Source organism: Eucalyptus grandis, chromosome 11 (assembly GCF_016545825.1).
Source record: "Eucalyptus grandis isolate ANBG69807.140 chromosome 11, ASM1654582v1, whole genome shotgun sequence".
Lineage (NCBI taxonomy): Eukaryota > Viridiplantae > Streptophyta > Magnoliopsida > Myrtales > Myrtaceae > Eucalyptus > Eucalyptus grandis.
In genome coordinates, this window is record NC_052622.1 from 26,526,471 (window position 1) to 26,670,649 (window position 144,179).

The 144,179-nt window shown below is 39.8% G+C and overlaps 8 protein-coding genes and 2 pseudogenes across 8 annotated transcripts; 8 read left to right on the top strand and 2 right to left on the bottom strand.

Moving 5' to 3' along the window:
- Positions 1 to 45,834: 45,834 nt before the first annotated feature.
- Positions 45,835 to 46,958, top strand: LOC104427760 (IAA-amino acid hydrolase ILR1-like 7). The gene is made up of 4 exons (XM_039305228.1): positions 45,835 to 45,918; positions 46,013 to 46,327; positions 46,466 to 46,594; positions 46,809 to 46,958. Exons 1-4 carry the CDS (start codon positions 45,835 to 45,837, stop codon positions 46,956 to 46,958), a joined length of 678 nt encoding a protein of 225 aa, XP_039161162.1.
- A 4,217-nt stretch (positions 46,959 to 51,175) lies between these two features.
- On the top strand, positions 51,176 to 54,660 carry LOC104426064 (IAA-amino acid hydrolase ILR1-like 4). The gene is made up of 5 exons (XM_010038997.3): positions 51,176 to 51,724; positions 52,954 to 53,079; positions 53,178 to 53,492; positions 53,631 to 53,759; positions 53,984 to 54,660. Exons 1-5 carry the CDS (start codon positions 51,347 to 51,349, stop codon positions 54,356 to 54,358), a joined length of 1,323 nt encoding a protein of 440 aa, XP_010037299.2. The 5' UTR covers positions 51,176 to 51,346; the 3' UTR covers positions 54,359 to 54,660.
- A 3,260-nt stretch (positions 54,661 to 57,920) lies between these two features.
- Positions 57,921 to 61,691, top strand: LOC104426063 (IAA-amino acid hydrolase ILR1-like 4). The gene is made up of 5 exons (XM_010038996.3): positions 57,921 to 58,848; positions 59,962 to 60,087; positions 60,186 to 60,500; positions 60,639 to 60,767; positions 60,976 to 61,691. Exons 1-5 carry the CDS (start codon positions 58,468 to 58,470, stop codon positions 61,348 to 61,350), a joined length of 1,326 nt encoding a protein of 441 aa, XP_010037298.2. The 5' UTR covers positions 57,921 to 58,467; the 3' UTR covers positions 61,351 to 61,691.
- Positions 61,692 to 62,700: 1,009 nt separating this feature from the next.
- On the top strand, positions 62,701 to 66,320 carry LOC104426062 (IAA-amino acid hydrolase ILR1). The gene is made up of 5 exons (XM_010038995.3): positions 62,701 to 64,058; positions 64,491 to 64,616; positions 64,726 to 65,040; positions 65,523 to 65,651; positions 65,729 to 66,320. Exons 1-5 carry the CDS (start codon positions 63,702 to 63,704, stop codon positions 66,143 to 66,145), a joined length of 1,344 nt encoding a protein of 447 aa, XP_010037297.1. The 5' UTR covers positions 62,701 to 63,701; the 3' UTR covers positions 66,146 to 66,320.
- A 2,941-nt stretch (positions 66,321 to 69,261) lies between these two features.
- LOC104426061 (agamous-like MADS-box protein AGL82) lies at positions 69,262 to 70,056 on the top strand. The gene has a single exon (XM_039305229.1). The coding sequence runs from the start codon at positions 69,262 to 69,264 to the stop codon at positions 70,054 to 70,056; it is 795 nt and encodes a 264-aa protein (XP_039161163.1).
- Positions 70,057 to 71,298: 1,242 nt separating this feature from the next.
- On the top strand, positions 71,299 to 72,371 carry LOC108956022 (annotated as a pseudogene).
- Positions 72,372 to 82,055: 9,684 nt separating this feature from the next.
- On the top strand, positions 82,056 to 82,877 carry LOC120289851 (agamous-like MADS-box protein AGL82). The gene has a single exon (XM_039305230.1). It carries the CDS (start codon positions 82,056 to 82,058, stop codon positions 82,875 to 82,877), a length of 822 nt encoding a protein of 273 aa, XP_039161164.1.
- A 5,063-nt stretch (positions 82,878 to 87,940) lies between these two features.
- On the top strand, positions 87,941 to 89,068 carry LOC104427759 (agamous-like MADS-box protein AGL82). The gene has a single exon (XM_010040801.2). The coding sequence runs from the start codon at positions 87,941 to 87,943 to the stop codon at positions 89,066 to 89,068; it is 1,128 nt and encodes a 375-aa protein (XP_010039103.2).
- Positions 89,069 to 95,051: 5,983 nt separating this feature from the next.
- LOC104426060 (B3 domain-containing protein At2g36080-like) lies at positions 95,052 to 99,757 on the bottom strand. Its single transcript, XM_018864637.2, has 4 exons — positions 99,154 to 99,757; positions 98,454 to 98,800; positions 97,861 to 98,045; positions 95,052 to 95,653 (listed from the first exon to the last, which is right to left on the bottom strand). Exons 1-3 carry the CDS (start codon positions 99,648 to 99,650, stop codon positions 97,885 to 97,887), a joined length of 1,005 nt encoding a protein of 334 aa, XP_018720182.2. The 5' UTR covers positions 99,651 to 99,757; the 3' UTR covers positions 95,052 to 95,653; positions 97,861 to 97,884.
- Positions 99,758 to 115,403: 15,646 nt separating this feature from the next.
- On the bottom strand, positions 115,404 to 118,257 carry LOC104426059 (annotated as a pseudogene).
- Positions 118,258 to 144,179: the final 25,922 nt, after the last annotated feature.

Genomic DNA, 144,179 nt, shown 5'->3' on the forward strand with positions numbered 1-144,179 from the left:
GTAGCTTCATGGAAATATCGGGGTAACCAAGTTAGCAAGAATTCAGGTTCTTGTTGTTACATGTGTAAATAGCCAAAAAAAACCTCTGTTTCATGAAAGTATCGGTAACCAATTTAGCAAGAATTCAAGTTCTTGTTGTTATACATGTTTTTCCAACACTACTAGTTTTCTCGGAAATTTATCAGTATGGAAAAAGAGGTCTGTGTTTTTTAGAATAATACAATAGATTTATTTTGTCAACTGTGTTATCATATGCTGTTAAGTTCATATCTAGAATAAGTATGAAATCGCAATGTGAATAGAACTTAAAATATATATATATATATATATATATATATATCATTTTTTTATATGTTATTTTTTAACGAACGAGTCAAGAAATTCACGATTGAACTTATTTTAGATTAAACGCCAACATGATCAGACTTATTTTAAATTAATAAACGGATTCTTCAACGTGATAACAGAAATCAAATTCTTAAAACAAATTTGCTGTACAGCTATCATAAGCAAACACAAACCGCCAGCTCTTTAGATTGACCAAGAAAATGTTTTTTCTTTCATATTTTTAAAATGAAAAATAATTCATTTGCACTTGCCATGGGTAAACGATACTTATACGTACACGTGTTCATCTCTCGCCTCTATATCATGTGTCGCAACCCATGGAAACAATACGATCGAGAGGTTTTTTTAACGAAGGACCATAACCAACCTACGAAAAACAAACAAATCTTAAAAATCCAAAGTCCTAGGTCTTTTTTGTGTGTTCTAGAATATTCCGAGAAGCACGGAATATTGTAAATGTACACCTTTATAATAAATGCAGATAATTGGATTTACTTTCCCTTTTGTGTATTCATCTTACAAGTTAATACAATCTTCAGAGATTCTCTTTCTAGAGCTTCTCTTTTTTATTGACACCAAATTTTTTAATGCTTATTTAGGATTTAACAGTATAAAAAATTAGGGGTTATTAAAACCTAAAAATATAATTTTTATTAAATTACACAGCCATTAAGAGTATTTGCATTAATAGTAGTAGATTAAAAAGAGAATAAAATAATGTATTTATTTATTTTAACAAAAGAGAGAGCGAAACCGGGCCAGAGATGGGCCAGCCCAGCATCTTTCATTCTTTTTCCTTCTCTTCCCGCAGGGCTTGGCCCAACTCATTTCTTCTTCTTTTTTTCCATCTAGCCCAGCCCTTTCCTCCTCCTTCATCTTCACTTTCTCTTATGCTCTCTGTAGAGAGTGAAGCACGCTCATACGGAAAAGAGTGCATGACACAGGGCAAAGGACAGGGCAACGTTGAGAGGAGTTTCTTGGTCGAGATCAGGCCAATAGCGATAGAGGAGGAGGGAGAAAGAGAGGCATGGTTGCTATGAGGTTAAAGGGAATTTTATGGGTGGTTCAGAGTGGTTCGAAGAGGGCACATCTGAGAGAGACGGATGTAAGACAAAATCATTCATATGTGGAAGTCAGGATCAATCGAAGACAAACCTCCAGCCATTGTTCTTGTTTGCGTTCGTCAGAAAACTTGAAATCAAACAAAATTGGTGACACTCTACTACCCAATTCACTAACGTACTGATGGTGTATTTTGAATGAGAGAGTTTGAGTTAGACCTTGTCATCACCCTTTAGAAATGAACGTACGTTCCTATTTATACATCGTCTCCCATCAAGACGGGCGGTTGTCACGAAATGGTACGAAGCGTGGATCGAACAGTCACAACTTTAAGAGAAAATTTGGGTAAAAAATGTGGGATCACAAAAATAAATAACATTCTCCCACTTGATCCCATCATTTTCATCATACGAATTATTCAACTAATTCTACGAAAACTTTATGCTTAAAGAAAAGAAACAAAACACATGAATCATGGCGACATGTCCTCTAAGAGTGAGTAATATCTTCCGTATATCACAATGCATCTTATTTCTTTAATGTCAGCCTATATGTGACAACATATCTTAATGAATAAACTCCATGTTTATTCCAAAACCAAGGATAAATGTTATTCTCATAAACAACAAAATGTGTACACAAAAATTGAGAATCAACATTACAACTGAATAAGAGTTTCATACAACAAAAATCGTTCATATGACGACAAATTACATGATGGGACCTATTCCCATACTAGTTACATGATCCTTATACTTTATTGGTGGCATGCCTTTAGTTAAAGGATCGGCTATCATCAATTCAGTGCTAACGTGTTCAATGACCACTTTATTCTCCTTAACACGAACCCTTATGGCTAAATACTTAATGTCGATATGTTTACTTTGACCGCCACTTTTGGCATTTTTAGCCATAAAAACCGCAGCTGAATTGTCACAATATATTCTTAATGGTCTAGAAATTGAATCAATAATTCTAAGCCCAGCAATGAAACTCTTCAACCATACACCATGTGAGGTAGCCTCAAAACAAGAAACGAACTCAGCCTCCATAGTGGAAGTAGCAGTCAAAGTTTGCTTAGCACTTCTCCATGACACGGCTCCACCAGCTAACATGAAAATGTATCCAGATGTTGATTTTCGTGAATCAACGCAACTCGCGAAGTCCGAATCTGAATAACCGACCACTTCCAGGTTATCAGTCCGTCTATACATAAGCATATAGTCTTTGGTACCTTGAAGGTATCTCATCACTTTCTTTGCAGCTCTCCAGTGGTCTAAACCTGGATTACTCTGATATTTTCCCAATATTCCCACAACAAAAGCGATGTCAGGTCGAGTGCAAACCTGAGCATACATCAAGCTTCCAACAGCAGAAGCATATGGAATGTTGTACATTTGTTTCCTTTCTAGATCGTTCTTTGGGCATTGGTTCAAATTGAACCTGTCACCCTTCACAATGGGTGCTATACTTGGTGAACAATTTTTCATCCAAAATCTCTCTAAGACTTTATTGATATAGGTTTCTTGAGATAGTCCTAAAATGCCTCGAGGCCTATCTCTATGGATCTTAATGCCAATGACATAAGATGTCTCACCCATATCTTTCATGTCAAAACTCTAAGAGAAAAATTATTTCACTTCATGTAGTAACCCCTTATCATTGGTTGCAAGTAGTATATCATCCACATACAGCACAAGGAAACAAATTTCGCTCCCACTAACCTTCTAGTATATACATTGATCCATGGCATTCTCTACAAAACCAAATGAAGAGATGACTTCATGGAACCTTATGTACCATTGGCAGGATGCTTGTTTCAAGCCATATATAGACTTCTTAAGCTTGCACACCAAATGCTCACCTTTACTAGAGGAGAATCCTTCAGGTTGTTTCATGTAAACCTCCTCCTCTAGTTCTCCATTGAGGAACGCCGTTTTCACATCCATCTGATGTAATTCCATATCAAAATGGGCAACCAATGCCAAAACAATACGAAGTGAATCTTTCTTAGATACAGGAGAAAAGTTCTCCGTGTAATCGATTCCTTCCTTTTGAGTGAATCCTTTGGCAACAAGTCTAATTTTATATCTTTCAATGTTACCCAATGAATCTTTCTTAGTTTTGAAGACCCATTTACAACCAATGGCCTTCGTACCATCGTAACTCAACCAAATCCAGACTTTGTTAGATGCCATAGAACTCATCTCTTCCTTCATGGCATTGTACCACAAATTGGATTTATCACCATCCATGGCTTGTGAAAACGTTTCAGGATCATTCTCAGCTCCAATATTGTAGTCAGACTCTTGTAAATACATAATATAATCACTAGGAATAGCCGATTTCTTTATTCTAGAAGATCTTCTCAATGTTGCATCAAAATTCTCTTGAGGAGCGTGTTGCTCAACTGGTTGTTCAACAGTTTCTGGTAATTGCTGAACAACTGGATCTATTAGATCAATATCAGCAGGTTGTGGAATTTCAACGATTGGTTGTTCAATAGCTGGTTGAACTGAAGGGGCATTATGAGCAACAACCAATCTTAAACTTGAGGTGGAAGGTTGAGTATCTGTATGATCTTTCTTAGAATCAAGGTCATTCGATCGATCGCTCCCACTGATCAAGTCATTTTCAAGAAATTTAGCGTTTCTTGATTCCACAATCCTAGTGGTGTGAGATGGACAATAAAACCTGTATCCCTTAGACCTTTCGGCATATCCAATGAAATGCCCACTTATGGTCCTTGGGTCCAACTTCTTTTCTTGTGGATTATAAAATCTCACTTTAAACGGGCATCCCCAAATGCGCACATGATGCAAACTCGGTTTCCAACCTTTAAATAACTCAAAAGGTGTCTTTGGGACAGCCTTGGTCGGAACTCGGTTTAATATGTACACTGCCGTCTTAAGTGCTTCAGTCCATAAGAATTTAGGAAGTTTGGAGCCGCTAAGCATACTATGCACCATATCTAATAAGGTCCGATTTCTTCTTTCCACTACGCCATTTTGGTCCGGAGAACCAGGCATAGTATATTGGGCAACTATCACATGCTCTTGAAGAAATCTTGCAAATGGACCAGGTGCTTGTCCATCTTCAGTGTATCTACTATAGAATTCTCCACCTCTATCTGATCTCACGATCTTAATTTGCTTATCGCATTGTTTCTCTACTTCCGCCTTAAATACCTTAAAGGCATCTAATGCTTCATACTTATTATGAATCAAGTAGAGATACATATAACGTGAATAATCATCTATAAATGAGATGAAGTATTTCTGACCACATGAGTCCATATCCGAACTACAAATATCATTTTTATACTCCTCTTGGCACCTTTCTTTGTCTTGTTAGTCTGCTTTCCCTTTATGCAGTCCACACAAGTATCACAATCAGTAAAATCTAAAGTACCGAGTACTCCATCATTTACTAATCGCTTAATTCTTTCTATGGAGATATGTCCCAATCTCCGATGCCACAACATAGAGGAATGTTCTTTCACAACACATCGTTTTATACAAGCTTTATCATGAACATGCATCGCATCATAATAGGCATTGTCTTGTAAATTAATTCGAAAAAGACCATCAGACAAAGTACCACTCCCGACAATTTCAAATTTAAATGATAAACAGAAGTTTGAATCTGAAAAGTTAAAAGAGTATCCCAAAGGTACAAGTTTTGAAACTGAAATTAAGTTTCTAGAAAAACTAGGAACATAAAAGGTCTTTTCCAAATTTAAAACAAAACCACTATTGAGAACTAGTCTATATGTCCCAATAGCTTCCACATGCAAACGCATCTTGTTTCATGAATAGATGCTTTGTTCACTTCCCACTGGCTTCCTGTGGTTTTGAAAACCCTGCATGAAATTCGAAATATGGATTGTAGATCCAGAATCAATCCACCAAGTGTTGTGACTTACATCAGTCATATTAGATTCATAACAAATACAAGAGATTAGATTACCTTTCTTCTCGAGCCAGGCCTTAAATTTGACACAATCCTTCCTTATATGCCCCTTTTGTTTACAAAAAAGCATTTGGATTCTTTCTTAATGTCAGCTTGAGGAGGTATTTTACCTTTTCCCTTATGCTTGCCATGGCCCTTATTCTTTCCTTGTGTTGCCAAATGAGCACTTTCTCCCAATTCCATAACCAGTCTTTCTTCCTCTTGAACACACATGGTCATGAGTTCATTAATAGACCATCTTATGTGTGTTATAAGAGATCTTGAAAGGTGCATACTGTTGTGGGAGAGTGTTCAGAATATAATACACAAGGAATGATTCAGATATCTCAACCTCAAGGTTCTTAAGCTGAGCTGCAATGTTCTGCATTTGCATGATGTGCTCACGCACACCTCTAACACTAGTGAGCTTCAATGATGAAAACTTCATAATCAGGGTCATGGTATGCGCCTTCTCAAAACTTTCAAATTGCGCATCTATGGCCTTCAATAAAGCCTTAGCATTGTTATGCTGAGCAACTGAACCACGAATACTAGGAGATATCTTAGCTCTTATAAACATGGCACAAACGCGGTTGGACCGCTCCCATTGGTTATAAAAAGCTATCTCACTGGAGTGCTCGAATCGGTAGGGAGCGGGTGGTTCATCTTTCCTTATAGCATAGTCAATGTCCATCCACCCCAATTGAAGAAGAACCGACTCCTTCCAAACTTTATAGTTCTCACCATTCAAGTATGGGAACATCAAACTTAAATTCGAGAAATTCACGGGTTGCGAAACTGCATATCAAATAATCATGCTTATGTCACAAAATTTGAGGCAAATATAAATAAATCATGTTTTACCAATGTAAACATGTCACAATATGAATCACATAACATAAAAACTACCTGTGGGCTAAGTTTTTAATTTAAATAGATTCATAATTACTTCACAAAGAAACTACCATACTATATGCATTTTCTTAATCCCTGTGGGTAAATTAAGAAAAATAATATGATATTTCATCCTAATTAATCATATTAATATAATGAAAATTCTTGTGGGATAAAATTCATCATATTAATATAATTAATTACAATCAATGTCCATTTCTAAATATGATCCAGAGGCTTTTAATATATAATTTAATTAATTAAAGATGATGTGGCCACTCCTAATTAATTAAATATATGGACCATTGGACATTTAATTTCATGCATAAAATATTCATAAAAATGCATGAAATGACATAATAAATAAATACATCAAGGGTAGAACAGTAAATAAATAAATTGGCCAAGGGCATGATTGCAAAAATTTTAAAAATTTGGGGCAAAAGTGTAAAAAAGGAGCCGCGGTGGGAGACGATAGGCGTGTGCCGAGCACGTGCGTGGTTCAGCGCGCAGGCATGTGCGTTGCACGCGCCTGGCAACTGCCGCGCGCGTGAGAGAGCGCGTGGTGCGTGGATTCCACACGCCTACAACCGCAGCGCGCGCGTGGGCTCCACGTGCCTTCATCCTCGCGAACAAAAGCGTTTTCTTCACCGTTTTTCGCCGTTCCGCCACGGTTTTGCCGGCCATTTCTTCTCCGGCAACCCATTTCATACACAAATTAATAGTGGGTTTTGAAGAGCACGTTGGCACGACCACATGGGTACAAGTTTCAGCGAAAATGACGAAGAAATAAGCCCCAAATCATAAGAAAATTCCCAAAACACATATCCTCAACCACTGCGACTTCTGCTGCCCAATTAGCCTCCGGCGAACACCGAAATGCCGAAATAACTCATGACTAATATTCCTCATGGCGGTGCGACCGTACGGGTCCGAATTCGAGGGATGGTTCGCCGGATTTTGCCCGGAATCGGCGAATTTCTCTTGGCCTCAAAACTTCAAGTTACTGTTCATGTACTAAAAGCCCGAATATACACCGAAAATACACCAAAATTTAACAAAACAAGGCAGAGGCTTTTAACACGCTCTGATACCAAATGTAAGACAAAATAATTCATATGTGAAAGCCAAGATCAATCGAAGACAAACCTCCAGCCATTGTTCTTGTTCGCGTTCGTCAGAAAACCTGAAATCAAACAAAATTGGTGACACTCTACTACCCAATTCACTCTTGTACTGATGGTGTATTCTGAATGAGAGAGTTTGAGTTAGACCTTGTCATCACCCTTCAGAAATGAACGTACATTCCTATTTATACATCGTCTCCCATCAAGACGGGCGGTTGTCACGAAAGGGTACGAAGCGTGGATCGAACAGTCACAACTTTAAGAGAAAATTTGGGTAAAAAATGTGGGATCACAAAAATAAATAACAACGGAATGAGAAGGAGAGAGCGCTGAGATCTACCTCGGCTAAGCCTCGCTCGGTCATCCTCGCCACAAACATACCCCTAGCCGGCACCACCAAACCGGCAACTCCCTTTTCCACTATTTCGAGTTTTCTGGTGAGTTTCATATTTCTTTTGGTTCAATCCAGTCAATTTCTCAAGGTTTCTGGCTCGGTGGCGTGAGGCAGACCAGATTTAGTCCGGTTATTGAGGTCATCTCCCGTTTGCCGCCACTAAGTCAGGTAGGGAGCACTGCCGACCCCTTTTGTCTTTGCCTTGTTTCGAGCTCGCAATTGGGATTCCTCATGGTCCAGCTTACGCAAGTGCTGGTCTCGTCGGTCGTGCGCTCAACCCGGTTTTAGTCGATTTTTTTTTTTTTTTCGGTAAGGCGGTTTTAGTCGGTTGATTGTTATAAACTCAAGTGTGAATTCAAGTCCTGAATGAGTCGGTTGTCTCCCTTATTAGACATCACCCACCTCTTTAACATATAAGTCTCGAGTTAGATCCAAGAGAGGTTTGCTTGCCTTTTCCCATGCTTTGCACTGGTTTAGTTGCTCTTCGGTTGTGTCCAGACTTCTCGCGATGACCCTAGCCATGAAAAGAGGAGGACGAGCTGGCTAAGTTGAATGGTGGTCGCGAGGCCCTGGCCAGAAGCGATCGACCAAGCCAGCTGTTGATGGCTTGTGGCGATGGCCCTTTGTCGGCGTGGGTAACCGCAGAGGTGCCATGCCATTGTGGCGATCGAGAGAGGAGATCGAGTGCTTTCTCGGCTCTATCTGCTTCCCTGGACTAGGCTAGTCCAATTTTGGTATTTAGGCCTGATGGGTCGGTTTTTTAGGCTAGTTTAGGCTCGTCATTTGTGGGCTCAAACAGATTAATAAATTATTTCCTCTTTTGGGTTGGGCTTAAAACCTAGGAAAAGGCTTAAATTAAGTTTTTTTTGGTAATTTTATCTTAAAATGTGTGAAAATCCCTAACAAAAATCGTACCTAAAATTGAATAAGCCTTTAGGGCTTCACTATAGGGATTTTTTTGGATGCCCTTTTCTTTTTTAGGCACGTGCTAGATTACTTTTTGTACTTTTCATTTCGATTATACTTGATTGCACCTTCTTCGTACATTGATTGTTATTTTTAATTTTAGAATGGTTAGGATGAACCTTAAAATTGTCGATAGGTTGCCTTAACACTTTGGTTATCAAATAGTCAAATTTGGGCATCGAAAGGGCGCTAGTTATATAACTAGTGCAATCAAGTTTCTTATTCTGAAATATGTGGTTATGCGTGCATCGAGATCACATGCCTACATCTTAACTAGGATTTCACGTGAGATATGAACTTGGGGGAGTCCATGTTTGTAATTGACAAACAAATACCTCTAAACATGCATCAAGACGACACACTCGCCTTTTAATTAGGGTTTCTAGCCAACTCTTAATAATGGCTAGTGGCAGCTCATTTTGAACACATAGATTTGGAAAATCAATATTACATGAGGTATTTATTTGTCAATTACAAACACAAACTCTCCGTTCATATCTCACATGATATTAGTTTTCCTAATCTATCTGTTCAAAAGAAGCCACCATTAGCCATTGTTGAGGGTTAGCTAGAAACCCTAGTTAAGACTGGGAGTGTCATCTTGATGCATGCGTAAGTAGAGATTTCAGACTCATGGACTTGATTACACTTGTTATACAATTATCGGCCTTTCAGTACTTAGACTTGACTATTTAATAACCAAAATGTTATGGCAACCTATCAAAAATTTTAAGATTCATTCTAATCATTCTAAAATTGAAAATAATAATCAATATATGAAGAAGGCATAATTAAGTACAATCGAAATGAAAAGCGTAAGCGGCAACCTAGCAATGTCTCTGAAAAAGAAAATGGCATCTAGAAAATCCCCATGGTGAACCCTAAAGGATTATTCATTTTGGGTACAATTATTGTAAAGGATTTTCACACATTTTATGATAAAATTACTATAAAAAAAAAACTAACTATTATGCTTTTCCCTAGTTTTCAAAAACAAAAATCAGATTTTTAAATTTTTTAAAATATGTTTAAAAAATTAATTTTTAATATTTCCCATTTTTAATTGAAAATAGAGACTCGGGTCGGATACTCCGATCCAGCCCAAGCTAGGGCCGGCCTGGGTTGCAAGGCTCCGGGCTTCTAGTTGAACTAGGCCTAATGTAGTTGAAAGCCCTTATCTAATGGCCATAAGCCCAACCCAAGAGAGAAAACAATCCAATATTCTATTTGAGCCCATAAACGACTAGCCCAATCCGCTCCCTCATAAAAAAGAAAAAAATCCATCAAGCCTAAATATCAAAATTGGACTTGTCCAGTTCGAAGGAGAAAATATTGGCTGCAGCTCTGACTCCAACGTGTCTTCCTCCGAGTCCATTCACCGGGCAACACCTGTCCAACGGCAGCCATGTTGGAGTTCGAGCTCATCGCGGTTATTTTTGAAAAGGAACAGAGCAAAGTTGATATAAACTTAGGCTGCGCATGACAACGCTTCGTTCCGGAGAAGTTTTTTTTTTTTTTTTTTTTTCAGAAATAGTTCTTTTCTATTTTTGTTCCTGGAGAACAATTTCTGAACAAAAGAACCCGTTTGATAACTGTACAAAATTTCTATTTCTGGAATAGAAAAAGAACATAAACCTGTTTGATAATTACACAAAATTTCTATTCCAAATTTTATTTTATTTTTTTTACAAAAATAAAAATAAATAAGAAAAATGAATAGATTAGATATTACATAGAATTTACAAGATCAAAATATTATTAGATTAATATATTTTCTTTTTGCAAATTTTAATGTTTGGTATAGCAAATATTACGAAAAAAAGCACAAGGCATATTGAATTTGTAGTAATTTCCTTGGGAATAAGTTTTTACTCTTTAAAAAAAATTGTAATTCTAGTGCATGCGTGGTTTGGGGATTTTAGTCTTGTAATCTTGATATGGATGTCGGGTTGGGGTTGGAATTTCCCATCTTGATGCTACTTTTTACCCATCTTCTTTCAAATTACAAACTATTTCATTTTCGTGTTTCACATAAGCTTATAAGGTTTTGGCTAATTTTGATGAAGGGAGATGTTTTTCCTCTCCTCTTTTGCTTTTTTTCTTTCTTGAATAGGATGTAAGCTTCGGATGGCGGTTTGTAGGTCTTGAAGTGTCAACTATACAATAGCTTACAATTTGCTTTTCTTTTGTTTGTCCACATTTATGATACATTCAATGGCATTTGTGCTCATGGAGATAGAATTGGATGACCTTAATACTATTAATAGAAATGTATTCATAATAGTTTATAAACACATCGCCAAAGTTTTCACCAAAAAACAAAAACACATCGCAAAAGTCAGAAATAAAAAGTCATGGAATCTCTTGCATATTATGATCCCTTGCCATCATATTTGCAATATTTTTCCTGATCATGTTTATCTCAGCCGCCTCATCACGTAATGTATCATCTACAACATCGTCTTGTGTAGGTCCAAATGATAACTCCAAATCTCCATATAAGGCAAAGTTCTTGTCCATCTTGTTTTGGTCGCAAATATAATTATGGAGAGTACAACATGCGATTACAATATATACTTGCTTTTGAATTGAAAATGGAGGCATGTGTCTCAAAATTCGGAAGCGATTTTTTAATGCCCCAATGACCTCTCAATAACATTTCTCAATGAAGAATGCTTATGGTTAAACAATTCTTTTGCTGATCTGGGCCGTCTTGTTCTACCCCTATATTCATTCAAATGATACCGTTCACCTTTGAATGGAGTTAAAAATCTTGGAAGTGCTGCATAACCAGAATCTACTACATAATATTTTCCTACAATAATATATATATAAATTTGTTATGATATGCAATAGCTATACAATTATAAAGAAAATCACTTGACATAATAAAGCAAATACCCGATGGTGGTCAAGGAAATTGCAATCGAGAAGTCTCGAGTCTTCTTTGAGAGAACCCGACAATCATTGGCGATCCTTCCCACCCAGCATATACGAAAGTAAATCTCATATCAAACGAACAAGCACACATCATATTTTGAGTGCTAGTCAATTTCCTGCCTCTAAATAGGATTTGTAACAATATAGGGACGGATGCATTAACGTGGGTGCCATCAATAGCACCAATGCAGTCCTGTGATTTTATGAAAGTATAGCGTTAGACCATATTATCGGCTATATATATTTTAATAATGTAAAATTGATATAAAAATCATACCTTAAAGTAACGTCCATGGTTAGGATAAAGAAGAATCTCTTCTTGAACAATATCAAAAGAAGGCGGCCTAACAATTTCTTTTGATAATTCGAGAAATGCTTTCGATACTAGAGTAAAAAACTTACTGATTGTTTGTCCCGAACGTTGAAATCTCTCACATAAATCTCTATTGGAGTTTTTGTGACCAACCATAGATAAGAAAATCCTAATTTGTTCATCTACCCTTACATATCGAGTATCTTTCAACCAGCCTCTTGCCTTCATTAAATCACATAGGTTAAGAAAAATATGCCTCTCTAACTTGAATGCTTCATATATCCTATATGAATGTCCGTAAACAATTTCCCTTTCCCATTCGGCTCCTGATAATTTACTATCCCTAATAAGCTCTCTTGTATGCAAAGACTTGTCAAAAATAACCAGAGATAACCATCCTATTGTTAGGTCAATATCAAACTCATCCATATAATATTCAATTGCTGCTACTTCTTCATTAGACACACTATTTGATTCATCTTCCATAGTACCTATGTCATCACACAAATACAAGAAAATTAATATAGATATATGTAAAAATAAAAATAAAAAACAATAGAAACCAATAACGTAAGTAATAGAATGAAAGCAAACCAAATATAAAAATTCAACACAATCCATCATATCCAAACCAGCAAAATGACAACCAGCAACATAAAAAACATAGTCTTAACATCAATATCTTCAACAACAAAATGACAACCAACAACATAAAAAACATAGTTTGCTAAAACTCCATGCAATTCCTAACATCCACTAAAGATATTGGAGAAGCCCATATCTCATGTCAACTGAGGTTTTGATAAAAGCCTCCCTCCATGTGGGATTAATGCAGGCTCATTCTATTAGGGGTGTGCATGGTCCGGGCGGGCGGTTCCTGACCTAGAACCGGGAACCACTCGCTAAGGACTAGTTCCGAAAAATTGAAATCGGGATCCACCAAGGAACTAGACCGCCGATCCAGTCCGGTTCCTGGGTGGATCCATGGAACCGATCTTGATGCAGACAGTAGAGGCGGAGGAGCAGTGGTTGTGGTGGGAGGCAACCGGCACGAGGGGGCGGACAACAGCAGCGGAGGAGCAGCGGCGGCGGCGTTGACACTCGAGGAGGAATCAAAGACGAAGGGACTGAGCGAGGGGGCGGACAGTAGCGAGGGGACGGATAGCAGACGCAGAGGAGTAGCGGCTATGGCGGGTGGCGATCGGCGCGAGGGGGAGGACAGCGGCGGAGGAGGAGCAGCGGTAGTGGCGACGACGCTCGGGGAGGAATCAAAGACAAAGAGATTGAGTGAGGGGGTGGACAGTGGCGGAGGAGGAGCGGCGGCGTCGACGCTCGGGGAGGAATCGAAGACAAATAGAAGAGACTAAGGAAGAAACAGAGAGAGAACCAAAGATAATGAAACCGGAAGAGATGAGATGCGAATTAGGGTTTCATAACTTTCGTTTAGTATTTTTTTTATTATAAAAAGGTACCGGTCCGGTTCGGGTGGGCGAGCGGGCGGATCCGCCCACAAAACCGGGAACCGGACCGGTTCCCACCGATTCTCAACAATTGGAATCGGGAACCGAACTGATTCCCTCAAGAACCATCGGTTCCAGGCGGTTCCGGTCCGGTTCCGGGCGGTCCCCAAGTATTTTGCACACCCCTACGTTCCACTGCTTTGTTGTAAAGATCCGGCTCCAACATAGGAATGGCAAGTAGGAGATCAATTACAATAGATATGGAGAATGGGTCTGTAGGTGGTGATGTGACTTGTGAGTTGATGGAACCACTCACAGATTGACTAGCCCTGCTCTTGATAATCTCTTGTAAGACTTTGCAAGTGCTAGCAATGCCAAATGATTCACTCCTCCTCCTCTTACTATTTGGAGTTTTATCCATCCTATGTTTGTCATGAGTTGGAGTAAGAGTTTTGTCAGACGGAAAAACTCCCTCATCAAGATGGTGTTCACCAACGTCCTCTAGTCCATCGTCTGCATCATCACCACCAATGCCAAGTTCATCTGACATCACAAAACCTTATGCATTTCCTATTGCATAATCCTTAGTAGCATATGTATCTCCAAATACAATACACAAGTTAGGATATTCAGGAAACCCATCATTCTTGAATTTTGCCCACTCAATATTATCCTGCAATTTTCACAATGATAACATATATCAGCAATACAATTAAACATATTGTATGTACATCTATAGTGATCTCAAAATGATCAAAGGTTAAAGCATACCTTGATGTGCGATTCCCATATACTTGGATTATCAACAACTTTTTTGTTCACATTATCTCAGCCAAATCCGGATTGTGAAAGAAACTTATTGAAACTACCATATTGCTTTCTCAATTTGTTCACCTTGTTCTTCAACTGTACTTGAGTTATTGAAGTTCTGCTCGTTTATTGAATTATGTCCGTATGGAATTCCACCCTGCTTTATTGAAAGTAGAAGAGGTGCGATTTCCCTTTTTGACCTCTTCTACCAACAAACTGACGTACAAATTGGTTAAAGATTCAATACACTTTGCGATGAATGCCTCTTTTTGGGATGCCATGTATCCTTCACTAGTTGAGCATAATATGAGTTCAAGACAATTAAAAAAAGAGTGCAACATATTGTTTTACTCTTTAAAACAGAGCCTTTATCACAGCCTATCGCTAAAACAGAGCATCGACAGCTGCAACTACTCATGCACACGCACACACATACACAAAGGATGAAATAGATATGCACTCACAGCAAGAACACAATAAGAACACACATTCACCAACAACTATTTCATTTTCCAAAGGATGAAATGCATCCCGTGATGCTTTCTAGATCATTGGAAGGAAGTGGTCTAATTTCCTTATCATTCATCCATTGTGCTTTGATGTATCCTTAGTGTACTGCTTTTAGCTATGTATAGATCAAGTCAACTCATTGAAGATATGAGGAAGGAAGATTCAACATTTCCATTGATTCTGTAAGTTTAACAAAAAGCATGAAGATGAAGGTTACTTTGTGAGAAAATTCTTGTCTACTAAGCTGATATTGTTAGTGGATTTACTTGAGAGGTGAAAAATGAAAGATCATAGACAATTTCACTTCCAAAGTTGGGAACTCAAGCCATTTATCTATATATATATATATATATATATATATATATATATATATATATATTGTTCCTTAATGCTGTTTTTTCAGCCACTACGAAGCATTGTTATAATGCTTGAGTGTTTTGTTTGGTATTGTTTCTTTAGAAGAAATCTATAGCAAATTTTTAATGGAAAGTCTCAGTTTCCATCTCCTCAATGATTGATGAATGGATTTACTTGGGAAGAGCAAGGTAAACAAATCACGTGCAGTATGTTCTATGTCCTTTCTCTAGTCTGAACACTCTCTTTGTGGTGGCAACTCTGATATAAAGTTGTCGTTAGGAAAGCAAAACAAACATCGATTATATAAGAGATGTACAATAAAGCTAAGGATTTTGTAAAACCAAGCTATTGTTGTTTTGACATATCTGTTCTTTTTTTAATATGGTTATGCACTTAAGATTTTCTAGTATTCACATAATGCTTTATCACAAGCTCGGAATTAGAGGACTTCACCAGAGAATGAAAAAACACAGAAATATAAGAAACTACAGCAAAAGATGCTTCGGCATAACATGCTACCTTCAATCTTCCATGACCAATGCATGTGTTACTTAGAGACACACCCTGATCACGCCCCACAACAAGAACACGCATTAACCGGCAACAACGAGCCACGTAGGGGAGACCAATCACACCCCACAACAAAAACACGCATTAACCAGCAACATAAAAACCAGAGCAGGAGAGACCAATCACGCCCCACAACAAGAACACGCATTCACCATTAATAATGAGCCACGCAAGGAAGACCAATCACGCCCCACAACAAGAACATGCATTCACGGATTCACCACATTCAAAGAACCGCATCTTACCCAAATCCCCCCAGAATCCTAGAATCCCACACCAAAACAACCACGCGAAACCAACAGACCTGATTTAAGGCAAGACGACAATGAGGCAACACGACTAGAGGCGATGCGACTGGAGAAAGGTGACTAGCGGCGACGGAACTAGAGGCGACGGGATCGGAAAGAGGCGATCAAAGGCGATGGCACTGCAGGTGGTGAATTCAACTTAAAAAAAGGCCCCAATCACCACTAGAACATGTTAATTGAGTAAAAATCAAAGCAACAAACTTGATTTAGGGCAAGATGACCACGAGGCGACGCAACCAAAGTGACCCAACTGGAGCGAAGAGACTACAGGCGGCGGGATCGGAGAGAGGCGACCCAATCGGAGGCGACGCGACCAAAGCAAAGTGACCTTCAACTCCAGAAAAGGCCCCAATCACCACTAGAATAGGTAAATTGAGAAAAAATCAAAGCAGCAAACCTGATTTAGGGCAAGATGACCACGGGGCGATGTGACCAAAGCGACCCAACCGGAGCGAAGAGTGCAGGCGATGGGATTGGAGAGAGGCGACGCGACCAAAGCGAAGCGACCTTCAACTTCAGAAAAGGCCCCAATCACCACTAGAATAGGTAAATTGAGAAAAAATCAAAGCAACAAACCTAATTTAGGGCAAGATAACCATGAGGCGACGCGACCAAAGCGACCCAACAGGAGCGAAGAGACTTGTTGACACCTAAATTTTGATTTAGGTTATTAATTAGGCTTTAATTTCTTTTAATCTTTATTTTTCCTTTTTCGGATAATAAACAAAACAAATAACAAAAAAAACAAGAAAAAAAAAAAAAAAAACAGAAAAGAAGCAGCCCATTGGGCTGGGTCTTCGCACCCAGCCTCCTCTTTTTCTTTTCCACGCAGGCCCAGGGCCCAGCCATTTTCCCCCAAAGCCCAGCCCCCTTCTTTTCTTCTTCTTCTTCATTCTTCCCTCTTCTTCCCCTTACGCCTCTACAAATCACGCGCATACAAGACGACGACGAGCGCGAAGGATGGCCTATGGCCGAGGGGAGTAGGCCAATGTCAGCCGGAGAAGATAAGATCTCGAGCGCCATCAATGTCGAGCACACTTCGTTGGATGAGCTCGGATGGGACGCCGGTTCAGCCGAGGAGAACCGCTCGGCGCACGAAGGGGACCGGCGATCGAAGCTCTGTCGACCGGATTCCCTCGCCTATAAAAGGGCACCACCTTCGTCGAAGAACGACACAGGCGAGCTCGGAGATCATTCACTGAGAGACATCGGGAAGGATCGAAGGGCGAGCGGAGGAGAGAGCTCGAGTCGCGAGCTCAACCCACCCCCACCGAGAGACTTCGGGAAGGCAGGCGGCAAGTGACTTCGAGAAGGTCAGATCCGGTTGGTGGAGGCTCGGATCTGGCCTGAGTGAGAGAAGATTGAGGCCGAGGGTAGGGTTTCGCGAGATATGCACCTTAGATATGGTTTTTTTTTGCAGCTGCTGCTGCCGCCGTTCGCCCCGACCGAGATCCCGACGCCATTTGCTGCTGCTGTCCCCCATGAGCTGCCTCTCCTCCGAAGCTCGAAGAGCGAGCCCGAGCCCGAGAGAGAGAGCCCCGACCAGATTGACTGAGCCTAGGCCTCGCTGACGCCGTCGTCGTCCGCCGCAGTCGTCGCCATCAATCTACCTTCGCCGTGGCCGCCACCGTCGTAGATCAACTCCTATCGTCACCGTCATCGCCTCCGTTCAAGAAAAGGTAAAAATCGTCGCCGTCGTCCCTGCCGCCCATCGCAACCCCGTTCTGTCGCTATCGCCGTTGTCGTGGTTCCCATCGTTGTCGCCTCACCACCGTGGCCATTGTCGCCGCCTTATCGCTTCGGTCTCCTCCCCGGCGCCGCGGATTCGCAAACCCTAGGGTTTGCGATTTTCCGGGTCGCAAAGCGGATCCGGACTCGGAAAATCGGGTAGGGTTTGCGATTCGGGGGACGGCTGCGAGTCGGGTCGTGTGCCGGAGCCGGGTCGAGTAGGGTTCCGAAGAAATAGGGTTGCGAGCTGAAGCAAGTTGTTGTGGAGCCGGGTCATCGTGCCGGGCGGTGTCCCTAAACGCCCGCCACGGCGTCATTTTTAAAATAAAAAAGTCGGGCCCGCATAGCGGGCCCGTCTGCATTTTGGGGTTGACCGGGTCGGACCCAACCCGCGGATCCGACCTGGGTTGATTTTATCTTGTTTTATTCTTTTAATATAAAATAATATTCTAATAAATAATAAATAAATGGTTTATTTAAAAAATCAAAAATTAAAAAATGTTTTAATTTCAAAAAATCGAAAAATGTTGAAAATTTTCTTATTTAAAAAAATCAAGAAAAATAAAAAATAATTTATTTTCCAAAAATATTTTGAAAAATATTTTGAAAAATATTAAAAAATATTTATTTTCCAAAAAATGCCAAAAATTCATGAAAAAGCCAAAAATACCAAAAAAAAAAAATCCCTTTTATATCCAAAAATGAGAAAAAGATTCAAAAAATGCTTTTCCTCCCAAAAATGCATGGAAAATCCCCCGAACATCTAAAAAGCCTTAGGGTTTAAACAAGATTAGGTACCGAAAGGGCATTAGTGATTAACTAGTGTAATCAAGTTCCCGATCGTAATTTCTCTGGTTGCGCAGAGCAAGTATTCCTCCCAATACTTCGCTTGGGTTTCTAATCGGCCCACCCCAAACCGATTAGTGGCGACTCCGTTTTAAAATTAATTTACAGGTTAAAAATTTAGATTATTAATGTCGTGAATTTGTGGACTTTGGAGAGTTCGGGCATAACTAATTTCAGTCGAGCCATTAGCCTCCTTAGGCGCCCGTACCCGATTGCGAGTGCCGAAAAAAAGAGGTCGTGACAAGACTGCAGGCGGTGGGATCGGAGGGAGGCGACCCAACCGGAGGCCAAGAGAGGCAGAGGCGATGGGACTGGAGGCAACCGGCTCGGACAAAGGCGACCCAACTAGAGGCGAAAGAGAATTGCGACCGAAGACGACAAACCGAAGAGAAGCAGTGACCGGATTAGAGAGAGGCGACTAGCTACGAGCACGAGACCGGCGGCTACGGGACTGGAGGCCACGAGACCGGCGGCAACGGACCGGCGGCGACGGGACCGGAGAGAGGCGACCGGAGGTGATGAGATCGAAGAGAGGCAAGCGGACGAAGGGAGAAAGAGAAGTTAGAGTTCGTAAAGAGAAGGGCCGTGAGTTGAGAAGGGAGAAAAAAGAGTTCGTAAAAAGAGAAGGGCCGTGAGGAGAGAAATTGCTTCTTATTTTTGTTCCCGGGAACAAGAAGCAATTTTTTTTTGCTTCTTGTTTCTATTCCTAAACCATTCCCGGGCTAAGTTTTTATTCCCGGGAACAAAAAAATAATGTGGCATTATCAAACAAGTTTCTGTTCTTTTTTTGTTCCGGGGAACAAAAGAACATAAATCATGAGAAACAAAAGCATTCTCATGCGCTACCTTAATTTCTCTCTCCTCCCGCACGTCTTGTCCTGTCATTCAGCTCTGCAAGGAACGGAACTTCCCGGAAGGAAATATACCAAATATTTCCTTTGCATCTTCATGTTTCCACGAAAATTTCGAACGCAACTCTCTCTCCCTCTCTCCATTAAACCGAACCCCTCTGTTCTTTGCTTTTCCTCCAACGAACAAGGGAGGCCGCCGTCCGACGAACCACGGGCTTGAATCTCTGGCTTTTGTGCTCGGCAAGTGCGGGTGGTGAGGGTGGTCTCAGCCATTTCGAGCTTGGTGGTGAGCCCGTCGAGATCCTTGGTGCGCTCCATTACCGCTCTTCCTCCGACGGATGAGGGAGGCCGCTATCTGACGAACCACGCCACCTTGAATCTCTGGCTTTTGTGCTCGGCGGGTGCAGGTGGTGAGGGTGGTCTCAGCCATTTCGAGCTCGGTGGTGAGCACGTTGAGATCCTCGATGCACTCCATTGCCACTCTTCCTCCGACGGACGAGGGAGGCCGCCGTCCAACGAACCACGCCGCCTTGAATCTCCGGCTTTTGTGCTCGGCGAGTGCAGGTGGTGTTGCACGTATTTGCTTGTTCATATACTTAGGGTCGCGCACTCTTTTGCCCGCACGTGGCAGAGCGCGGTCTGCATTCCGATCGCGGAGCGGGCGAGCGGGTGAGTAGCAACCAACTGCTCAATCTCGTATGCTGGTTCCCTCTCCACTAGCTGGGTCGCGTCGCCCTTTTCATTTGGACCTTCCTCTGTGTGCCCCCGCCCGACTCCAACTATTACTCCTACGTCTCTGACGACTCCTCCGACTCCGAAGACGACGGCGGCAGCAGCAGCAGCGAAACCGCTGTCTTTTACAATGACTATAGCTACGACTCGCATTCTGATTGATTGATCCAGGTGGTCTCTTTCGTGAGGACCATTATCTTTTCTATGGTGTTACATTGATCAAACTGCAGAAGTTGTCATACTTTTGCAAATTGTATGAGTTCTACCCAGCTTATGATAGCAAATACTTGAGATATTGTTGTGTGAAGAGCTCATGATGTTCTTTCTCATGCAAATTGTAACTATTGTCATACTCATGATACATGCATTCTTTCCCATTTCATATGAGGGGTTTTGCATCTATTCAAGGAATCCTCTTAACCAATTAAAAGTACAGAGCCTTGCTTTTTCCTAGCCATATCTTTGATGATCATTGTTTTCTTGGAGCTGCTTCACTTTTTTGGAGTTTCTAGTAACCTTGGACACATGGACTGTGCAAGTACTGAGATGAGTGAACAGAAGGGTCGAAGGTGCACCATGAGAGAAAATAAGTTTCCATGTGTAATTTCTCCACTTAAGTCATAATAAGGGACGGGCTCTTTATCCTTTGAGTTGTCTTTCAAGCAGATAATTTCCTAGGCACATGAAAGGCAATGTTCAATGTATTGTGTCTGGGAGCATTATTCAACAGTCTGATAGAAAAAACTGCTTGAAAGTGCTATCTCTGATTACTTTCGTGTGGGAGAATGGTGGCTTCACTCTTATTGTAAATTTTCCATTGCTTTAAGACTTATAGCATCTCATCATGAAGCTGCCAACTAAGGGAAACTATCTTGTGCTTATGATAATACGTGTAGTGATCTTGCACTTTTATGATATTAAGTGGAAGCACATGTTCTTAGTTGCATTGTTTATACAGCTAATACCTTCTCTTAATTGAGGTTGATTTATGCAATATCGATAGGTTGTTCAAATCTCGCATGTCGAAATTCCTTTTGCTGTTTATATATTTGAATGATACATTGACCTTGGCTTGATTTTCAGGTTGTTTGCCTACTGCTTTTGGTCGCCGTTTAGTCCCTCTTTTGTTCATTTGAATTGCTATTGCTCCACTTGCACGATTTTGTTTCACTAAAGTTAGTGATAGATTATCACATTTTAGCAAGTATTTTCTCTATTAATGCCAATATATGGCGTGCGTTACATGATGTTTTCCCTTCGTTATGCTTATTTTCCTGTTATTCTGGTAAAACTGCAGGCTCTGTTGCTTCTGTTTCTTTTGTTTTCCAGTTGGGTAGCATATGTCATGTTTGAAGATACTGCACTTGAATACACCATACATGTTCTCTTGAATGCTATATCTAATGCAACTCATATGGTAATATTATGTTGGAAGGTATAATTTGGGTACAAATTTCCACATACAAATTATCGAATGGCAAAATCACAGGTCATTCATCGATAATACTATGTTTAGAAACATATTTTTCTTTCTTAAGTAATGGATGAGATTTTATTATGCTTGTAAAACACGATGTTAATTATTTTTTGTTATTTTAATTGCAGCATGAATCTTCCCATCTTTCACATATAGTACGTGATATGGAAAAAGAAATTGAATTTGCAGTAGGAATGGTGTTTTCAAATCAACTTGAAGCATATCATAAATATGTGGCATATGCAATCGGCAAAGGATTTGGAGTCAAGAAGGGTAATATGTTTAGAAATAGTAAAGGAGAACTAACTCGACGAACCTTTGTATGTAATTGTGAGGGGTATTCTGACAGCTCAGATGGTAAGGAAAAGAACTATCAGAGATATGAAGTTAGATGTGGCTGTCTTGCTCATATCAAATATAAGGTTGATAATAGTATCTATGAAGTCATAGAGTATGTTGTTGAGCATAACCATCCATTTATTCCAGAAGATCAAAAGCATATGATTAGATGTGGAAGATTGATATCTAATACTTGCAAAAGTGTTTTAGTTGATATGAATAAAGCTAGTATTGGAGGGACTACATCATATAAATTTTTAGCAAATGAAGTTGGAGGAAGCCAAAACTTGGGTTTTAATTTGCGTGATTGTCAAAATTATTTCAGACAAAAAGATCTAAGGTTATAAGTGGGGGAGATTGTCAAAATCTTCTAAATCATTTTCATTGTATGTAATTGCAAAATCCTATGTTTTTCTATGCTGTAGAGGTTGATCAAGATAGTAGATTGACAAATTTATTTTGGAGAGATAGCTTGTCCAAATTTAATTACGATTTTTTTGGTGATGTCTTAGTATTTGACACTACATATAGGACCAACAGATATGAAATTATATGTGCACCTTTTGTTTGGGTTAATCACCATTGGAAGAATACTCTATTCAGGCGTGCATTTTTTATGGACGAGACTGCATAATCATTTATTTGGTTATTTGAGGTGTTTTTGAAGTCTATGGGAAATAAGGCTCAAAAAACAATGTTTACTGATCAAGATGCAGCCATAGCAAAAGTCATTAGAACGGTGTTTCCAAATACACAACATTGTTTATGCACTTGGCACATTAGGAAAAATGCCAATAAAAACATCCCACATCTTTACAACAATCCAGGTTTTAAGGATAAATATTTCTTCAAGCTTATGTATAGATGCAGATCGGAAGATGAATTTGAATCCACTTGGAAGGAAATGGAAGTGGAGTGGCATACTAAGAATAACAATTAGCTTCGGAGATTATACGACATTAGACATAAATGGAGTTTAGCTTTTGATCATGATACCTTTACTTGCGGTATAACATCAAGCCAAAGGAGTGAAAGCACCAATAATGTCTTTCACTGTATGGCGAAGAAGACATTACATCTTATAGAATTTGTCCCATACTATGAAGAACAACTAAAGCACATAAGAGAAGTGGAAAGTCAAGATGATTATGCTTCTCGTGGGAAACCCAAATTACAGGTTTCGAGTAATGGGATTTTGAACCATGCCGCTTCAGTGTATACATGCACCATTTTTAACAAATTCAATGCAGAATTTTTGGAAATTCTCTCTGAGAAAATTTCGAGTGTTACATTTGATGGATCGATTTATTTATATACTCTGAAGTGTATGGGAAATCGACGTGAAAATATTGTAAGATTTGACCCTGTGGACTTTTCAGTCTCTTGTGAATACAAATTATTTGAAGCAAAATGATGGTTGCATGCCTTGAAAGTGTTGACTGAGAATATGTCGATTATAAGCATTCTATCTGCTTATATTTTGGAAATATGGACTAAAGGGGCCAAACAAGGGATTATAGGTGATGAATTTCATCCAATGTCACTAGGTTCATCTAAATTTAATCGATTTTTCACGTTAATGCAACAATCTTTTGAATTGATGAATTTGGGAGCCGAAAGCGTAAACACTATGGAAATAGTGTCGAAGAACATGGAAAATACGAAGGCTGAACTATTATAATACCAATCAAGTGTGGGTATGACTGATGAGGCTAGTAATGATGATAATGAGGCCTCTTTGTGTGATGTCTCGGTGTTGGACCCCCTTCAAAGAAAAGAAAAGGGAATAGCTTATGGAAGGCTTAAAAGTTCAAGTGAGAAGAAGAAGAAAAAATCTAAGAAATGAGCACTCCCAATCCACATAGAAAGTCAAGGTGAATGAAATATTATTTTAATAAAATTTTTCACTTATGTTACATGATGTCGATTAATATATTTATTACTTTGTAATGTAGAGTTGGCTGTCCAAGCAACACCCAATGATACTCATTTTCCAAATATTTCTAGTAATTCAAATCAGTTTCTACGTGCCTTTTATCCTAGCGGCATTGGTGGTCCAACGGTAAATTTAAATTTTCATAAGTATATATATCGTTCTTAGTCCTCCATTTGTATTTATATGTAATTAATTTGGTCAATTTTTATATAGATGCAACAACCATCATACATTATGCCACCGGGAACTATGAGTGAATTTTATTCATTCCCTAATTAGGTACTTAATAATTTAGTGTATTAATTTAGTTATGATAGATTGTGCCTTTCTACAATTATAAAAAAGTCATCATTTGCAGAAGTTACAACCATTACAATAATCTAATTACATTATGCTAATGGAGTTATTTATTATATATAGATACAATCACCATACGTCATGCCGCCGGGGATTATGAATAGATTTTCACAATTTACTAATCAAGTACTTAATATGAAATCATATTTAATCTTAGTTTTATTTCATTTTTTTGTTAGTATTGTAATATTGTCAATGGTTTCTTCTAAATAGATGTTGGAGTACCATAATATATCTCATGGAACTATTTTGAGTCAGGTACAACTTGCCTTGTGTTTTGTCTCATAAGATTACTTGAGACATATTTAGTAACTTATTTAGTAAAAATAAATTGGTTATTCGTTTGTACATGAGTCATCAAACTCTTTTCAACATCTTGGGGAGAATGAATTGAACAATTCTGAAGAAGCGCATATCAATTTGCCGAAGTAGTCATTTCATGCAGAAAACTAAAGAGGTATTTCTTGAGCACTTGCCAGCTCTACAAGAGCTTCTTTTTATGTGCTTGGGTGCAGTGTATTTATTAAATCTGTTAGGTTTAATGTCTTTTACCCCTAAGTAGTATTACTTGAGAATCTCACTGATTGTCTCACATTTTTCAAACATTGTGAATATATGGCAACTTCACATTTATTAATTGTTTTTCTGTGTTTACTAATTGTTCACCGGTTCAGGTGATAACAAAGGTGGGAGGACTTGACGAGGTTATACTAGACAGTTTTATATGCACATCTTCAAGTCCAAATGGCAACAGTGCTCCAATGGTAGGCCTTCATGTTGCAGTAGCAAATAATGAAGATCAGCCCAAAGACACAACAACCATTTCGATGACAGAACTTGATGCTGGAGAATCAGTTCAAAAGTTCTTCATAGTCTCATCCTGTTGAGATTATAGCAGACTTTGGCCTCACTATCGCCACTTATTTCATTTGCGTTGCATCGATAATTGGATACCCATCAAAGGTCTTGACCTTTATGTAGAAGTCCCAAAGTTCAAGTGAATTAATCTGGTCATGTATCTTTCATTTCATTTCTTTCATTTTTTAGTCTATTGTGATATTGCAAAACTTTGCTCAATATGCTATAAGAGAGCTTTTGCCTTCAAAATACAACACCTGTAAATATATCCAAACAAAAGTGAGAAGTTACGTAGGATGTACTATATTTCTCTCTCACAAAATGCATCTTCATGGAAAGAAATGGCTTTTTATAATATAAAAAGCTTCCAGTTTTCTAACTTGATCAGGTGTTTATTTTTTTGTATTGCCATGCATTATCTATGTTGGTTGATTTGCAAGAACCCGTGCTTCAATTTTTTGTCATTGTGAAATGTCCTAAGTAGTTGCGCAACAAAACCTATTCCATAGTGTCAAAGATGTCAAGGGGAGGAGCCAAAAATTTCCAAAAATAGCGACATTATCTTTGCAAAAGGCTATAGCAACTCTCAAGTTCCTCAAAACCACCAACTTAAGGTGGGTAGCTATTAGATATGTTGCTATCATATTAGCTTTATTCTAAAAAATAAAGCATTGTTCCTTAGGGTAAACGTAAATTGCAATTAGGGAGAATCACATCTCTTTATCTACCTAACTTCTTCACAATGAACTAGCATCAATAAATATAACATTAGATACCACATTTAATCCACCAAGCCATTTCAAGGTCATTAAACCACTAGCATCAACAAGAAAAATAAAAGTTGGACATAGTCACAAATCGAGTTTACTTATAATAGCCGTACACAATATAAAAGCCCCCATCTAAAGGTCATTAAACCACAATACAAGTAGCCGTGCTCTCCCCCCCTCCTCCAGGCGCAGTCATCTTCATTCTCCAAAAGGAACAAAATTAGAGGGCCACCAAAAAACCACATAAAAAGTTCCTAGCCCAAATCAATTAGGCTAGAAAACAGGCGTGCGTTCACATGTCTAAAGGCAAATAAAATTACCTAAGCTAGCTAGCAACATTACAATTTCAACCACCTACTTTCTCTGGATAAGTAGTGCTAATAAAATAACAAATAATAAACAAACAAAAAGTAGCAAGGCATTTAGCTTTTCCAACAAATGCTTAATGTATTTCATGTCATCTTCAAGTTTTGCGAGCGAAGCCTTCGTGATAGAAGGCACATCATTTGTAGGGTGACACCAGGCAAATAATTCACATTTTTTATCCTCACAATTGTAGTAGAGCTTCTCTTTGTTGCTTGTAGACTCCGAAATTATCACGGCAGCACGCTTGCCACAATCACACCTTTTTATTTTGAAATGTGAGTCTGCTCGAAATACCCTTACCCTTATTCACATTGGATGACGACATGATATACCTGCAATATAACCATGTTATTTCTTGTTCGATTGTTAATATGAAATCATTCATATTGTGCTTCATCTATGTCAGCCCCACACAACACTATAAGTCACTTAAACTGCAAAGATCACTTCATGGGACTATAAATTGGAATAGCTTAATAGACAATGCAGGAGATAAGGTCACCTAGAAAAGGTGCAGCTTCATCATACCCAATTTTTTTTAATCATTCAATCAAGGTAATGATGTCCTTTTTCCTTTTTTATGCTTAACCTAACATCAACAATTTAGAATTTACGATGATAAGTATCTGAGATTGTCGAATTCCTGTATTCTAGATTAAGCAAATTGAGACAGGCAGCAAACCACCAAATCGACCTCAAACCTAATTTTCGAATGCAAAAATTCGCAGCTAAAAAATTCTATGCAAGTTGAAATAAAATTAAACTCAGCAATATTTTTGTTGCAAGCAATGGCCAGAGGAAGCCTAGGTAGATGTAGACAATGGAGGCGATAAAGGTGCAGTTTCATTAAATTTTATTTATTCTTGATGATGATATTCTTCATCCTTTTAGAGTAGGGTTTTATAACATCGGTATTGGTATAAAGCAGGCTACATACAGTGCGCAACCTGATGATACTTTGTAATGTAGAGTGCACGACCCTTAGTATTTGAATGGGCAAATACGTGCAACACCCTTTTATGGCAATAATAAAGGAAGAAAGAAACACTTACGTTCAAAAGAAAAGGATCCGGACGAGCTCGCCACCAAGCTCAAAATAGCCGAGACCCCACTCACCACCCACACCCGCCGAGCACAAAAGCCAAAGGGCATATGCTATTAAATCGGCGACCAAAAGCAGTAGGCAAACAACCTGAAAATCAAGCCAAGGTCAATGTATCATTCAAATATATAAACAGCAAAAGGAATTTCAACATGCGAAATTTTAACAGCCTATCAATATTGCAGAAATCAACCCCAATTAAGAGAAGGTATTAGCTGCATAAACAATGCAACTAAGAACATGTGCTTCCACTTAATATCATAAAAGTGCAAGATCACTACACGTATTATCATAAGCACAAGATAGTTTCCCTTAGTTGGCGGCTTCATGATGAGATGCTATAAGTCTTAAAGCAATGGAAAATTTACAATAAGAGTGAAGCCACCATTCTCCCACACGAAAGTAATCAGAGATAGCACTTTCAAGCAGTTTTTTTCTATCAGATTGTTGAATAATGCTCCCAGACACAATACATTGAACATTGCCCTTCATGTGCCTAGGAAATATCTGCTTGAAAGACAACTCAAAGGATAAAGAGCCCGTCCCTTATTATGACTTAAGTGGAGAAATTACACGTGGAAACTTATTTTCTCTCATGGTGCACCTTCGACCCTTCTGTTCACTCATCTCAGTACTTGCACAGTCCACGTGTCCAAGGTTACTAGAAACTCCAAAAAAGCGAAGCAGCTCCAAGAAAACAATGATCATCAAAGATATGGCTAGGCAAAAGCAAGGCTTTGTACTTTTAATTGGTTAAGAGGATTCCTTGAATAGATGCGAAACCCCTCATATGAAATGGGAAAGAATGTATCATGAGTATGACAATAGTTACGATTTGCATGAGAAAGAACATCATGAGCTCTTCACACAACAATATCTCAAGTATTTGCTACCTTAAGCTGGGTAGAACTCATACAATTTGCAAAAGTACGACAACTTCTGCAGTTTGATCAATGTAACACCATAGAAAAGATAATGGTCCTCACGGAAGAGACCACCCGGATCAATCAATCGGAATGCGAGTCGTAGCTGTAGTCGTCGTAAAAGACGGCGGTTTCACTGCTGCTGCTGCCACTGTCGTCTTCGGAGTCAGAGGAGTCGTCAAAGACGTAGGAGTAATAGTTGGAGTCAGGCAGGGGCACACAATCGGAATGCTGGTCGCTGCTCACCCGCTCGCCCACTTCGCGATCGGAATGCAGACCGCGCTCTGCCACGCGAGGGCAGAAGAGTGCGCGACCCTCAATATCTAAACAGGCAAATACGTGCAACACCACCCGCACCCACCGAGCACAAAAGCCGAAGATTCAAGGCGGCGTGGTTCGTCGGACGGCGGCCTCCCTCATCCGTCGAAGGAAGAGCGGCAATGGAGCACACTGAGGATCTCGACAGGCTCACCACTGAGCTCGAAATGGCCGAGACCACCCTCACCACCCGCACCTGCCGAGCACAAAAGCCGGAGATTCACGGCGGCATGGTTCGTCGAACGGCGGCCTCCCTCGTTCGTCAGAGGAAGAACGGCAATGGAGCGCACCGAAGATCTCGACGAGCTCACCACCGAGCTCGAAATGGCCGAGACCACCCGCACCCGCCGAGCACAAAAGCCAAAGATTCAAGCCCGTGGTTCGTCGGACGGCGGCCTCCCTCATTCGTCGGAGGAAAAGCAAAGAACAAAGGGGTTCAGTTCAATAGAGAGAGGGAGAGAGAGTTGCGTTCGAAATTTTCGTGGGAACGTGAAGACTCCACCAAATATTTCCTTCCAGGGGAGTTCCGTTCCTTGCAGAGCTGAATGATAGGACAAGACGTGCAGGAGGAGAGAGAAATTAAGTTTCCGTTCCTTTTCGAAAATAACCGTGAGCTCGGACTCTAGCGTGGCTGTCGTTGGACAGGTGTCGCCCGGTGAATGGACTCAGAGGAAGACACGTTGGAGTTAGAGCTGCAGCCAATGTTTTCTCGCTTCGGAGAAGCGAATGGAGCCGGGCTAGCCCTCCAAACCTTAAGCTTGACCCCAAAAAAGTCCTCAATCTCCTCTCTTGGTCACTACAGTGGTGTTGCACCACCGCGGTTGCCCACGCTAAAGAAGGGCCATTGCCACCACAAGCCACCAACAATTGGTTGGTTCGGTCAACCGCTTCTAGCGAAGGTCTCGAGACCACTCCTCAACTTAGTCGGTCTGTCCTCCTTTCACGGCCGTGGTCATTGCAAGTGGCCATCATTCATTGCCACTTTTTGGCCTCTCCATGGAAGCCAAAACCCTAATCCCGTGGATACAACCAAAAAGCAACTAACCCAGTGCAGAGGACGGGGAAAGGCAAGCAAACCTCTCTTGGATCTGACTTGGCACTTTCGTCGAACACGTGGGGAGCTTCTAATTATGGGGACGACTGACCCATTCGGACTTAGATTCGCACTCGAATTTACAACAATCAACCAGTCAAGACAAAAAATGGCCAAGTGCAAGACCAGTGAGATCGGCACTCGTGTGAGCTGGGCCACAACAAATCCCAATCCGAACGAGCATGAAACAAGGCAAAACAGGGTAAAGACAAAAAGGGTCAGCAATGCTCACTACCTGGACTACGTTCTGTGGCCTTGCACACCACCATGTTGGAATCCTTGGGAAATCGACCAAATTGAACCAAAAGAAATGGGGAAACTCATCGGAAAACTCAGAACCATGGAAAAGGGGGTCACGGGTTTGGTGTTGCCGGCGAGGGGTAGATTTGCATCGAGGATGACTAGGCAAGGCTCAACAGAGGCAAATCTCGGCCTTCTCTTCTTCTCATTCCTTCTCCGTCTTCCTCTCTCGCTCAGGTCTATCCTCTCTAAACCACCCAAAAATCCACCTTTAACCTCCAACAACCATGCCCTCTCTCCTTCTCATTCCCTCTCCGTCTTCCTCTCTCGCTCAGGTTTGTCCTCTTTGAACCACCCAAAAATCCACCTTTAACCTTCCAGCAACCATGCCTTTCTTTCTCTCCCTCTCATTCTATCGCCGTCGGCCTGATCCCAATTAAAAACTCCTCTTGACGTTGCCCCATCCTTTGCCTTGCGTCCTGTGCTTTTTTTCGTACGAGCTTGCTCCACTCTTTGTAGAGATCGTCAGAGCAAGTGAAGATGAAGAAAGAGGAAGGGGCTAGGTTGGAAGGAAAAAAAGAAATCGGTTGGGCTGGGCTTGGCGGGAAGAGAAGGGAAAAGAAGGAAGGATGCTGGGCCTCCTCTATTCTAGCTAATTTTGACCATAAATTATTGACATGGATGCTAGTGATCCTACCTTATATGATTAGTACTTACATGAATATTTTAATTTAAAAAATTCTGACTTTTTTTTTTATATTTTACATTTTATATTTTCACTATGAATGGCAAAGATCATCAAGGAGGACGAGCAAGCCCTTGCCAATGGCTCGCAAGGGCTTCGAGGCTTTTGTCAAGTGGCTAGTGAGGCCCTGGTGACCCTTGCTAGCCACAATAAAAAGAAAAAAATTGTAAAGATTATCCACATTCAAGGTACATAGGATAGCTGACGTCCACATCACTGATTTTTTTTGTCAAAATTAGTCAGAAGAACTACATTAATAAATTTTCGAATTGTTTAAAATTAAATTGGCTAAATTAAAAAAAAAGTTTAGAATTGAATTGACAAACATATAATGAATTTAATGATTTTTGTTGTTGTAATTATCCCCATATCTTATACCTCTAACAAAAATAATAGAGTTAATATCACCAAAAACTCCAAACTGATGTACTTGTGACAAATTTACCATCATTAATTTTCTTTAAATTTCACCGTTAAATTGCTATGTTAGAGTACACATAATAGATAAAGAGTGTACTAATTTGTGATTTTACTTTCCCTTTATCACAAGTATATCTGTAGTTTTTTATAATATTAATCCAATTTAACGAAGACAAATAAAAAGTAAATTTGTCACAAATGTATCGGTTTGGGATATTTGGTTGTCAAAAGATTAATTTGGGATAAATTTATCATATCTGTATTAGTTTTGGGTTTTTCGTGATATTAACCCAAACTAAAATGGATGAGTTCAAACTCAAACATGAGATGATATATATTTAACCAAACATGGCATGAGCCATGAACTATTACGTGCAAGATGACATGAATCACTTGACATACCATAGGACGTAATTAATGAGTTGGATATACGAACATAAATTGCATAATAGGTAACATTTACAAATCTAATCAATGATATAAATCATATAATTACTTGGCATTTTTTAATTATTACTTGTATAACATCATGCCCTTGTTTTGCGCTTTGAATTTGCATGTTCGAATTCTTATTTGCATAGCATCATTTGCTTGCCTTGCCATTCGAGTCGCAGGCTTGATTATTATTTGCATAGCATCATTTACTCGTTAATGTTGATGACTTATCATGAAAATAATTTTTTTTGGGTGATCTTCTTTTTTCAAAATTTCACTCGATTTTTTTGAGAATCTCTTGGCAAACACGAAATCACTAGGAAATTCTTAACAGTCTAGGTGATTACTTACCAAGATGGTAAAATTTCAAATGAGTTGATAATTTACTTTTTCGTTAGAACTTGGTAAATTCACTCACCGTGATGGTAAAGTTTCAAATGAATGGGTAATTTATTGCTTTACTGGTGTATTGATAAATTTTGGATGGTATTGGTAGTTTACAATTGGTTTTCTAGACATTGGGGTTAGTGGTCATAAATTTTTTATTAATGTTATTATAAATTTACCATTCACTTCAGAAATTTTTGCCAACAATCCAAAATTATCCTACTTTTCTTGTGACTAGATGCTCGAATGGTCCAAGTTTGAGTGTGCAGGAATTAGCTTCATGCGGAAAGTCTCCACCTTTGATGATTAGATAGCTAAGCTACAAAGAACGAGGTCTTTGCTAAGAAAGACAAATGTGAGGCTACCTTTGGCTGCTCCCACCTGATGTGGAAGTAATAAAAGTAGAGAAATGATAGTTAGAGAACAAAACCCTGCTTAAGAAGAAGAATGCCCAACAAACCACTATCCAGAAGGAAGTTAGAGAAGGAACGGAGGAGCCCTAACAGAGACTTTACAAGAATGAATTGCGGTGGTGCTTGCTTCGAAACTTCGAAAGAGGCAGCTAATGGTGTCGAAATTTGAGATTAGAGAAGGCAGATTTGTTAGAGGCATTAGTCAGGAGATCAAGGCAGATTATGCCAAAGCAACTGAAGTGTGTTTCCTAGAGAAGGGGTCATTCTTGTAAAAGAACGAACACTGGAAGAAGGCGGTCTTCGAAGGCTATTCAAAGGTAGGATCCAACTGATTAAAGGTGGAGGAATCTTGCACTAGCTAGTGTTGGGAAAATATGGCTTCGGATCTTCTATAGGTGTCAAGTTAATATTCAGTATGTAGGAATTCTTCAGGGCAATGAGTAGGAACATCATGTTGTCCCTCCAGCAATAAAAGTTGTTCCCATTGAACCGGTCTAGTTTGACCATGTCTTGATTCATGACTTTGATTATCTCCGACTCCATTGTTGAAAAAAAATAAATCCTTAAAATTGTTGGAAAATATTAGCTTCAAATCAATAAAACAATGAATTGGATCTTTAAAGAAATCAAGTCGGATTTTGAGGCCTCATATCACTAAGGATTTATTTTCCAACTAATGATCATCAGCAAATATCCTCCAAGATATAACAACGTCTCAAATGAGAATACTAGATAATAATTATAGCATATCTTCAAGGTCTCTTTAGGAAACAATTAAAAAATATGATTATAGTTTTGGAAAGAAAATTCGAAAATGATCTCATACTCGTTCATCCAAAAAAATGACATATGTATATATAAGTTAGTTTTAAAAAAATATAGGCAACTCTTTGCAAAAGGTTGCAAAGTAAACAAATGTATCCTTTTGAAAGTAGATGCAACCCTTCAAGAAAAGTTGCAAATTGAACGAGTATAATTTCCAAAAGTTATTTTGAAAAAATACATATATAAAAATTTAGAATAATAAAACTAATAAAAAATAATGATTTTTTAATAAATAAAATTTTGAATTTTCATAATTTCCAAAAATACTTAATAAAAAAAAACAACCTTTGAACTAATAAAGGTTAATAAGATAACGTATGAAATAAAATAAAAATAATGAGTTAGTGCTAATAAAATTGCAAGTGTGCAAAGGTGCGAACAAATGTAACCCTTCAGGTAAAGTTGCAAATTGATCAAGTATAATTTCTAAAGGTTGTCTTGAAAAGATATGTATATAAAAATTCGGAAAATAAAAATAAAAATAATAAAATAAATTTTTTTAATAAATAAAAAATTTCCAAAAATACTTAATAAAAAAAACCTTTGAACTAATAAAGTTTAATAAGATAACCATACAAAATAAAATAAAAATAAATGAGGTAGTGCTAATTAAATCGTTGGGGTGCAAGCATGCAAAGTGATAAGTGCACCTAATAATCACGCACCAGCATGTAGGTATGATAGGCTTTAGTTCATACCTAATTTTTTTTTAAACACATTAAAGAAGGCTTACACTTATTAACCGGCCCATCTCCTCCCAACTTTCTAATGTGAGACAAATAAAAATATACTTAGGGTGCGTTTGTTTCACGGAAAACTCAATGATAAAGGAAAATGTTTTCCGAGAAAGCATATTCCAATAATACAGTTTGTTTTCCTTTGTTTGGCAATGTATAATTGAAAATGTTTTCTGCCGTGTAGATCCCATTAAAGAAATAATTTCACACTTCATCACAAGAATTTTTTTTTCCTGGCTAGCTTACAAGGGGTGAGTTCCAGCTATCGCCAGAGGCACCAAGCTCGCCAGCTGGCCGCTAGAGGTTGCGAGCTTGCCCAATCTGGCGAGGTTTGAGCCTCATCACTGGAGGCCACGAGCTCACCCGATTTAGCAAGGCTTGAGGCTCATCGGCCTCGAGTAAGCTCAAGCCTTGTTGTCAAAGGCCATGAGATCGCTCGATTCGGTGAGACCAAAGCTCACCGGCCTTCCTTGTGGCCAATGACGGGTGAAGAAGAAGCAAAAGAGAAAGGAAGAAAAGAAAAGGAAAAATAAGCAAATTCGATTTTTTTTTAAATGTTTTCCAAATTTTAATTTTTAAAAAATAAAAATTCAAATTCAATTTTTTTAAATACATTTTTATAAGAATAATTGTTTGTAAACCAAGCATCAAATCTAAGTTTTGGTCGATTCGGAAAATGTTTTCCGGTTCTTTCAAAGATAAAATCATTTTCCTGAATTTAAGCTTTGTTATGAAAACGTTTTCTGTTGACTAGGAAAACGTTTTCCGTTGACCCATTTTCCTGAGCGATCCAAATGCCAGAAAATGAGGAAAACGTTTTCCCTGAAAGTGTATTTTGCGAAACAAAGGCACCCTTAATTTGTTTTACAAACAAACTTCCACCGGACATAAAAGCAAACATTCAATCTTTTATGTAGTAACGTGAGATTGTAATGAATGTGCATATTAGTTGGTAAATCAATGTAAAAAGAAGATGAGCTCTAGGCAATGCTAAAAGCATCCTCCCATGATCGGGCTTCGTTGAATGAAGTGCCATGATATTTCCGGGCCAAAAAAACAGACTACAACTTTTTCTTTAGATGGACAGCATGGTGGTGATTTCGAAGAGAATTGATAGAGAGCATTCACGACTCAACAATATGGAGATCTTTCATCAGTTGTTTTTAATTCTATCTCCATCAGTTGTCATCTTCATTAACTGGAAGTACTCACAATTTTTCTTAATTAAGACGATTATCTAATTTCTTCTTAGTGTTGAGCACAGGCCTTTGAAAAAACTAGCCAGGCCTTCCATTGCGTCGAATATGACATTTTCAATACCTTTAGTGATCTTCCTACTGCACATTACACATTTTCCTGTTTGCAAGGACAGTGCCAATAACCGTTACACACGTTTATCCGCATTACCATTTTGCTACTCTTGAAATTGATGAATAGTAGGCTCAGTCGACAAGAAAGAAATCTGGTCAGAATGGAAGTCATCGGTTAACAAGAAAACCGACAAGACACAATGTGAATTATCGATAAGAGTCCTCGCTGGGACTTAAGGGGAGTTATATCGAAAAAGTCATCCATGGCAAACTATCTTGGATTTTGGCTAAGTTTTGAAACGGGTGCAATTAATGAGCAGAGGCTAGCCAACATATCAAGGATGGCGAATGGGCACGAGGACAGAACTTACCGGCGAAGCCAGTATTCCTGGGAATACGCATCTTCTTGTAAAAATTCATTACTAAATAATAGGAGATGGGAGATCGTGTCTATTGCGTGTAATATATTGTAAATGCAGATAGGATCCGTAAGTTATTTGTAGATTCAAATTCAGTAAATACTTGTAAGTAACTGTCGATGGTGGGTTATAAATACCCACATTGTATTCTTTCTATAATCTTGTCTAATCAATCACCGAACTCAATATTCTTTGTAATTTCTCTTTGATGGTTTCATTTAATGTGATGGCCTAAGTTGGCCCGTCCGCCCATGATGGGCCTAAAAGCCCGGCCCACAAGATTATGGCCCATGGATGGAGGGATATGATGAAGGGGTACGTTCCTTTCTAGGATGTATAAAAGGAGAAAGAGAGAGGGAGGAATGTACCTTTTGGCATTTTTAACGTACGTTCCTCCTCCCTCTCTCCCTTGAAACGCTCCAAAAGAAAACGGTAAGTAAAAGGCGAATTCATCTTTCCTTTAAGGCCAATTGACGTCATCAGATCGAACGGGATCGGTTTTTCTTCCTCTTATCGGCGTCGGTGTTTAATCTGTGGCTAACAAGGTACGCTCGATTCCGTAGTGTGGTTTAGGATCGGTGATACATGTGAATTTCTCGGGCTCGTCTTCCGCATTCGTTTTAGGGGTTTGATTTAGTGTTGAATCCGATTTTGGGAATCCGACCAACCCAACAATCTTTACCTTTAAATTTCCAGTAAATTTATCTTCAATGCATTTTGATTTTCCAACCATGCACTTGCTAGTCAAAGGACCCTCTCCGGCCATCTTATTTAAAAGACAATACGCACTCTCACCAAACTTTTTGATGGAGTGCTTTACCTACACGTATTTTTAATAAGAGTGGACGGCAACTGCAGTGTTTTTCAAGACGCAAATGGCGGATTCATTAGTTTTGTCAACCACGTCCTAATGCTTTACGAACATCACCTAAATGATACTGCTCTTACTGATGGAGTGCACGACGTGATTGTATCTTTTAAGAAAGTGGAGAGGGAGCCGTTGATGGGTCAGCAGCAGATCTTGCGTTAATTAACACGCAAATGGTGCATCATCTAATTTTTAGTCAACCATCTTACAGGCATTTTATAACATTAGTGATGTTAAAGATTGTAAAGGAAGCTTTGAATTTTGATTTTCTTTGATGCTTCTATTCATGTGCAAAACGAATTTAAATAAATACACAATTACATGTGTCCTTAAATGGAGGAAAGAATCCTCAAATTGCAGATTTGAATTTAAAATTTTGAGAGAGACAAAAGAGATCAAGATGCTTGATTTTAGGATGATATTTTATCATATGCACCCCCTATGTTACTACATATAGTGAAGAAACGGAAGAAGACAAGTTATCAGCCACCGAACGGAATGACATTCTCTTCCTAATAACGCCTCAGGAGAAAGCAAGCATGGTTTCTGCATTAACTCTGTCTGAAAGGTACATGTATCAGCAAATACAACCTCGTCTTGATGTAACTCTACATGTATGTTAATGTGAATATATACGTATGTGTACACGGACGTGTGAGTTCAATGCGCATTTTTGTCCATTCAAAGCCTGTTTTGATAACGATAGTAACTAACATCAAATATAAAAAATCGATCCTTTATGTTACATGTTGATGGAAGTGTATACGAAAGCATATACTTTTCAACGAGGGATCTAGAGACTGCTCATTAGAAATATGTTGCTCTTGATGGTTAGATATCTTCATGTGTGATAAGTGTAAAATGGAAAATAACATTATGGAATTTTCTGTATATTTCATCATGCTATATATGAGCCAATTTATTGGCTTTACAAAATGGCTATCTATAGTAACATAATATTACAATAAAAATTACAATCAATCAAAATATTGAGATTATGATCTAAGAGATACTCAGAATTAGATGAAGAAACTCAGAATCAGGCGATATATGTCTAACTATGTGATTGGGCGATTTTTATTTTGGCCACCACACACGAAATACACATGGTCTCTATCAAAATCCTTTGGTTTTTTAGTGTATGTTCATTTTTTTGCCGGAGTCTCAAGTTTCGGCGTTTCTCTGCTTTTTTGGGGTTGGAGATTTAGCTGCTATTGCAAGGTGGGCTCTTTTTAGTTGCTGAGGAGTAGAGGAAATGCAAAATGAAATTGAGATATTTTGTTCTTAGGGTTTGTGGTACATCTTCAAGATGGAGTGGGGAAAAAAGAGGGTTTCTTTTTTCTTTTTCTTTTTATAATCACTTAAAGTTAGAGCCTCTGTCAAAATATGTTTTGTGAGATCATGCTCTTAGGGTCTATTTGAATGAAGAAAATCTGTTTCCAAAAATTTATTTTCTGACTTTTGGATATTTGGATGACGGGATATCAATCAATTTACGAAAAATATTTTTCATGAACTAAAAATAAATTTAGATTGGGAGAAAACAACTTCCCCATTTGGTAAGAAGGTCATCGTTTTTCATAAATCACTAAACAAATGAAAACTCGAAAATGATTTCCGTAGAAAATATTTTTGTTTATCATGAAATTTTTAGTGAAACTCATGAAAAATAAATGATTTAGAAAACATCTAAAAATGATAGGTTGTATCCCTCTACAAAAATATTTATACATAAATTGTTTCTAGCGATGAAAATATTTTTGACTGACTAATTATTTCAAGTGATATAAGCGATCAATTTTATGAGAATATTTCTAAAATTATTAAATAAACCGAGCCTTAGCATTTCTTCATCTTCCGCGCATCTAGGTGAATGGTCGGCCATGTAAGTCTGATCTATAAATTTCTCTTCTTTTCCTTTTCACCCCAAAATGGCAATCGTCACAGGCGGCCCAAGCGGGATCGGAGCCAGCGCAGGGCGTCTCTTCCAAGAGAACGGCGCGTGGTTGATCATAGCCGATATCCAAGACGACCGGGGCAGGCCCTAACCAGCGAGCTGGGCAAAAGAGTTAGCTACGTCCATTGTGACGTCACACGAGGAAGATGTCTGCAACCTCGTCGACACCACCGTGGCCGAACACAGAAAGCTCGACATAATGTACGGCAACGGTGGGGTCATGGACAATCTTGCTGTCCGGAGCATACTAGACAGGACCAAGACGGAGCTGGACAAGCTCTTCGAGGTGAACGTGTAAGGCGTTTTCCTAGGAGCCAAGCATGCCGCGAGGGCTGAATACTCTTCACCGCTAGCGCTTGTACGTCCGTTGCCGGCCTTGCGACCCATGCATACGCAGCCTCGAAGTATGCGATTCTGGGTCTGGTGAGGAACTTGGCCGCTGAGCTCAGGAAGCACGGGATAAGGGCCAACTGCGTGTCGCCTTATGCGGTCGCGAGGACTGGGATCTTTAAGCAGACGGAGAGGGATGAAGCTGAAATGGTGAGAGCAGAGAAATGGCGGAGCGAATTGGGCAACTAGAAGGGACAGACCTTAAGCCCTGAGGGCGTTGCGCGAGCGTCTCTTTACCTGGCTAGTGACGAAGCCAATTATGTGAGCGGCAAGAACTTGGTGGTGGACGGCGGCTGCAGCGTGGTCAATCCCCCTCTTGAGAAAGCTCTTAGAGCCACCTTCACATGAACATAGTTAAATTATGGGATAAGTGTATTGAAAATATTAAAACTTATCACGAAAGTGTAATTGAATCCTAAAATTTTTAAAAAATGCAATCAAATCCTAAAACTTATCACAAAAGTACAATTAAGTTTTAAAACTTTTAAAAATTGTGATAAAGTTCTAAAACTTGTCAAATTAATCCAATCAAGCCCTTCTATTGATTACACTTTTTGAAAGTTTTAATACTCGATTACACTTTTATTTTTAAAAAGTTTTAATACTGGATTTGACTATATTTTTAAAAAGTTTTATGACTTAATTATACTTTCGTGACAAGTTTTAGAACTTGATTGCAGTTTTTAAAATTTTAGGATTCAATTACACTTTCGTAACAAGTTTTAGTATTTTCAGTGAACTTATCTCTTAAATCAATTCTTGGGACTATAGTGAGGTATTGATGATCAAGATTCTTGGGCGTGCATATGAGTGGTATGCGTGTGGCCCATTGTCGATCTTGCCATGAGATGATTGTCTACCGTGTTCTACTTGAGATGAATTCACTAAATTCTATCATCTAAGAATGAAACCAACCATGTCAAGTCAATTTGATTAGAAGTTAATTTAAGAGTTAATATCACAAAAAATCTCAAACCGGTATACTTGTGACAAATTTATTATAAACTAATTTTTTGATCACAAACCCTAAAATAATATACTTGTGATAAATTTACTCCATGTTAATTTCTGTTAAATTTTATCGTCAAATTACCAAGTTAAATGACATGTGATAGTTGACGGTTGTACCAATTTGGAGTTTTACCTTTCAATTGTCACATATGTATTAGTTTCCGATTTTTCATGATATTAATTCAATTCAACGGATATTAAATGAGGTAAAATTTATCACAAACATATGAATTTGGAGCTTTTGGTAATTAAAAATTAGTTTTGGATAAAGTCATTACAGAGTCACATAGGAATTTTGATGGTTAAAAAATTAGTTTGAGGTAAATTTATAACAAGTGTACCGGTTTGGAATTTTTCTTGGTATTAACCCTTAAATTAACGAGGAACTTTAATTTTTTAGAAAATAAGGATATTAAGTGAAATAGTAACAGATGTTTTTATTGGACTTTAAATATGATTGACTTACCAAAGTGGGTTGCCTTAGCCGGTAATATTCGAATTCTCCGCACGCCATACTTAGGTATAAGACCTTCTAGGCCTATAGTGTGACATTCAAAATGTCGCTCGACAAAATAGCTAACCCTGAATGCTTAATGGTCCACGCCAAGTTAATGAGCTCATTGTCAAACTACACCATTTGCATTATCATCATGTCGTCATCCATTTCTACCTCATTCGAGGATGCATCTACATCATCATCGACTTGCCACCGCTACCTCATCGCCAACAAATCTGATGTCCGTTTTCATTGTGCGACATCACATCGCTCTCCAGTCGACATTACCTTTGGCAACCGCAAGGACTGCTCGATGACCTGCTCAGACGGCTAGCGAATTCACCGAATTCTTCTTCGTGGCGCGAAGACCACAAGCAGCATAAGAAAAGGCCACCTTCCCTTCGTTCTCTCTTCTCCCCGCAGAACACTCAAACCGCTGCCACGTCTTCTCCACAAAGTCAGCAGGGGATGACCGCCGCGTCACTCGCTCCTCATCCAACCTGCAGCAAGCGACACTTCACAAACGGTGAAGATTAAGTAGGGAGGGAGAGAGAGAGAGAGAGAGAGAGAGAGAGAGAGAGAGGGCCGCTCGTTCTTCTGCTTCTCACGCCAATCTTCTGGTGCCCCTCTCAGCTGCCTTCATTCCAGTCTTTGCCAGCAAGCCAGAAGCCAGCAAATAAGCAGTCCACTCTCCGTTCGTTGCTCACTCACAGATGACAGAGAAGTACGCCCGCCTTTGTTCTACAGCCAGTAGCACAACAAGTCGTCGACCACCAGGTCAGCAGCACGCATCGCCCCACCAAGTCAAGACCATCGTCCATGAGGACCCGAGGCAAGTGGATATCCTCCATTCTATTTTATATCAATCGTTTGTCATGTGACGAGGAGACTTTCCTCAAAAATCTGTTGAATCTAGTGTTTTTGGAGATGTTAGCACCTAGTTGCAGGTTTAGGATAAAAAAATATATAGTTAGAAAGTTGAAACTTTAGTCGTGGATGTGTATATATGCTATGAGAAGGTGGTATATGAAGTTGGCATACGTGCTTAGGCTGAAGATACCGAAGGATTGAGCCAAAATAGGAAAATATTATTCGAGACAGGCTCGATTTTAGTCCGACCTTCAAGTTTGCTAATTTCGTACTGAATTATGTGAGGTGAATTTCATGGGCATTCTTCATGAAATCATCCCTTATTGGCTGTTCTACGACATATTTTAATTTCAGAATTTTTGGACTTCATACGACAAAAATATATTTGAAAAACTACAGGGTTCGAAATCTGTTTTTGGGGTCACTGAACCGACCTTTTTCCACAAAATTTTTGGTCGAGAATTTTAACATGTGTCCCTCATGAAAGTTGTAAAGTATATTCTATACTACCACCTATAAAATTCCCATGATTTTTCTATCTCATTTAGAGTGCGAAACACTTATTTTCCTACTCCATCGCATTATGGAAATTCCTACTGTTTTGGCCCAATATACTAAAAATTATTTAGAACTGTATGAGCTGAATCAGACTTTGAGTCCCTCACAGAAAATGTCCCTCTAGATCTTTTCTATCTTATGTTAAAGTTTCATAATTTTTAAAACCCATTTACTTAGACAACAACTACCATTTCTAAAGGCGTGCAGAACGCCTTGTAAGGCTAGTTTAAGGTCTAGGATATGAAATCCTTCTTATAGTTTAGATGTGTTGGAAAATGAATAAGACAACCGCGCTACATTAGCCGTGATGTGTTGGGGATGTCACATATGGTATGCCCTAATCTTGACATGGGGAACCTCCCAACTTTCTAAACTTTCTTTGAAAGAAAAATGATTGACTTATTTAATTGCTCAATTTATGCCATGTCACTTAGCTCTCCAACTTGGAAAGTTTAAATACTAAGATTGATTTACATATTTGTTAGGAAGCGATTTGGCAAATTATGGGATTGAATATGAAGCACTTATAACTAAATGTATTTTTAAAAGTATGTCACATGGCTTTGATATGTCAAATTTAAAAATCAGTCTTCAACATAATTAGCGTTGCTCTTGATAACTTTTAGGTTACGTATATATCCAGTAAATTAATTTCTAGGTTCCTTACAGGTAGATGCAGTAATTCGGATTTTAAAGATTGACTCGCTGATTTATTTATTTATTTATTGCTTATATAATATGATAAAACTACGTATAATGTATTAAAGTAAGTGTAGTTTTTTTTTTTTTTTTAAATGAGTTGTCAACAAACAACAAACTGCATGATTACGGATTTCACTAACTTAGCTAGTATCTCCTTCTGAAGTATCATATCTGAATGTCATTAGATAAACATTTAAATATAGGTTAATTCAAAGCAATTATGCAAATTGATTTCTGCCTTGTGCACCTAGATGCGTACTAGTAAGATGATATAGTGTCGATTATGAAGTGATAGGACTTTGTGAATTATCCATTTCTAGGGAAAATTACTAAAAAGAAGTCATAAACCTATTATGCTTGTGTCAATTCAGTAATAAAATTTTCTATTGTATCAAGTTAGTCTTAAACACTTTTACGTTTAGCCCTAGGCGAGGGGTTGTGGGCCTCACCGTAGCTGGCAAGGATGTGGTAGTCCTCACCTAAAGTCCTTGCAAAATATCGAGGGCATGGCGCCCAAGCAAGGTCTGCGATACCCAGATTTGCCTGTGGCCAATAATAGTTGATTGATGACACATGTCAACCCTTAGTAAAAATAAAGTAAAGAAAATAAAAGAAAAAAACTAAAAAGTAAAAAAAAAAAAAATCATATAAAAAAATGTCCATGTTGCTCCAATCATGCCACATAGGACGGCTAGTGTCCATATTAGCCATTTTCGGTCGAAATTATCTAGATAAACTCAATTGGTAAAATGTGAAAATGTCTAGAACTAAATTGGCACAATAAAAAAGTTTTAGATTGAATTAGCATAAGTGTAATAGACGCGGAATTTGTCAATAATTTTTCCCCTGTATCTAAACAATCCATGTAAACAACCAATTTCTATAAATAAATAATAAAAAAAAAAACAAAATACAAAGTCTACACTTCATAGTTAGATCAAAATATATAGTTAATCAACCAACGCTCACGTATAGTATTGTCCTTATACGGGGGTTCAGACCTCTCAAGATAATAAATAGTCATCTTGTTCAAAATCGAAAAGGATCGAAGGCCCTTAACAATTTTGAGCCTGAGTGATGGGAAGATAAATCATTTTGCATTTTTAGATCCAATGCAACAGCAAATAATATCATAAAAAACTTTAATTGTTATATTTGTGATAAATTTATTTAAAACTAATATTTTGACAAAAAAATCCAAATTGGTACATTTGTGATAAACTTATTTTTCATTAGTTTCCATTAAATTAGATAAATATCACAAAAAAAATCACAAACTAATATATTTGTGATAATCAAAAAAAGTAAAAATCTCAATTCATATATCTATTCATTATCGCATGCCACCTAACTCAATGATTTGAAGATAAAACCATTGGAAAAACGTCAGATCCTTTGCGACAGTAATTCCACTGATATGCTGTTGTGCAGGCGGGCGGTCGTTTTCGGAGGGGAGAGCGAAAAAACAAATAGCAAGATGCGACGTCATGTAGGTCTCATGATGGTTTCGTTCCCGTCGATGCGTCAGAGGATGATTCGATAAAGTGCACGGATGCTTCGCCATCGCATCATTGGCCTTCCTTTTAGGAACACTACAGATTCGAACGCCAAGTAGTTCCAAAGATTCCGAAACCCTCTCGCGAAAAGCAGCGGTAAAACCCCATCACCGTTTCATCTGGCTACTGGTGGTGGCCCCGGCGCTCGGCGCTCTCCTGTGAGACCACACGGGCTTCAGAATCCACGTTGGATGCGGGTTCGGATTTGGAGCTAAGTTCTCTAGGGCGGGAGCTGCTGGCGGCGGCAAGGGAGCTGAGATTCTTCGGTTGGTTGAGAAGCGTCAGGAGGAGGATCCACGAGCGCCCGGAACTGGCTTTCCAAGAGCACGGGACGAGCCGGCTCGTCCGGTTGGATCTGGGTGCGCTTGGGATCGAGTACAAGTGGCCAGTGGCCGAGACTGGGTTCGTGGCGTTGATCGGGTTGGGTGCCCCCACCCTGGTTCGCTCTCCGGACCGACATGGACGCCCTCCCTATTCAGTTTCCACTCTCTCTCTCTCTCTCTCTCTCTCTCTCTCTCTGTGCCCCTCCCTCCTTCCCTCCCTCCCTCTCTAGGGTTTCAAAGTCAAACGCTCGAGGAGTGACGTCATCGTCATTTCTCAATAGGTTTTCACGTTGGAATCGGCTAACTACAGTAGAAAGATTCCGCTTGATGGTCTCAGGAGTCGTCGCATCCAAGACAGCAAAGCATGTTTTTTTTAACGCTCGACGACAACCGAAAAGATTCCCATCTATAGCTTTAGAAGATTCTGATCTCAATAAGATGGATCGATGAGGATTCTTCGTGCCGTATGGATCCCATCTTTGAGCAACAAAACGAAAAGAGAAGCTAGGAGTTGATTAAGGGCGACCGATTTCCGATCTGATCCAGTCCCATCTAAGAACCAAGAACCGGACTATGAGAATCGATTTCCCATTTCTGGAATTGGGAATTGGTCCCATTCTAGGGGGTTCAATTGAACCGGTGGATTTACATATCTTAGTCGAAATTTTTGGATTAATTGAATTGTCAATCCATGTTGCAATTCAAAATTGGGATTTCATCCAAGATTTGAGAAGAAGACTGAGAGATAATGGGACTGTGATTGTAGAGGCATGCCTGAAAAAAGGAGAAGGATTTGGTGAATTCTTTTCCATAAACAACGAACTCACAAATTTAAGGAAAATGTGAGTATGTGATGGAGGTAAAATTGGTGAATCTTTGTAGGAAAAGAAAAAAAGGTAAAATAAAGGAAGAAGCAAGAGACAAAAGGAGCAAGTTAGATGACTCAGTACAGTCATATGAAAGAAACAAAGATTTGCTTCATCATTTAGAATAAGCGAGGTGTGAGAAGGACATGGTTCCCACTTTGGAACCAGGAACTAGACCGAGAATTACAGGTTTCAATTTTATGAAATCGGGAACCGGATTTGTGCCCCCTAGAACCACCCAAAACACGACTGATTCAGTCCAGTCCGAATAGTTGTATATTTTTTAAGCCAAGTTTTGTTCCTGGCCTAGGGAGCTATTCGGTTTGCATACTCATACTTCTTGCATCAAACGAGACTAAACGAGACGTAGTCAAAATAGATAATAAGCTTTCTAATCCCAGCAAAGAGTGGCTAGCACTCTGATTTCTCCTTGATTCCATCATGGGCCTACTACGTATACTGACTCCATATATCTTCTGTCTTGTTAAGTAATTGTATCCCAAAATGCAGCAATTTAAATGTCGGTAACACCCTTTTCTTTCCCTTGATCGAGCTAAGGAATTGGTAGAGTGGGAACATAAGAGCAAGAACGATGGCAAAATGCAGGCTTTTGGTCATGATGCTCATGCAACTATGCTTCTTGGAGCAGCCAGATTGGTCAGCAGCAAAAAGGACTCTTTGAAGGTAAAATTGCAGTCCAGAGCAACTTAGAATAATTTATTCAATCCCCAGTTCGATCTTTAGTGCCTATCTCTTTTTGGCTACTGTCTTCCCAAAGGGCACGATCAAACTCATATTCCAACCCAGAGAAGAAGGTCATGCCGGTGCGTACCATACGCTACGAGAAGGAGCACTCGATCAACTGCAAGCCATCTTTGGCTTACATGTTTTGCCACATTTGGAAACCGGCAGCATTTCTTCAAGGCCTGGTCCAATGCTAGCGGGGGCTGGTAGGTTCTTGGTCACAATACAAGGAAAAGGAGGGCATGCCGCGAGCCCACACCTGACTGTAGATCCTGTTCTTGCCGCTGCATCTGCAATTACCGCGCTCCAGCATATCATTTCCCGAGAAACGGATCCTCTTGAGGCCCGGGTAAATTCATCATTTTTAAACACATCAACAAAATGACCCAAAACCATTCTGTGTTTTTGCTTGCTGTAACTTCTATTTCCTTTGATGTGTTGCTTGAATTCCCCTAGTTAGAATTGGTATATTTGATATCATGCATAGGTCATCACGGTGGGCTTCATCGAGGGTGGCCAAGCTTTGAACGTGATACCGGAGATGGTCCGGTTTGGAGGAACTTTTAGGAGCATGACTTCAGATGGCTTGTATAGTCTAAAAGAGAGGATCAAAAAGGTGACCGTCGCTCTACATATACGTAGCATCGATTTTCAAGTCGTCTGGTTTGCAAGAGATTGCTCCTTATTAGATGACATAAGAGAAGGGTTTAAAGGTCCTTGTATTGTGTGATTTTATTGAAGTTATACTACTTAGATTGCAATATTCATCCATCATTTAATTTCTTAGAAATGAGGATAAGCTCCAACTTCAGCCACCTGAACTTCGGCAGGTAATAGAGTTGCAGGCAGCCGTGCATCGGTGCAATGCGACAGTTGGCTTCATGGAAGAAAAAATGAGGCCATACCCTGCTACTGTGAACGATGAGGCAATGTACAGGCATGCGAAAGGCGTCGGTGAAGCCCTGCTCAGCGAATCCTGAGTGCACCTTCTGCCCATGACCATGGGAACAGAGGATTGCAGCTTCTACTCAGAGAAGATGTAGACCGCATTTTTCATGATCGGCGTGAAGAACACGACGCTGGGATCGGATAAGGCGTTGCACTCCCCATACTTTTTCCTCGATGAGGAAGTTCTGCCCATCGGAGACGCTCTCCATGCGGTGGTCGCTATATCGTACCTGGACGGACACGCAAGTGGGATATGAGCAGATATTGTTCAGTAGCTTTGTACAGCTAGTTTTTTGCAAAAAAGACAGGACCCTTTTTCTGTTCTATTGGATTCTTGGGGCCATATAGATCTTGCGGACTTGTAGATATTGCAAGGATGAATCTTGATGCAGTGTAATTTTAGGAACAAGATGTTCTAATTCGGCATAGGCTAAACATTCTGGATCATTAGATTCTTGGCGGAGAATTCTGATGAAATTAAGCGCTTTGCGAGGCATCAAAAGTTCTGGTGACGGGCACCCGTTTGGCCCTCTCTGCTCAGTAAAATCCCAGCTCGATCAAACGTTTGAACGCAGACCTTCCTTTGCATGCCAATGTCGATGGTTTCGACTAGAGATGGCCAAAGGCAAGACCAGAAGATATAGCATGTATCCAGTATATGTGCTTTACATGAGATTTAGAAAACCTAACATGAAGTGAGATCAAATGTATATAAGATCCAGACATAACTTCGCTTATGCGACACGGGATATCACGTGCTTGCCGGGACGAAAGATAACAATGGAAGAATTGGAAAAGTTGAGGAAAGGCTACATAGGTATTACTTATGTGTAGGACATGTTGGATTGAACTTTATACCATTCCTAGACTATTGAAAGTAGGTTTATATTTCTTCTCCTCCAAAAACATAAGATTTCATATAGCTTAGTCTTTTTGCTTTTTTTGGCTCTTTATTTTGTTACTTTTGTGAATCTATTAGTGAAATAACCTTGTTAATTTTTAACTTTTCTTTTAAGCAAAGAGTAATTTTAAATTCCCTTTTTTCCACCAATGAATCCATTAATGTTCCCTTTGTGAATTTATTATATGAAAATCAAATTTAGGATGATAAATTAAAATTTTATGATGTTGTTGTCAGATGGTACGATTAACCTTAACTCTAATGATATATAATTATGTTTCAACAAAAGCATTCTTTTTAAGAAAGATAATGATGTTGAAATAATCCGTTGACTTGACAATGTTACATAAAAAATTTAGTTTTTCCCACGACATCACAAGGGCCTCATTCTAGTTATTACATTATTGTAGCATTTTACTTTACTAAACTTGGACCATTTAAAGATGGTAGCATTCTAGCTATCAAATTTGGAGGCCTGCATTCATTTTAATAGTGGATGAAATTGTTACGAGAAAAAAGATCAGGAGAATTACCAAAAAAATCCTAAACCTATTGTAGCTATGTCAATTCAATCTTAAACTCTTTTTTTTTTTTTGTCAATTCAATCTTAAACTCTTTTTTTTTTGTCAATTCAATCCTAAACTTTTTTTATTTGTGCCAGTTGAGTTTGGCCAGCCTGCACTCACGTGGAATTTTTAAAATAATATCTTAATTTTTTCCCTCTTCTCCTTCCCCTTCCCCTTAGAGCCAGTGAAAGTTGTAGGCAATAGGCGAGGGCCGCAACACCAAATCTGGCCAAGCGAAGGCCGCAACGGCCTTGCCTGACCTAGTCTAGTGAGGGAAAATCAAGCAAGGGCATCTTGGCCCTCGCTAGTTGGCAAGGGCCAAGATGCCCTCGTTGGCTCTAAGGGAAGGGGAAGGGAGAAAATTAAAGAAAATTATTTTAAAAAAATCAAAAAATTACTAAAAAAATTGTTTTAAAAATGCTACGTCAGCACCAATAGTGCCATGTCAACTCTGCTTGGCCAAAATTGTCCGAATGAACCCAACTAGCATAAATGCAAAAGTTTTAGAACTGAATTGGCCAAAAAAAAAAGTTTAAAGCTGAATTGACACAATTACAATAAGTGTAAGACTTTTTTAGTAATTCTCCCAAAAAAGATCAATTTGACGAGCACTTTTTTTGTCAATTTTCTTACATTCGTGTGATTTGTAAAATTTTATATAGTTGCCCTCAACATTGTCATTTTTTAAAGAAGAAGCAAATATACAATGTGTTATGCAATCAATTCAATTACCTGAAAAAGTGTCTCTATATTTTGCGAAAAATAATAATGTTTGCTTATATTTCTTGATAACATTAATTATAACAAAGGGATCCCTTAGTTGAACAAGAACCCATTACTATAGTTACGTATTTCATTAGAAATAATATATTTTATTCTCACAGAGTGATCAACATGAGAAAATATTAGGTAGTCCCGACTGCTCGGTTATCACTTGACACGTGTACAATTAAGGCCACTTCATCCATTTTTACTTTGCAATGGGATCCAATGTGAGAAAATATTAGGTGAAGCCTCTCTCCTTCTTTCTTTCTCTCCGGTATTCATCTTCCAGTACAAATCCATCAATTCCATCCCAGCTCTTTTAATTCATGAGTGACCAGCATGGTCACCGAAGGCTTCGCCCTGGGTGAGGGTCCTGGGTGACTAGCTGTCGACCATGATCGCATCCTGTCCGATTGATAGTGGAGCCATTGATTTCATTGTAAGACAAAATGATCGATTCTAATAATGTATTGAAGAATAGAATTCAAGCATCAACTAAAATCACATGCAGAAAACAACACATAGAATAAATCTGACCTCTAGCCATTGTTCAAGTTTGCGTGCGATGGAAATTTGCAAAGAATTGACAGCAATCCAATCTCTCACGTAAGGATGGTGTATTTCCAAAAAAGAGGGTTTGGTTTAGACCTCGTCATACCCTTACAAAAATGATCGATTGTTTCTTTATAGACTGCATTTCATCAAGGCAATTTCCAATGGGCAGTTGTCATCAGAAAAGTACAAATGTGGAAAACCATATGCTGAGAAAAGTATATCGCATCATCGTAATATGTCAAATTTGAAATTCAGTCCTCAACATAATTAGCGTTGCCCTTTATGACTTTTGGTAGACTGATATATCCAGTAAATTTAACTTCTACATTCCTTAAAGATAGATGCAGTAATTCGGATGACTTTTAGAAAATTTTATTTCGCCGACACAACATGATAAAACTATGTATCATGTATTAAAGTACATGTAATTTTTTTTAATTGAGTTGTAAACAAACAACAAAACTATATGATTAAGGATTTCACTAACTTAGCTGGTGTCTCCATCTAAAGTATCTTATTTGAATGTTATTACACAAATATTTAATTTGTAGGTTAATTAAAAGTAATTATCCGAATTGATTTCCACCTTGTGCACCTACTTGTTGACCAGTAGAATGATATAGTATCCATTCATAAGTGATAGGATTTTATGCATCGATTTTATCCATTCCCAAGGAAAATTACTAAAAAAGTTGTAAACCCATTGTACTTCTATCAACTTAGTCATAAAATTTTCAATTTTAGTCCTAGACCTTTTCATGTGTTGCCCTAAATGAAGATTCATGGGCCATCATTGTGGCTGACAATGACGTGGCAGCCCTCACCGGGCTTGGGCGAGGGTTGCGACACCTAGATTCGGATGTGGCAGCTAGAGTTAGCTGGTGATACTTGTCCGCCCTTAGTAAAATAAAAGTAAAGAAAATAAAACTAATAAAAAAATTTTAAAGTTATAAAATATGTCAATGCGGCTTTAATTGTGCCACGTAGGACAGTCAATGCCTACGTCGGCAATTTCCAATCAAAATTACCCGAATAAACTTAATTGATAATCGACCAAAAAAAACTTAATTGATAAAACGTGAAAAATGTTTAAAACTAAATTGACACAATTGAAAAGTTAATGAATCGAATTAATACGAATATAATCGATTTATGATTTTTTGGATAATTTTCCCTAATTTCTAAACAATCCCAGTAAATAAACTTTGAAAAACAAAGTCTGCAAATCATAGTCAGATCAAAATACATGGCTGATCAACCAACGCTTACGTAATAAGTAGTTTTCTTGTCCAAAATCGATGGCCCTTAACAATTTTGGCCCCGAATGATCGCAAGATAAATCGTTTCGGGTGAAAAAAGTTGGATCCTATGCAACAGTAATTTTACTGATGCGCTGTCATGAAGGCCGAGAAATTTTCGGGCGGTCCTTTTCGGAGCGGAGAGCGAAAAACCAATAGCAAGAAACCGGGTCCTAGTTTGGTTTTTGTGCCCGTCGATGTGTCCGAGGATGATGATTCGATAAAAGCGCACGGGTCCTTCCGCCGTCGCGTCATTCGCCTTCCTTTCAGAAACGCTACAGATTCGAACGCCGAGTAGTTCCAAAGAGTCCAAACTCTCCTCGTGAAAAGCAGCGATGGAACCCCATCACTGTTTCATCTCGTTTCTGGTGGTGGCGGCGGCGGCGCTCGCCCGTGAGACCGTACGGGCTTCAGGATCCACGTCGGATACGGGTTCGGATTTGGAGCTGAGTTCTCTGGGGCGGGAGCTGTTGGCGGCGGCGAGGGAGCCGGAGTTCTTCGGCTGGTTGAGGAGCGTCAGGAGGAGGATCCACGAGCGCCCGGAACTGGCTTTCCAAGAGCACGAGACGAGTCGGCTCGTCCGGTCGGAGCTGGACGCGCTCGGGATCGAGTACAAGTGGCCGGTGGCCGAGACCGGGGTCGTGGCGTCGATCGGGTCAGGCGACCAACCCTGGTTCGCTCTCCGGGCCGACATGGACGCCCTCCCTGTTCAGGTTCCTCTCTCTCTCTCTCTCTCTCTCTCTCTCTCTCTCTCTAGACTTTCAGAGTCAAACGCTACGTCATCGTGAGAGCAAGTCGTTTCTCCATAGGTTTCCAAGTTGGAATTGGCTTTCTGCAGTAGAAAGATTCCGCTTGTGGGTCTCGGGGGTCGTCGCATCCAACACAACAAAAACATGTTCTTTTAAAGCTCGACGACAACCGAAGAGATTCCCATGTGTAGCTTTACAAGATTCTGATCTGAATCAGATGGATCGATAAGGATTCTTCGTCGTGTATGGATCCCATCTTTGAGCAACAAAACTAAAAGAGAAGGCAGGGATTGATGAGGGGTGATTGATTTCCAGTCCGGTCGGGTCCTACCCTAAAATCGAGAACTAGACTAGGAGGACCGATGCCCTATTTCTAGAACTGGAAACGAGACCACCTGACACTCGATCGATCAATACGGTTCTAGGGCAATCCAATTGATTTAGTGGATTCACATATCTTGGCTACAAATTTTGGATCACTTGAATTGTTAATCCATGTCACAATTCGAAACTTTGTCCAAGATTTGTGAAGAAAATTGAGAGATGATGGAGCCATGATTGTAGGGGTACGCTTGAAAAAAGGAGGAGGATTCAATGGATTCTCTTCCATAATCTGACAAACTCCCAAATTTAAGGAAGGTGCAAGTAAACGATGGAGGTTAAATTGGTGAATCTTTGCAGGAAAAGAAAGAAAGTAAAATAAAGAAAGAAGCAAGAGACAAAATGAGCAAGTTGGATGAATTGGTGCAGCAATATGAAAGAAGCAAAATGAGATTAGAAGGAAGGTCCGGTTCCTGACCAGAAAGAAGGAAGGTCCGTTCCCGACCAGAACCAAATTATAAGTTTTGGAACTAAAAACTGGATCGGCGCCCCTAGAACCACCCAAAACCAGTCAATTCAGTCCAGTCCGGTCCAAGCAGTTCATACGCTCATTCTTGATATTGAAAAACCCACTTTTTAAGCCATGTTTTTCTCCTGGCTTAGCGAGCTATTGGGTTTGCATACTCATATTCCTAGCTTCAAACAAGATTAAACAAGACATAATATTGATCATAAACTCCTTGATTCCATCATGCACCTCTAATATATGGAGTACTGACCCCATATATCTTCGTCTTGTTAAGTAATTGTATCCCGAAATGCAGCAATTTTAGTGTTAGTAACACCCTTTTTTTCCCCTTGATCGAGCTAAGGAATTGGTAGAGTGGGAACATAAGAGCAAGAACGATGGCAAAATGCATGCTTGTGGTCATGATGCTCATACAACCATGCTTCTAGGAGCAGCCAGATTGCTCAGCGGCAAGAAGCATTCTTTGAAGGTAAAATTATAGTCCAGAGCAACTTAGAAGAATCTAATTACTCATTCCCAGTTCGATCTTTCGTGACTGATCTCTTTTTGGGCATTGTCTTCTGAAAGGGCACGATCAAACTCGTCTTCCAACCCGGAGAAGAAGGTCGTGCCGGTGCATACCATATGCTACGAGAAGGGGCACTCGATCAGTTCCAAGCCATCTTTGGCTTACATGTTTTGCCACTTATGGAAACCGGCAGCGTCGGTTCGAGACCTGGTCCAATGCTAGCAGGGGCTGGTAGATTCTCAGCCACAATACAAGGAAAGGGAGGGCATGCGGCGAACCCACACGTGACTGTCGATCCCATTCTCGCCGCTGCATCTGCAATTACCGCACTCCAGCATATCATATCCCGAGAAACAGATCCTCTTGTGGCCCGGGTAAATTCATTATTCTTAAACACCTTAACAAAATGACCCAAACCATTCTCTGTTTTTGCGTGCTGTAACTTCTTTTTCCTTTTATGTATTGCCTGAATTCCCCCAATTAGAGTTGGTATATTTTGATCTCATGCACAGGTGATCACGGTGGGCTTCATTGAGGGTGGCCAAGCTTTGAACGTAATACCAGAGATCGTCCGGTTTGCAGGAACTTTTAGGAGCATGACTTCAGATGGCTTGTATAGTCTAAAACAGAGGATCAAAGAGGTGACTGTCGCTCCACATATACATCGCTAGATTTACCGTCAATTTCCAAGTCGTCTGGTTTGCATGAGATTGCTCCTTATTAGATGACATAAGAGAAGCGTTGAAAGCTCCCTGTATTGTGTGTTTTTATTGAAGTTGTAATACATAAATTGCAACATTCATCTATCATTTAGTTTCTTAGAAATGAGGATGAGCTTTAATTTCCGCCACCTGAACTGCTGCAGGTAATAGAGTTGCAGGCAGCCGTGCATCGGTGCAACGCGACGGTCGACTTCATGGAAGAAAAAATGAGGCCTTACCCTGCTACTGTGAATGATGAGACAATGTACGGGCATGCAAAAGGCGTCAGCGAAGCCCTGCTTGGCGAATCCCGAGTGCACCTTCTGCCGATGACCATGGGAGCAGAAGATTTCAGCTTCTACTCGGAGAAGATGAGGACCGCATTTTTCATGATCGGCATGAAAAACGCAACACTGGGATCGGATAAGGCGCTGCACTCCCCATACTTTTTCCTTGATGAGGAAGTTCTACCCATCGGAGCCGCTCTCCACGCAGCGGTCGCTATATCGTACTTGGACGGACACACGGGTGGGATATGAGCAGATATTGTTCGGTAGCTTTGTACAGCTAGTTTTTCAAAAAAGACAGGACCCTTTTCTGTTTCATTGGAAGCTTGGGGCCATGTAGATCTTGCGGACTTGTAGATATTGCACGGATGAATCTTGATGCAATGTAATTTTAGGAACAATATGTTCTAATTCGGCGTAGGCTACACCTTCTGGATCATCGGATTCTTGGCGGAGAATTCTGATGAAATTAAAAGCTTTGCAAGGCGTGAAAAGGTCTGGTGACGGGCACCCATTTGGCCCTCTCTGCTCAGTAAAATCTCAGCTTGATCAAACGTTTGAACGCAGACCTTCGTTTGCATGCCAATGTCGATGGTTTCGACTGGAGATGGCCAAAGGCAAGACCAGAAGATATAGGATGTATCCAGTTTATGTGCTTTACATGAGGTTTAGAAAACCTAACATGAAGTGAGATCGAATGTATATAAGATCCAGCCATAACTTTGCTTACGTGACACGGGATATCACATGCTAGCCGGGACGAAAGATAACAATGGAAGAATTGGAAAGGTTGAGGAAAGGCTACATAGGTGTTGCTTATGTGTAGGACATGTTGGATTGAAGTTTATATCATTCCTAGACTATTGAAAGTAGGTTTATATTTCTTCTCCTCCAAAAACATAAGGTTTCATATAGCTTAGTTTTTTTTTCCTTTTTTTGCTCTTTATTTTGTTACTTTTGTGAATCTATTAGTGAAATAACCTTGTTAATTTTTAACTTTTCTTTTAAGCAAAGAGTAATTTTAAATTCCCTTTTTTCCACCAATGAATCCATTAATGTTCCCTTTGTGAATTTATTATATGAAAATCAAATTTAGGATGAGAGATTAGAGTTTTATGATATTGTTGTTAGACGGTACGATTAAGCCTAAATCTAATGATATATAATTATGTTTCAACAAAAGCATTCTTTCTAAGAAAGATAATGATGTTGAAATAATCCATTGGCTTGACAATTTGTTACATAAAAAATTTAGTTTTTCCCACGACATCACGAGGGCCTCATTCTAGTTATTACATGATTGTAGCATTTTACTTTACTAAACTTGGACCATTTAATGATTGTAGCATTCTAGCTATCAAATTTGGAGGTCCACATTCATTTCAATAGTGGATGAAATTATTATGAGAAAAAAGATCAAGAGAATTACCATAAAAGTCCTAAACTTATTGCAATTGTGTCAATTCAGTCTTAATTTTTTTTAATTAGTACTAAACTTTCTACATTTGCGTCAGTTGAGTCCATTTAGCTAATTTTAGTCAGCCAACGCTCACGTGGCATTTTTAAAAATAATATCTTAATTTTTTCCCTCTTCCCCTTCCCCTTTCCTTAAAGCCTGCGAGAGTCATCGGCTGATCTTTGTCAGCCATAGGCGAGGGTGATTACAGTTAATTTTGGCCAGAAAAATGCTCACGTGGCATTTTTAAAATAATATCTTAATTTTTTCCCTCTTCCCCTTCCCTTTCCCCTTTGAGCCAGCGAGAGTCATCAATCGACCTTCGTTGGCCATAGACAAGGGCCGCAACACCCTCGCTAAATCTAGCTAGGTGAGGGCCACAACAACCTCACCTGACCTGGTCTAGTGAGGGTAGATCAAGTGAGGGCATCACAGCCCTCACCCGACTAGGCAAGGGCCGGAACACTCTCACCGAGAGTTGGCGAGGGGCAAGATGCCCTCGTCGGCTCTAAGGGATGGGGAAGGGGAAGGGGAAGGGGAAGGGGGAAAATTAAAGAAAATTATTAAAAAAACAAAATATTATTTTAAAAATGCCATGTTAGCACCAATAGTGCCACGTCAGCTCCACCGATTAAAATTGGCCAAATAGACTCAATTAATATAAATGCAAAAGGTTTAGAACTGAATTGGGGAAAAAAAGTTTAAGACTAAATTGGCATAATTACAATAGGTCTATGACTTTTTTATTAATTTTCCTACAAAATATCAAATTTGACGAGCACTTTTTTTCTCCATTTTCTTATATTTATGTGTTGCCCTCAACATTTTCATTTTTTAAACAAGAAGCAAATAGACGATGTGTTATGCAATCAATTCAATTACCTGAAAAATGTCTCCATATTTTGTGAAAAATAATAATGTTTGCTTATATTTATTGATAACATTAATTATAACAAAATCGAAGGCCCTTAACAATTTTGAGGCCGAATGATCGGAAGATAAATAATTTCGGGTGAAAAAAAGTTGGATCCTATGCAACAATAATTTTACTGATGCGCTGTCATGAAGACCAAGAAATTTTGGGGCGGTCCTTTTCGGAACAGAGCCAAAAATCAAAAGCAAGAAACCGAGTCCCATGATGGTTTTTGTGCCCGTCGATGTATCTGAGGATGATTCGATAAAAAGCACGGGTTCCTTCTCCCGTTGAGAAAATATTAAGCACGTCTCGACGTAGCAAATAAGGCCCTATTTGTTAACGTTTTTTATTTCTGTTTATGAATAAAATTTCTATTTTTTATTTTAGGGAACAAAAAAAGAAACAGAAACATGTTTGTTTACGTTTTTGTTCCAAATCTATTTTTTTGTTCTTAAACACATTTGAAACAAAAAAAAAAAAAAAAAGAAAAACGTATTTCTTGTTTCTATAACAAAATTTAAGAACAAATTTTCTCTCTCCTCTCTTTTTATCTTTTTTTCTTCTTTCTTTTTCTTTTTCTTTGGCGGTGTTGGCCTCGCCCATGGCCGGCAATCGGCCGTTAAGGGCCGGCGATGCCGTTGAGGGCTGGTGACCTTGCTTTGAAGCGTTGCCGCCCCTAGCGAGGTCGAGCTCACCGTGGCCGGGCGAGGCCGCCGACCATGGCCGAGGCCGTCGACCATGGCCGAGGCCGGCGACCGGGCAAAAGAAGAAAAAAATAAAAAGAAAAATAGAGAAAAATAAAATTAAAAAATTAAAAATTAAAAGAAACAAAAAAATAACACAAATTCATCAAATGTGTTTCTGCTCATTTTTTATTTTCGAACAAGTTTTTACTAAACGCATTTTTTATTCAAAATTGTTTTTAAACAGAAACACTTTTTTCTATTTCTGTTCCCTAAATAATTTTTAAATAGAAATGTTATTAAATGCACGCCTAAAATTAGGGAGAGAGGAGAGAGAAAAGTGAGAAGAAATTTGGAGAAAAGGGTATGCAATATTTTCTCACTGGGCTCACAATGTGGGCCCACGTTGGACACGTGGCCGGCTGTTCGTCCGCTCTCCTCGCCCGAGAAAATATCGCATGGCGAAGAGAAACTGCGGCGGAGAGAGAGAGAGAGAGAGTTGGGCGAGAGAGCGTGCAGAGAAGGGAGAGAGAAGAGAGAGGAGAGTGAGAAGAAATTGGAACACAATGTGGGCCCACGTTAGACACGTGGCGCAATTTGAGGTGACTTCTTTGAGAAAATATTGGGTGGTGGTCCGGGAGCTCCACGTCAGCGTGGTCCCCTGCCACTCACGAGGTGCCATGTGGAGGGGTGGGCCCATTTAGTGCCTTATGCCTTCTTCACCTCTCTCTCTCTCTCCTCTTCCTAGCCTGCCGAGCCCTCTCTCCTCCTAACCTGCACACTCTCTCTCCTGTCAGAGCATTTATTGCGGTTTAAGCTTTTGTCTTTCTTTCTCAAACGTAAGAAAGAGAAGCCTCGTTCGTTCCTCAGTCCCTCTCCATTTTTTTTCCTTTCGAAAATTTGAATCTGAAAATTTCTCTCTCTCCGTGCTCGTTTCTGCTCCGCCGTGCATCAAGCGGCTGTTCCCCTGCCGTCGCCGACGAACCACATTACGGCCGCGGTGCTCGCTCGCTTCTCTCTTTGGGCTCGTTGCTGCTCCGTCGTCTTCGTTCCGGCGTTCCCGGGATCGCAGATGCAACACGCGGAGGAGAAGCAGGCCTCTTCGAGCTCCCCTCAACGTCAGCGAGCGTCACCCGCCGAGCGAGACCCTCACACACCGGAAGGCTTGGAGGCGAGTTTGTTGGAGAAGAAAGGTTGAGCCCTCCGCCTCCGCTGGTTGCTTCCATCGCCCCCCACCCTGACGCCGACGCCACCGACGCCGCCGACGCTCCTCCGCCTCCCTCTCGCAACCTCGTGAAAAGCAGCGATGGAACCCCACAACCGTTTCATCTCGTTACTGGTGGTGGTGGCGGCGGCGGCGCTCGCCTGTGAGACCGTACGGGCTTCAGGATCCACGTCGGATACGGGTTCGGATTTGGAGCTGAGTTCTCTGGGGCGGCAGCTGTTGGCGGCGGCGAGGGAGCCGGAGTTCTTCGGCTGGTTGAGGAGCGTCAGAAGGAGGATCCACGAGCGACCGGAACTGGCTTTCCAAGAGCACGAGACGAGTCGGCTCGTCCGGTCGGAACTAGACGCGCTCGGGATCAAGTACAAGTGGCCAGTGGCCGAGACTGGGGTCGTGGCGTCGATCGGGTCGGGCGACCAACCCTGGTTCGCTCTCCGGGCCGACATGGACGCCCTCCCTGTTCAGGTCCCTCTCTCTCTCTCTCTCTAGACTTTCAGAGTCAAACGCTCCGTCATCGTGAGAGCAAGTCGTTTCTCCATAGGTTTCCAAGTTGGAATTGGTTTTCTGCAGTAGAAAGATTCCGCTTGTGGGTCTCGGGGGTCGTCGCATCCAACACAGCAAAAGCATGTTCTTTTAAAGCTCGACGACAACCGAAGAGATTTCCATGTGTAGCTTTAGAAGATTCTGATCTGAATCAGATGGATCGGATAAGGATTCTTCGTCGCGTATGGATCCCATCTTTGAGCAACAAAACTAAAAGAGAAGGCGGGGATTGATTTAGGGGTGATTGAATTCCAGTCCGGTCAGATTCTACCCTGAAATTGCGAACTGGACTAAGAGGATTGATGCCCCATTTCTAGAACTGGAAACGGGACCACCTGACATTGGGATTTTGTCCAAGATTTGTGAAGAAAATTGAGAGATGATGGAGCCATGATTGTAGAGGCACCCTCGAAAAAAGGAGGAGGATTCAGTTTAAGGAAGGTGCAAGTAAACGATGGAGGTTAAATTGATGATTCTTTGTAGGAAAAGAAAGAAAGTAAAATATAGAAAGAAGCAAGAGACAAAATGAGCAAGTTGGATGAATTGATGCAGCAATATGAAAGAAGCAAAAGGATAGTAGAATTTAGGCTTACACTTTACTTCTTTAAGAAATTAAAAAATATATATAAAAAACATAATTAGGTTTGGTCCGGCTCTCGACTAGAACCAAATTATAGGTTTTGGAATTGGAAACTGGATCGGTGCCCTTAGAACCACCTAAAACCAGTCAGTTCAGTCCGGTCTGGTCTGGTTCAAGCGGTTCTATATGCTCATCCTTAGGATTGAAGAACCCATTTTTGAAGCCAAGTTTTGCTCCTGGCTTAGCGAGCAATTGGGTTTGCATACTCATATTCCTAGCTTCAAACAAGATTAAACGAGACATAATATTGATCGTAAACTCCTTGATTCCATCATGCACCTACTGATATAAGGAGTACTGACCCCATATATCTTCGTCTTGTTAAGTAACTGTATACCGAAATGCAGCAATTTTAATGTCAGTAACACCCTTTTTTTCCCCTTGATCGAGCTAAGGAATTGGTAGAGTGGGAACATAAGAGCAAGAACGATGGCAAAATGCATGCTTGTGGTCATGATGCTCATACAACCATGCTTCTAGGAGCAGCCAGATTGCTCAGCAGCAAGAAGGATTCTTTGAAGGTAAAATTATAGTCCAGAGCAACTTAGAAGAATCTAATTACTAATCCCCAGTTCGATCTTTGGTGACTGATCTCTTTTTGGGCATTGTCTTCTGAAAGGGCACGATCAAACTCATCTTCCAACCCGGAGAAGAAGGTCGTGCCGGTGCATACCATATGCTACGAGAAGGGGCACTCGATCAGTTCCAAGCCATCTTTGGCTCACATGTTTTGCCGCTTTTGGAAACTGGCAGCGTCGGTTCGAGACCTGGTCCAATGCTAGCAGGGGCTGGTAGATTCTCAGCCACAATACAAGGAAAGGGAGGGCATGCGGCGAACCCACACGTGACTGTCGATCCCATTCTCACCGCTGCATCTGCAATTACCGCACTCCAGCATATCATATCCCGAGAAACAGATCCTCTTGCGGCTCGGGTAAATTCATTATTCTTAAACACATTAACAAAATGACCCAAACCATTCTCTGTTTTTGCTTGCTGTAACTTCCATTTCCTTTTATGTTTTTCCTGAATTCCCCCAATTCGAGTTGGTATATTTTGATCTCATGCACAGGTGATCACGGTGGGCTTCATCGAGGGTGGCCAAGCTTTGAACGTAATACCGGAGATCGTCCGGTTTGGAGGAACTTTTAGGAGCATGACTTCAGATGGCTTGTATAGTCTAAAACAGAGGATCAAAGAGGTGACCGTCGCTCTACATATACATCGCTAGATTTACCGTCAATTTCCAAGTCGTCTGGTTTGCATGAGATTGCTCCTTATTAGACGACATAAGAGAAGCGTTGAAAGCTCCTTGTAAAGTTGTAATACATAGATTGCAACATTCATCTATCATTTAATTTCTTAGAAATGAGGATCAGCTTTAATTTCGGCCACCTCAACTGCTGCAGGTAATAGAGTTGCAGGCAGCCGTGCATCGGTGCAACGCGACGGTCAACTTCATGGAAGAAAAAATGAGGCCTTACCCTGCTACTTTGAATGATGAGACAATGTACGGGCATGCAAAAGGCGTCAGCGAAGCCCTGCTTGGCGAATCCCGAGTGCACCTTCTGCTGATGACCATGGCAGCAGAGGATTTCGGCTTCTACTCGGAGAAGATGAGGACCGCATTTTTCATGATCGGCATGAAAAACGCAACACTGGGATCGGATAAGGCGTTGCACTCCCCATACTTTTTCCTTGATGAGGAAGTTCTGCCCATCGGAGCCGCTCTCCACGCAGCAGTCGCTATATCGTACTTGGACGGACACACGGGTGGGATATGAGCAGATACTGTTCGGTAGCTTTGTACAGCTAGTTTTTCATAAAAGACAGGACCCTTTTCTGTTTCATTGGAAGCTTGGGGCCATGTAGATCTTGCGGACTTGTAGATTTTGCATGGATGAATCTTGATGCAATGTAATTTTAGGAACAAGATGTTCTGATTCGGCATAGGCTAAACCTTCTGGATCGTACAGTGCTCTCTGGAGATGCATCAGACTCTTGGCAGGAGAATTCTGATGAAATTAGGCCTTCTCTGCTCCGTAGAATCTCAGCTTGATCAACGTTTGATGCAGAACTTTCTCTGCATTTCAAAACTATTGAAAATTGGTTTATGTTATTTCTCCATAAACATAAGATTTCACAAAGCTTAGTTTTTTTTTTCCTTTGTTTGCTCTTTCTTTCGCTACTTTTGTGAATCCATTAGTGAAAAAAACTTGCTGATTTTCAACTTTTTTTTTAAGCATAGAGTAATTTAATATTCTTTGTTTTTCCCCCAACGAATCCATTATTGTACCCTCTGTGAATTTATTATAAGAAAAAATCAAATTTAGGTTGGGAAATTAGAATTTTATGATGTTGTCAGATTGTACAATTAATTCTAATTCTAATAATGTATAATTAAATTTTTATAAAAGCATTCTTTTTTAAGAAAGATTATGATGTTGAATTAATCCGTTGGCTTGACAATATGTTACATAAAGAATTTTAGATTTTCCCACGACATCAGAGGGCCTCATTCTAATATTACATGATTGTAGCATTTGTATTCTACTAAACTTGGACCATTAATGATTGTATAATTCTAGTTGTCAAATTTGGCGGTCCACATTCATTTCAATAGTAGATTTAAGTGCTATGGGAAAAAAATCAAATTTGATTAGCACTTTTCTCTCCATTGTCCTACATTTATCTGATTTGTGAAATTTTACACTATTGTCCTCAATATTTTCTTTTTTTAAAAAATAGCGAATCGACAATGTGTTATGCAATCAATTTAATTACCTGAAAAATTATCAATATCTTTTGTGAAAAATAATAACTTTTACTTATATATCTTGGTAACGTTAATTTCAACAAAGGAATCCTTTAGTTAAAGAATAACTTATCACTATAATATATTTAACTAGAAATGATATCTTTTTTTTTTTTTTTGGTAAAATAGAAATGATATCTTTTGTCACATGTCAGTACAAGAAAATGTTGAGTAGTCTTAAAGCCCTCCACGTGGGATTGTACTTCTACCCACTTTTGTTTGACGCGTGTACAGTTATGTGCAAACTCATCAATTTTACTTGGCAGTGGGATTCACTACGACTTGCACGAACGAAAGCCCCCTCTCTACTGTTCATCTTTCCCAGCAAGGTCGCCAATTTCATCCTCTTTTCACTATTCATAGGTGATCTACATGGTCACCGAAAACTTTGTCTCGAGAGAGGGTCCTGGACAACCAGCCAATGGATGGCGGTCGTTCCCTTGTCCGATCGATGGTGGATCCACTGATTTCACCACCCTCGAACAATCAATCGAAATGCTTCGGCTTCGCTTTCGTATTTCCTCATTCTCTTCATCATCATCTTCATCCATAACCAATGTCCTCCTCCTCCACCATCCTCGGTGAAAAAGAGCAGGAATGTGTAAAATTAGGAAGAGACTGTGATGATTCACGAGCGCACAGAGAAAGACAATATAGAACGGGATTTTCTTGAGGGGATGGCTAGAATCGGTCACGGAACAGGGTTCCAATCACTTGCCTAATCAAGTGGAATCCGGGCCTTTCTCTCTCGCAAACACTTTTGCAGTCAACGGTGGAGAGAGAGAGAGAGAGAGGCTTGGGATGAGATCGATGGATTTGTCGGGGGAAGACGGGACGACGGCGGTAGGCTTCATCCGTCCAATCGGAGTTGGTCCCACTGCCAAATAAAAACAATACCGAGTGGAGCTACATTGTGCTCGTGTCGACACTGCCTGAGTTGAATGTTCGACAACGACACGCGCGAGTCCAGGCATCGCCTCGGCTCATAAATTGGTGAGATTCGTGCGGAACGAGCAGACTTCAGTTTGAGAAATGACCGGCGACGGCAGAACCTCCTGAAAACATGGAGAGTTGGCGGCGCGCTGGTCTCTCCCTCGTCCGCTCCGAAAGCGCGGTTCCTCGGATCAGAGCACGACACCCCTCTCAGTATCGCTCGCGCTTGTCTTTTCCGAGAAGGGACAGAGCAACGAGGCTCGCTCGCACGCCTCTTCGCTGAAGACAAAACGTCGACCTCACTCTCCCCTCCTACATTTCATCGCCCACCCGCTATTCCACTTCTCAAATTCGTGCTCGCGTCGCGTTTCGGAGCCGTTCTTCCAAATGGGTCTCGCTCACTGGCTGCTGCTCCTATCACTCTCCCTCCTCCGCGTCTGTGGGTCGTGCGCTGGGGAGCTCAAATCCGAGCCCGAGCTCAGGTCTTTGACCCGAGACTTGCTGGAATCGGCCAAGGACCCGGAGTTCTTCCGGTGGATGCGGGACATCAGGAGGAGGATCCACGAGCACCCGGAGCTCGGGTTCGAAGAGCACCGGACGAGTCAACTCATTAGGGACGAGCTAGACTCGCTTGGGATCCAGTATAAGTGGCCCGTCGCCAAGACTGGCGTCGTCGCTTTCATGGGGTCCGGAGAGAAGCCGGTGTTCGCTCTCAGAGCCGACATGGATGCTCTACCATTGCAGGTGATCAATTTTTAACCACGTAGAACGCTGGGAGTTTGGGATTTCGTGTCACACTGTTCAAAAGTTAAAGAAGTTTCTGTCAGTGTAATGGGTTTTGGGTTATGTTCTTGGGTATACAGAGAAAACGGAGGTGAAGTGTTTGTTCTTTTCTTTGAAAGAGTAAAAGCATGTGACATGTGGGCAAGTGCTTGAGTAAAAGTAATTCGTCGGTGATGTCTGGAAGTAAAAATAGGAGCGTTGGTTTCGGCTGTATACATGTGGCAGATGCGATTGATTGCCCTGTAAGAATCACTGATAAGCCGGGGTCTTTGCTGACATTTAGTTGTTTGAAGGAGGGTGCTTTGAATTTTCATGTGAACCATGAGTAATCACAGATTTCTTCCAGTTTCGACTGCTTGCTGTCTTTATAATATGCATTGTTGATCAATGAAGGAACTAGTGGAGTGGGAGCACAAAAGCAAGATTGACGGGAAAATGCATGCCTGTGGCCACGATACCCATGTAGCTATGCTCCTCGGAGCAGCCAAATTGCTCAAAGAGAGGGAAAATCAGATCAAGGTACTTCTCATTTCACCCTTCACTATCTCAAACTTAAATGCTAATAGCAGCTGGTATTTTTCACCTTCAAGACAATTTATGCATTTTAATTGTGTTGTGAATCCTTAAGGGAACGATAAAGCTTGTATTCCAGCCTGGGGAAGAAGGTCACTCTGGTGCATATTATATGTTGCAAGATGGAGTTCTCGATGACCTTGATGGCATCCTCAGCATCCATGTTTTGCCTAATGTACCGACGGGGTTCATTGCTTCCAGTCCTGGCCCAATTCTTGCAGGTTCTGGGGTCTTTTCGGCTACTATTCAGGGGAAAGGGGGGCACGCAGCACTTCCACATCATAATATAGATCCCATTGTTGCAGCTTCATCTGCAATCCTCGGTCTCCAGCAAATTGTATCTCGAGAGACCGATCCTCTTGAGGCACAGGTAGTTTCCTTCTTGTCTGCTTTATTCATTATCTTAAGCTTCTAGAGGTTGGATGGGAACATGATTATGCATGTGCAAGTGACTGCAACCATACGAGAGTATGAAATCTGCGAAGATATTTTTTGTTCTTTGTTGATGATGCATTGTACTCTCAGAATAGGGAAACAGAAGGCCTAAATCTTTCATGCCCCCTCCTATTTTCCTGGTTACCACAATAAAGCATTGCAGACTACCACTGGAAGTATCTCCTGTTTGAAAGCTATCATTGTATGTATTTATATATTTCTAATTTCAGAGAATGCTGAAGTCCTTCCATGAAGTTTCTAATTCCTAAGTGCCAAATGCAACAGATCGCTGTGTATGAACTTCCTTGCCAAATACTTACCTGACTAATGGAATTCCAGTGGTGTACTATGTTCTTGTCTTCTAGTTGCATGTTATTCTTAGCAAGCATCTCATGATTCCTTACTTTATATGGACAGGTGGTGACTGTCGGGTACATCAAAGGAGGCCACACCGCTAATGTGATTCCTGAGTCTGTCAAATTTGGAGGAACTTTTAGAAGTTTGAGTTCCAATGGTCTCTTATTCCTTCAGAAGAGGATAAAAGAGGTAAATTGAAGAATTGGTCATCCAGTCTAAAGGTGTTTGTTCTTTATTCTTGCAAATATTGTGTGTTGTGGTTACAGGTTGTAGAAATGCAAGCGGCTGTTCAGAGATGTACAGCTGTGGTGGATTTTGGAGAGGATAAAGTGCCTCTTCACCCTGTAATGGTTAATGACAAAGTTCTATATGAGCACGTGAAAAGGGTTGGAGAGATCCTGCTTGGAGATGGCAAAGTGCAGCTTATGCCAGTGACAATGGGAGCTGAGGACTTCAGCTTCTTCGCCGACAAGACTGCTTCTTTGATTTTTGTGGTGGGGATACAGAACGAGACTCTGAAATCGCATCACGTGCTGCACTCGCCCTACTTCTTTGTCGATGAGGAGGCTTTCCCAATCGGAGCGGCTCTTCATGCAGCTGTTGCAATATCATACCTGGATGAGCACGCAGATGCAGATAGTGCCTGTCCTAACTACGGTTACCCTCAATTCTCAACTGTGTAAGATAGTTTTAGAAATGGTTATCCTTAACAACTCTGGCCAATCTATCTGACCAGATAGTCCTCGATTCGCTAGCCAGTTTATGGGTTATGTTTAACTATGTTGGATCTTGATCTCCCAATCGCCTTGAATTAACAGATATATATTAAGAAGCAGTAGAGTATTGCATTCACGAAAATTTACTTCGACTTGCTTTCACAATCATATCCACAATGGTCTTCGAATCCAGTTCAACAGCAATCTTTGACAAACCCTGCTCTTGTGCAAATCATGCCCATGGCCAAGCTTGAACAGAAGATGAATCCTCCTGTCCAGTCTCCTCCCTCATCAAGTGAGAATCTTCCTGCTCCAACCGAACACCCCCTTTTTTTGGGAGGTGGGATGAGGAGTAATCTTTTTATAGGAGAAATAAGCTCTCTATATTTCAGAGCAAACTCGAAAGATAGATTCAAGCTTTAAATCATATCAGATATATCTTTATATGATTTTTTAAACCTAACTCTTTCTGAATTTAAATTTCGATACTTCTTATTTTTGGCTATTTTAATCAATCTTATTGTACAAGATAATGTAAACCCAAAATGGTTTCATTCCAAACTCTTTGCGATAAATATTTGAGGATGTGGCTCAAAGTTCTTGGAACTTGGACAGAGCTTGGAGATAGGATGGATCGTGGAGGCACAAGGGTGACCGCTGGGCCCCTGTGATCGGACGGTTTTAGAGACATGTTTGGTTGGTGTCCATGGTGCGACGAAGAAAATCATCAAAGCTAAATTTAGGAAAAATAAATGAAATATTTTTTGCCTGTGGAAGGTTGCTTCACTTGTTTGGTTCATTAGACTGGCTCTTAATGCGTTCTATTTAATCTAGTTAGATTTTTTAGTGTTAATTTCTTACTTATTTTAAGTTCTATTATAAAATTTCTTTCAATAACTTAGGAGTATCTATAAATACTTTAGTAGAAAGGACCTTACACACGCGCCCTAAAAAAGACCACAATGTGATTTTTGTACTTCTTCGCTCTTTTAATCTCTTCTCTTGTACGAGCGCTCAAAAACTTTCTTCTCCGCTCATCGTGCGCAAGTTTGCACGATCTGAATTGCAACTTGACGACGACATTGAGCGCAAACATTGGCTGGCAATTAGCTTCCCCGTTGGTCTTCTTCTTCCCGATCGTGACTCCGACCCTTTGCAACACTGCCCTTCCTCTGATGGCAATGCAACGATGGCGGCGACGGCAAGGCATTTGTGTTAGGAGCTTAGGTGGCGATCAACATTGGCATCTGCAATTCGTCCTAGGCATAAAGTTACTTACTCCAAGCCTCCAATTAATTAAAAATGTCACAATCACGTGCATCCTCAATCATATTCGTCATTGTTGCTCACTTGATATGTAAATATCGCAATGTTTAGAGTAATACTTGGCACAAAAAATTTGAATAACAAATTGGCATTGTTAAAAACCATAGATTTTATTTACACTTTGCATACATGTGAGCAGTATATGGCAAAACGGGAAGTAAACTTAGAAAAGCAAAGATGGTTCATCCATAATTGGGGCATGAGTTCACTATAATCAATTAGATGTATAATAAGTTTCAGCCATTTATGCGAAGTTATTCTTTCTTTCTCTCTTATAATCACCTCCCAGTCATCGTGAAAAAAAGAAAAAAAAAAGTCCTAGACAATTAACTTAGTAATTTTATCCAAATTATATTTAAAAAAGCCATAGATATCTTATAATTTCAGATCTTGTGAGGTATAAGATGATACCAATTAATTTCATTGCGCAACAATTAAATCTTAAGTATGAAGCCATTAAAAGCGAATATGTGGAAAAAATAATTACACATTCTTTGTGAATAAAGAATTGCCCTAAAATTATCTCTCTCTATAAATTGGCTTTCCTTCCTTCCTCCCTTCACAATTAACGCGCAAACCAGCTACAGAAACACAACGGTCACTTCTCTCTCCTCTCTGTCTCTCTGTCTCTCTGTTTTGAACTGGAAAACAGAGACGCCTACGTTCTCTCTGTGCTCTGTCTCTCTTTCTCCATTGAAGCTCTAGGGGGTTGAATTGCAGAGCTGACGAGACCTTGGCCGACGGCATTGTGAATTGGTGAGTGCTTTCTCTCTCTAATCACCGTATCTCTGTGGTGTGCGATTGTCTCGGTTCTCTCTCTTAAATGTTATCGACTTGATCTGCGTGCGATCATCCAATTATTTCTTCTCCTGTTTTCCGTTCTCTGTTCTCTGTCTACGCCAGATCTCAAGTTCTCGTCCAATTTTTTTTCCAACGTTCCGATGAAGAATGCTCCACCCCTCCCTCCCTCTCTCTCTCTCTCTCTCTCTCTCTCTCTCTCTCTCTCTCTCTCTCTAGAATTGCTCTGAAATTTTCCTGCGAACTGTTCTTGTGAATTTTTTGTTCCTTCGTTGCTGTTTTCTCCGAGTTCGTCCGGATTTTGACATTCTGGGGTGACTCAGTTGCATCCTTCGATGTTCTTTTAGGGCAACACAAAATAGGAAAGAAAGGAACAAGCCAAGAAAGTAGAGTGAGGATGTTGTTTAATTAAGGAGGAGCCCTCCTCTAATCATCGAAAGTTATTTCCTGTTTTAGGCCTCGACGATCATTCAGAGGAAACCCTCCACCGACGTTGTTCCTTAAAGTGACACTGTACTATCAGTCTACTGTTTAACACGTCCAACCCACTTCAACTGTCTTTAATTATTCAGTTATTTTTTATTTCTTATGCTCTTACATATGCTTGAATCTTGTGGAGTTCTACTCCGTTGGTGTCTGCATCTGGTTTTTCCAATCATTCTTCAGAAAATCAAGATCTTTTGTGGATTCTATTTTTTAATACACAGAAAGACACAAAATATCTTTGAAGCCATGGTGTAGATTGACTTCTATAATATCTTTCAAGCAATATTACATGGTAATCTTTTTTTTTTTCGGTTATAATAAAGAATTTTTTTCCAATACTTCATAAATTTTTCTTGGCTCTCTGTTAGCAAGAACTCTTGCTCTAATCTGCACAGGTCGATTTTGCTTTCATAACTGTGCCTGTTTCCATTTTGTTGCAGGATTGATACACAAAAAAACAAGGACTTGGAGACATGGGTCGTCGTAAATTAGTTTTGGAGCTTATCCCCAACGAGAAAGCACGTAGGATCACCTACGAGAAGAGGAAGAAGGGCATGATGAAGAAGGCCCAAGAGTTCACCACCCTATGCGGCGTCGATACGTGCATGATCATCTATGGCCCCGCAGGGTCTGCTGCCACCACTGAGCCCGAGATCTGGCCCGCAAGCCCCGAGAAAGTCAAGTGCATTATCGAGCGGTACATGAGCAAGGGGGTGGATCGTCGTGCCAAGAGGATGGTCGGGCTGCCTGAGTTCTTTGCAGACCGAAATAGGAAGGTCAATGCCGAGCTCGCCAAGGTCCGGCTTGCGAACAGGGAGGCCAAGTACCCGATCTCGGAGGCGCTGATTGATGGCCTCTCGGAAGAGGACATGAGGAGGCTATTGGGTTCTTTGGGGCACAAGCTCGAGGCAGCCAAGGCGAGGCTGGCCGTGATGAAGGAGGATGCCATGAGGAGATCATCGAGCTTTATGAATGATCATAACTTACCTGCAAATGATCATACGTATAATCATCATCATCACATGCCTTGCTCTCGTGAGAACCACTTCCCGCCTGGGCAAGACTTCCATTTCACCATCCCGGAGGGGATGATGCTCTCTGAGACGTCGTTGTATGGCCCCATCATAGGCAACACGTCATCGGAAGGTACTCCGAGCTTCGGGGCGTGCTACGACGCACTGATGGTCCAGCTGGCCCCGCCTCATGCCGCTCTTGGTGATGCAGGGCGATCTAATCCCGCCCCAGATGATGCGGGCTTCTTCGCATGAAATCATCAGTTCCATGATTATCAGTGAGCTCCGGAGCAAGAAGGGTCTGAGCGACTTCATAATGCATTGATGCGTGATTTTTAGCGTTTTTTCTTTTTTAATTGGTTGGGTAGATAGACATGTACGTGTTTTTACTGCTGGAAGGTTGGTTACAATTAGGGGCGAATTGTTTTGTTTCTCTCCTCATTGAATTGGTCATATTGGCAAGTTAGGAGTCTTGTAATATTCTTCTTCTTTTTTGGATGTCCAAAAAGACGGACAAAAATAGAAAAGAAAATCTATAAAAATCTAGCCGGTTGTTGTTTTGCGTCACATGTAGAGCAAGTTCCGCTCTAGTTGAGTTGAATGTGGGACACGCGGAGGCTGCAGGCTCCACCTCACCTTGGCTTATGATATAATACCGAGATTCGTGTGAAACTGCGAATAATTTCTAAAAATGGGGTTGTTTGTTTGGTAACATGCCAAATAATATCTAATTCTATTTTTTTTTATTTTCTAAAATAAAAAAATAAATAAAAATTCATTTACTAACTTTTTTATTCTCGAAAATAATTTTTTTCTATGAATAAATTAGTAATAAAATCAAGAAGTACAAAAAAATTAATTTTTTATTCTTAAAAACAACTCCAAAATTAGGCTAAATTATATTCTTTCTTTTTAATCTTTCCTTTTCTTTTTTTCTTTTTCTTTTCTCTTCTTCTTCCTCAAATCGATCGCAAAATATAATAAATTTATAACATAAAATTATATCTAAAATATGATAAAATTATATAATAAAATAATTTAAAAATAAAATAAAATTATATAATAAATTTTATTTAAAATAAAAATACAAATATAATAAAAGCATTAAAAAATTTTAAAAAAATTCTAGGTCACTTAAATTGTATTAAGCACAATTCTATTTCGGGAATAGAAATTTTGGGCAGCATTTAAATGCTATGGAACAAAATGAAAAAGAATAATTTTTTAGTAGAAATTGTTCTCGAAAACAACAGAATGGTTATCCTTGCATGAAAAGAGTTGGCAATGCAGAGATCTCTCCACTCTCAAAGCGCAGCTCCTCAGATTGTAGAACGACGTCCCTCTAGATATCTCCCGTGCACAAATCTCCTTCCACCGAGAAGGAGCAGAACAACGCATCTTCGCTGAAACCAAAAACTCTCCTCTCCGTTTCATCGCCCATCTGCTTTTCGTTTTTCACAGTCGTAATCGCGTCGAGTTTCAAAGCCATTCTTCCGAATGGGACTCGCTCACTTGCTGCTGTTGTCACTCTCCCTCTTCCACGTTCGTGGGACGTGCGCTGCTGAATTCAAATCCGAGCCCCAGCTCAGGTCTTTGACCCAAGACTTGCTGGAATCGGCCAAGGACCCGGAGTTCTTCCAGTGGATGTGGGACGTCAGGAGAAGGATCCACGAGTACCTGGAGCTCAGGTTCGAAGAGCACCGGACGAGTCCACTCATTAGGGATGAGCTCAACTCGCTCAGGATCAGGTACAAGTGGCCTGTCGCCAAGATAGGCATTGTCGCTTTCATGGGATCCGGAGAGAAGCCGGTGTTCGCTCTCAGAGACAACATGGATGCTCTACCATTGCAGGTGATCGATCTTTAATGAAATACACCAAGAGTTTGTCAATGTTTTTGGTTAGGCTCTTTGGTGTATAGAGAAAACGGAGGTGAAGTGTTTGTTCTTCTGTTATAATGTGCATTGATGATCACAAGAAGGAACTAGTGGAGTGGGAGCACAAAAGCAAGATCGACGGGAAAATGCATGCCTGTGGCCACAGCACCCATGTAGCTATGCTGCTCAGAGCAGCCAAATTGCTCAAAGAGAGGTACTTCTCATCTCACCCTTTCTTATCTCAAACTTGAATGCTAAAAGCAGGTGGCATTTTCACCGTCAAGACAATTTATGCATTTTCATTGTGTCGTGAATCCTTAAGGGAACGGTAGAGCTTGTATTCCAGCCTGAAGAAGAAGGTTACTCCAGCACATATTATATGTTGTAAGATGGAGTTCTCAACGACCTTGATGGAATCCTCAGCATCCATGTTTCGCTGATTTACCAACAGGGTTCATTGCTTCCAGGCCTGGCCCGATGCTTGCAGGTGCTGGGGTTTTTTTTTTTTTTTTTTTGGTAAAGAGGTGCTGGGGGGTTTTTGATTACTATTCAAGGGAAAGGAGGCCAGATTTTTTGTTTTCAAGGTGGTTGTATTTTAGTTCTTACAATTTCTGTGATTACAGGTCATAGAAATGCAAGTGGCCATTCACAGATGTAGAGCTGCGGTGGACTTCGGAGAGACCTTCGCCCTGTAATGGTTAATGACGAAGTCCTCTGCAAAGACGCGAAAAGGGTCTGAGAGATCCTACTCGGTGAAGGAGGCTTCTTCGATTTTTGTGACAAGCGGAGCTGAGAACTTCAGCTTCTTTGCTGACAAGACTGCTTCTTTGATTTTCGTGGTGGGGATACAGAACAGGACTTTAAAATCGCATCACGTGCTACACTCGCCCTACTTATTTGTCGACAAGGAGGCTTTCCCGATCGGAGCAGCTCTTCATGCAGCCGTTGCAATATCATACTTGGATGAGGAAGCAAGCGGATGCAGCTCGTGCGTGTCTTAACTATGGTTACCCTCAAGCCTCAACTTGTGTAGGATAGTTACGAAGGGTTACTCATTGACTAGAGACTCCTAGATCTTGATCTCTCAATCGCCTTGAATGAAGCAGATTACAAGGCTTGAATAGCAGATGAATCTTCCTTTTCGATCTCTTCCCTCATGAGGAAAGAATCTTCCTGCTGCAGCCGAACCCGGGTTTTTGTTTGGATGTGGGATGATAGAGAAGTAATCTTTCTATAAGAGAAGTAATCTCTATATTTCCGAGCAAATTCGAAAGATAGATTGAAGCTCTATATTATATCAAATATATCTTTATATGACTTTTTTAAACCTAACTCCTTTGGAATTTAAATTTAAATACTTCTTGTTTTTGGCTATGTTAATCATTTTATTCTACAAGATAAAGGAAGCCCCAAATGGTTTCGTCCTAAACTCTTTTCGACAAATTTTTGAACTTATGGCTCAAAGTTCTTGGAACTTGGACATCAGATCGGTTGGTGACGCGTTTGGAGGTGCTGGTGGTTCGTGGAGGCAAGTGTCACGGTCCGTGAATTCTCCCGTACTCGTGACACTTGTGAGTGGTGCTTGGGGTTATCAAGTGAAGAGTGAGGAGGCAGAAGGGACGAACACAACTAGTCCGTGGAAGTGGCGTCAAGACGGTTAGTGGTAGGAGTTTAAGGATAGAAGGATTACATCACTTAGGAGCTCTGAAGACGGGGTGGGCCTCCCGTGCACAAACTGGTCGAGAGCTGATGCTGCTCTCCTGACGAGGCCATGGCAGGCCAAAACCAGTTGTTGAACCTAAATGGATCTGCCGTCTCACTCGATGGACTAGACGCCCAAGCGACATTGGCGTGGTAGCATCTCGTACAAAGAAACATTTATCGTATTGTTCGCTGGAACAACTATAGAAGGAAAGGCTGGCCTGGCAAATTCCACTCGTCAAGCGTCCGCGGGTCGTTCCAAGGCCAAGGAAACTCTTGGCTCGTGGCACATGGTATTAGAGCAGGAATCCCTCCGGTAAGTGAGCGAGTCGGAGAATCGGGCTCCACGCTCCGGTGTGGGTCGAACAGATAAGTCCTGGTGGGACCGGTCCTAGTGGGCGGAGAGGAATCTGCTGGGGCCAAAAGATGCCCAAACGTAGTGGGGCTCTCAGCTCCTAAGATGACAATGGGTACTAACGGGACGAGTCACCTTTGTCACCAACCCTCGCTAAATCTAGCGGATAGCGAGTCCAGAAGAACATCGAATCCTCACTGAATGAGGATAATGTTCCTAGATCGATTGGTGAATTCGAAGAAGAAGTCTATTGTCACGTTTTCAACAAGGAAAGAACCTCCATTGGTTTGCCGGGGTCAAAGAAGCTGAGTAGGCAAAAATGGTGCTGCCAAAAGATGTGGTTGGCGAAAATGCCACACTTGCCGGAAAGCGCAGGTGATCGAGAATGGCTGAGCAGCTGAGATCAAAAGAGGCTATCGATGGAGCAAGACCTGTTTTGTTGGGCGAGCATGACTATTCGATGTGAAATCCCAAAAAGTGGCACATCAATGGTTAATGGACGCAAGGAAGCGACATAACAAATCGCAACGAGAACATTGCGAATTTGAGTGGGGGAGAATGTCACGGTTTGTGAATTCTCCCGTACTCATGACACTTGTGAGTGGTGCTTGGGCTTATCGTGTGAAGAGTGAGGAGGCAGAAGAGACGAACACAACTGGTCCATGGGAGTAGCGTTAGGACAGTTGGTGCTAAGAGTTCTAGGATAGAAGAATTACATTATTTAGGAGCTCTGAAGATGGAGTAGGCCTCCCGTGCAAAAACTGGTCGAGAGTTGATGTCGCTCTCTTGACGAGGCCATGGTAGGTCGAAACCAATTGTTGAACCTATGGATCTGCTATCTCACTCGATGGACTAGACGCCCAAGTGATGCTGGGCATGGTAGCATCTCGCACGAAGAAGCATTCACCGTATTGCTTGTTGGAACAACTACAGAAGGAAAGGCTAGCCTAGCGAATTCCGCTCACCAAGCGCCCGCGGGTCATTCCGAGGCCAAGGAAACTCTCGGCCCGTGACACAAGAGGCTGATCATCGAGCAGTCGACCACTAGCAATTCCTAGAGAGATCTGAGCGAGGGTGCTGAGCGAGGGTCGCCCTCGCTCGATCGCTCGATCTGGCGAGAGCCGCCCTCATCAACCACAGGTGAGGGACAACCTCGCCTTGGGGGAGGTCACCCTCGAGATCATCGACAAGGTCGACCCTCACTAGATCTAGGCGAGGGTCACCTAGCCAGTGGCTAGTGAGGGACGACCTCGCTTGGGCGAGGTGACCCTCACCTTGGGTGAGGACGCCTCGCCCCGGCCCTAAGTGAGGCCAACCCTCTATAGATCTGGCGAGGGTGGCCTCACCTGTAACCAAGGCAAGGGTCACCTTGTTAGCGGCCAATGAGGCCAACCCTCGCTAAATCTAGCTTGGGCGAGGGTGGCCTCACTTGTAACCAAGGCAAGGATCATCGAGCAGTCGACCACTAGCAATTCCTAGAGAGATCTGAGCGAGGGTGCTGAGCGAGGGTCGCCCTCGCTCGATCGCTCGATCTGGCGAGAGCCGCCCTCATCAACCACAGGTGAGGGACAACCTCGCCTTGGGGGAGGTCACCCTCGAGATCATCGACGAGGTCGACCCTCACTAGATCTAGGCGAGGGTCACCTAGCCAGTGGCTAGTGAGGGACGACCTCGCTTGGGTGAGGTGACCCTCACCTTGGGTGAGGACGCCCTCGCTAGTCCTAAGTGAGGCCAACCCTCTATAGATCTGGCGAGGGTGGCCTCACCTGTAATCAAGGCAAGGGTCACCTTGTTAGCGGCCAACGAGGCCAACCCTCGCTAAATCTAGCGAGGGTGGCCTCCCCCACAGCTGGCAAGGCTTGCAGGCCCTCACTAACCTTTAACAATAGTTGACGAGGATCATCGAGCCCTCGTTGGTCCTTGCTTGTGACCGTCGACCTTCGCAAGAAAGAAAAAAACATAAAAGAGAAAAAAAGAAAAAAAAAAAAAAAAAATAAAATTAAAATTGCATTCAAACGAAAACACCCTTTTACAGGTTAGAATATTTAGCTGATCGGCAATTAGAGGGATCGGGCTCTTATTTGAAACAATCATTGCTACTTCATGCTCTTATTTGGACAACAATGGTCACTTCAAACCTTTATTTGACACAATATTTATTTCGGGTCTTTATTTGGAATTTTCTCAATTTTCTTTTATGGAAATGAATAAGTGTGACAGCCTGATTTTCCAATTTTAATTTCAATGAATTTAGACGGGCATTTCGTTGGCACGCATATAGTTCCTTTTCTTGAGTCGGCCATTCATGTGAAAACTAGTCTATCGGTGAAGCCGCTAAGAAATTCTAATGCATTAGACTCGAGAATTGGATCAAGAAGCAACCTTTCGACCGATAATCCGCAAGGGTCATTACGGCACAAATAAAAATCGGTTAGGGATCGGAGATAGGTCGGCTCGGCAGAGGCATGTGATCAGGTGTGGGTGATTCCACCGGATCACACAACTCTGGCCGATCGATACTAAACCGACTTTTCTAACGATTGGGTACCCTGTGCTCGTATTTGAAACCTTGAGATTTCCCCCGACAACCGAAAGTGGTGGCTTGAAATGATCAACCGCAAGTCAAATGCATAGAAATTTGTAAACGCTGCTCGGTAGATTAGAATGCGCTAGTATTGTACCAAAGTGAAATTAACCGTGAAATTGAGATCGAATTCTGAAATTAGAAGTCATGGTGCGTCACAAATCTTATTAGGAACATTGGATTAATTTATGGACTTTAATTTGAACTCAATTGGAAGAGAATTGATGGAAATTGAGCAATTGGATGTGCAAGGATTTGACCCCGGCGGAAAATGAAATTGAACCATTTGGGTAAGGTTGTGGGAGGTTTGGAGTTAGTGAATGATGACATCACATGTGATGTCATGAAGGAGGTAAGGAGGGCTAGGGTGATGACAAGTGGAGGGTGGAGATGAAGCCTTGGAAAGGTGGGATGTCACTTCCCCTCTTGTCCCCATCATCTTCAACCTTTTGAACTTGGAAGAGAGAGAAACGGAGAGGGAGAAACCAGCGGAAACCGAAGCCCACCGTCCGCTCCTTCGCCGCTCGACCGTCGCCGCTGCCTCGCCCGCCGTTCGCCGGAGCTCGCGTCGCCGTCGCCGCTCGCCCGCGCGCGACCGCACGCCCTCCGCGCCGAGCCGCTCACCTCCGTCTCCGTCGCGAGTCCCGCTCCGTCGTCGCCCCAACCAGCCACTGTTCGTCGTCGCCGAAGCCACCGTCGCCGCCGCCCGTCGCCGTGAGCTCCCGTCCCGAGCCTAGCCGCCTCCGCCGGTCTTTCTCCGCCGTTCCTCCGTCCGTTCGCCGCCGTTTCGTCGCCCTTGAAGCTCGGTTAGCTGCTGGAAGAAAACCAGCAAGATCTAATCCCTTCCAAGCTCATTTTGGCCCCCTATTAGTCCTCATTTGGTGTTGATCCGTGTAGGTTTGTCGTCGGCGTCGTCGTGCTCTTCGCCGGAGACCCGTCGGAAAGCGATTCCGTGAGTTTAGCTCACTAAACCCCGATTAGTGGGTTAATCATGCCTTAAGTGTGTTTAGTTTAGGTTGATTGAGATTAGGTTGGTAGATTAGTTTATTTTAAATATGGATTAGGTTGAGTTGTTAATTAAAGTTAAACATGTTTAGTTTAAGGGTTAAGTAGGTTTATTTTTAAAATAAACCTTAACGTGACTTAAATGAATTTATTTATGATTTAAATAAATGTTTCGAAAATCATTAAAATATTATTTATAAAAAAAAAACCATATTCCGAAAATCATTAAAATATTATTTATAAAAAAAAAACTCGAAAATTTATTTTTGACCCTAATTGCTCAAAATTTTGTGCCGATCGTCGCTGTATATAGTTAGAATTTGAAATTGATGATTGGTTAATGCAAATGGAGTGCTGATTGAGGAAAATATGAATTTTAGTTAGAAAATCTCAAATGTCGGAATTGATGTCGAAATTGGATTGGTTTAAAGGTTAATGTTGTGATTGGAATATGTGAATTACGTGTGTCGTGTTTTGATGTGATTATAAATCGTTGCCTGATGGTTATGGGAATTGAATTGATCTATTAAGTTGGAATTGCCCCTATATGGGATGCCCACGGGGTGGATGCGGGTCGCAGTTGATTCTGGGCCCATGCTCCTTCGGGAATGCCGTCGATGTACTGACGAAGCTGCGCTCCAAGGTGGGGAGGCGATGCCTGGCTATATGTCAGTAGATAGCCGAACTGCGAGTAGGCTATGCCCTTGTGTGGCCCTAATGATTGATGATTTGAAATGCTTGCTGTGGATGCGAATTTAAATGAAATTGATTGCATTCCGATGGCTCTTGTGCTTATTATAACTTGTACTTGAGTGCGATGAATTGTACTAACCTGCACGAAGGCAAGGAGGCGAGGTAAGTCTTCTGTATTGTGTGGTAGACCACTCTGGGGCGTATTTACTTTCTAATAGGGGTTTAGGTGGGGTGAACTTGCTGAGACAAAGTCTCATCCCGGTTTGGGGAAAAATATTACAGGACCGTAAATGGCGGAACCCCCAGAGAAGAATGGCATCCCAGAGCAGATCATCGAGTAGGTGCGCAGCTCCCCTGATCCTGGGAGCCATTGGGTCTATGAGCCGATCGTGTCTACCGTGGATCCGGAGACTCAAGATGTTAGGGTGCCCCATAGGTATAGGGCTTGGTTCCGTTTTGGGGCCAATGGTTTTAGGATTGGTCCATTTGACGCTTTGACATTCCCCGGTTGTGATGGATGCTCTTACCGGGAGAGGGTGTGGCCGACCTTCCCGATGGTAGGGTGGATAACCCATCATCTCCGGACCACGTGCGATCGGACGTGGAGGATGTGGGATCGTCGAACGAGTCCAATTAGTAGTTATAGGACCGTTCTTCTTTTGGTGGACTGACCCTTGTTGTGTAGGCTAACCCTCTTTTTGATGCACATAGACTCGACCCATTTTTGGTGCATGTAGTCTCCGAATCCCGTTGGTGTATGTAAGCCTGGATTGTAAATGATGTATGAAAGTATGTTGTTTGATTTTGATTTGATGTTCCTGCTGTCCTATCCCGTATGTTTTTGGTATGGGGTTTCTAATACGTTCCGCTTGCGCATTAATAAATTAAACTAGGGTCGGCGACACTACCTGGGAATGTCGCATTTGCATGACCATGGTGGGATGTTGGCGCGCTCGAGGTTCGGGGCGTGACAATAAGGACTTAAAGTAATTCACAAGTTTCTCAGGAATCTATCTATCCTCTTCCAAAAGAGAAAATAGAGTGTAAATTTCTTGACTACTTTTGTCTCTGTCTACCTCTCTCGGATTGATTTGCTGTTGTCAATTTTATTTTATTTTTCTAATAGATATCTCGTCTCAATTAAGTTGTGATGAGTATGCATATCTTTTGTTGAGGGTCCATTTACACACACACTCTTGGAAAGTTGTAATCATACCATTTTGACCTATCCATAATATATATATTCTTAATTACCTATTTCTAATTCATTGGGCTGTGATTATTTGATTGACTTGTCCCTTTTATTAATATAGGTGAAGAGTCGAATGTTTTGTTACTTCTTCTTATGATAAATCAAATCTTTTAAAGTATGCCTGGTTTCGACCCAAAAAAAAAAAAAAAAACTAAGCCTAATAATGTGTAGCTAAATTATAACTGTATAACAATAGATCATAACGACTTATGAATATATTTTAAGATAAAATCTAAAACTAATGATTATTTAAAAAAAAAATATTTTTATTAAAAATTGGTTGTTCTTTGTATATTTATTCTAAGTAGTGGATATTATATCAACTTACTTGGAACTTCCATTTAATATATAATGTCACACTTACGAGCATCCTCAATCATATACCTCATTGTTGCCCACTTAGAATATAAATATCGCAGGGTAAGAGTTATACTTGGCACAAAAACATTGAATAACAAATTAGTATTGTTAAAAAAAAACAGGAGATTTTCATGCACTTACATATTTGTAATTTACATTCACTTATAAATTTAAATTTTTAGATTAGACTTTTTAGCACGCATTTAAGCAATGAAGAGACATATGGCAAAACGGGAAGAAAAGCAAAGATGATTCATAGCACAAAAGTCGAGCACATTTTGAAGGCCCTTCTAAAGACTCATTTCTTCACAAATGCGATAATTAATTAATTAGGGCATGGGTTCACCTCCCTTTTAAGTTAATGAAAATCATATGTATAATATCTTCCAACCATGGTTTATATGTGAAGTCAGTGTTTCTTTTTCCCTTTTAAGTTACATTCACCTCCCAGTCATTAGGGACAAAAAAAAAAAAAACCTCTGATGGCAATGTGACGATGGCGACGACGGCAAGGCATTGGTGTTATGAGCTTAGGTGGCGATCAACATTGGCATCTGCGATTTGTCCTAGGCATAAAGTTACTTACTCGAAGCCTCCAATTAATAAAAAATGTCACAATCACGTGCATCTTCAATCATATTCGTCATTGTTGCTCACTTGATATGTAAATATCACAAGGTTTAGAATAATACTTGGCACAAAAAATTTGAATAACAAATTGGCATTGTTAAGAACCATAGATTTTATATACACTTTGCATGCATGTGAGCAGTCAAGATACATATGGCAAAACGGGAAGTAAACTTAGAAAAGCAAAGATGATTCATCCATAATTAGGGCATGAGTTCACTGTAATCAATTAGATGTATAATACGTTTCAGCCATACTTTATATGCGAAGTCATTCTTTCTTTCACCCTTATAATGACCTCCCAGTCATCGTGAAAAAAAGAAAGAAAAAGAAAACAAAAGTCTTAGACAATTAACTTAGTAAATATTTCCAAATTATATTTAAAAAAGCCATAGATATCTTATAAATTATCTTATAATTTCAGATCTTGTGAGGTATAAGACAATACCAAATAATTTCGTTGCGCAACAATTAAATCTTAAGTATGAAGCCATTAAAAGCGAATATGTGGAAAAAAATAATTACACATTCTTTGTGAATAAAGAATTGCCCTAAAATTATCTCTCTATAAATTGGCTTTCCTTCCTTCCTCCCTTCACAATTAACGCGCAAACCAGCTACAGAAACACAACGGTCACTTCTCTCTCCTCTCTGTCTCTCTGTTTTGAACTGGAAAACAGAGACGCCTACGTTCTCTCTGTGCTCTGTCTCTCTTTCTCCGTTGAAGCTCTAGGGGGTTGAATTGCAGAGCTGACGAGACCTTGGCCGACGGCATTGTGAATTGGTGAGTGCTTTCTCTCTCTAATCACCGTATCTCCGTGGTGTGCGATTGTCTCGGTTCTCTCTCTTAAATGTTATCGACTTGATCTGCGTGCGATCATCCAATTATTTCCTCTGTTCTCCTGTTTTCCGTTCTCTGTTCTCTGTCTGCGCCGGATCTCAAGTTCTCGTCCAATTTTTTTTCCACCGTTCCGATGAAGAATGCTCCACCCCTCCCTCCCTCCCTCCTCTCCCTCTCTCTCTCTCTCTCTCTCTCTCTCTCTCTCTCTCTCTCTCTAGAATTGCTCTGAAATTTTCCTGCGAACTCTTCTTGTGAATTTTTTGTTCCTTCGTTGCTGTTTTCTCCGAGTTCGTCTGGATTTTGACATTCCGGGATGACTCTCAGTTGCATCCTTCGATGTTCTTTTAGGGCAACACAAAATAGGAAAGAAAGGAACAAGCCAAGAAAGTAGAGTGAGGATGTTGTTTAATTAAGGAGGAGCCCTCCTCCAATCATCGAAACTTATTTCCTGTTTTAGGCCTCGACGATCATTCAGAGGAAACCCTCCACCGAGGTTGTTCCTTAAAGTGACACTGTACTATCAGTCTACTGTTTAACACGTTCAACCCACTTCAACTGTCTTTAATTATTCAGTTATTTTTAATTTCTTAGGCTCTTACATATGCTTGAATCTTGTGGAGTTCTACTCTGTTGGTGTCTGCATCTGGTTTTTCCAATCATTCTTCAGAAAATCAAGATCCTTTGTGGATTCTATTTTTTAATACTCAGAAAGACACAAAGTATCTTTGAAGCCATGGTGTAGATTGACTTCTATAATATCTTTCAAGCAATATTACAGGGTAATCTTTTTTTTTTCGGTTATAATAAAGAATTTTTTCCATCACTTTATAAATTTTTCTTGGCTCTCTGTTAGCAAGAACTCTTGCTCTAATCTGCACAGGTCGATTTTGCTTTCATAACTGTTCCTGTTTCCATTTGGTTGCAGGATTGATACACAAAAAAACAAGGACTTGGAGACATGGGTCGTCGTAAATTAGTTTTGGAGCTTATCCCCAACGAGAAAGCACGTAGGATCACCTACGAGAAGAGGAAGAAGGGCATGATGAAGAAGGCCCAAGAGTTCACCACCCTATGCGGCGTCGACACGTGCATGATCATCTATGGCCCCGCAGGGTCTGCTGCCACCACTGAGCCCGAGATCTGGCCGGCGAGCCCCGAGAAAGTCAAGTGCATTATCGAGCGGTACATGAGCAAGGGGGCGGATCGTCGTGCCAAGAGGATGGTCGGGCTGCCTGAGTTCTTTGCAGACCGAAATAGGAAGGTCAATGCCGAGCTCGCCAAGGTCCGGCTTGCGAGCTGGGAGGCCAAGTACCCAATCTCGGAGGCGCTGATTGATGGCCTCTCCGAAGAGGACATGAGGAGGCTATTAGGTTCTCTGGGGCACAAGCTCGAGGCAGCCAAGGCGAGGCTAGCCGTGATGAAGGAGGATGCCATGAGGAGATCATCGAGCCTTATGAATGATCATAACGTACCTGCAAATGATCATACGTACCATCATCATCATCACATGCCTTGCTCGTGTCAGAACCACTTCCCGCCTGGGCAAGACTTCCATTTCGCCATCCCGGAGGGGACGATGCTCTCTGAGACGTCGTTGTATGGCCCCATCATAGGCAACGTGTCATCGGAAGGTACTCCGAGCTTCGGGGCGTGCTACGACGCACTGATGGTCCAGCCGGCCCCGCCTCATGCCGCTCTTGGTGATGCAGGGCGATCTAATCCCGCCCCAGATGATGCGGGCTTCTTCGCAGGAAATCATCAGTTCCATGATTATCAGTGAGCTCCGGAGCAAGAAGGGTCTGAGCGACTTCATAATGCATTAATGCATTAATGCGTGATTTTTAGAGTTTTTCTTTAATTGGTTGGGTTCCGATGGGTAGACAGATGTACATGTTTTTACTGCAGGAAGGTTGGTTACAATTAGGGGCGAATTACTTTGTTTCTCTCCTCATTGAATTGGTCATATTGGCAAGTTTGGAGTCTTGTAATATTTTTTTTTTTTTGGATGTCCAAAAAGACGGACAAAAATAGAAATTTTTTTATAAAAATTTAGCCGGTTGTTGTTTTGCGTCACATGTAGAGCAGTTCCGCTCTAGTTGAGTTGAATGTGGGACACGCGGAGGCTGCAGGCTCCACCTCACCTTGGCTTATGATATAATACCGAGATTCGTGTGAGACTGCGAATAATTACTTCACTTGTTTGGTTCATCAGACCGGCTACTAATGCGTTCTCTACCCATGTTTAAGTTGCAATCTATTTTATCTAGTTAGTATTTTCAGCGTTAGTTTCTAATTTATTTTTAGTTTTATTATAAATTTCTTTTAGTAAAGTAGGAGTATATATTAATACTTTAGTGGGATGGACTTCACACTTCACGCATCCTGAAAAAAGACCACATTATGATGTTAGACTTCTCTGTTCATCATGTGCGACTTTGCACGATCTGAACCGCACAATTTGACAATGGCAGCAGCAACGTTGCTTACAACGACATCGAGTGCAAATGGCGCCTGGCGATTAGCACCTCTGTTCATCTTCTTTCTCTCGATTGTGACTCCAACCCTCTACTACACCGGCCTTCCTTCGATGATGATGCAATGACGACAACTACAACAAGGCAGTGGTGTTAGGAGCTTAGGTGGTGATCAGCATTGGCATCTGCGACTGTCCTTTCTAGGTGTGCCCTAGGATGTGAGCTTTGACGCGATTCACTAACTGTATGCAGTCACCATGCGCAGGTTGTTGGAAGTGATGCGCGATGTTCATTGTCTACGGCGCTCCCCTAATAATTCCTTTGTAAGAGTTAAATTCGGACTTTCCATGGTTGTACTTTCTTTTTGCCTTTTCTTATTCTTGCTTCTCTACTTTCATGAATCTTTAAAACTGTGCAAAAGCTAACTATTCAAAAAAGCTATAAGTGATTCCCTGTAATAACATTACTTAAAGAAGGCCTTAATGCTGGCGTGCTTGTTACCCTTAGGAAATTAGTCGTCTTCAGGTGATCATTCGATTTCTTTCCCTGAAGAAGATTATTCAAATTTTTCAAAAATACATTCATTCGGAATCTCAACAGATCTCCTACCGATTAACCTTTTGTGCGGCGATATTGTGATTAAAGTATTAAGAGAGAAAGGATAAAAAGATAAAAGTTGGAGATAGTGTGGACTTTTCCTGCGTGCTGGAATTTTTTATTTTATTTTAATCATAGACTTTTCTAGAAGATTTCAACTTATATTCAAATCACAACGTGTTAATATTATTTTCATTCATATCATTCAATTATAAATGCCAAGATGAAACGGTAAATATTCTGACTCTTCTCATGATAGGCTGCAATCAATGCTTCTTAGAATCAAGACACTTGTTCTTATCGATGCTCGACAAGTTGGCTTAAAAACATTTGATGACGTAATTTTCTTTTTTATTCCGACCCAAAAAAGAACAAGACTCTTATATTTTCTTGAAAAAAATTCTAAATAATGACTTGAAGTGTCATTATTGTTTCAAATAAGGATTTGAAATTGGTATATCCATTTCAAATAAGGACATAACTTTCCACTGGCAAGGGCATTTTCATCATTTATCTTTTTTGAATTTGTTTCTTTCTTTTTCCTTTTTTTTTTTTTTTTTTTCACTTTTTCTAGTTCATCTTCCTTCTTTGCCAATGACCAATTGACCATTGGTGATTCCTAGAGGTCTGGGTGAGGGTCGCCATCACTCAATCTGGCGAGGGCCATCGTTGTCAGCCATAGGTGAGGGACAACCTCGCTTTGGGGGAGGTCGCCCTCGTGACCATTGGCGAGGTCGACCCTCTCTAGATTTGGGCAAAAGTCGCCTCACCAGTGGCTAGGGAGGGATGACCTTGCTTAGGTGAGATGACCCTTGCCTTGGGTGAGGTCGCCCTCGCTAGCCCTAGGTGAGGCCAACCCTCTACAAATTTGGCAAGGGTGGCATCACCCACAACTAGGCAAGGGTCACCTCATTAGTAGCCAACGAGGCCAACCCTCGCTAAATCTAGCAAAGGGTGGCCTCCCCCACAGTTGGTAAGGCTTGGAGGCCCTCGCTGGCCTTTAACAATAGCCAACAAGGTTGTCAAGCCCTCATTGGTCCCTACTTGTGATTGTCGGCCCTTGCTAGAAAGAAAAAAACATAAAAGGAGAAAAAAAAAATTAAAATTAAAATTGCATTTGGATGAAAACGCCCTTTTATAGGTCGGAATATTTAGCTAACCGACAATCGGCAAGATCAAGCTCTTATTTGAAACAATCATTGCTATTTTATGCCCTTATTTCAAACAATAATAGTCACTTTAAGCCTTAATTTGACATAATATTCACTTCGGGTTTTTATTTGGAATTTTCCTTTTTTTTTTATAATGGAAATGAATAAGGACTTATAGTAATTCACAAGTTTCTCAAGAATCTATCTATCCTCTTTCAAAAGAAAATGGAGTGTAAATTTCTTGTCTACTTTTATCTCTGTCTCCCTCTCTCGGATTGATTTGTTGTTGTTGATTTGTTTTTTCTAAAAGATATCTCGTCTTGATTAAGTTGTGATGAGTATGCATATCTTTTATTAAGGGTCCATTTACACTCACATACTCTTGGAAAGTTGTAACCACACCATTTTGACCTATCCATACAATATATATCATTAATTACACATTTCTAATTCATTGGGTCACGATTATTTGATTGACTTATCCTTTTTATTAATATAGGTGAAGAGTCGAATGTTTTGTTACTTCTTCATATGATAAATCAAATCTTTTAAAATATGCCTGGTTTTGACAACAACAAAAAAAAAAAAACTAAGCCTAATAATGTGTAGCTAAATTATAACTGCATAACCATAGATTATAATGACTTATGTATATATTTTAAGATAAAATTTAAAACTGATGATTTTTGAAAAAAATATTATTTTATAAAAATTTGGTTTGTTCTTTGTATATTTATTCTAAGTAGTGGATATTATATCAACTTACTTGGAACTTCCATTTAATAAATAATGTCACAATTACATGCATCCTCAATTATATTCCTTTGTCACCCTCTTAGAATGTAAATATTGCAGGGGTAAGAATTATACTTGGAACAAAAACATCGAATAACAAATTAGTATTGTTAAAAAACATGGGATTTTCATGCACTTTACATATTTGTAATTTCCATTCACTTATAAATTTAAACTTTTAGATTAGACTTTTAGCATGCATTTAAGCAATGAAGAGACATATGGCAAAACGGGAAGAAAAGCAAAGATGATTCATAGCACAAAAAAAAAAAAAAAAGAACAATTCAAGATACATTAATTGAGCTTTATAATTAATAGGCCTTGTCAATTGCAAAAGTCGAGCACATTTTGAAGGCCCTTCTAAAGACTCATTTCTTCACAAATGCGATAATTAATCAATTAGGGCATGGGTTCACTATAATCAATCATATGTATAATATCTTCCAACAATGGTTTATATGTGAAGTCAGTCTTTCTTTTTCCCTTTTAAGTTACATTCACCTCCCAGTCATTAGGGGCAAAAAAGAAGCCCTTGATAATTAACTTAGTAATTATTTCCAAATTAGATTAAAAAAATTCAGAGATATCTTATAATTCAAGATTCTGCAAGATATAAAACCATACCAGTTAATTTTATCGAGTAACAATTAAATCTTTATTACTAAGCCATTGAAAGCGAATACGCAGAAAATATAATTACACATTCTTTGTGAATATAGAAGAGCTCTAAAATATAATCTTTCTCTATATAAATTGGCTTTCCTTCCTTCCTTCACATTTGACTCGCAAATCAGCTGACATACAACGGTCACTTCTCTCTCTTCTCTCCGTCCCTCTGTTTTGAACTGGAGAGCAACGAGAAACAGAGACGCCTACGTTCTCTCTGTGCTCTGTCTCTCTCCGTTGAAGCTCTAGGGGGTTTATCGAATTGCAGAGCGACGAGATCTTTGTCGATGGCATTGTGAATTGGTGAGTGCTTTCTCTCTCCAATCACCGCATCTCTGTGGTGTTCGATTGTCTCTGCTCTCTCTCTTAAATGTTATCGACTCAATCGGCGTGTGATCATCCAATTGAATTCCTCTGTTCTCCTGCTCTCTGTTCTTTGTCTGCGCCTAATCTCAAGTTCTCGCCCAATAATTTTCTCAAAAGATCCGATCAAGAATCGCTCCACATCTCTTTTCTCTCTTTAGAATTGCTCTGAAATTCTCCTGCGACCTCTTCTCGTGAATTTTTTTTCCTTCCATTGGTTTTTTATCCGAGTTCGTCTGGATATTGACATTCCGGGGTGACTCTCAATTGCGTCCTTCGACTCATCGAGATGGATGTTCTTATAGGGCAACGCATAAGATGGAAGAAAGAAACAAGCCAAGAAAGTAGAGTGAGGATGTTGTTCAAGGAGGAGCCCTCCTCTAATCATTAAAACTTCTTTCCTTTTATCTTCTTGTTTTACACCGTGTCATCCATCTTTTAGGCGTCGATCATTCAGAGGAAACTCTTCATTGAGGTTGTACCTGAAAGTGATACTGTACCATCATCCTACTGTTTAAAACATTCAACCAACTTCAACTGTCTTGAATCTTGGGGTTCTTCTCCGTTGGTGTCTGCATCTGGTTTTCCCATTAGTCTTCAGAAAATCAAGATCCTTTTCGGATTCTGTCTTTTTTCCCTCTTTCTTTTTCAATTTCTCGTCTCTCTATTAGCAAGAACTCTTGCTTTAATCTGTACAGGTCAATTTTTCTTTGTAAATGTTCCTGTATCTGTTTTGTTGCAGGATTAGTACCCCACCCCCCCAAAAAAAAAAAAAAAAAATTCAAACACTCTGAGACATGGATCGTCGCAAATTAACTTTAGGGCTTATTCCCAACGAGAAAGCACGGAGGATCACCTACGAGAAGAGGAAAAAGAACGTGATGAAGAAGGCCCAAGAGTTCGCCACCCTATGCGACCTAGACACGTGCATGATTATTTATGGCCCCACGGGATCTGCCACCGCCACCGAGCCCGAGGTCTGGCCCGCAAGCCCTGGGAAGGTCAAGCGCATTATCGAGCGATACATGAGCGAAGGGGCGGACCGCTGTGCCAAGAGGACGGTTAGGCTGCCCGAGTTCTTTGCGAACCGGGAGAGGAAGGTCGACGCCGAGCTCACCGAGGCTCTGCCGGCGAACCGGAAGGCCAAGTATCCGGTCTCGGAGTCGCTGATTGCGGGCCTATCCAAAGAGGACCTGAAGAGGCTACTGAACTCCCTGGGGCACAAGCTCGAGGCGGCCAAGGCGAGGCTGGCCGTGATGAAAGAGGACGCAGTGAGGACATCATCGAGCTATATGAATGATCGTCAGGTCCATGCTAACGAACGTATTTATGATCAACATCAAATGCAGGGCTCGTTTCAGGATCCCTCGTCGCCGGATGGTACTCCGAACTTCAGGGCGTGCTACAACGCGTCAATGGTCCAGCCGGCCCACCCCCGTGCTGCTCTCCCTGATGCAGGGCGATCCGTTCCTGACCTGGATAATGCAGGCTCGTTTCAGGATCACTCGTCGCCAGAAGGTACTCCGAGCTTCGGGGCGGGCTCCAATGCGTTGATGGTCCAGCCGGCCCGCCCCCATGCTGCTCTCGGTGATGCAGGGCGACCCCTTCCTGACCTGAATGAAGCCTGCTCGTTTCAGGATCACTCGTCGCCGGAAGGTACTCCGAGCTTCAGGGCGGGCTACGATGCGTCGATGGTCCAGCCGGCCCACCCCCGTGCTGCTCTAAGCGATGCAGGGCGACCCGTTCCTGACCTGAATGATGCAGGCTCATTTCAGGATCACTCGTCGCTGGAAGGTACTCCGAGCTTCAGGGCGGGCTACAACGCGTCGATGGTCCAACCGGCCCGCCCCCGTGATGCTCTCGGTGATGCAGGGCGACCCGTTCCTGACCTGAATGATGCAGGTTCTCCATGCATTATTGCCTGATATTAGCTTTTTTTTCTTTACTGCATTAAGGTTGGTTTCTATTAGGGGCGAAATACTACGTTTCCTCTCCTCATGAATTGTTCATCTTGGCAATTGAGGAGCCTTGTAAATTTTTTTCTTTCCGGACGTCCAAAAAGATGGACAAAAAAGGAAAAAATAAATAAAATTCAGCCGGCTGTAGTTTTACTACACGAATCGCTGATGGTGCTATTATAATATATTGCCCTTATTTATTTATCTATTTGATATTTTGTAATAAACATAGGCATATCAACTGTTCATATCATAAGGTTCCCCGAACTTTGTATGTCATTCTTGTTGAACTAAAATTCTTTGTGCATCGAAAACACTCATTTTCAGATGAAAGGGGGAGAAAAAAAAAACAGAGGCAATGGAGTCAATTGCAGCTGTGCTTTGCGATTGGTCATTCTATTTCACACTTCAAGCGTATAATTATTTCACAACAATGTAGTTGAATTCATGGATCATATGTGCTTATATTTTTGCAACAAAAAGTGTAGACATTAGAGTTAATTCTTGATACGTGATAAATCAACTCTCGAGTGCTCATTCCATATAATATATATGGAAATTTAATTGGGGAAACAAATGGGGACCAAAAAGATTCAAACTCAAGACCTACAACTCTGATATCATGAGAAATTTTATGGAACTACCGTCAGCTGTTCTAAAAGCTTAACTATTACATGAAGACATAACATATTATTTAAAATTTTTAACAAATTGCTTTGCAACCACCAATTCATGCAACATATAGGTAGATATAAAGGCTTCCAAGGACAAAGATAAACATAACCCGGCATAATCTTCTGGCGACGGAAGTTCCCGATGAGGCTGGCACACACCCCATTGCCTTGTATATGCAAGAGGGTTCGAGATCTCATGAGTCAGAACCAATGCATACCTCAGGAACTGAGAGCTCGAGAGGAATGAGTCTCTCCTCCAATGCTTTACTGTGTTTCCTAATGCGAATCCTGACCTGTCGAACTCGGGCAGCAAGCCAAAAGAGAGAATGAGATGCTGCAGCGAAAGCGACCATCTTCCTAGAATGCAATGCCCCGAGATAAATCATTAGCTGAAACAACATTTGTATAGTTATAAGTTGTCACCGAGACGATAGCTTCTTTCACATCACCTTGTGCAGCTCTAATTATTCTGGTAACACGGACCATGGCAAGAGCGAGCGATGTTTTCCAGAATTATTCTGGCATCAGGCATGGAAAATAAGCGCAGTGGATGAAACCGGCTCTAGTCAGAATGGAGCTGACGATGACCAACTTCTGCACACAGCTCAGACTACGTATAGTCCTACAAATCTCTGAGCTCTGCTTAAAGCATGGATGTAATCGACCCAAAGTGATCGGGGAGTATGTCTGAATGAGCGGTGATTGCAGCTTTTATGGTGATTGGCTAGTGACTTCATTCTCGGCTGATTGCAAGCAGCGAAGATGGTGAAGAGGGAGGAGGAGGAGGAGAAAGGGCAATACGAGAGACGGGTTGATGACTTTGGGCTCGATGGGCCGAGGAAGATCGCTCGTTCAGTGGAGCCGGAGGGCTTAGTGCCAGTGGAAGCCCGTCTTTCGGTCAATTTCTTGAGTGCTAGCCCTCATAAAAGAATATTTTCATCAAACTAATGGGTACTTACGGTTCGGTTCAATATGGATTAGGGATGAGCACGGTTCTAGGATAAAATCTGGAATTTGAGAATCGGACCAGTGGGAGCGTATAGGTTTTAGGTTCAAAGGTATACATGGTAAGTTTCAGGTTCCAAAAGATAATGAATCTATTTTGACTGGTAGGTTGTAGGGTTTTAGTTGGAGGAACCTGGAATATGGAATATGGGATAAGTTTTGATGTTTTTCTTAGTTAACGTATTCGTGTGATCTTGCGACATTCCATACCGTTCAATGATGAATATATAATTTGGAAGCATTAGTTTGGGCTTCTATATTATGATCTTGTGATCTTGCGACATTTCATACCATTCAAAGGTATACATGGTAAGTTTCAGGTTCCAAAAGATAATGAACCTATTTTGACTGGTAGGTTGTAGGGTTTTAGTTGGAGGAACCTGGAATATGGAATATGGGATAAGTTTTGATATTTTTCTTAGTTAACGTATTCGTGTGATCTTGCGACATTTCATACCGTTCAATGATGAATATATAATTTGGAAGCATTAGTTTGGGCTTCTATATTATGATTGAAACTTTTACTTTATTAATGTTTATATTTTCTATGTGTCTTTATGGTCAATGAATTATAATAGCAAGTGGTGATCATTAAATATTTTAATTCACTACAATCATTCAATTAATAATATAAGTAAAACCTGGATAGACCTTAGAATTAACTTTGGAACCTATGATAGGATAGGTTCCAAATTCTGGGGCATGCAGGGTAAGTTCTAGGTTCTAAAAAATAAAGAACTTGCTCCAACGGGTAGGTTCTAAGTTTCAAGTGGAACTTATATGAAACCTGAAACCGCTAATCTATAATATAGATTTTCAAGAAACCCAAATTGAATCATTTGATTGTACCTTATCTTTGAACCAAATCACAACCCAACTCGAATATAACTCAAACCAATGACTTAGTTCGGTTCGGTTTGGTCAAGTTCGGTCTTTTTTCTTTTTTATAATATTAAGAAGAAGATTCGGTGAAAAAAGGAGAGAAATAAATTGTTATATTAAGAAAATGAATGATTTTCAGTTCGGTTCGATGAATGGAACTATCCAAATCAGAATGAACAAATAAAAAAAGCAGTTATTATTTCATTATTTTGATTCAATTTCAATTTCAGTTTAGTTTTTCAATTTGTTTCTAACACCCATAATTTAACGGATAGCTATTTGAGCCAACAAATTCTTGCCTGGACTAACATTCACATAAATTAAGTTCATCAAAATCGTTGAACATATGGATTCCATATGATCACCCTTTGTGATCGCGTCGGATTCATGAATATGAGTCTATGCAAGAATTTCTTCTTTGAGTCTCGTGCCACATCGACTTCCACATAATCGGCTTTTGCGATTGCAATGGTTTCATAAACATGGGCTTAGGCCAGAACTTCTCCTATGAGTCTCACGCCACGTCGGCCGCAAGCGGCTGCGGTCGCAGCACGCTTACCGGACCGCCCCCTCTTCTCAAAGAGAAAAGGACCGCCATAATCACGACTCTCGAAGAAATTGACCACCGTCGCAAGGTGGTCTTGCCTTGGATTCTCCAAGCCTTGGGCCACGGTGATGGCCACAGCGTCGTGTCCGTTGTCACCTTGCAAGCAGCATCAAACTGAGATGGCGTGGCGTTCATCATCGCCTCACGAGCCACAGGGAAATCCCTTAATTGGCGCCTCAATTATCGCTTAGTTTCTAGACCTCTAATATGGGATTGAGAGTGACGGACCATGTCGCAACCTGAATTTTCCATACAACTTGAACCGCAAATTAATGAACAATTTAGCCCCAAATGATGTACACAGTCGAGACTCCAGGTAGAGGAGATAGTCCCCCACTCTTCTTGTGCACTCTAATTCCATCCTCAAAGATCTCTTTCAAAAGCTCTAATCCAAATATATATATTGGTAAGTACTCTAATCCAAATATTCCTGAAGTCCAAACTCGACAAATTTATAAAGTATTATGGTATGAGCCTAAACTCAGTAAATAAAATCGCTAGATGTAGAGCAAGAGATCATTTTAATCAGCTTAATAACAATGTGATGAATAACTTGCATAACATTTTGAGGAATCATTATAATTCAAAACATGTCAATCATTCATTTGATAAGAATACGATATATATCAACCTTATTTCTTTATTTATTTATTTATTTACATACTCATAATAAAGTAATATGATTACCAGCCAAATACAATATTGTAATTTCCATGATTCAAGTACCCATGACCCGATCCCAACTAGCATGTCAACCATTTCATCTTTGGTGAGCATGCATCATAACATAGATTCACAAACATGTCTCTTGGCGTGTTTTCCTCTATCGTCGTAGGCACCGAGATTCTCGTGGTCCAGAGGCAAGTTCCCGATGACCTCGCTTTGAATTTCAAGTAGAAAAGCATGTTTGAATGTTTTTAAGTGGGTAATCATAAAGCTAATATACACAAGCAAAGATATTGATCGGATGGGACCTCAATCTTAATCACTTCATCCACATTCGGAGGACGACTTTGGGAGCAAAAAACGACTGTAAGGTTACCAAGGATCGCATAAAAGACCGTTTGCTTTCATGGCCTGCCGATCATCATTTAGACATCTTTGTCAGTGTGCAATTATGAAACAAGCGGAAGGGAGGTGCGGACAGCTGTCGATCCTGTGTCTGACCCAAGCAACTCCATCCGTCTCGATTCAATGAGACCAGGACTGAAACGTGTCTAAGAAAAACTACTTAAGTAGTACTCTTTATCGTTGAGTTGTACTATTTATAGGAAATCAACAAAGAAGAGGACAGGCTCACCTACTTCTACTTGAGTAGTATTCTTAATTGTTGAGTTGTACTATGTACAGGAAACCAACCTGCATCTACAGTTACAAATTTTGGAATTCTATATGGAAATATTTCCACGTGAGACTCGTTTTAGCTTGATGGAGCCCGTCAGAGGACCGTAAGGTATCAATTCAGACCCGCAAAATGGTCGGACCGATACATACTTGCAATGTCCCCGGCACTCGAAGCTCTCTCTCTTGGGGAAAGCACGTATGAGTTCTGCTTCTTCATCCAGTCCTCGGCTAGAAGTTTCGCCTAGTTGATGATTATAGACCTAAGCAAATTGCGTGCGACATGTTCAGGCGATGGCATGAGTATGTTCACTGCGTCCATCTTGGTGACGGATTTCTTGAGACAACAAATTGAAATGAATGGTTAGAGCATAAATTTACATTCTCTTGCCAGTCTACCAAGGATTTTACATTCATGGAAGGGATGAACCATTCGAATTAATATCAAAGTCCAAGTCATGTCCGCAAGCCATATAGCATAAATTCAAATGAAGTTGATATCCTTGCTTCTCCATTACATAATCATCTTCGTACTGAGCCTCACTTTCTCCTCAGTTTACCGAGCAAAAATGCAAGACTAGTACCGGCCACGCTACCAAGCTAACGGTAGCTCCGGTTCCTCTTCGCCATATCTCCAATGTCCTAAAGGGTCTTGGAAGCTATAGCTGCTTCTCTTCAATGAGCCCCCACACCGGCACTAAAAACACGGACGCTTTCGACAGCGCAATTTTTTGGTCTGCTGGTGAACATAATCGCTTTACGCATTTGCTTGATTCTTCAATGTTCAAGTATCGAATCACACGCACATATGGGCAAAAGATCGATATTATGCCTTAGCCTCTTTCTTTCAACTGAAAGCCATATTTCTATCATCATTTTAATTGCTGTTGCAGTTACAATGACATTTCCCATTACCGTTGTGACTGTTCGAGTGCAGATATGCAGGTGCCATGTGGGGGCATGCAATCGTCCAAGCGTACCTTTCCACGGATTCTCGAGCACCTGTTTAAGGCGCACGCTCAGCGCGACCATCTGCGCAAGACCGAACCCGATGCGGTGTTTAGTATTTCAAGACGATTTAGGGTCATTTAGGCAATATCATGCTGTGTGGTTTCCATCTGGTGATACTGATGGTGGGGGATATGCTCCCGCCCATCATGAGTGCCCGGCCCCCGTTAGTGCGTTTCATTTCTTTGCCTCCGAGCACATGCTATCCTATCATCGCTGTAGAAAACCAGCATATAGCTTCCATTGAGGACGCGTACATCAAAGATAGAGAGAGAAAGAGAGAGAAGAGAGAGAAGTGGGCATTAGTCTATTCATTTCAACACCAACACCAACACCCACCACCAACGCAAAGAAGCGAAGCAAAACACATGCCTCGCCACCTCCACCACCACCTCCACCTCCACCACCCCCACCCCCACCCCCACGACCCATACATTATACCCTCCCCACGCTCTCATCATTATCACCCTGCATGAAAAATCTGCGGGCAGAATCTCAACAGTAGCGAAACCAAAACAGAAAGAAAGATTCTACATCTCCACGGCCCAAATCCTCCCTTAAAAAAATCCCTCCATCGCTGACGTCACCGACTTTCTTTCTTCTTTCTTCTCCTCCTCCTCGTGGACCCCGTTTCCCATCCCTCGTCTGCAGTTCTTCTTTACCCTTCGCTACATCTTCCTCCACTCATCATGAAAAGCCCCCACACCTCACGATTTTCTTTTCTTGGTCTCCCTTTTTGTCTTGTGGCCTAGGAAAATTCATATGTTTTTCCCCAGAAAATCTGGGATTTTCTCTCCTCCTCCTCCATTTCTTTTTTTTCCCCTCTCTCTCTCTCGAGCCCTTTGCGAAAAAGAAATATATAACAATCTGGAATCCATTCCATTTCTCGACAGAAATCTTTTGACCTCCCAAGTGTGGGGTTCAACTTTTGCCCATCAAGAAAACACAGAAGAGGACGTCACATCCAACAGATCTCCATCCTCGGCAACTTCTCTCTCTCTCCATCCGGTTGACATCTTGAGACAAAGTGATGTCCTGTTCCAAGAGCATCATGAGATTCACACATCTTCGTTTATCTGATAAAAGCAAATCACGCACGCACACCCCTCACTTCGTTGTCTTCGGAGGGGGGTTGGGGGGCTACGTGTTGTTTTCAGTCCACATATAATGACAGACATCAAAGATCGAAAGATCTCAGGCAAGCGTGTATCTTATGGGCTTCACTGTTTCGGCCACGAGCTTCTTTCTTTTGTTCACAATCAATCAATTATCCGGGTCACATCATTTACGAACAGTACAGATGGGACACCTAGTTTTCATGATATTGTAACTACGCAAATCTTGTTTCCTCAGCGTGATGTTGAAAATGAAAAAGAGAGAGCATTGCACGGTTTCAGAAGCAGCAGCAGCATGAGGATAACTCTCTTCGTACTGCACATGTCATGACATAAAGCAAATGCCCTCTATTAATCCTTTCACATACGTATGAACTCAGCTGCATAATTAGCCGATTTCGTTCGAACAAGAGTGCCCAAGATAACCGAGTTTTTCAAAAAATCTATAATGTTTCTACGAAAGAGACGGCGTCTCTCCAACATTTCACGTGCGAACTTGACTAAGCATTGACGCAACACGAGAGGTCGGCAATCACCACCTCCCAAACGAAGGTGTGGTCGAAACATCGTTTGTTCAACACGTGGTGATAAGAGATAAATGCGTGGTTAAGAAATGATGGAATTGACCGGGCGTGCCTAAGAACATTGCAGGCGATTGATGGGACATAACAGAGTACGGAACCAGGTCGACGGATTTCGGGGGGAAGATGAATTGCTCCTCTCTCAAGGACCAAATTCAGAGGCATTGCTCCCTCAACGGAGGATTTTCTATGGCCAAAACTACACTGTCTACCACCTATAGTTCAAGTCTTCAGGAGGAAATTGCCCTTGTGGTTCTGAAATCGCCGAGGCCCCATGCCTTGTTTACCCCAGGAAGGTGCAAAAAGCACGGCAAATTATAGCTAACGAAAATACTTAGTCGATAGAGAAATATTACTTAGTTTATATAGACCAACATCATCATAAATATTGAAAGCATGGGCATCATGGTAGAATCAATATGATCAATGATTATGATGGTGTTGCTCCACATAAACTAATATATGTAATAACTTCTCCTTAATCGATACATAATACAGAATACGGTATCAATTTTACTTACGGGTAGAGGGTCACGAGTAGATATACGTCGTTTCTACGGCCCTTGCTGGTTTGGCTTTTTGAAGACCAATTTAGGCAGTCGAATGATTAAACTATATGGTATGCATGACCTTCTCAAGTACAGACTACACAGAGTGATCATCTCCTTTCTACGGGAACAGAAGTAATAAACATTGGAGTCCCCTCCGCACGGTTCTCCACCTTCCTGTCACTTAATAATAAGGCCCAGATTTTTATATCATCGACGTGCTACCCGTCCTTATTGATATGGCAATCCGTTCGTTCCACCCACATCGGATGATTATAGAGTCGCGCGTATCCATGACTCTTGAGGGTGTCTCGGAGGGGGCTTAGAAAATCTCTCGTTTCTTGAGACGAAAACCGCTTTTGAAACGAGGATTTGGGTGCCTTTTCCTATTCATTATGCAAATGCTGATCTTATCAGGATCGTATCCAAACCCAACTAAACTATAAAACACGCGAGAACACGCACTTGTCGCTCGAAACGCAAGGCTTCTTGAAGAAAAGATTGAAAAAAATTATGCCCACGGTAATGGATGTAACCACTATACAACTAGAGGCTTTTAAGAGGTCCGGTGGAGTTAGGCAGGATTCAAATTGCCGACACTCCTATGTAAGAAGCACGAGAAGATTGAGGTCATCTAAATAGGAATTTTCCCCAACCCTATCTAGCCAGATTTTCAACAAGATTTAGCAACTATAGATAGAGGAGCCGGTCTAAATAAAAAGGACGGTGCGAACGACATTACCCCGCCTTTTTTAATCAGGGCTAGCTAGTTGTTACTAGTGCCCATGTGTCTACCAAACCAAGATACTAAAAAAATGCGAGGTGACCTAATGCAAACTAGACACCTAGACGAATGTGGACCTTTTAGGGGAGTCGAACTTAATAAAGTGTCGAGTTTATTACCCCCTCACAGGATTCATATCCCAGGCAAGAATGTGCTCCAAATTCCAATTATGGTCCAAAATTGCAGTTATGTACTATTATTGTTGTGCACGTACCATGTCGCTGCGGGAGGAAGGTAATCAGAATAAGAACTGATGGTGCTGTGACGGATGGTGGTGGGTAGGCGACAGGGTCGAGCCCTCAGACGTCGATATCTCGGGCTCTTCGACCTGGTACTCCATGTTCACCCCGAATAACCTCAGCAGCCCTTTTGAATTCCCCGGTCGTCTGCCGTCGGACCCTGAAAAATTACACATTTCATGGACGTGCACATGATAAGTCGTTTGGCTGTCCGAAATCACGGTGCGAGGAGTTGTTGATCGTATTTAAAATGCATATATCTCACAAGACATAAAACAAGATATGGGGTGAAACTTGACGAAATGAACACTAATCTTAGCGGATTTAAAAATTCTGCTGATGAAAGCCATTCATCAGTGGTGGATGCACATGGACATCTGAAATTCGAAAAGTTATTTTAGATTGACTGCAGCCATGCATTAAAGGCAGTCGACACAGAGATTTATTTATTAAACAAAAACCCATTTTAAAACCCAAGAAACATTTTAAAGAAAAAAGGAAGGAGAAAAGGTAAAAAGAAGAGAAAGACAAGTTGGGTTGGACAATGTCAAACCCACCATCGCTATACCTGCATGAGGACAGTCTGGTCGGTATGGCATAGGAGGCCCATCATCTCCCTGGTGCGTAGGGTAAGCGTAATTCGGATGGTGATGCGGTTGCTGAGGATGATGGTGATGGTGGTGCTCCGAGTCCGAGTACAACGCCCTCCTCCTCCCCCACCCGTCGCCGCCGCGGCCGCCCTCCTGAGCGGCCGCCGCCGCCCCACGCCGCCTCCACCCGATGAAGATCCTCTCGCCGTTCGCGCGGTGGCGCTCGAAGAAGACGACGTCGCCGGCGTCGAGCCTCTTCTCCTTCACGTAACGGCTCCACCCTTTGGTCAGCACGTAGCTCTGGCTGCTACTCCAGTACGAATACCTGAAGCAAAATAATTATAAAAAAAAAAAAAAGATGATAGCGAACACATTAAATATAAAATAAAATAAAAAAAGGAAAAGTCTTGGTCTATGTAAATATCTATGCAACCCTGCGTCCCCCCATTTCGTAGAAGTGCACTGTCATGTAACGTGTTAAGGTGGCTTGCGGAGAATCTTTTCTACTATTCGCCATGCACACAACGATAATTAATGTACGAATTTTCCATCTCCAACCAGAATTAGTGCGAAAATGACAAAGAAAAGCGAAAGAAAAGTCTTTGCAACGCGTGTTGACTTGTCCAAATTGCTGGAAAAAAAGGGGCCGGCCGAGGACTAAGAGCATGAAGAATTTACCTGAATCTCCAGAACTTGCCTGACTCGTCCTCGAAGCTCAAGAGCAGCCCCTTGTCGACCGAGTCGCCGCCCAGCGGGAAGTACTTCTCGGCGTGCTGCTTCGGTATGACGAGGCGGTTGAGCTTCCCGACGTCGCTCGGCGTCAGCGGCTTCTCGAACAGCACTTCCTTGTCGAGCTCCGACGGCAACCCCCGCCCTTCGCCGTGGCTGTGGCCGACGCCGACGCCGACGCCGCCACCGTCGATGACTTGCTCGTCGAGATCGTCCTCGTCTTCGCGGTTGAGGTTGAAATTGAGGGTCGTGCTGTTGTGGCCGTGGTGGAAGGTCCAAGGGGCGGTTGAGAATTGGTGGTGGTGTGGTTTGGAAGGCGATGAAGAAGGAATGTCCATGAAGGGCTGCTGTTGGTGGTGGTGGTGGAGGTGGTGGTCATGGTGGTTTTGAGAGTTAGGCCACCACAGTGTTTCTGGAAGGTCTTGAGAGAAATGGTTTATGGACATTTTAGAGAGGCGGAGGGGGAGGGGGAGGGGAAGAGGGAGAGGGAGAGCGAGAGGGACAGAGAATGGTGTAATTTGCTATGGAAAAGATGGGGAGAGGAGGGAGAGAGACGTGATGATGATGCCTTTTTATGCGGAATCTGTGGAAACTATTTGACGTAGAAAGATATGACATCTTTCCAATTTGAGTGAAAGTGTCTGTATTGTTGTGCTTTTCTTTGTTTTCTTTGGATTTATTTATTAGACATTGCGTATAGCATTGGGATAAGACACATCAGATAACCACGGCCACGGTAGAAGTGCTCAAATGGTTTTGAAGTTTTGTCTCGGAAAACATGGATTCATTTATCATATTTGATCTTGTACTTGGATACCACAACAAATTGAAATGCTTTCTCAATTTCTATTATCCCAGTAAAGGCGAATTGTTTTTGTCTTTGACCAAATCGAAAAAGTGAATTTACTTTGATGCATGGTCATATGATCTAATTTCATCTTATTGCAACACCAAGAGGTGAAGGTGGATCTATCTAGATTAAGTTAGTGTACGGAATCGAGTAGAGGGGAAATGGTTTTCATTTGAGCAGGCTCGAATTTGGTCGATGGGTATTTTTCTATAAAATAATTTATTCCAATTCGGGATAAATGGTCTACCTATTTTGCGGCAATGCTGGCGATAGTGGGATTTTTTTAATTGACAATTTGGCAGAGAATCTCCTTTGAAAGAGAGTGCAATTGTTATTGTCTTCGTAAAATGCACATGTGCTCTTCTTTATTGATCAATTCCATCTTTTTCAGTTGCTTCATCTATATTTTAAGCCTAGGGATTCAATGATACGTACTATACATTAAGGCGACGCAAGAAAGATATTACCAATGAGTCAGAATCAGTACATGCATCATCTTCAATATCATGAATCTTTGGAAAAAGATATGTTGGATGTTTCTGGACGTCCCATGTTACTGAGGGCAAAATAAAATGGATGTGGGCCATCGCTGCTTAATGATAAACTAATTGCAATGAAAAGGATCAAGTCTTATCGTCCACCAATTTCTTAACATTTTTCATGATGCATGTATGTGAGGCAATTGAGACAGAATCGGATTTGGTAGGTTCAAAGACTTTCCGAATGCTTCCTTATATGAGAGATAAAAATAATGGGTGACCCGTAAAGGGAGACTTCAGATGCTATCTTGAGGCAGAGACGAGAGGTTAGCGAAGCTGCAACAAGATGTTCATGAATTCACATGAGAAAGATCAGTACCAAGACTATTTTTCATGCAAAATTTGGAAAAGCATATGGGTTTTGTGCGCGTTTGTTTACACACACAAACAGAGAGAGAGTGAGAGAGAGAGAGAGATTTTAAGGATTAGGGTTTGGTGCATGTTTGCTTGGTGCTGGCACGTTTAACGAATCAAGTTAAACGGGATGATGTGATGTGGTTGAACCTAGACCTTTTTTGTTTGATTGCTAATGCTTTAAAAGTTTTGAGAGCTTATGAATTGAATATACAAGTTTACACCGCAAATTTATAGTACTCTGTGCCTAAAGAGAACCCTTTACAGACAACTTTCGACATAGAAAAAGAAGTGGAAAAAAATTGGATGGTGGGTAGCTCTATCTGCCCTAGGCACAAGCGGATCATAGGGGCAAACTAATGACAAACTTCCTAAAAATATACGCATGACTATGGGGTATGGACGTCTCATCTGTGTCTCTTGTTATAGCTCTATGTGCCATCGCAAGGGCCAAAGGATATTTTTCTGAAGACATTAGCTGGATCGTCGACCTTACCAAGAAGTGGTCCTATCCCCAACAATCAGCGAAGACTCTACTCTCGCAAAGGGACGCCAGAGAGAGAGAGAGAGAGAGAGAGAGAGAGAGAGAGTAGTATAATGATCACGTGCATGACAGCATCAATGATGTTCGGCCATTCCTAGTTTAATGAAGAAAAATCCCTAGAGATACCTTCCCTTTCCAATAAGTAAAAAAAGAATGGGATAAGATCTCCCCAAATTTTGAGAGACGCTGCAAACTTTTATGTTGGGTCGTTCTTACGTGTCTCAATCCTCTCCTCGCACTCCAAATCTCTCTCTCTCTCTCCCGCTCATTTATCTCCATCGCTGATGGGTTCCGTGTCTCTGTCTGTCTCTCTGGGTGTCACTGTACCGATTCATTCATGTTCCATATGACATTATTGTACTTATATATGGTTAAGTCAGACAATTTCTTTCTCCTTTTCTTTTTTTTTTTTTTTTTTAGGGTTTTCCAGAGAGAGAGATTCAGACAAAAACACCTCGATCTCCAGGTGGATTCAGACACCCTTTTCAAACCCAAGGAGGGGTCGGCCAGTCGTTGTTTAAGTACGTGCATCATAGGGGGAGCACATAATAGAGAGGTTGTTGAGGCTATTGTGTTTTTTTCCTTCCGCAGATCTTAATTGTTCCTAATGCAGACAAGATGCCTTGTGTCATCTAACTCATCGGCAATTGCATTCCTCTGACATTACAAAAGTTATCTTGCACCTGCTGCTGCTCTTTTATTTTATCGATCTCATTGCCGTATGTTAGAAACACAAGATGCCATGTTAAGAAAAAAAAAAAAAAAAAAATAATTGAGAGAGAGAGAGAGAAAGAGAGAGAGAGAGAAAGAAACGTAGGAGACCAACGACACTACTGTTAGAGCAAATATCGACTGTATAAAAACAGACTCCTAAAACCCCATCTTCCCATTGACTCAATGTTCCCGAAACCACATTCCCTAACAAGGATTCATGATAATGATTTGATTTCATTAGAAAACATCTAATAATTTTTTTTGTACTTTAATAATTCCTATAAATTGCTCTGATAAAAGGCCTCCAAAATTTTCTATTCTAATTCATCTTGAAACTAGTGGAATGAGATCGTAAATTGAACCGGATTTTCTAATTTCATGGAGCGAGAATACCCCAGTTCCATGTATAACATATGCTCAAATGATCTAAATCATACAAGACTTTTTAAAGTGAAATCATGAGTCTAGTATGTAAGAGATACTTCTTTCTCATCCCTAGCATGTGGGGACAATAGTCTCATGTGATATATTGGTAACTAGAATAGTTAGCTTCCATATGCTAATGCAATGTTTGCCTCGTATCAAATTGGGCATTTGATCAAGCGAAGATCGTACACATGAAAGCACATACCTGTCCTTGTCCTTAGAGATCTTCAGATTAACATTTAATCGTACTTCGCTACAAGGGTACCCACAGTTCTCGAATAATGTAAACAATGACAGACACATACGATCGATTCATCACCCGCCGGAAAAGAAGAAAACATTTACTGCTACATGATAGGAACATTTAATAATTAGCGATGGCGAAACCTGGAATTTTGTATTGCTTTTCGAAAAGTTGTTGTTTGGGCAAGTAGAGGATTCCATGAACATAAAGAAAACCTGTTTCGAGGGAAAAGGAATCTGCCGAGCAAGTAGTGGAGGCAGGCTTTTGTATTTTATCCCGAATTGATTACGCCTCCATTTAAACTATCGATTATCGTGTGATGAGGAATAGATGACAGCTGCATGAGGCGTACAAAAGGAAAGCGAAGAGCGACCGAAGGGCGGGTCTACAAGGCAAACAAGGGTTAATTATTTCCATATCCGGAGTTTTTCATTTCCCCAGGCGGAAACCTCTTCACCTGGTTTGATTATGATCATTGGACCGATCCGCGAGACTTTCCACGCGCAAAGGGACCGTGTCCACGAGTCTCTTTTTCAGCAGAACGATTAAACAAACTTGCCCCTCGGCGCCCATTTCCAAGAAAAGATGAGCAGGGTAGGGGTGGTGGCTTTTTTAATGGCGATTTAGGTAGGCTGCATGCGCTTCAGATGGGGAGTGTACCAGTCCAATACAGCAAGCAAAAGCACGAAGGTCCCTGAACATGCTCCCTTTTTGGCCAAGAACAATGTATTAAATCCTTGAGGCCGATACGCATCCGCACATATTCCCAACAGGTGGTTTTAAAAGAACTGGCGGACGGTACATACGAAGAGTGTATTGTTTATTCAGAAGAATAGTGTCGATCCCCTAACATGGCCCGACGTCAGTAGAAAGTTTAGAAGGTATATTCCTTTTACTCCTGGCTTTTTTCCCTTCCCTCTTCTTTAGCCTCTTTTATTTACATCAAGGTGGTTGCCTAATCTCAACCATGGGATGGTCGCCTAATCGATCTTGTGATGATCAAGTTACCTATCTTCTATGAGGTCATGAGGTCGACTCACGCCGTAACCAAACCTCTAAACGGCACGCATTGCATCGACTGACTGCGACATACCTTATATGAAAAGACTTCTTGACCATTTGTATTTTTGTGAGTTGGGCTCGCTAACTCAATAACTTCGGATCTTATTGGGTTCCATTCATACGTTTGATACTAGGTATAGGATGATTAATGTAACGTATAAAGGGAATTATTAGGGTTGAAAACTGTGCCCAACCCTTTTTTTCCCCTTATAATGCAAGTTGTTGTTCAAAAGTAATTTTAAGCTTTACAGCGATGTCATGATATGGAGAACTGTATATATAAAGACGTAAATCGTGTACAACGTAATATTTCCTGCAATAGCCGGAGGGAATCTTCGCCGGTTTTTCCTCGTGCTATGAACTAGAGGTCCTTAATACTTTCGCTTTCTATATGTAGATAGATATAGGGTGACCAGACAAGGGGACCCTCGGCCTCGTGTGCATATATATATTTATTGCAATTACATGTCTACACATGGACCACACTTGGGTTCATTTTTCAAATGTAAGTTGATGGAGCCGCTATATTTGACTTGATTCTTTGGTGGATTTTAAAGGGCATCTTGATTATTTTTTTCTTTGCATCTAGAAAAACCTTTTTGCACGCACAAAAGCTATATTAATTAATTTAAAATAAAGACACCACAAATATCATAATTTTGATAGGTTGTTCATTTATATGTCATAATCTTTTTCCGGACAATTTAATTGCCATAATTTTTAAATTAATCATCCAAGTGCCAAAAAATTTAAAAACCTTTAACTAAGTGTAAGAAATCCGACGTGACATAACACTTGTTATAAATATTTTAAAAAAATTATGGCACTTAAGTGAATATCGTATGAAAGTTATAACACTCAAGTGATAATATATATAACCCTCAAGTGAGCACCATACGAAAGTTATAGCACTTGTAATATCATTTCCCCAATTAATTTTATCATGGAATTTCACTAATAGTGAGTGTTCATTGAACTTAACCCAATATTCCTTTTCTTTCTACAATGTCAATATAATTTGAAGCAAAATAGCTAAAAAAAACTGTTCAGTCAATCCCAAACTTATTGCATGGATGTCAATCTAGTCACAGATATTTTAATTTTGCAAATTTAGTCTTAAACATTTCTGTGAAATTTCAATAACATCCTTCCAATCAATTTTTGTCGGAAAGACATGGTAATGTGGCTGTAATCGTCATTCAAGTCTCTTCTTGGCATGATTGCCATGTTTGCAATTTCTTTGAAAAAATAAAAAATAAAACGTGCATTGAATACTATTGAAAATTAAGCCTCGAGTCAAAGAGTACATTGGAATTTTGTGCAAAGATTTAGAACTAATTGGAAAAATCAAAAATTTTACCATACAATATGTTTGGGAAAGTTATCCAAAAAGTTACTAACCTATTACACTTTTGCAAATTCAATTTATATTTTGTCAATTAAGTTCATTTGATCGATTTTGGTGAGGAATTGCTCACATGGACAGGGACATCAACTATTTATGTGGCATGGTTGTCATTGATGTGGAAATTTTTTAATAATATTTTAATTTTTTTTTTGAATTTTGAATTTTTTTAATTTTTTATTTTTTTTCCTTCTTTCTTTTTTTCCTTTTTCCCTCCATTGGACCTCATTAATGGTTGTCACCGACCTTCGGCAAGGGCCACCTCTATCGACCATGGGCCCACTCGGTCCTAGGCAGGCGAGGCTACCCTCTTTGGCCTCGAGCAAGGGTCACCCTCGCCTAGGCTGGCAAGGGCCACCCTCCTAGCCCCAGGCTGGGCATCCCCAAGGGTGGTCCCTCACCTAAGGTTGTCAGCCATCAACGAGGCCCAACAGTGGTCAACAAAGAGAATAAGAAAAAAATTAAAAATTGAAAGAAAGTATTAAAATTTTATTAAAAATTATCCACGTTAGTGTTAGTCGTGTCATGTAGGATAATTGGCATGTATATTAGCAATTTTCAGCCAAAATTAGCTGAATGGACTCAATCGACAAAACATAAAATGGCTTAGGACTTACTTGGTAAAATTGAAAAGTTTAGAATGAATTGACAAAAGTACGATAAGTTTATGATTTTTCGAACAATTGTCCCTAATAGATTTAAAATCGATTCAATAATTTCTTTCCAAATAGTCGATGATTTGACCAAAAATCCAAATGGCGGTAATGCAACAATGACACGGCACTAAAAGTATGAGCCATATACATGTGGAATATAAGCATTTCATTGACAAATTGATGAATCCCTGTCAAAGTGCACAAATCATAATGAAAATTTAAAAAATTGAAAGATATGTTGAGTGACTAAGGCCCTATTTGATAACATTTCAAACAATGCTCGATTATATTATTTTGTTCCCAAGAACAAAAAAAGAGCAGAAATCCGTTTGATAATTTTTTTTTATTCCCAAGAACAACAATCCGTTTTTTTTTTTTTTTTTTGCTCCCTATAATAGATTTGGAACAGAATCAAGAAGTAGAAAAAAGTTATTTATTATTCTCATGAACAATTTCATAATCAAGCACAACTTTTTTCTTTTTTCTCTTTTCTTTTCTTTTTTCTCCTTCTCCTTCTTCTTCCTCCCAACTAGTCATTGGCAACCGTTGTTGCCAATGATTGATTGGGCGAGCTCCGGCTAGCTTGCTAGAGGCTTGCCTAGCCATCATGAGCCTTAGCCTTCCCGGCAAATCTAGGCGAGGTTAAATCTCGCCAGTGGCTAGACAAGGTTCATTGACCAACAAGGCTCAACCTTGCCCAAGCAGCATGAGGTCGGCCTTGTCTTAGCTTAGCGAGGCCTAGCCTCATGCCCGAGCCTCACAGATTTGGGTGAAGTCGTGCCTTGTAGATCTGGGTGAGGTCGTGCCTCGCCGATGGCCAAGTGAGCCTTGCCCACCCTAGTGAGCCTCACCTAGATTTAGCAAGGCCGAGGCTCGCGGTGGCCAGGCAAACCTCTAGTGACCTCGCCCAACCTTGCCCAACTAGTCGTTAGCCATCACTGTATCACTGTGGCCAACAATAGGCCACAAAAAGAGGAAGAAGAAGAAAAGGAAAAAAAGAAAAAAAAAAAAATATATATAACAAAATTATTAAAAAATTAAAAGAAATAAAAAAATTTAAGAATCCTACCAAACACATTTCTATCTCGAGAATATAAATTTTGGACAATTACCAAATGTCTTCAAATACTTAGAAACTCATCTAGGGAATAAAAGTAGGAAAAACCATTTCTGATAAAAAAAAAAAAATGTTCTTGAGAATAGAATGATCACCAAATGCACTCTAATTCACAAATCCATAAAATTCCAATTATGCCCAATTTCCAATTTTATTTTATTTTATTTTATTGTTTGGATTGTTGGATGTATAGATTTGGGGATAATTTTTTTTTTTTTTGTCTAACAACTAGTCTTTATTTACTAGATGTAAATAAAACCCACCAATGGGGTCTCACAACAAAACAGATCTCAAAGGGCTTGTGGAGGGAGGGTGGGAAAATTCTCAAAATAATTTTAAACCTATTATATTAGTATTAATTCAAATCTAAACTTTTCAATCAGACCAATTTAGTACTAAACTTCTTATGTTTGTGCCAATTGAGCCTATTTAGCCAATTTAAGCTGAAAATCATTAATGTGGACAATGACCAATATATGTGGCATCGTTTGTGCCGACTTTGACATTTTTTAATAATTTTTCAAAAATTATAACTTTTCATTAATTTTTCTTTTCTTTCCTTTTTTTTCTTTTCTTTTATCCTCAATGTCCAGTGAGGATCGTCGAACCTCATCATCCCCCTCACCAGCCGCCATGGAGGGTCACAATCCTCGCCTTGTCTCACCTAAATGTAGGCAAGGTAGAGGCCGGTGTGGGCAAGGCTGCCTTGCCAAGGCCTCGCTAGTAGTGGGTAAAGGTGGTCATGGCCTTGCTTGCGCCCTCACCTCCCTATCATCTCAACGAGATGGGTTATTGGGTTTTGCACCACGGAGGTGTGTTGCAAAGAACGGAGAGGAGGAAGGAGTGGAAGAAGGAAGCCATTATCATTAGTAGGCTTTTCAAAGCATCACTCGTAGAGCAACAAGAAGGAGAAAACCTCGCCAGCTGCAAGCAAGGTCATAGCTGCCTTCGCCTGTGGCCGTTAGGCCCTAGCGAGGTGAGCCACTAGATCTAGGTGAGGCGGCCTCACCTGCATCCATCTTTGCCTTTCCGAAGTTTGGGCAACCCAGGCAAGGGCTTTGCAACCCTTGCCAATGGCTAGCAAGCTTTGGCGACTCTTACGGACCGTGGAGAAATAAAAAAATAGAAAACAAGGAAAAAAAAAAAAAAAAATTTAATAAAAAGAAAATTTTCAAAAAAAAAAAAGAATTAAATAAAATATGCCCATGTCAACTAAATCTGATTTATATCAATGCAATAAGTTTATAATTTTTTTGATACTTTCTTCGAGGGAAAGCTAGCTAGCTTTGGAAGAGAGCTTCTTGTTCTGAGCCTTTGCAGCCACTCGATTACGGTCTCTAATACAATGGGCTAATCTTAAATTAGTAAAGAGAAGTAATATATCATGACCCACTCCCATAAGTGCGCGCCCTCCCAGACGAACCGAACCTCTGTCACGCAGTCACCGCTAACCACTAAGCTAATAACTTTCGTATCCTCACTTCTCACATTTCGAAACCCATGCAATTATTATCCTTATTTTTGTTGGCTTTCCAGTTGCAACTTTTTTTTTGTCATATTCTATTCATACTCTACACTCACTCTCAGACTTTTGTCCTGCCTCGTGCAGGGCGTGGGAATCGAAACCCACTCTTGAAACTTACGCGTCCTCACCAAATCCCCCCGAGAAGGTGGGGATTTGAACCCCTCACCTCCCCCTTCCAGTTGCAACTTTTACGTGCACATAATTTACCACAGAGAGAGAGAGGGTGTAGATTTTGGAGGTGGAAAATGGTATTTGATATGGAAAGCTTGAAGTTGTAAGTGGATATATTCTTCCTTCAGCGAGAAGTTTACATTAGTTATTTTGTGAAGTGTAATTGTTGCGTTGTTCCTTGTGTACATTGCTTCCAAATTGAAGTTCAGTTTGGAGCAGCCTGTAAATAGGCCTTGTGTAGTATACGATGAGGGCTTCGTGAATGGAAAATTACAAAAAAAAAAAAAAATCAAAACTTATTACACTTGTATTAATTTAGTTATAAATTTTTCAATTTGGTCAATTTAATGCTAAAATTTTCAACAATCTACCATTATAATTCATCTAGCCAATAATGGGGACAACGGCTATTCTACGCTATATGTCTAGCATTGATATTGACAACTTTTAAATTAATTCTTTTTTCCTTCTTTTATTTTATTTTTCAGTGTGGTTGTGATGGTTGCTGAAGCTTGTTGGCCACTGGGCGAGATCAATGTGGTTGCAAGTGAAGGCTGCCTTGCCTAAATCTAGGTAAGTGGGCATCACTTGGGGTCACAATGGTCTAGGTGAGGCCATGGGGAGGCTTACCTCGCCTATGGTTAGCAAGGCCTCGCCTAGACCATCACAACCGTGAGCAAGAGACATGACCCTCGCTGGCCACAATGAAAAAAAAAATAGAAGGAAAAGAGAAACAAAGGAAAGAGAAAAAAAAAAATTAACAATTATTTAGGTCAATGTCGACCATTTCACGTGGGATGGACAATGTCTACGTAAGCGATTTCCAGCCAAAACTGATGAGATTGACCTTTTTAAGAAAAAAGAATTCAAAATGTTTAAGACTAAATTGACTAAATTGAAAATTTTACGACTAAATTAGCACAAGTGCAATAGGTTCAGAACTTGTTTGGAAATTATATTGTTTTGCGAACCATGTATCAATCCTTCTTCTTCTTGTGCCGATGCTTTTGATTTGTTGAAGTCAAGCGACGATGAATGTGGCATACGCATCGTTTCCCTAACCCGTGTAGATTTTAGCGCAGAGAAACTGGCTTTCCCGATGGGACTTACACTGAAGAAGATGTTGAATGTGGAATATCAACTCCCGGTCGTTTCTAAGGTAGGCACGAAGAATTCGAAAGAGAGACTGTGAAATCACGCGCGATTTCATGTAGGCAGGTGCATATCTGGTTGATTAGGAAATGTCAGATATCTTTTTGCAAGGCTAGCGCGATTGCGATCAGGTGAATGATGGACCCGTTGAAGCCATCGTTGACTGAGTGTCAATCTCGTGAATCTGGTATGCACGATGTTGACGTCAATTTAGTCATACACTTTTCAAATTTACTAATTTAGTTCTAAACATTTACTCAAAATGCTGATGTGATGGTTTACAAATTATCCACATTAGCATGACACATAGAAAAGCCGGTGATGATTGCCTTATATTGAAATTTTACGTGAATGTTTAAGACTAAAATGGTAAAATCAAAAAATTTAGAACTAAATTGATATCCGTTCAAAAGTTTTAAGATAGAAGTAATGCCCCATTAGTGATCCCTTTGATCCAAGTTGAAGTGGAAAAGGAATGTTCAAACTCAGTCAGGTAAAAACATTCAATTGTAATCACCAAACTCAGTCAGCTAAGAACATAACATTGGTGACTACAACGCTTGTTGCAAAACAAGTTGTAAGGTTGTTGGGGGCACAATGTTGTTGAATTTAATCTTTATTCTTTATTTTATGCTCTTGAATTTCTTGTACTTCTACTCTTTTTTCTTTTTCTTTTTTGTGACGTGGGTTCAATGTAGTCAAAACCAAACTCTTCGTTCAAGATCTATCGCCATCAAATTCAAGAGCTTGTGTTTTTTTTTTCCTATATTTTCCCATGGATAGAGAATTTCATTAAAATCGCCCACGCAGACCCAAGATCGAGACCGCCCTTCTTTCTTGATTGTCGATCATTTGTCGAATGCACACTGATTGCGGTGACGCGAAAGTTCTCGATTAGTTGAAGTGAAGTGACAATTGACACGGTACAGGTAATATTTCTCGACACGAGTGAATTTCAGCGCAATCTAAATGTACATATACTGTAGCCTCACGTTATTGATTGTAAGACAGAATAGGAAATCAGGCATCGGTCCTCCCCATGTGTACCACATTCAAACAGCAGCTAGGCACAAAAAATATGTTTTAGTTGGGTCCAATTTGCAGCTGGAGACCACCTGGCCTGCTGATTTTGGGCAGCCGAAAAATCATTTGGGTTCAATATAATTTTTTTTATTAAAACATTTTTAATCTTTGCATGGCATGGCTACGCGCAACATCTCACTCTCTGGGGCACAAATCCTAAGGAAAGAAAATAATAATTAAAAAAAATAAGGCAATGAATAAATAATACATTTGAAAGATTTATACTGAACGTATGAGCAACAATAATGCGTACATATTTGAGAGATTTGTACTGAAGCGATGATCCACAAAAATGTGTATGGAGCGTGGTTATCGACGATAGTATTGAAAGAAGATTTAAATGCGAATTTGATATGACTTTGCTCGTTGAAGAATGAGATTTAAAAAGATAGAGATTGAAGAGAAAAACATTAAATTAGTTTAGAGTTGTTCTCGATGATAGAACTGAAAAAAAAATTAAACGTGCATTGAATACTATTGTAAAATGAAGCCTCGAGTCATGATCACAAATGACGATATATAGGTTCGTCGTGATTCAGTGGATTCCAATCTCGCGTCAAAGACTTTACTCATCGGAGAATGAGATCTAAAAAGATAGAGATCGAACGAAAAAGTGTTGAATTAATTGAGGGAAAAGAAGAAAAGGTCGAGAGAAGAGGCCACGTCATCCCTCTTTTTTCTTCTGCCTTCCTCTCTCTCGCTCTCTCTTTTATATATCTATTTTCCGTACGTGGAGCTGCCAGCGAAAAATGAACGTGATGCCAAGGAAAATAAATCGGCACGATCGCAGCAGCCCAAATCGGCCCCTAGCACGCGTGGTGAAATTCAGACGTGGGTCCCGACACGTGTCGAGTAGCGCGTCGGTCTGAGGCGGGCCCCGCTAAATCAGGAGAGGCCGGAATTCTGTTCTCTCTTCACTCTTCCTGAGCCCTCCCTCCTCCCCTTTTCTTTATTTCGGCCGTGGGATGGGACGATGGCGCATGCTTTTCATCTGACACGAGTTGCGGCGAGGACGACAGCGATAGGACGGTGCAAGAACGTGGGACGTTTGGTGCGCGTGCTGGCCGGGATGAGGCCACCGCCTGTTTCGTGCGACTCCCTGCGTTCCACGCCGACGACTTCGTGGACCTCATCTTTTATCTAGAAGAAAGCATGGGTTTAGAATGGAATCCAAAATCGGACCCAACTACCCATGAGAACCCGTCTGACTTCAAGTTTCCATGGTTACCGATCTAGTTTCTATTTCACGAAAAAGAAAAAAGAAAAAAAAGTGGAACTGGTACCATATGATTTGGTTCTCGATAGGAACTGAATTAAGAATTAGGAACTGAAAAACTAGAATAAGAATTGAAGAACCGGACCTAGATTGGAGATTATATGTTTTAAGTGATGTATATATCTTTTTTATATTGTAATTCCTTTATATATATTTAATGAGGAGATTATCATAATTTATTGGTTGAAGCAATACGAATCATGAAAAATCTCAAATTGTTATAAATTTACGTCATACAAATATTTAAACTATAAAAGAACCATAAACTGATATATTTGTAATAAATTTACTATAAACTAATTTTTAATTGCCAAAACCCTCAAATTAGTACATTTATGATAAATTTACACTAAATTAATTGTTTAACCATGTAAACTATAATATTTGTGATAAATTTACTATTTGTTAAATTTCATCATAATGAAAAATCACAAATTAATACACTTATGACAAATGAAGAGTAAAACCCCAAATTGGTATATTGTCAATTATCACGTATTATCCAACTTGGCAATTTAATAATAAAATTTAATAAAAACCAACGAAAGATAATTTTTTTACGGTATACAAGTTTGAGGTTTTTGATAATAAAAAGATCAATCTAAGATAAATTTCTCGTGGGTATATCAATTTGGGGTTTTTTGTGACATTAATTTTTTTTTTTTATAGTAATTGATTTAAACTCATTTATGTCTAATCAATGATATGCTCTTCTCCTATAAGTATATTGGAGAGGTAGAGAGTTCAACAGGAATAATTATCCAATTAATCTTGAACCGGTAGTACAGATGTCAATTTACTTTTAAATTCTTCAATTTTGCCAAATTAGCCCAAGACTTTTGTACGAAATTTCAACGTAGTTATTTTGGCAAATCTCCATCTGAAAATCATAATAGTGGTAGTTGTTGCGTCAGCAATTTCCAGTACAATTACTTCTGATTAACCTCTTTTTTATTTTTAATAGTGAAATTCATTGAATTATGATCATGCACGAATTGCCAAACTACGTCATCTGTTTAAATACAACTTAATCGATAAGGACCTCGCTGGTCATGGTTGGTCCAGGACGCCATCTGCATATTTAATGAACACAAAAAGCATCTCCCCAGTGAGAATGTCATTTGGGAAACAGCTCTTCAGTCTTCAAAACGATAACGACTTGGCCTACCTCTTAGCTTACGACTAGGTAGGTAGGAAGATAACATAAATTATTACTCTAAACCTGTGTCTAAGTAAAACATGTTAGGCTTTCTTTGAAAAACAGAAAAAACCAAAAAAAAAATCGTGGGAATTCCAAGACTAACAAGGCATGCCACGCTCGGCTTTCATATCAAGATATTTGTAGAATCACCGGGAAAGTCCCGGCACAAGAATCTGTAATGCCGTGATGAGCGTTGTAAAACGTATTCACCTTCGAGCAAAGTGAAAATGCAAAAACATATCTATCAATGGTAACTTCGAGGTCTTTGTGAATTGAATTCGGGTTTCGTTCCTCGTGCCCTAATACATGGTCGTGGAATTTTATAGATTTGTCATCTGATAACATTAATGTTTTCAACTGGCTGATCTGAGTGAATTGTGGGATCAAGTTGGCGCTGTCCTTATCGTTGCCTAACTCGAAAGAGAAAGGAAACGGACCGAGGACCCGCGGGGGCCTGATGTCGCACTCAATGCTTGATTGCTCATCCCTTCCGAGTTTCCAAAACTGTTCAGACATATCTCCTGTCTTTCCTACCCACATCCTCCTAATGCTTACGCGACCCGAATAGTCAATGGGACTTAGAAAAATCACGCACGTCCTCCTCGAAAAAGGACATGTGAACTGAAATGAAAGGCCGGTGCTTACGAAATCAAAGTCAAAGTTGCTGCAAGAGTTAGGTTCATTTGGATTTGCAGGCAGATGGGTCTGTGGATATCAATGGGAAAAAGGCACTTTTTTGGTCGACAAATAGAGGAGCAGGAGGAGGAGCTGGGTCTATATTTGGCAGGAAAATGTGATCAAAAGGTGATTTTGATGGAGATCAGGAGAACTGACCAAAAAAAAAAAAAAAAATGGAGATCAGGAGAGTTTTGAGGTCATTATGAGAGTCCAAGGAAGGGGGGAACTGTATTATAATTATACAATACACGGCATGATTTTAATTGGTTTTCCATTTAAATTTAAAAACTCGAATAGTCATTTACTTCTCTACATATAATTATCATGTTCTGTATAGGGTATGCTAAACTTTCTCTCTCTCTCTCTCTCTCTCTCTCTCTTTAGTACTCGAATAGAATCAGATGAGGATTCTGGCCTGGCCCTTCCTTTGAAGTGAGGATGTTTCAAAGGTTTAAATTGTTTATACCTAAATGAGCTGAATCGGGAAAAATTAGCATCTAAAGTCCATCCGAGTTATGCGGAGTTCTACTTTATGGATGAGCCTTCGAAGGACAAATCATCGAGGTCCATGACTAAAGCACATGAGACCAACTATACTAATTATAGTGAACATGATACATCATTCTTGTATATTCGAACACGCTTTTTAAAATGACGCTAAAATTGTCAAACGAGCTTTCTAAATTCTCATCAGTTTTTTCTGAATATGCCAAATTAACAAAAATTCACGTCTCGACGACATGACATAACTAGCCATCTCAAGTCAGTTGCGTGTGGGGTGAAGAGGTTACCATGATGGGCTTGGATTGATCTCATTGGCAACAGAATAGCTCTAAGTAACCATAGCGTATGGGGTAGAATCCTGAAACAAGAAGGTTTTCTAGTTGATAGCTTTCCAGTTTTAAGGAACGATGCTCCCTTTGTTCTTTTTAGGTAACATGTGAAGCAACACGTAAGTGACTTCTGGAGTCGCCATCCATCGATCTTCTTAAAGTTAACTGTTCATATACCATCACTTGTTTATTGATTGAATAAATACAACATGAGTTTTGGGTCAAAATGTTGCATGGTTCTTCACATGGATCTGAAATCTCAGCCTCTGTCGTTCGCATTAACCAGCACGAGCGAATGGTGAGTGCAGTGCTTTTTAAATGATTTGTTTCGGCCATAGAGTGCTGTTTCGGACCTGTCAGTACAATGAGTTTGTGCTCAGAATTTAAAGTCTTCCTAGTGCACTGAGACTTGGCTGCAAGCCAAGAAAGGTGTATCCACCTTACACAAATCCAAGAGAAAAGGCCAAACCAAAGCACCATCCATAAACACAATAGAACTCCCATCTTATACTTTAAGTGCTTCTGATCTGAAAAAGATGGATATCCCGCAATAATTTCCCTTGGCGGATCTTCCAACAAAAACTAGTGTACCAGTATACAGAATATCGTGCTATTCTTAATGGGCTGAACTTTAGGTGGTCAAACCTCACTATCGTGTTTTTCAATCGTTTCTTTCATTCCGTCCAGCTGAGAAATGACGTATTTCAGCTTTTTGAGACAAATCTCATCAGCTGCTCGGGAACTTAACATGCACTTTTGATTTCATCTCTCAATGTTACTTGGATGTCCGTGATTAGTTGCATGAATTCACGGCAATAGTTGTTGATAAATTCCTTTCTGGGACCAGCAGGACTAGCTAGTTCGTCCATCACTCCACTGGCTGGCTCCAAAACCTTTATAATTCTCTTCTCAACATTTTGAAGCCGATGCAACGATGTGTTTTATGTTGGAGGATCCATGGACACTACACCAACAGTCACTTTTGTCCTTCTGCAATGAACCACCTGTAGGTTAGTAGGGAAAAAAATAAGAACGTTCCATACCGAATAAAGAATAGATATTTCCTGGATAATAATAAAAAAATGAACCATCATGTCAGGCAACTAAGCGCATCAAAAGTTCATGACTCTGTATTTGAGCCAGAAAATGTGTGAAAATTAAAGAAGAGTACCGCAATAAAACCTGAAAACAATAAATGTTAAGCATGATACTAAAGATCTAGATTGCTGTATTTGTCATTTGCACGAAGTTCCAAATTCTGAGAAAGAACTGGAGATTACTCATCCAAGAGAACTGAAGTTCCGAATGAACATTTCTATTAAATGAACCAAACAGTTCCTTCTCATAAGTTCAGAATCATGATTGACAACCATATACTTCAACAGCAATCTGGGAAATCTTTCTACTTACTGCTTATCACCACACTAGTGTTAATGATATCATAAACTAAGGAAGTTCATTAGGAGTTATGAAGTGAATGTCAAAGGCTGATCTTCTCTTGACTTGCTTGAGAAGAAGGTAAGTTCAGCCTTTGTTCAGTCCCTTACTCAAGCTGAACTTAACCTGATTCAAGTGATCAAAGCTAAGCCTAAGGGCAACATGAGTGTTAATCTAACAGCCTCACTACATTAGACCCTTGATGTGAGAGCTACAATGAGAGCACTGCAACCAAGTGCATGTATTCAACTGATTAAGACTGTGACTTATACCATTGATTATGGCCTCCCCATCATCATTAGAGGTGCACCTGAACAGGGTTCAACAACAAAAATGTAAATTAAGATTCCAATACTACCGACTACATTCTGTGATTTATGTTTTAGTGAAAAGGAGGTGGAGACATTTTATAGTTCAATGAGTTTGGATGTCAAACTATGATGCTCAATTGGCCATCCTCCATGTGGACCAATTTCTTTACAAGAATGTAGAAGGATCAATAGGTTATAAATGGCACAATAGATAACTCTGAAAGAGATTCTCACGAGAAGGTTGATAAGGTGAAATCCATGTTCAATGGGAGATTCTGTCGATCATTCCTCTGGATCCTACCCCTTTTTTGTCTCAGTGCTTACATCAGCAATGAAATTCACATAAAAGGGTCTTGGATCGCAACAAGAACACCAGAAGGTGCTTACACTGTCTGTGTCACCATCATTTCAAAAGAAGCAGAGAATTTGGCTTGCCTTCAATTGTAATATCAAAGAGAAGCGCAACTGAAATTCATTATGTCCATTTATCACCATCATTTCAAAGGAAGCAGAGAATTTGGCTTGCCTTCAATTGTAAGATCAAAGAGAAGCGCTACTGAAATTGGTCATGTCCATTTAACAAGCAATTTACCAATACGCTCATAATAACCACCGTTCTTTGAAAAGCTAAGATGCAAAATGCTAGAAAATGTTCCAAAGTACATGAACAAAGAAACAAGTAGGAGAAACTAGATAGGTACAGCAAGTACATCATGTTTCTAGAGACACAAAACCCTCAATATCTCTGCACATTACAACAAACCTTCTTCCTTTTCCCTCAATAATAATCGGCTTCTCTATACAAATGATGGACATGCTAAAAGAAGTCATTGAAGACAGGATGCACTCAAAAACGTAAAGGCACCTAATGATCCTCTCTGTCGTCAAAAATATACAAAGGAACCAAGATAACAAGGGCGTTGCAATGTCCCCAATTTGACTCAAATCATTTTATCGAACAGTCGGCATGCAACACAAAATCGGCTGATGCAAAATGAGATGAACATGCATGGATAGAACGCTTGGAAAAGGCGCAGTGAATCGACAGTTGGGTTTCCCCATTCTTCGACAAAACAAAAGCGAAAAAAGCTAATTTGGAGCTGATCTACTCAAGTCTCACTCCGAAAACAGAGTCAATTCAACATATCCAAGCGCCATGCCGTTGAAGAAGCAGAAACGGGGGCAGATTGAGAGCTCGCCGGGGATTGACCGAAAGACGGCGACGCACACCGGCAGAGTGCGAAATCGTTACTTGTGGGGGGTCGGCGGGGGTTTAGGAGGGGTCAATCTTCGAGGAACGTCCGGAGGCGAGACCTGACGAATTCGCCGCGAGCTTTGGCACGGGCTTTCTGCGGAGCGATGTTGGCGAAGGAGAGGTGAATGCCGACCGCAATCAGGGTGGCGCCGGCGGCGAAGACGCCGATCGTCGCCGCTAGTTGCCTCCGCGTCGGCGGGTACCCCCACATTGCCGTTCTTCCTCGTTCTCTTCCTCTGGCCTCGCCACTATAAACGGGCCGGTCGGGCCGGCATTCCGTCAAATTCTAAGCCCGCCGGAGAAGATCGGGCCTCGAGGTGTTGGGCTCGATTTCGAAGGCCCGGACCGAACCGAAGGCTTTCGGCCCCTAAATGAATTGATTCGGCCTGGTGGGCCAAGCCCCGATTCATTATTGAAAAGAGCGAATCTGGAGTTTGGTTTGGGAATATTATGATTATTCCAAGACTTGGTTTACCATAATTGGATGGGTTACAAGTAGTTTGGTTTGGAAATATTATACCCTTATATACTATGTAGCACCGACACGGACATGCGACACACGACACGACACGACACGACACGCCGACACGTCATTTTTTAAAAATAGAGAATTTCAACATGTTAAACACGTTATATATTAAATATATTTTATAAATAAATAAATAAAATATCCTAGAATTAACTTACACGAAAAATATTAAATAATATCATTCATTATTTTAATTTGTTACAATAATACACAAAACTTAGAGGAAAAAAACATTGTTTAAAGAAAAATGCTGAAATGATTTTTTTAAATTTATTTATTTATCATAAATAGCATTTTTTTATTACTTCTTTCATAGTAAAAGACTTATAAAAAAAAAATAAAACAATTCTAAAAAAAACTGAAAAAAAATATTGACCCCGTGCATGTATATTTATAGCAATTTTATTACTTCTTTTATTAGTTCTTTAGCGTATATTTATATTTTGACCCCTCAAGTATTAGAAATTTTAAAATTAACCCCGTGCGTGTCGAATCGCATGTTTGAATTCTAAACTCGCGTGTCGAACCGTGTCGGAGAGAGTTGACCATGTGTCGGATTTTTCGACACTCGTTGGCCGTGTGTTGGGGCGTGTCGGAGCGTGTTGGACACGTGTCGGAGTGTCGGGCACGACACGAAGAACCCGAAGAGTGTTTGTGCTATATAGCTTATATACTCTTTGACTGCGTTTGATTGTCAAATTTCTAATTAAGATAGAACTTGATAGGATAGATTATGAAATTCAGAGATTTTATTATATCTTATTCATTATTTGGTGATTACAATAATAAAATCGGATATATTCATATAATATTATGTATATTATTTGGTATAAATGACATATTAATATAAATAAAAAAATTTACAGACGGAGATGGTAAAAAATCTATGGCGATACTCTTGCCTACTTTATTTTTATTTTTATTTTTATTTTATTTTCCTTTCTTTTTAAATTACTTTCTTTTTCTTTCTTTCTTCCCCTTCCATCATTCTCTAAATTTTTTTATTAAATAGTAAACTATACTAACATATCTAAAATACTAAAATATGTAATAAATTTAAATATATTTATATATATTGAATTTATTTTATAAAATATAATTAAATTTGAATATATAAATAAAAATAAGATTAAATTAAAATAACTAAATTTTTATTTTTGTTATTTTGAGTTTCTTATATTAGAAGTCAAATATTATTTATATAAAAATATAATTTTAATTTTTGGTTAATTCAAGAATATTGTCATTCAAGGAAAATAATTTTTCTACTATGAATGTTAGAAATCCTATTTATTTTTATCTCACCTCCTTATGGGATAATTTTATCCAATCTACATCCTCCTTCTATCGTACTCTATCATGTCTTGAATAGATTCCAAACACAAGATATGATAAATTTTATTCAATTCCGAATTTTATCCCAATTGTCAAACACGAAATTTACTGACAAATAATCATAGCCTAACTCCTTCTATTAACAAAGAGAAATCATACATGAAATATTATTACAAGTATTAATGGTACCTTCATTTCAAATGGTAATTACTATATGATCATCATTATGTTATACCTAAATATACGTAATTAAAAAATTATTTTTAAATTACATTGTGTAAATTAATAATCTAAACAAGTAATATTTTCTTCATAATGTTATTTATTTAATATACATAACTTATAAAACATAAATAATCAAACACTATGCTATTTAAGTTAGATATTGATTAAAAAGTATTTTACTGTTTTTATTCATTAATAATTAATAGTAACTGTTATATAATAACAATATACTGATTATAAATTAATTATTTCATATTGTAGAAGGGTATATATAAACTATCGATAAATTGAGTTTATAACTTCAAGTTAAGCTTTATAATGAGTAAATCTAAGCTCAAAATATATCATAACATAAATTTAATTAATGATCACATGTAACCAAATTTATAAGAGATAATGACACAAATGATCCCTAATTTTGGGCTTGATTTGCAATGGGGTTTCTCAAATGTTAATTTGTTTAATATGGTCATTAGATTTTTAGTACATATTCAATGTAGTCCCTGAATTATATGAAAATATTGATGTTATCCTTCATTAATTAAATATCAAGAATAATATTGAACATTTTTCTATGATATAGAGATTAAATTGAACATGCATACAAAATTCAAGGACTACATTAAACAAATTAAAAGTTTAGAGGCAATACTGCACATCATATTAAAATTTAAGGACCTCATTAAACAAATTAAAATTTCAAAAATCACATTATATATTGGACCAAAATTCAAGGACCATTTGTGTCATTTTCCCAATTTATAATATTAGTTATAACTATAAGTTGAAATTTAATGATTGATGATTTCCTAATTACAAGTAACTAAAATCATAAGATTGACTATATTCATATTTTCTATAATTGATCATTTTATCATGGATTATAATTTAATTATTGGCTAAATCCCAAAAGAATCATGTACTTATACTCGCAGGACAAATTTGACCCCATTGGAAATGTCCCCAAAGAAGCGTGGACTCTAATGAGGGGAGGGGAGGGGGGGGGGAATAAAAATAGCCATTGTTATCTTTCTCGTCCAAATAATTGTAGCGATAGGCTGATGTGGCTAACAATATCAAGAGGTGTGGCAGTGTGACATCCTAGCTAAGCCTAGAAGAATTCTCGCCAAATCAATCACTAAGTCTTCAGAGGGAAGAGCATTCAATCCCGGTGCTCAAAAAGCACCCCAAAACCACGAGAAGGCTCCGTCTCTCGCTAATGTAGAGTTTTTCTCTCTCGCCAATGTAGAGTTTTCTTTTTGTAGCTGAATTTGGTTTCTTACCCGCTCCTCTTCCTCTTCGTGTTTTCTTCCCCTTTTCGCGCCTTATGGGTGGGGTTTCGGGAGTTGGTCTTGCTACTACACCACCTCCTCGACTCTGACTGTTTCCTCCGTCTCCGCTTTTCTCGGAAGAAGACTCATCATCATTCGGGATTTCATCACCCACGCCTCCTTTCTCTCTTCATCGTCTCCGTTCCTGGTTCATTGTCCTATCCATCAAGCCATTTTCGTGTTGTTGCACCCAATTTCCCCCAAATTACCTTTGCATGTCCTGATTACCCATCATCTACTCGAATGGGTGGTATTTTGTAAGCGTCCGCTATGTTCTCCGCTTATCACTACCTCCAGTAGAGTTTTTCTCAACGGATGGAGCCTTCGGGTCAGGGAGACGATGCCCGGCTTGCTGCCCTTTGCAGTCGGTTAGGACGTCTGTGGACTGCCAAGCCAATTGAAGTATGGGAACAAGAGCCCCCTGCAAAAAAGATCGAGGAATGTAAGTTGAGTCTTATTGGGAAAATTGTCACCAATTCTTTTGTTAATCTATCTGCTTTTCAGAACACTATGAATCGAATTTGGCGTACAGAGAATGTTGATATTTCACAGAGGGAGGAAGGTCTCTATGTTTTTAAATTTAACTCAGAAGCGAAAAATCCGCGTGTGCTGGATAATGGTCCCTGGTTATTTTCTAGCAATCTGGTCACTCTTAAAGCCTGGACCCCAAATACTCCATTTCATTGTTATGATTTCACATATTGTGCATTTTGGGTGCAAGTCTTTGGCCTTCCCCTAGAGCGATGTACGGAATAACTAGTTAGAAAGTCTGTTAGTGAAGTGGGAAAGGTTACGGAGGTCGAGTGAGACTAAGGAGAAATCGCCAATCAAGGTGGTGAGAGCTAAAGTGGAAATCAACCTCAAGGAGCCTCTCAAACTGGCAAACTTATTCGAATAGCTAGGAAAAACATATGGCTAGACTTCCGTTATGAACGTCTACCCCACTATTGCTACTCCTGTGGAATTATTGGCCATTATGCCTCATATTGCAAGGATATTCCATATGACGATGCTAAATTTGAAAATAGGGATCAACTCTACTATGGACAATGGCTTAGGACGGATGTTCGGGAACACAGCCCATTCTGGCAGGCCTTTTATGAATCACAAACTATTCAAGAAAACCTTGAAGAAACAATACTTGAAACTCTTCCTTCTAGACCATTCCTACTCCCTGCAGCCCCTTGCGAGGTCAACCAGCAATCCCTCCCAATGGAGGCCCAACCAACTCAGCAGATACTCACTACCTCAGAGAATCAAGTTTTGAGTTCCCCTCTCCTTGCTACTTCCCAGGGTGCTCAACTACAGCCTCTATCGGTCCCTGCAACAGATCAACAACATGATTTTTCAGTTTCTACAGCAGAGGCTTCTTCATCAAAAAAAGTAAAACATACTCGTTTGCATACAAAGACTAATCCCCCAAAAAAAAAGTTAAGCGATTTTTTCCGTATGGCTCGAGCTTTATCTCAAATGAGACATTAGATGAAAATCTTTTCTTGGATACTCCAATACTGGAGGCCCCGAGGGCCAGTGATTGGGCTGTGGTGGCTTGCTCGAAGAAGCCACCGATAGATAAATGAGGATACTAGGTTCGAACTGTCAAGGATTGGGCAATTCCTTGACAGTTCAAGCGCTAAGGGCCTTAGTGGCTCAAGAAAGGCCCGATATTGTATTTTTGATGGAAACTCGAAACCAGGAACATGTTATTTTGAAAATTCAAAGGAAGCTGCATTATCCTAGTAGTTTTGTTGTTAACCCTATCGGTCTGGCTGGGGGAATGGTTCTTTTTTGGCGGGAGAATGTTTCCCTATCTATTAATGCTCACAGTTCTTTTTTCATTGATGCCATATGTTCTGATGAAAGCTATGTTTCCCTTATGTGTATTACATATCTACATGCACCTGCTGTTTATAATCAGAGGCAGCCATTATGGGCTGATTTGAGGCGACTCAGCCTCTTACATACAATGCCTTGGCTATGTATATGTGATTTTAATGAATTTTTACATCACTGGGAAAAACTAGGGCAGAAACCAGCAGAACAATATAGATTACATTCCTTTAGAGAATTGCTACATGATTGTGCCTTGTTGGATATGGAGACTAAGAGCTGTGCCTATATGTGGGTTAATCAAAGAAGTGGAGATGCAGTGATTAAAGAGAGGCTTGATCGTGCATTATGTACTATTGACTGGCGAATGGCCTATGCGGATGCTAAAATTCTAGCTTTACTTGCCCTAGGATCGGATCATAGCCCACTGATTCTTACTACTGTTCTCAACTCAGTCAGAAGGCGCAGAACATTTACCTTTGAGTCTCATTGGCTGCAAGACGTCGACTGTCATCGGGTAGTTTCCGATACCTGGTCCTCTTTATCTCTTGCTAACTCTACAATCTCCAAGAAGCTCCGAGCTACCTCTGTAGCATTAGCGCGATGGAGTAGATAGAAATTTAAAGCAAGAAATCGTCAAATTGATCTCCTTCAGCAGCAGCAGCTCCAGCAATGTACTAACCAACCTGTTGGCAATCATAATAAAGACCAGATCAACTCTTTGAAGGCTCAAATTTAGAACATATGGTTACAAGAAGAGCACTACTGGGCGATGCGTTCACGCATAAAATGGATGAGATGCGGGGATAAAAACACAAGCTTTTTTCACGCCACGACTGTCCAATGAAGAAAAAGAAACACAATCAGCATCCTTAAGGACAATAATGATGACTGGATCCGAGAACCCACACAGATTAAAAACACTACTTTCAACTTTTTTCGGGATCTTTACACTTATGTGGGTTATAGGGATTTTGGTCCTATTCTAACGCAATGTCCTCAAGCAGTTACAGATGAAATGAATAATTTTCTGACTGTTGCACTTACAAGGGAGGAGGTAAAACAGGCTACCTTTCAGTTGGGTGCAACTAATGCTCTAGGTCCTGACGGCTTGAATGGCCTTTTCTATCATCACCACTGGGATATTATTGAGGAGGATGTTTTTCAGACGGTTAACACCTTCTTGATTTAAGGAGTGCTGCCAACGGAAATTAACAGGACTTCCATCTCCTTAATCCCCAAGATTCCGAACCCTGAAAGGTTAGATCAGTTTCGCTCGATTAGTTTATGTAATTTTCTGTACAAAATTATTTCCAAAATATTAGCAAATCGCCTAAAAACTTGCCTACCAAAGTTAATCTCCCAAGAACAAAGCGCCTTTGTATCAGGCAGGCAAATGCAAGACAATATACTCATTGTTCAGGAGGTTCTACATCAATTAAAAACTTGAAATAGCAATAAAAAGTTTCAGGGTATATTGAAACTGGATATGAAGAAGGCCTACGACAGGGTGGAGTGGGATTTCTTGGATGTTTATCGTTGTCAATTGGGTTTTCACGATAAATGGGTGTCATGGATAATGCACTATGTATCTTTCTACTTCTCTCAGTGTTAAGCTCAATGGCGAACTGCTTCCTTATTTTCAGCCATCTCGGGGACTTCGCCAGGGTGACCCTCTCTCCCCCTATTTATTTATCCTGGTGGCAAATTTGCTCTCCTCTCTTATAAATCAAGTTGTTGACATGGGCTCTCTTAATTAAACTGAATAGGTGGTGCCCTATTTTATCCCATCTCCTTTTTGCTGATGACGCTATCTTTTTCTTGGAGGGCAGAACTAGCGAAAGCCAAAATGTTGGTAATATCCTCAATCATTATTGCCTAGCAACTAGTCAAGCTATTAATAGAAACAATCTGGTCTATTTATGGGGAAATCGTGCCCTCAGCCACTTAAGGTTAACTTGGCTAGCGAACTATGGGTTCCTATTATGGATAAATCAGGTAAATACCTAGGGTTATCTTCGGATTGGGGTTCATCAAAGAAGGACATGTTTGCTTGAATCCTTGCTCGGGTTAATGCAAAATTGGAGGGGGTGGAAAGAGAATTTTATTTCAAAAGGGGGGTAAGGAGGTTCTTTTAAAATCAGTCGTTCAAGCTCTACCTCAGTATGCTATGTCTCTATTTAAGGTCCCGGTTTCTATATGCAAATCTATTGAACATAAAATATCTAGGTTTTGGTGGCAAAATAGCAACAACAAATTTGGCATTCATTGGAAAAATTGGGATATTTTGAAAGCAAAAAAAGATAGCGGAGGCATGGGGTTCCGAGATCTTCTGACCTTTAATAAGGCCCTCCTGGGTAAGCAGGCTTGGTGACTGTTCCAAGACCCTTCGTCACTATGGAGCCGCATGTTCAAAGGCTTATATTTTCCTTCCAAGACCTTCGACATGCGGATAGAGGTCACGACCTTCACAGGGTTGGGCGAGCATCTGCTAGGTAGAGATTCAATTTGTCCAAAGCTTCAATGGTCAGTGGGTAATGGCCAATCGATAAAGATTAGAGAGGATAAATGGTTACCTGTCGGCATTCTTGGCGGTCCAGCTCTTAGAGACGAAGCTCAAACAGTGGCTGGTTTTATCTGTCCTACGTTGAATAACTAGAATGTTGAGCTTCTGAATCGCTCCTTTGATGAACTCACTATACAGCATATTATTCAGTTAAAAATTTGGCCAGCATCAAATTCAAATAAACTGATATGGACAGAGACTCAGGATGGCATTTATACTGTAAAGAGTGGTTATAATTTTATTCATCAGTCCGCACACCAGCAGGTACATACTCACGCTTCTTCGCATCAAACACCCAAGCATGTATGGAAGCAGATATGGAAAGTTAAAACAGCTCCCAAAATACGTAATTTTCTTTGGTCTATATGCCAAAATGCGTTACCAACGAAGGACAATCTCTTCCGTAGAAGGATTATCCCAGACCCGGTCTGTGTACTCTGTTCCTCTACCTTCCTAGAAACTACCGAACACCTATTTTTGCATTGCCCATGGACACAAGGTATATGGAATCATTCCCAAGTTCAGATTAATATTGTTGCTTACAACCTAACCGAATGGACTCCTGGATAGCAAACATCCTCAATCAGAAAAGGGATTACCAGATTTTGAGCAAATAGCAGGACTCCTATGGGAAATTTGGAAGGCCGGAACCACTTTGTGTTTCGCCGCCATCGCATCTCCCCGGATCAGATTGTTGAATTAGCTTTTGCCCTGGCCAATCTCCAAAAACATACCCAGCAGCAGGACTTCTCGGGTTGCTCCTCGTGGCTGAACCCTAATCGGACTTGGCATCCTCCGAAGCAGGGCACGGTGAAGATCAATATAGATGCTGCATTCCCCATAGCAAATCAAATGGGCGCTATTGCTAGTATCGCTTGCGATCACTTGGGTAGCTTGATCAGAGGTTTCACCCGCTCTGTCTCCGCATCCTTTGCTCTCGAGATAGAGATCCAAGCTTTAGCTTTCACTCTCAAGGATATGATACAACAAAATTTAACCGCATCTCACCTGGTTGTGGAGTCTGACAGCATTATCCTAGTTGAAACCCTCAATCAGTGCCGTCTACCGCCGTGGGAGTACCACACCCTCTTTACCGAATGCGTTGATCTCTTTCAGCTTCTGCAACCTCAAAGTGTAGCATTGCCGTCGGGAAGCCAATGCCCTAGCAGACTAGGCTGCCAAGGCCCATGGACGAGGGTCTCTTTCTCCAACTTGGATCGCCTCCCCTCCTCAAGTCATGCTGGACATCCTTTGTAATGACGCCCTAGCCTAGGGTTGTTCCTATTTTCCTACGTGATGTTTTATTATCAATATATTACCTTTTCCGATAAAAAAAAAAAGCTCACAAGAAGATATGCTTATTGGCACTTTCATATTTTTCTATTGGATTAATATATCCTAAACTCATTTTTTTAACAACAGAAAACCTCAAATTGGTATACCCATGACAAATTCACTCCAAACTAAAGCCTCAAGCTGATACATTTGTGATAAATTATCCTCTGTTAGCTTCCGTAAAATTTTGCAATGAAATTTGGTGACATGGATGACACATGGTGACGTGATATGGTGACATTGCAAATCCATGTGAAAATTCATGGGGTAAATACCACGAAAAATTTCAAATTGGTAAACTCATGATAAATTAATAATTCCTATACTATCAAATGGAAATCTGAAACATTAGTCCTTAAGCTTGTTAGAATTCAAAGATTAGGTCTATGATTTTATCTTAGACACGGATAATTCTTGCTTTTGTGCGTATGTGCACTTATAATTGTGGATGATTCTTGTGCAAAATATGGTTTGTTGGGCATGTGAAATTCATGCATTATATCTGTTTTTAGTCAATGTTGGCATTGAAAGTGCAAAGGCAGGTCATAGTCTTCACCTCAGCATGCAATTGATTAAGTAGTCGACCGAACTTGCATCATTGCTAGAAATTGAGTTTCCAGAAACAAGTATGGCTTGCGCAACCATTTGAGTTGGAGATGAGGTAAATATGTGCTGTGTTTTCTTCTTTAATTTATAAGTGTCATCGCATCTCTAGTTTGCCCAAAATGTTAATGTCTCTATTGAGAGCTATTGAGCTCCAAACCTAACTTACAAGATCTTAGATATTATGCCAAAAAAAAATGTCTCTAGGAAAGTGAAATTGGAATTTTCATCTTCATATAAGGTGAGGATGCTTGTTCTTTGGATAAGAAATAGGGCGAGAATGTTTGAATGCAAATAATTGTGTATTTGTTGCGAATTTGACTTGGCTTTGAGTCACATGTAGCTATGCTCGAAATTTGTAGTCTTATTGATCTTTGACTTTGATATGAAATTGAGTGTAATGGCATAAAAAATTATTCATATGCCTCATCCTACATAGTCGGCTTATTTGTTGCTGTCGCTGCTGTCCTATGGTTGGACTTTTTGGACTCAAATGTGAGAAGAAAAGGTTATAATCCAAGTTGTCTTCCAAAATTATGTTAGCAAAAATATGTGCTGGACGTGAGAGGGTTGCTAATCTAGACTGCACTTGAAATTTGTGCATGGTGAAGACTATCCCGAGAGGACTAATACTAGATTGCGCTTGAAATTTCTTATATGGACTCTGGTGATTCCATCCTCCGGCGCTCTCCTGCATGTTTTTGCATCTCACTTCGTTGCTTTAATAACGTGTCAGTTTATTACCTTTAGTCTTTCTTTTGCTGTAAATGTTTGACATGTGACTAAATCTGGAGGTCCAAAAAATCCAAACAGGAAGAGGGTCGAGTAGCTTGGCACAAGTTAGGCTTGGTTAGGGATCAATTCATACCCAACCGTTATGTTGCCAAGTTGCCTACTATGAGATTGTTGAGAGTCCTACATGCTGAAACAGAAAATTTCTTACATTGGATGATGAAGAAACGACAAGCCATAGGTTGTTCCACGGGTTTCAGTAGCATCTTTGTGGGATGCATGTGTCATGGGCCGATCGATTGGGATCGTGACCGCACGGCGACTCGGGCACTTTAGGATCAGATTGGAACGCCGAAGCACCTAAGCCAAGCCTTGCTTGATCGAACGCTCACTCGCTTGCCTTACCCGGATCGTGGAGAGAGAAATAATCTAGAGAGAAGAGCTCTGGAAAGATAGAAGTTTTGTATTGCGGAAGTAGTGGATTCTTACAAATGAAGGAGGGCACCCCTTTTTATAGTCGAGGGCCTTGGATTACAACCATTGATCTAGAATTCTACCAGCGGACAAGATTGTATTGCCTCAACTACCGACATAAGTGTTCAACTACTAGACATAAATGCCAACTACTAGCTACCGACATAAATGAAGCTAGAGTCTTCTAGAAACTTTGGGGAGAAGGCTCGTTGGAAATCCGAGCGAGCATAGGTAGTCTACTACAGACGAGTCACGGTCAACTCTAGGGAACCTTTCGGGTCGACCTTCTTTCGGACCGTGACACATGAATGTTGACTTTTTTTTTTACTAGCTTAAGGTATTCGTTCCTCTCTTGCCCTTTTAAGTTTACTACTTGAGCGATGCTCCTTTTGTTCATCGCTCACAATGAAAAACTTGGAACTTAAAGGAGATTTGGTGTCTGATTTACGAAACAGCAGACAATTTCTGGTGGAGTCAAAAAGAAAAATTACCTACTAGTCTTATAGAATTGAGGGAGCGTCGTCTTTAACCAAAGATTAAAACATATGAGGTGAGAATTGCTATGCAGAGCATTTGGTTGAAAATTGAAGATGTATGTGGGACTTTAAAATGGAGTCTGAGGCTTATAATGCCATTCAGCCAAATTCTTTGGGGAATTTACATGAGTTTAACTCTGATGAAAGCTGCACTTGGCAATCAAATTTATGGACCACAAAGGGTTTCATCATTTTGTAGATGCCTTTCAAGTTCTTCTTTTCTTTCAATTATTGCAAGAGTAAGAATTGGACAAGAAGAAAATCACAAACCAGGGATAGTGTGCATCTGTCCTTGTGTCTAGCTATAAGGTTTGGCTCCTTGACCATGCTTGAAGAAGAAAGCCATCAACCATCTTTTCTGTCTTTTGGTGTTTCATTTTTTAGCAATTGTTTTTCTTTTTGCCACAAATACTGATAAAGAAGAAAGTCATTGACCGTGGTCAAACCTCAATTATCTGAATCAATTCATGTAAAAAGAGATGAATTGGAATTTATTGCTTATTGCATTAACACCTGAGATTTAATTAAAAATCTTCATGAAAAAAGGAATACTACAAGTGTCATAATTTTTTGCGCAACTTTCATTTGAGTGTTAAAACATTTTTTTCAATAATTTGAGTGCTATAACTTTTGTGTGACACTCACTTGAATGTCATAATCATTTTCATTTTTTTTATTTTTGATAACTTGAATACCATAACTTTAAAAATATTTTCACCGCAAGTTGAGGAAAATTTTTCAATTAGTCATAAACTTTTTGTACGGATGCCAATTCAGTTTTAAACTTTCCAATTTTGCAAAATTAGTCCTAAACATTTGCGCAAAAATACAATATAGTTCCTATGGCCAATTTTTGTTGGAATGGCCAATGATGATTAGATCACCATGCCACGCCACACCACGCCACGCCACGCTAGTGATTTTCGGTGAAAATTAGCTAGGATGACTATGGAATTTGATGTAATGATTTACAATTAAATTGGCAAAATTGAAAAATTTAGGACTAAATTAACATTTGTACGATAGATTTAGAATAATTGGGCATTTCCCCCCAAGTGACATGCCGCCTTAGATTTCCCCAATAAAAACTTTGATTGGGAGCCTTGCTCCTCGTTTTAAAAATGATGTCTATGTTACAGGATGCAAGTAACACACATTGTGTGAAGTAATTAAAACAATAGTGCAAACACTTAAAGTATAAATACAAAATGTCCTGTGCAAGTGTATTGTGGGTGAAACCGTTGAATAGAAATTACAATTAGGCAAAAAAGTTTACCATTTTTGAAATCAAGCAACTCCCAAATGAATAGTGACAAACATGACTTGTGTAATCAAATGAGGCTTACAGTGTCATTCAGCTGAATTTTCTTGGGAAATTTTGTGAGGCAACTTTAATGAAAGATCCAATTGTTAATCAAACTTCTGGAGATCGAGGTGTTGAAGTAGGATCCAGTCCTGGTCAGAATCAAATGAGTTTGGCTTAGTCTACACAGGTGGCAATTTATGAGTGTTTTATGTAAATCAGGAAAATTATCAAAAAAAATCTTACATTAATAATACGGTGTCATAGAGATTTTAATTGTGTAAATTTAATTTTAAAAATTTTGATAATTTATTAATGTAATCATTCTAGCCAATTTTGGACTGGAATTGTTAGCATGAATGATGATGGTGGTGATATAGAAAATCTTTGTAATTTTCTTTGGATTTTTGTTTTCTTTTTGTTTTCCTTCCTTTCCTTTCCTTTCCTTTTTCTTTTCTTTCTTTGACTTACATAAAAACATGTCATTAAATAAAACACATGTTGTGATAAAACACGTGTGATTATGAGTTACAACGTTTTTTCAATGGATTATAAAAGCAGAGGCAATTCGAACTCAAATAAGAGGCTAGACCTAAATTTTTACCTAAGTTTCCACATTATGAAAAGTATACCTTTTTAAAATCTTCTAGTGGGGCCAGACTTTATTCAGGCCCATCATGTGTAAAATGGTGAGAATCCATGACTCATGAGGAACTACGCCCATGAAGACTGCAAAAGTAAGTCAAGAACTTATAGGTCAAAAGAAGAGCTATGACTTAAAAAATTGAAGACATTATAGCACGACTAGATTCCCAATTATCATTACTTTAATAATTGAGTTCAACAAGATTATAAGATTGAATAGCTTTGCACTAACAATAACATAATTAGACCATTTGACAGGTGGAATTCAAAAGGATGTGAAAAAGTTAAAGGACTTCATGATCAAAACCCTCCACGTAATTAAGACATTCATTGGAAAAAGAAAAGAGAGAAGCGAACAAAAAGAAAATTTCGAGAAAATTGGGGCAAAGAAAAGATTAAGATGATGTTGATTTTGTTGTTTATCATGTGTTCATACATTCCCGAGTGTTTTAGGAAAATAAGACTGGTTGAACAAAAAAAAAGAGGAAGGACCGAATTCATGGGTCGCCCTACTTTTGAAATGTGATGTCTCTAACAATAATTTCAAGCTAGAAATTTCGCAAAATTTTAGTGTGCAAGTCCCCATGGAAATGCCACTCTTTGCAGTCATGCCGATTGCCTTTTGAATATCTTCTTGATTCTCTCTAATCCCAACAATGTGATTTATGATTTTCACTGCAGAGCCAAATTCTCTATGAACGTTACAGAAACAATGCAATGTTTATAGTTTGGAGTCATGGCACCATAAATTATTATGGGAAGGTTTCACAGGAGAAACTCATCTCACAATTATTTCCATCTTACCTTCTTTGAACCGAAATGTAAAGAATGTGTAGCTTTTGTTATGGAAAAGATAATAATACTGGCACTCTGTGAACTTTTATTGATGTGTAGTATCATACTTGAATTTTCAATCGATTCAATCAAATCACTTTTGACTGTGCAATATCATTTTAGAACTTTCAGTCGGTCCAATTAGACTCTTAATATATTTCTATATATTTTTGTCATCCTTTTATTAATGAATTTAAAAGAAATATGGTAAGGAAACCAATTTAATAAAGCTCATATTTGATTGAGAAAATTACGCAGATTCGTGTGTGTCGTGTTGAATTGAAATCACAAAATCAGAATACATGTTCCTTTAATTTGTGCACCATTCACTGGGCCAAATTTTTCTTTTCTCAACACATGAGGATGATGACTTTGAACTTTGATCATTTCCACGGAACTTGCACCCTAAAATTTGTCTTTTGCAAATTAAAGACCCAACTTTGGTCAATCCTAATCTTAATAAGGTTGCTCACATGCCACTGAAGTAAATTTGATTTTTCAATGAGTTTGCAACACAATTTCGAATTTAATCCAACCATGTGTTTGTTCTCATGCCCATCAATTGTTTGAATGTACCTTGTTATAGCGGATTAACCCTTCTTTACAATACAACGCCGTGCTTTGGCATGCAATGTTTGCTTTATGAAAAATGCCCTGGTCATGTTTTGGAGGAAATTGCACCAAAAATCTTCATCTTATAGACGAATTATAATCAAGCAAAACTTTGAATTGCTGCAATAAGGTCCTAGGATAATGGAAAAGTGCAGTAGAGTCATAAACCTCTTAGTTGGTGTAATTAGAGTCCTAAACCTATATCAAGAAGTACAATTTAAGGTTGCGGCTTAGGCTTCGAGTGCTATCTGAAAAAAGTTCGGCATTCTACATGGGAAAATATTTCACTTTTTGCAAAGGTTGATGACCCGATTGCATCAATCAAAGTAATTATGACTTAATTGCATGTTTTTGCAAAAGTTTAAGATTTTGGTGCAATTTTTCTGTGTCGTTGGTGTAGAGGGATTTCTTCTAGGTGGTGATTTATTTTTAAAGTATTGCACTTGAAATACCTTAAGATGTTTATATAGATTGGCTAGGAAAAGAAGAGCGGGGATACTTTTACCAAATAAGTTAATTTTCAACTCAAATATAGGTCCTTGCGATCAAATTATAAATAAGCAGAGGGAATTTGCATGAAAAGTGAATATGTGCATGGGATTCAAAACAGATTTTGAGGCTTGTATTGTCATTCAGTTGAATCTTTACAGGATATAATACGAGTCTACCTTTCAAGTTCTTTTCTTTTAAATATTGTAAGAGTAAGAATTGGGCAAGAAGATAATTACAAACTGATGGATGGTGTGCATCAGTCCGTGCGTTTGGAGATAAAGGGTGGCCCCTTCACCGCACATGACAAAGAAGACAGCCATTAACCATCTTTTTTGTCTTTTGGAATTTCTTTTCCGAGTTACTTTTTGCTTCCTTTTCCCTTTCTCACACAAATTGATAAAGAAGATAATAATCGACCTTTAGATTTTTACTTGCCACTCAGGGCAAGTAATGTGCCAATGAGATATTAACTAACCATGGCTATTGTATGAGTAATAGTTGGGCAAGAAGAAAATCACAAACTGATGAACGGTGTGCAATTGTCTGTGCATTTGGAGAGAATGGGTGGCCCCTTCACCGCACATGATGAGGACAACAGACATTAACCATCTCTTCCGTCTTCTAGATTTCTTTTCCGAGATACCTTTTCCCTTTTGCACACAAATTGGTAAAGAAGATAAAAATTGACTGTTAGTTTTTTACTTGCCACTCGGGGCAAGTAACATGCATCATGGGAAGTAATCGAAACAATAATTTGAACACTTAGACAAATAATAAAAGAATTATCATATGTGAAACCATTAAATGAAAATTACAAGTAGTCAAAAAGCTTAGTAATTTAGAAATCAATTAATTACCAAATAAGCAGTGACAACATGATTTATGCCCCATTCACTCAGCCAACCTTTTCTTTTCTCGACACATGAGGATGATGACTTTGAACTTTGGTCATTTCCATGGAACTTGCATGCTAAAATTTATCTTTTGCATATTAAAAAGCCAACTTTGGTCAATCCTAATCTTAATGAGGTTGCTCACATGCCACTGAAGTAAATTTGATTTTTCAATGAGTTTGTAACGCAATTTTGAATTTAATCCAACCATGTGTTTGTTCTCATGCCCATCAATTGTTTGAATTTGATACCTTGCGGATTAACCCTTCCTTTCAACATAATGCCATGCTTTGGCATGCAATGTTTGCTTAATGAAAAATGCTGTGTTCATGTTTTGGAGGAAATTGCACCAAAAATCTTCATCTTAGGTACGGACTGTAATCAAGTCTCACCTCTCAATTGCTGCAATAAGATCCTATGAAGATAAAAATAAAATTAAGCATACTTGAGTCTTGTTGGTGTAATCAAGTCATAGACCTCTACTGTAAAGTGCAATAAAGTCCTAAACCTATATCAAGAAATGCAATTTAATGTTGCCACAAGGGCTTTGAGTTCTATGTGAGCAATTGTTGATTTTACTTTTGGAAAGGTTGATGACTTAATTGCGCCAATAAAAAATTACGACTTAATTGCATTATGTGCAAAGATTGATTTTTGGTGTACTTTTATCGTTAAGCTGGTGTTGAGGAATTTCTTCTAGGTGGTGGTTTATTTTTAGAAAATTGCACTTGAAATACCTTAAAGATTTCTATACAAATTGCTAGGAAAAGAGAAGGGTGGATGATTTTATTTTTTATTTTTTTGGTCGAAAATACAGTTAATATTCATTTATGTAGGCAAGTTTGGAGTGATTACATCAAAAGCATCGGCGCATAATAAATCGAACAAAGCTATCAGAGGGTTGGTTACCCAATTGCAAGGGAGGAGGTCCTCTCGTTGTGCTCTTGCAAGCTAGTCAGCAGGTTTGTTGGACTCTCTACAACAATGGGCCAAAGTCAGGCCCGTGAAGCCTTTTAATTTTTCTTTGATCCAGTCCACATACAGTGCCACTTCCCATCTTGTTTCTGTCACATGAAGAACTGCTTGCACGAGCAAAAAACAGTCAGTCTGTACTTGTAAGCTTCTGTTAGATCTAGTGGAGAGGAAGTCTAGGGTTTCCAAGAGAGTGAGTGCTTCCGCTTGTTTCGTTGATGAAGACGCCACCATCTTGGAGAAGCCGTCGACCAAGCAACCCGAGAATCTTGAACGATGCATGCGATGGCTCCCCGCTCCCGGCTGCTGTCATGCCTTCATTCTACAACAATGGGCCAAAGTCGAGCCCGTGAAGCCTTTTAATTTTTCTTTGATCCAGTCCACATACGGTGCCACTTCCCATCTTGTTTACGTCACATGAAGAAATCGCTTGCACGAGCAAAAAACAGTCGATCTGTACTTGTAAGCTTACGTTAGATCTAGTGGAGAGGAAGTCTAGGGTTTCCAAGAGAGTGAGTGCTTCTGCTTGTTTCGTTGATGAAGACGCCACCATCTTGGAGAAGCCGTCGACCAAGCAACCCCGAGAATCTTGAACGATGCATGCGATGGCTCCCCTGCTCCCGGCTGCCTGTCATGCCTTCATTCCGGACAAAGGAGGCATTGATGTTAATTTTTAGAGTATCTGAGGTCGAGGGTTGCCATCTTAGTGTGTGAGTGTTGCTTCTTCTCTCTACTTTAGCGGTTCTGTTCCAGGTGGTGAAGTCTTCATGTAAAGCAATCGATTTAAATAGGCTTTGGTGCGGGTGCAAGGGATTATGTCCGAAAAATTTACCGGTTCCGATCCTTCCAGATGCACCACACTGTGGTGGCGATTAGGTCAAATTTTTGTGCACTTCTTAGGTCTTCTTTCCTCATGCATAGCCATTCATTGAGTCATGCTAACCTAAGTCTTTCGATTTTGATTTGTAGAGGGCTAGTTCTCCATATCTAAGCTGTCCAAGGGCAGAGCAACAAAGTATGTTCTATAGTTTCGGCTTCCTGTTTGCATATAAGGCATAATGGATCATGTACTATTCTTCTCCTGTGCAAATTGTCCGGTGTATGTAGTGCGTTTTGGCATGCATTCCAAAGAAATTGTTTAACTGCGGGTAGAGTTCTAGATTGCCAAATGTATTTCTAGAGACCTGGCTTTACTTGGTGAGAGGAAGTTGCTATGGTGGTGTGTGGGTTGGCTACTTGATTTTTTATGGCGAAGTAGCCACTTTTAACTATCATCGGTGTACCAGTGGTGATCTTGAACAGGGGAACAAGTTCTTTGGATTATTTGCCGCAAGAAAGCATTGTTATATTTATCATGGTGCATAGGTTTTATCATTAATTATTATTATTATTATTATTATTATTATTATTATTATTATTATTATTATTATTTTTTTTTTTTTTTTTTTTTTGGGGATGTACATGTCTGATGCGTAAAATTACGGATCACAGGATCGAGGGAAAGTATTTTGCCGACTATGCATGTAAGGTCTTAGGGTGCCAAGGCATTTTGCAATATGGTGTGGTGGCAGTCGCCATAAATCGTAGTTGATGTGATCATATTTCTTGATGGGGTCAAAGAATGAATCTTGTAAAATTGCCTAGATTATGTTGACCTTCTCGAGTTGGTTGTCATTTGGGCATGAAGATTTTTAAGAACTCTTCTTTGCCTTCAAATGTATGTGAGCGTTTCTTCCCACTTAGAGTACAAATTAGAGTAGTGAGTTAAAGAAAAAAAAATCATGGCAAAAATTGTTGCTTGATAAATGCAATATGATCTTGGGAAGCACATGTTGTAAAGTGCCTCATATTGTTTGATGAATTTTGGGCATAAATGATTGGAGTTCCCTATTGATAAAAAAAAATTAGTATACAATTACTCGTCCAAAGGGGGTTATTGTGTATATTAATTTAGAAAATAGCATAAAGTTTAATTCCCATATTTAAAAGATGGGGATGTATAATTGAAAAATATTTATCTGCCCAAAGGGAATAAATGTTTTGAAAATTATATGTAATTCCCCTTTATATTGATATTAGAAAATATATGATTTAAATGATTTGTCTGAAGAGGATGGATCCTTGACAATTATATGTAATTCTCCTTATTGTTGCTTTATAAACTTCATGCTGTGAAAAATAATGATGCATTATACACTCTGCCCAAAGGGGAGTTTGTAATGTACTAATTATTTTTATTGAAATACTTATTGCCCATAATCGATTTTATTGCATTACGTGTAACAAACAGTTACTTTTGCTATAAATAACAACCATGCCACGGTTGAAATGTTAATTGGATCAAATATTATACTATGATTGAGAATATTAGAACTGAGTCAATGTTGGCTGACCCTCTAACAAAAAGGCTTACGACCCATTTTGTTTAAAAAACATGTAAAGAATATGTGTGTCTTAGATTCTTTTGATTTCTTTTGTTAGTGGGAGTTATATAATTTGTATTTCTGGATATTATAGTTATATGCAAACTGATAATGCTTTTATGATGTCTATTAAAGCATTTATTTTCAATGATTGTTGTTATTGATTATATTGTTATCATTTCTCCCGTTGACTGAGAAATTGAAGTATAAAACAGTATCTTTAAACAAATTTTAGTTTAAAGATGACTGGATGTTACTGATTATGAGATCTCATGTTGGACTGTGACATAGTCGTGCAATTTTATGTTGTTTAGAAATTGCGTTAATGCAGTTTCATGTCGTTGAGAAATTGCATTAAAGACTGATAAGAAATAGTGTATATTTTAATAACATATTGGCACTATTTCTTACTACACTACTAGGCCCATGATCCATGAAAATATAATACTTATTATATGTGATTATGGAATGTCATGTGTTGTGGTATTTTCTTAACACATTGATCTCCATAGTCCTATACTAAGGTTATATAGGATTGGATTGCTTTTGAGATGTAGTTATTAGAATATTATTTTTTAATGTTGTGGCAACATAAAACAAAATTTTCAGTTATTAACCCAATAGTGTCGTTTTCAATATAAAATCTTTTTCAAAATAAAATAAGTTAATTAATGTAGCCCAAGTGGGAGAATGTTGGAAATTTCCTATAATATGACTTTACATTAATTAATTGATTTTATATTTTAAATAATTGGGTTAATGGATATTCCAATATTTGTTGAACCCTAAAGTGATCTAATTGAATTGGGTATTGGCATCTATTAATAACGGACCTAGTTGAGCAGCAAAGTGTAGTCAATTGTGTTTAATTGAAGCCCGTAATAAGAAGGGCCTAGATGACACGTTGTTGATTAGGATTTGCTAGATCCCCTCTCTAGCCTATAAAATGATAAGTTATACCTATCAGTTGCTTTAAATCCCATTGAAAGCTGCTATATTGAAATAGGTCATAAAGAGGAAGATCTGGCATTTCGATAGATCTCTGATTATTAGAGTGATCTATTTTTCTTCAAGTGAAGCAATAGCTCATACATGTACGCTTTAATTCCGCTGTGTTTATTGATCTCGGTGTTTTACAATCATATATGGACCCGTTTTTTCTTGATTGATTAGTTGTTTATGTGAATAATTTTCTACATCCAGCACATGTATGCATAACTTTGGTCAACTGGACATCTTATTCTATTTTGCTAACCATTTCAAAATGTTTTTACACTATTGATTTCAAAGGACACTAAGGCCTTTGAAAGACAGTATAACCATATTGTTTGTTATGCTCGGGTTCATGTCCCTTGCTTTTGGTGGGATGCTTATCACAAGTATGTTGTTCCTTTACATGACTCTCAGTGTAATTGTTGGTTACTTTGCTGTTTGACTTTAGAGGATCATCACCTTATGATCACAAGGGATGGGTGTTGGTCACATAGAATGCCGCATGCTTCTTTCCTGGTGTAGCCCTATTGATCTTGTCCCTTCTGATATTCTCTTATGGGATTATCTCTTGCTAAATTTGCCATGGTAAAAGGAGATATTAGTTTCATGCTCCATCATTTTCTCTACTTATTTTCCCTGAATTGGTTCTAATTGGTAGAAGCACGTCCTTTTTTGGCCATGCATTCGAGAAATTATGATCGTCTTTTGGTTTTTGTTCAAGCGTTCGCTTGTTTTGAGGTCAAAATTATGATACACTTTCTTGGTTTTGTTGTTGATGAATTTGAATGCACCCAATAACCACCCGTGGCGGCGGCGTAGTGGTTGGGCGCTGGTTCCTTTCGTGAGAGGTCCAGTGTTCGAATCCTTGCGTCGTCTGCCTTATTGGAAAGAAACCCACGACTTACCCGGGGAGCAAGGGTGGTGGTAACTCTACTCCCTCTAGGGTTTACTCCAACCGTGAAGCGGTGCACGGAGGTTCCCTGGGTTACCAAAAAAAAATAATAATAATTGAATGCACCCGGTCAAATTGTGTTGAATCATGGACTCTTTGAGTGAAAAGTTAGAGGAAGTGCACATATGTCTCTGGAGATGAAGGACAAGTGGCAAAAATTGATGAGATGCTTCAAGCGTCGGTGTCAGGGAAGTTCTTCATCGACTCTCGATTCCCCTCTACTGAAGATCTCTTGTTGTCGCAACATTTGACCATTCTGTTCGGGAATCCGTCACATCGTAGATACCATTGACAAATTAGGTAGATTTGCAATGGAATTTTTTTCCTTCTTGTGATGTAGTGGGTCCTGAGAAGGATGATATGAGAGCTCAAGAAATTTAATATCATGAAGAAATGAGGTATGTTTATGCACTTTGATACCTCGATACTCGATTCGCTCGCGTTTACTGAATTGTTAGAGAATGTTGTTACATGCATGGGCTAATATGTAGTGCTCTATTTATGGAGGCAATTTGGAGATACCAAATGGGTTTTTCGGGTGTCCCTTATTTGGTTCTAATGTGTTCTATTTGCTGTCCTTGCCCCTCATATATTTGATTCTATGGAATAGCATAAATGAGCCAAGAGAGTAGAATTGCATTGGTTTTCTATTTTCATGTATGTATTTCATCGAGGATGAAAATTTGATGATGCATAAATTTAATTAATTACCTCTTGAAATATTCTTGAAGTGGGTTTATGTCTGAAGAGGACTTTGGAACTAATATGACTAGAGTCATCGAGATTAAGAAGTATCTGACATCCATTTTCAAAATGAAAAATTTAGGTGAAATAGATACTATCTTAAGTATTAAAATTAAAAAAAAATAGTGGGGGTTATTCTTTGAGCTAAAGTGATTACATGGAGAAGATGCTGTATAGATTTAAACATCTTGTTTTTAAATATATAAGTACTCCATTTGATTCTTGGTGGAGAGTTTTTAATGTGAGTGCTATGGGTCTTTAATGTATGCGATACATTATACTAGACCTGATATTACTTTTTGTATATGCAAGTTGAGTAAATACTAATAATCCAAATATAGAACATGTGAGAGTTATCTTATTGTTCTATAATAATCCGGCTATATTAGAAGGATACGTTGATGCTACTTGGATTACAAGTGTGGGAGATGAAACTTCTTGATGGATTTTTACATTACGTGAATGTGTTGTTTCTTGGGCAAACAAGAAACAAATGTGCATAATTCACTCAACTATGAAATTTATATCATTGCTTAGTAGCAAATGGGAAAGAAGTTGATGGATTAGGAATTTGTTTTTGGATATCAAATTATGGCCTAGTCCTATGCCTCTTATTTCATCAATTGTGATAGTTAGGCTACTTTGGCAAGAGCTTATAATAGCACCTATAATGGTAAGTCTAGACATATTAGTCTAAGACATGAATATGTGAGACAATTAATTAAAGATGGTACCATGACAATTGTGTACGTGAGGTTAAGTAATAAACTTGCCGATCCTTTGACGAAGGCTTTACCAAGAGACATGGTAACAATGACCTCATAAGAAACGGGACTGAAATCCTTTAATTAAAATCACCAATAATGGTAACTCGACATTTTTCTAGAACATCACTAGTTACAAGGTTTAATGGGTAAGAACAAGTTATTGAATGTGATTGTTTGATACTGATGTAACCTGATATGAGAAGTCCTGTTACGTTTTGTAGGTTGAATTGAATTCTTAATGAAGTATAGTACAAATTTGTAATGTGTTAATAGTAACAAAAACACATGGTAGATACTTCACCTATATGAGCTTAGAAGTGGTGTCGTTTCTAACGAAAATTAGGGTTGTTTTCTAGAGAGCTCATGAAATGGGATTAAGCACAAGGCTAGCGAAGTAATATAGAACTTTTCGTTGAAACAAGAGGTTAATGTATGTGCGGTTTGTCCGGTTCTATCATATAAAGGTACAAGTTTAAAGCCGAGCTACTTGTCACTTTGATAGAGCTTTGAGATACTTGCATTAAGTAAAGGTTTAACTCGAAGAGACCTTTATGTATGTATATTAATCTCACAGAAATTTTGGCTATATATTTCTAACGTTTTATTTTTTTGTTTTTGTTTTATAAACAAAAGTGGGGGATTATTGGTAGTTTGATTATAAAACAAATGAATAGGTGCCTTGTCCCAAATCGAAAAGATGTGAGCGCGCATGTGGACGAGATTTGGCATTAACCGACGATCATTATTTTTTTATTTATTGAAAATTTGAATTTATTTCTATAAAAAAATTAATTATAAATCTTGTTAAAACAGTGCGACTGTTGATGAAAGTGATATCATATCTCAAAGTTCGATTTGATTACTCTAAAGATCCGACTTCATTATTCTACCCAATTCGAAACCATATTTTTCCAACACAAGCAACGAAGGAATGTCTTCTTCTCTTTCAATATTAGCTACCACTTGCTCAATGGCTGACAAAAGGGCTTACCCTACGACTACTAGCTTTTACTTGCTTGAAGGAGATTGATCCAATCCATTGGGTTTGTCGTAAGCAAAAGAAGCAAGCCACCTTTGGTAATGGTAGTAGCTTCAAAGGAATTAGTAGTATGTCTTAAGATGAAATAGTCGGGTGATCGACTGTAACTAGACATACCATTCAATTTGCACTTATTGGTAATCTATTGATTACAAAGACTGTCCTTATAGGATATGGGAGTCGAAACCCATATTTAAAACTAAATCATCCCCACCCAAGTCTCCCTAAGAAGATGGTGATTCGAACCCCCCACCTCCCCCTTCCCATATAGAAAGGATGATAATTGGCATGTCGCAACTTAATTTTCGAGGGTGAACCACCTAGGGTTTGGCTAATGAATTGTTAAGCCTAGACTTAACTCGAGCTCTCCCAAGTCCATACCAATTCGCGATTAGATTTAAGTTTTTTAACATGCAAATGGATTTTATCTAGGAGTCGCCACTAATCTATTTTTGGTGGGTCGATTAGAAACCCAAGTAAAGTAACGAGAGTTTTACTTTACTCCTACGAACCAGAGACTTTGGGTACGGGAACTTGGTTACACTAGAATTCTCTAATGCCCTTTCAAGATCTTGTTTCTTTTTATTTTTAAAAATGTTTTTGCAGGCAGCTTGAATTGATTTTAAATCTATTCCTAACATGTGAGGTGATCATGCGGGTGCGCAAACCACCAATTTAACACCCAAGAAAGCAATGAATAAATTACGAGACTTACCTTATAGCAACGAAAGCATCTGCGTCGTTAGATTAGAATTTACATCATCAACCCTAGATATGATTTCTAATTAACAAGCAATTTTTTTTTGTTTTTATTTAATTAATGAGAATCATGCTTTATGTAATGCAATATAACTAAATGACTTAATTCTAATGACAGGCAATTTCTAATTAGATGAACCTAGCAACAATCACTAAATGACATGCATTTCATGAATCTAATTATATATGACATGCAATGACATTTTTTGTTGTTGTGTTTTTATATAAAAAATTCATAATTAAAAATCTAACTAAGATGAGATTTTATCTATCTTAAGTTAGGAAATAGACTAATCTGAATCCTATCTTAACTCAGAAATTTATCTTGACATGCAATTTAATTCAAGGATATTATCTAACCTAGATACCATCTAAACATGTGTCATAATATAATCATAAAAGAATCTAACTATTCTATCATGCGATTCTATCTAGGAAATTTATTGTAATCTACATGATATGCAAATGCAATCTTTTTTGTATTTTTGGGATAAATAAAGCAATTAAAAGATAAACACCAAAGCATTCAAAATCATCAAAGATATCATACATCGTTTGAATCAAGGAACAATATCCAAATCAAACTTGATTATTTCGCTAATAAAATCAATAAATTGATCTTAAGTCTTAAAGATCAAGATATCAATTTTATTCCCGCGTAATTAATTATTCCATCTAAAGCCTTATAGATGGAATAAAAAATCTTTGTGCGGTTGCAAATTGAGCAACAAATCCTAATCGGAAATACGTTCATAATTCAAATATGTATTGAAAAGCATGCATTAGGCAATAAAAATATCCAAATCAAAATTAGATAAGATAATTACCTAATTCTGCAAATAATGCTACCAAATTTGAACCGTACGGAATCCGCTCAACGGGTGATGGCGGTGCATGGTTGTGTTCGGTTAGATGCGGAGACGGGCAGCCATGGGCGGATGATTAGTTTCCGCAATGGGACTAGCGTGAAGGATTCATGAATAACAGTTTGCGTCAAGACGGACGATGACGGGCTCACGACCAATGAACCCGCAAGAATAGAAAGTTCGTAAAATCAACTCGGTTCGGACACGGCGGGAATGGCAGCATCGGGGCTCCCGGACGAGTGCAAGAGCTCCGCCTAGGTTATTGAACGTGGAGACAAAATCCACTATTTTGAAGGAAGCATGTTCTGGGTCCTTGTGTTGAATATGATAGTGAGTAAACATCTTCACGATC

Coding starts and splice junctions, on each gene's coding strand:
- LOC104427760 (XM_039305228.1), top strand. CDS start 45,835: ATGCAGGCTTTTGGTCATGATGCTCATGCAACTATGCTTCTTGGAGCA. Junction 45,919..46,012: donor GCAAAAAGGACTCTTTGAAG/GTAAAATTGCAG, acceptor GTCTTCCCAAAG/GGCACGATCAAACTCATATT. Junction 46,595..46,808: donor TAAAAGAGAGGATCAAAAAG/GTGACCGTCGCT, acceptor GAACTTCGGCAG/GTAATAGAGTTGCAGGCAGC.
- LOC104426064 (XM_010038997.3), top strand. CDS start 51,347: ATGGAACCCCATCACTGTTTCATCTCGTTTCTGGTGGTGGCGGCGGCG. Junction 51,725..52,953: donor TGGACGCCCTCCCTGTTCAG/GTTCCTCTCTCT, acceptor GATCGAGCTAAG/GAATTGGTAGAGTGGGAACA. Junction 53,493..53,630: donor CAGATCCTCTTGTGGCCCGG/GTAAATTCATTA, acceptor TCTCATGCACAG/GTGATCACGGTGGGCTTCAT.
- LOC104426063 (XM_010038996.3), top strand. CDS start 58,468: ATGGAACCCCACAACCGTTTCATCTCGTTACTGGTGGTGGTGGCGGCG. Junction 60,501..60,638: donor CAGATCCTCTTGCGGCTCGG/GTAAATTCATTA, acceptor TCTCATGCACAG/GTGATCACGGTGGGCTTCAT. Junction 60,768..60,975: donor TAAAACAGAGGATCAAAGAG/GTGACCGTCGCT, acceptor CAACTGCTGCAG/GTAATAGAGTTGCAGGCAGC.
- LOC104426062 (XM_010038995.3), top strand. CDS start 63,702: ATGGGTCTCGCTCACTGGCTGCTGCTCCTATCACTCTCCCTCCTCCGC. Junction 64,059..64,490: donor TGGATGCTCTACCATTGCAG/GTGATCAATTTT, acceptor TGATCAATGAAG/GAACTAGTGGAGTGGGAGCA. Junction 65,652..65,728: donor TTCAGAAGAGGATAAAAGAG/GTAAATTGAAGA, acceptor TTGTGGTTACAG/GTTGTAGAAATGCAAGCGGC.
- LOC104426061 (XM_039305229.1), top strand. CDS start 69,262: ATGGGTCGTCGTAAATTAGTTTTGGAGCTTATCCCCAACGAGAAAGCA.
- LOC120289851 (XM_039305230.1), top strand. CDS start 82,056: ATGGGTCGTCGTAAATTAGTTTTGGAGCTTATCCCCAACGAGAAAGCA.
- LOC104427759 (XM_010040801.2), top strand. CDS start 87,941: ATGGATCGTCGCAAATTAACTTTAGGGCTTATTCCCAACGAGAAAGCA.
- LOC104426060 (XM_018864637.2), bottom strand. CDS start 99,650: ATGTCCATAAACCATTTCTCTCAAGACCTTCCAGAAACACTGTGGTGG. Junction 98,801..99,153: donor GGCAAGTTCTGGAGATTCAG/GTAAATTCTTCA, acceptor ATTTTGCTTCAG/GTATTCGTACTGGAGTAGCA. Junction 98,046..98,453: donor ACCAGACTGTCCTCATGCAG/GTATAGCGATGG, acceptor GTAATTTTTCAG/GGTCCGACGGCAGACGACCG.